The 144179-nt window shown below is 36.2% G+C and overlaps 2 protein-coding genes across 7 annotated transcripts; both read right to left on the reverse strand.

Moving 5' to 3' along the window:
• Nucleotides 1-22137: 22137 nt before the first annotated feature.
• On the reverse strand, nt 22138-120945 carry LOC128867768 (RING finger protein nhl-1). 6 transcript variants are annotated; one of them, XM_054109247.1, is made up of 13 exons: nt 120524-120945; nt 94106-94248; nt 59389-59529; nt 55413-55548; nt 55108-55250; nt 53726-55027; nt 48496-49145; nt 37960-38238; nt 32168-32935; nt 30116-30275; nt 27458-27598; nt 23209-23285; nt 22138-22864 (listed from the first exon to the last, which is right to left on the reverse strand). In XM_054109247.1, exons 3-13 carry the CDS (start codon nt 59521-59523, stop codon nt 22651-22653), a joined length of 4005 nt encoding a protein of 1334 aa, XP_053965222.1. In that variant the 5' UTR covers nt 59524-59529; nt 94106-94248; nt 120524-120945; the 3' UTR covers nt 22138-22650. The 6 variants fall into 6 exon arrangements, with proteins under 6 accessions (XP_053965222.1, XP_053965220.1, XP_053965224.1 ...); XM_054109245.1 differs by having other exon boundaries at nt 53696-55027; XM_054109249.1 differs by lacking the exon at nt 37960-38238 and having other exon boundaries at nt 120524-120944.
• Nucleotides 88446-91614, reverse strand: LOC128867770 (V-type proton ATPase 116 kDa subunit a 1). Its single transcript, XM_054109251.1, has one exon. It carries the CDS (start codon nt 91354-91356, stop codon nt 88687-88689), a length of 2670 nt encoding a protein of 889 aa, XP_053965226.1. The 5' UTR covers nt 91357-91614; the 3' UTR covers nt 88446-88686.
• Nucleotides 120946-144179: the final 23234 nt, after the last annotated feature.

Genomic DNA, 144179 nt, shown 5'->3' on the forward strand with positions numbered 1-144179 from the left:
AATATTTTTAAAACCTACAACAACAAAAAACATTTTTTTATGTTTTTGTAAAAAAAATTTAGGTAAAAAAGTTTTAAATTTTGTTTTTAAACTCTTTCATTTTTTTCATCATTTTTTATTTGAAAAACATCCCCTCACATATTCACCTTTTTTTAATGGGAAAGAGTTTGCATTTCTTTGTTAAAAATGTTTAGCAACCTTTTTTTTATCATATTTGAAAAATATCCTCTGAAATATTTTTAAATTTCTTTATCACAAATTTTTTGAAAAAAAAAAATTTTACCTTTTTTGAAAAAAACCCTACGATTTTTGTGAAAATTTTTTTTTTATCATTTTTGAAAAATATCACTGAATATTTTTTCTGTTTTTATTATTGGAAAAAAATTTTATATTTCTCAGTTAAAAATTTTCTTAAAAAAAATTATTCAAGTAGAGGCAATAGTGAGACAGCCCTTTTAAAAACGAAATCGCCAACAGCTTTGTTTATTTAGGATCGGAATAGGAAAAAAACGTGAAATATATCATCGATATAAATATATATCGAATATCAGTTTACATGTGTCGACAGAGAAAGAGAGATCCGGATGTAAATATCCTTAGGGAAGGTAGGTAGGTATAGTGGTTGCCAATTGACACACCTAGGCCTGCTGTAAGCCCATTCTGCTACCACCAGGACTGTGCCCTCTCCTCATTCTATACTGCCCTCATTGAGCCAACCTGTGACTTTAATATATCTAACAATTCTTGTTAGTTTTAAATTGCCCACTTCTGCCAAGTTATTCAAAAAACTTTTTCCTAGAATATTGAACTTTCTTCCATCCAGAGCCATGCACTCGCATAGAAAGTGTTCTACAGTCTCTTCTTCTTCAATGTCGTTACAGCTTCTGCAATAGTCATTATAGGGCGCTCCCAGTATGCTGGCATGCCTGCCTATAAGACGGTCCCCTGTTAAAGTCCCAAAAAGGCTTCTCACGTCCTTCCTGTTCAGTTTCAACGGTCGGCTTGTGCAGCCCATGTTCCATTCTGGCCACGTCATCCTACTTGTTGCATTGGTCAGGGACGGAGTCCATAGCACGTTGCAAATTTGATGGTGTGTTTGTCTATTAGTAGCTTAGAAGTTGCTAGAGCTATAGGTATGTTCGCTTTATCTGGTTGGATCAGTAATGGGGTACGCAATCTCGCTAGTTCATCTGCTTTGCAGTTACCTTCTATGTCGCTGAGACCCGGCGCCCAGAGCAATTATTGTAAAGTACTTTGTTAGTTCTGTCAAAACTTCGATACATTCTTTTACTGTCTTCGAGTTAATATTAGGCGATAGTAATGATTTGCGGGGTGATTGGCTATCTGAATATATATTTACTTCTCTCAGTGATCCGGTAGCCAGAAAGAAAGGCTGGCACTCATTTCCTCAGAGTAAAATCCTCCGCCTAGGTGTTCATTGAGCTTGGAACTATCAGTACAGATACTGACTCCACATCTATTGTCCATTACTCCATTGTTCCAATCTTCTCTCGTTGGGAAAATTGTGGTAAAAGATGTATTTAAGTGCAACTTTTCTGAGTTACGAAAGTCTGTTGTTTGATGTAAGAAGTGGTATTCGTCTAGTATTCTTGCGTGACCCCTTCTGTTGGTGACTAAGTTAGAAGATTCTATTGACCTATGTGCCGATTTCGCCGCCAGCTGTTTGCTGTAGGTCTCAATCGGTAATGAGTGCAACATGACATTCATCCCTGCCGTGGGCGTAGTCTTTAGTTTAGTCCCTTTGAATACTTTCTAGGCATTTTACTGTTGTTCTTTTCTCAAGTGTTGCCCACCAAACCAAGACACCGTATGTCATAATTGGTCTTACCACTGCTGTATATAGCCAGTGTACTATTTTTGGGGTTAGGCCCCATTTTGACCCCACAATTCTTTTGCATGTATAGAGTGCTGTGGCTGCATTTTTTACTCTATCATTAATCGTCTGTTTCCACGAGAACTTTCTATCTCATACTAGTCCTAGGTAGCTTTCCTCTTCCCCAATTGACAATGAGATTCCCTCAATGGTAGAGGGGCTTAGAACAGGTATCCTGTATTTTCTGGTGAACAGAACAGGTATCCTGTATATTTCATGGTGAACTGTTTTGTTGGGATTTATCCAAGACCACTCGATACAGCCCACCGCCTTACATCATTCAAAGCGGGGTACCCATCCGGACGAATCTGCGTATCGTCGAGAGGCCCATTGTGGAAATTGCGAACCTGCCTAGTAGCAACTATTCGACATATTTCAAGAGTCCCACAGCGATACCCGAATCAGTCATCGCGTTTGTTATGGCCTCCGGTAAGATGTTGTTAAAAGCGTCCTCTATATCTATTCTCTATTGATTTTTTTTTTATCTTGGTAACTAGTGAGTTCAGCGCTTCTCTGTGGATTTACCTTTAGAGTATGCGTGTTGTGATTTCGCGTGTAGCGACTATGCCAGGCCTTCCCTTATAATGGTGTCTATTAATCGCTCGAACATCTTTAATAGAAATGAGGATTGGTTAATCGGTTTGCAGTCTTTAGGTCTCGTATGCGAGCTCTTACCGGCCTTGGGTATAAAAACGACCCTAACTTATCTCCACCTTAGGGGGACGCAATTCAATTGAATTGTTGTTCTGAAAATGGTTATTAGCGATTTCATAATATGGCTCATTGTATGTTGCAGTTGCGCAGGGATTTTCCCATCTGGTCAAGGTGTTTTCCTCAGAGAAATTATTTCTATTAATATCAGGAAAGCTCACTGCTCGCAAGATGAGAATTCTCGTTTCACGGCAATAACGGGTTTTACAGATGCGAATGTGTTAACATAAATTTTTTATACTAATTTAAGCCTATACTGTATCTCTTTATTTCTTTTTCAAGCACACTTTAATTAAATTTAAGGAGAAATTGAAAATTCCACTCACTCGAGCCAAATAAATGGTCATTGCCTTGCGTTGCGTTAAGGTGCATGCGGCAGTATATTAAATATTTAGTTTGCTTCTTCTTGTATCGTAATGGTCTGATTGAGTGCGCAGCTTGCGTTTCGTGAACGCAGAAACGTGCACAGGACAGAATTCCTAATCTACGGCAGGTAAACAAACGTGTCCTTTTGTGGCAAATATGAGTAAGCAAGAATGTGGGCTAATAAGCCTGTGATAAAAATTTAGAAAAACTGCTTGCTAACTGGGCAGCATTAGATCGATAAGAGGCGTTTCAAGTGAATACATCAAAAATCGCATCAAAAAAGCATCGGCGCCATTTGGTTCGCTTCAGCCAGCTTGGAACGCTTCACATATTTCGAAACGCACGAAATCTTCAATTCAAATGTGAAATCCTACCTACTGTATGGATGCGAAACCAGGAATGCCTCTACCGCTGACAATAATGCGCTGCAAGTCTTCATATAGCGTTGCCTGAGGAGAATCTTGAAAATATTCTGGCCGAACATTACCTCATATGCGGACTTATGGATCAAAACGCAACAAACGCCTCTGCTTCTTAAGATGCGAAAAAGAAAATGGGATTGGATTTGTCATGTCTTGCGCAGAGGAAGCAGAGACCTAACAAGCACTGCCATTGACTGGAACGCTTATGATCCCGCAAATACCTGGAAGCAACATCTAAAACTGGAAATCTGCACCCCGAGCCTGAGCTGAAGTGAGGTGAAAGCTTTGGCGTACAACCGGCCCGAATGGAGAAATCTTGTTTCGGCCTTTTGGTTCAACTTGGAGCCTTAGAACACATATTTATATATCTAATTACACTGTGCAACCTAATGAAAAACATTTATAGGTTATGGCAAATAAAACATTAAAAGCGTTTACAAAGTTCAAGGACTCCCGTCTGTTCTCATAACTGGCGCAAAATCAAGCACACTATCGGAAGCATTATATGCAACATGCGATGCTTCTGGTAGATCTGCAGGCAAGATACACTTTAAGGAAGGAACAAGCTGGCACTTCGGGACTTCGCAGACTGGTGGACTTTGCACTGCCGGCTACACTTGCCATTACAACGTTCACAACCCTCAAGGGAAGAGTGGGTATGGGATGCAAGTCCCTCCATGTATACACAGATGGCTCAAGGCTCGTAGAGTAAGGTGGGCGGAGGCATATATTCCGAACCTCTGGGGATCTACTTCAGTTCTCGGCTCCCCGACTATTGAAGTGTATTCCTGGCAGAAATATTGGTCATAATGAAAGTCGTGACCCTGGTACATTGTGTTGCGATATCTGGAGATGATATCTGCATTTTCATTGATAGTCAGCCAGCGATAAAATCTCTCTCAAAGCAGTCGACAACCTCCAAGGTACTTAGTCATGAAATGCCGCACCTCTCTTAAGTAAGATGGGTGAGTCATTTCAACTGCAGTTAACATCGGCCAGCTAATTGTAACATTGCGGGTAACTGCAGGGGCGATGAAAGAGCGACACTCGGCACCAAGTTGACTGATGAGTACACAGACTGTGGCAAAGGCATATCCTTAAAGACATGTTAGATACTTACCTTGGACCAAATGTTGAGAGCAGCGAGTGAAAGATGGGAACAATTGTGGCCGACTCTCAATGCTAAATGCACAGAATCTCTGCTAAACCAAACTAAGCACAGTCTTAGCACACTGATTTCCGTTATAAAAGGTAAGACACTCCCCGAGAGTAGATGCACAGGCACACGTCTTTTGCAGAAGCTGTCTAAATGAGAAAGACGAAGAAACGATCTCGCGCTGTTTTGCGTCATTGCCCTGCTCTATCCAGACGTATATTCACCATTCAGGAAGAAAATAAAAAAAAAATATTTTTTAATTAAAAAAAAATTTTAATTAAATTAAATTAAATTTCTTTGATTAAAAAAATACAATTAAAAAAAAATTATTAAAAAAACTTGAAAATAAAAAAAAACAAATTTTTTGAATAGAAAAAAAAAAATTTAATAAAAAAAATTTTAAGTAAAAAAAAATTTATTAAATTTTTTAAATTAAAAAATAATTTTTATTTTCTTTTCTTCCTGAATGGTGAACATACATCTACTTTAAAAACAAATTTAAAATAAATAAAGAAATTTTTTGAATTGAAATCAAAAAAAAAGTGAATAAAAAAAATTTTAAATAAAAAAAAATGTATGAAGTTTTTTAAATTAAAAAATTATGGTTAATTTATTTTCTTCCTGAATGGTGAATATACATCAAAATTAAAAACAAAAATTTTAAAGAAAAAAACATTTTTTTGAATAAAATTAAAAAAAAAAGAAATGAATAAAAAAAATTTTAAATAAAAAAAAATGTATAAAGTTTTTTAAATTAAAAAATTATTTTTATTTTATTTTCTGCCTGAATGAGGAACATACATCTACATTGAAAAAAAAAATTTTAATTATATGAAAAAAAAAATTAAATTAAATTTTAAAACTTTAGTTAAGTTAAAAATTTTTTTTAGTTCATTATAAATGAAAAAAATGTATTTAAAATCAAAAAACAAATTTTAATTCAATTAAAAAAATTTAAAAAAATTTTTATTTTTTATTTCATATTTTTAAATTAAATTTTAAAATATTTTAATTCAATTAAAAAAATTTAAGATAATTTTTATTTTTTTTTTATTTAAAAAAATTTTTATTCTATTAATATAAATTTCTTTTTTATTTCATTTTAAAAAAAATTTTTCATTTATAATGAACTGGAAGATCCCAGCACTGTGAACATCAGCGATCTTCTAAAATTTTTGAAAAGTACTGGTTTTAGGAGAGATAAGGACAAGTTCCCCACGCGGCTCCTCAATGAGCTACGAGCCTGAGTGTGTCCCACAGTGTACAACCGGTTCAAACTAACCTAACCTAATGTATGGCAAAGAAATCTAATTTTGTATCACAAGTTTTTTATTATTTTGTGACACCCCAAAGTTTACAGTTCTTTATTTTCAGCTTAAGGGAGGAGCCTGCTTTAGAGGCTTCAAAAAATCGATTTTTTTGTAGATTTTTTTGGGAAGGAAATAAATATTCGATTGAAACGAAACTTTTACGTTTTATTGCTATATATTTCAGCAGTCTGCTCAAATTTTGTCATTAAATTATATGTAATATTATGCCTGGTACAATCATTTTGCCGAGGCGCCTCGAGTGTGCATGTGTCGTGCGGTGGGAAAGGTGCAGGTCGCAATTTTCATCTGCAACCAAAAACCTAAAAACATATTTATTTTACATTTTAGTATAGTATAGCTTCTAGTTTTAAAAAGTAGGCTAATCATAACTTTCTTAAGGTTTTTTAGGTTCAACTAGAAGAGAATTTAATTCCGAATACAATCAATGTTATCTCGTTTCGATAGGACCTTTATCTTTTTCCCTATCTTTCCCGCCAATTAGGAAAAATCGTAAAACTAAAAAAACCGAGAAATCGGCTAGTATTAGCTTCTCCATCGTCCGATGACGAAACATTATGAAACTGATTGCCGTGGAATCTGCGCTTCCGTGGTTTTCCAGTCCGTTCAATTCAAGATTTGTTCCATTTTGGATAGCTCTGCATGATTTCAAGATGTGCACGTGTCAAAAAACAAATTAAAACTGAACTTAAATGCTAAATATGGCTTTGCTCAAGCCGACGCAGCCAGGTATATATACGCTCGTATACCTGCTCGACGCTTGCTCACAACTTCTTCTGTAACTCCGAAAATATTTTGAATTTGCTCCTGAAATTTTGAGGATACATTCGTGGATAATTTGGGAAGGCATTTTGCAAAAACAAAAAAATCGATTTTTTGAAGACTCTAAAGCAGGCTCCCCCCTTAACCTCACCGTAACCAATTTTTTTTTTGTCTAATGAGCCGCCGTAGCCGAATGGGTTGGTGCGTGATTACCATTCAGAATTCACAAACCGCTTCGGCCGCAAGGCAATGCTGTGTGTTTTCTGGGATCAGCGTGGTATGATTTGGTACGAGCTATGATATTAAAACCAGGTGAAACAGTTGGCGGTGCACGCTACCAACGAAAATTGGCCGATTTGAACAGCCCCATACACCGAAAACGCCCAGAATATACCGATCGGCGTCACAAAGTAATTTTTCTTGATGACAATGCAGCGCCACATCGAACAAGAGCGACCCGGGAATTGGTGGAGACGTACGAATGGGAACCGCTGGTGCATGCGGCTTACTCACCAGACTTGGCGCCTTCCGATTATCATTTGCTTGCATAGATGGGACACGCACTTTCCGAGCAGCGCTTAAATTCTCACGAAGAAGCCAAAAAATGGCTCCATGATTGGTTTGCGGCCAAAGACGGCCAATTTTTTTGGCGCGGCATCCACAAATTGCCTGAGAGATGGGAAAAATATGTCGCTAGCGATGGCTATTATTTTGCTGAATAAATTTGTAACCATTTTTTGTTAATAAACGTTTGAGAATGAAAAAAAAGTTTCATTTCATAGGTATACATTAAAATAATAATAAAAAAAATTGTTTCTTTATTTTAATAATTTAAAATGAAGGATGTACATTCAATTGTAGCATCGGCACCGATGACCTGAATACAAAATACCCAAAATTTTGTTTGTTTGTTAATGGCATAATTTTTATATAAACTAACAATAATTTTTTTTCTTTTTGTTTTTTTTAATGGAAATACTTTATTTGCAATCTATCTTAGAATACAGATATTCAGCAAAAGAAATCTTATTACCTAATGACAGCATAGTATTTACACTGGTGCAAAACTACATAGGAAACTATAGAATTTTTTCTTTTTACAATTCTTATGCATATTTTATGTTATTAGATTTAATTTTTACTCGAAAACTGTATAACTTACTTCATGTATAACTTACAATATATTAGAATTTTAAAATTTATTGGAGAATTTTAACAATTTCATATTTAGCTCCTTGCTTTTGTTTTTTTTTTTTGTTTTTTGTTTTTGTTTTTATTATTATTATTAAATTGACAAATTTAAAGGAATGGCAAGTCTAAGACATCATTGCGCTTTAATCGTCTAATTTCATTGGTTGTGTCCAACAAGCAAATAGCATTTGTGTTTACATGATTTGACAATCGTTCAATGTATCTCTTAGAATATACTGAGATTTCTCTCTTAACAAATGGAATACCTAGATCCATGTGTATGGCTTCGTTTGTGATAAACCAAGGTGCATTAACAAGTGTTCGCAAGGTCTTTGTCTGGTAGCGTTGCAAAATCTCCACATTGGACTTACTAACAGTTCCCCAAAGCTGTATACCGTAGGTCCATATAGGCTTCAATATAGCTTTATACAATCTAACCTTGTTTTCTAGACTAAGTTGAGATTTGCCACCAAGTAGCCAGTACATTATTTTGGTTTTATTTTTAAGCTGTTGATGCTTAGCTTTAATATGATTTTTCCATGTGAGGCATCGATCAAGATGCATTCCCAAGTACTTGACTGTGTCGCTAGTAGGAATTTGATGACCATTTAAATACACTGAAGGACATTGTTCTCTTCTTAGTGTAAATGTAACATGAATAGACTTTTCATGATTAATATTCATTTTCCATTTATTGAGCCAAGTTTCCAAAGTGTGTAAGTGATTTTGTAGCAGGGAGGACGCCTCTGCAGAGGACTCACTAGATGCGATGAAGGCTGTATCATCAGCAAAAGTCGCCACTTCTACCTTTTCTGTTTTCGGCATGCCGTAAGTAAATATCGTATACAAGACTGGGCCTAAAACGCTACCCTGAGGCGCACCTGCGTTGATACTATATATTTCAGATGACGCATCTTGGTGCTTTACATAAAAGTGCCTGTCGCTTAGATAAGATTTAAGCACTAAGTAAAATTGTGCTGGTAAAAGTTCTTTAATTTTAAAGAGTAGTCCCATATGCCAAACTCTGTTGAATGCTTGTTGTACGTCAAGAAAGGTTGCAGAACAGTATTGCTTCCTTTCTAGCGCATCCCTAATTACATTTACAAAATTTTCGAAAACTTGAAAAATATAGAAAGTAATATCATAAAAACGATTTGTGCAAAATTTCAGGGAGATCGGTGAATAACTTTTTGAGTTATCGTGTTCGCCAATTCGAAAAATATATTGTAGTTTTGAGAAAAACGCGTCTAAAGTCGGCAACGTAACTATATCTCTCCCAGCGCTCGAACGCAAAGAATAGAGTCTCACGGTTGTTGATCTATAATATAGGAAATACTTAAATTTACGTTCTAATTTTTTGACATCATCATCATCTTCTGGCTCTACAGCTCTTTGTGAGCCTCCTTACGTCTCGAACGCTTGCGACTTTTTTCCAGTTCGTAATCCTAATTTTCTTGACGTCGTCCTCTAGTTCGTCGGTCCGTCTTGTTCTCGGCCTTCCTCTTGCTCTAGTGTTGAACGCTCTGGCTTCTACGATTTTCTTCTGCGCCCTCGTACCGTCCATTCTTGTGATGTGACCCAGCCATCTTAACCGCTGCGCTTTGATGAAACGTATATTATTTTCGCCCTTTATATCAGTTGATCTAGCTCGTCGTTCTATCTTATCCGCCACTCGCCGTGATCTTTGATTGCTCCGAAAATTCTTCTGCGTACTTTTCGTTCGAAGGCTTGCAGTTTTGTTTTATCTGTTTCAATGAGCGTCCACGATTCAGCTGCATAGTATAATACTGGTCTAATGATGGTTTTATACAGAGTCAATTGAGAAGAGTCTGTTTAGAAGTTTTTTTGACATATTCTTAACATTACATGAAAAAATTTTTTTTCGAAATTTTACAGGTTTTTGCCCCCTTAACCGATCCACCCTAATGTAGATATTGCACACGTACCAGCCAGTTTTGTACACTTTCAACATTGCGGTCACTGCACGCGTTCTTTCCCATTTTCTCATTGCGCCCACGACCCGACCCACCTTGTCTAACCGCTGTGGTACTTTTCCACATTTACAATCGAAAATTATTTTAGGTATTTTATTTGAAGCGTTCCTGTCGCTGTTTCTGCCACCACTAATACAAACTAAATAAAATGGCCAACTTGCAATTCTCATTTTATTGCACTCAACCCAACAAATATCGGCCACTTGTGGTGCTCATCAGCAACGAAGCTGCTGCGAATGCAGCTAATGAACTCAGATCGAAATTCGTATCAGTTACAACAATCGAAGTGAACAACCAAATACTTTGCCACATCTCAAATAACGAGTACTCAGCATCAACAATTTCGCCACGGACATTAAAGCCCACAAAACAAGCAACAACAAGTAGCTGAAACCAGCAACGCAGCAAAAATGGCCGTGTCAATGCTCGTTTTATATAATACAAAAGTAATACTTAGGTATAACGGAATCCTCTGCGAACGATAAATGGAAAAAGCACCAACCAGAGAACGTCGAAATCAATAAATAATATTTTATTGCAAAGCAATTTTGTATTCGACTCAACGAATCCTTATGCTTGGCAAGAAGGTAAGTGTTTTCTCATTTGTGTCGGATTATTTACAAACATCTGCCATGCATTTTGGCGAGTGGAAATTAAAGCTGAAGGAAAGTTATTTTTACGACCAGTTTGATTATAACTAAACTTTAATAAAATACAAAAATAAAGTTGTGAATTTAAAACCAAATGGTTTCTCACACTTGCCAACAAATGTTGCTTGCGCGAAGGAGGCAATTGAGCAGTCGGTGAACTTTTTATTACTCGTACCAGCACCTAAAAGCTTATCATAATTTCCGTCTTATTTTATGGCGCAAAAGTATGGGCATTAGTAATATTTGATAAAGCGACTCTTGAATTCTTCGAGAAAAGATTGCGAAGCGGATTGACGCGTTGACGACGGCAAATGTCGCAGACGATTAAGCTATTCACAAAATGAACTGTAGAGGGTCAAAAATGCAGAGTAACGTCTAAATGTTCAGCGGCTCTGCAACTAAGCCATGTCATATGAAGGAATAAAAAACGCGCAGGTATGAAAGTCTTCATTGTGCCACCTGCTGATGGTGGCAGAGGGAGAGAAAAGGCTTCGTGGAGTAGGGCTTGAATACACTTGAAAATAATTCTTCAACCAGATAACGCGGGGGAGGCAATTGAGCAGTCGGGCTTTTTGTTGCACAATCGAAAAGTTACGCCTTTGCCTGTAGAGGTTTGTTATAACGACTGTCGAGGTATGAATCTGCTGTAGTAGGAGTGAATCTGCTACATGCGATTGTAGCTTGTGTTTCGATGTTCTTCTTCTTCTTGATTGGCGCGATAACCGCTTAAGCGATTTGGCTAAGTGATAGCCGAGTTTAACAAAGCACACCAGTCGTTTTTTTCATCGGCGCTTGTTGGACACACGAAGTGAGGCATCAAGGTCCTCTTCCACTTGATCTTTCCAACGCATAGAAGGATCTTGAGCTTTTCTCTTCCTCTGCTACCAACAGTTGGTACTGCATCGAATACTTTCAGAGCCTTGCGATGTTGGGCGAGTATTTTTATCAGCACAGTTGCATATGCGGATCTTGAATAGTGATCCGAGCCGAGGTTAAGTCCCATGATCGTACATAATTCTTAATCTCTGAAGTGTGTCCTCCATTTATCCCGAATTGATCTAGTTTGTTTTAGCTTCTCCGCTCAAGAGGGTGACTGAGGAAACTTGGTGGATAGTTTTGGATCTGCAGGCTGTCAACTTCAGTTCATGGAAAATAAAAGATGCATTCATTGCCCACCTCGGCCCTGTTAACGCCAAGCTCGAAACTCTCTTTTCGAAAGCAGCGCTCATAAATGGATTGCGGACCAAAGAGAGCCAAATATTGAAGGCTTTTCTTTTATTGAGGTTTATGGCAAGACGCTCGTCCAGCAGTATGAACGAAGGTAAGTACCAGCGCAGCCTTTTTAAAACCCTAAGTCCAACAATAAATTTGCTAACCATCAAAATGTAGCCGAAGTCGAAGTCGCTTTGCGGAATTAGTCTTTTTATTGGCTGGTGAAGATGTCAACCTTGGCACTCACGAGAACATCTGCTAGCCGGGTAGTTTGTACATTCCCTAGTAAGAATTATGTAATCCAGGTGGATGCTTTAGTATCATAGTTCTCTTAATCTTAGTAGTGATGAAATTCCCCCACAATGGCGTTGGATTCATTAGCAGGGCAACCGAACGATGACTAAATTACGGCTGTGTTAATCGCTTCCTGTTCCTGATGGAATTTGTCAGGTAATCAACAGCTTCGTCTGCCATGTCAACAGACTTAGAAAAGAAGCGGAAATCATGTACCTCACGAGAGCAAAACAGCTAAGGAGAAGGAGCTGAGATGCTTCCAACTCATTCTCCCGACATCTTTCGACTTACCTAGTAGAAAATGTCGTACAAGGGCACCCAAAAAAGCCGAGGTAGTACTTATTAGCACACGGAGAAAAAAAGAGGAAATAAAACTACCTTTCGGCACGGATGAAATACTCTCTAAGGAGTATATTAAGAGTCTTGGCGTGATATTTGACAGGCGATTCGAGCTGATGCCAGCAATGGAGCGCTAACACGAACGGTGCCTCGTATTGACGGACCGCAAGGTAGCAAAAGGCGTCTCTTATCGACGGTTGTAGACTTCGTAGCCTTTTATGCTGGCACGGTATGGGAGGGAGCCAAATGGAGCCAAAACGTCCAGCGTACAAAAAGCATCACAGGTAATATGGATAATAAGGTGACTTGTGGATACAGAACGGTCTCAAGAGATGCAATAGGCGATATCCCAGGCAAACTACCACCAGACTAAGGAATTTAGCCACCTCTAAGGCAAGTGAGAAGCTAGGCCTTCATACACGGTTTGATTAAAAAGTAATGAGCCTTCCCGCGCGGAGCATCTGCCAAGCGATCAACCGAATCGGCTGGTGGTGAAAAATGATCGTTGGACCTTCCCCTTTCACAAGAAACCGGTCCCAGTTCGCTGGCAACAGCGGTGCAGTCAACGTCGCTCCGCGCGTGAAAGCTGTTTTAAAAGTGTGTTAGGATTTTGCAGTGGCGAAAATGCAGCGATCGTTGGAGCAACATTACTCGATCAAATTTTGCGTAAAGCTAAACAAAACGAGTATCGAAACCATTGGGCTACTCAAGGAGGCTTACGGGGACCAATGTCTGTCCAGTGCCCAGGTAAAACGGTGGCACAAGTCGATCTGGAAGGCCTTCGACGACGCAAACAGACGAAGATTTGAACACAAGGAGTTTGTACCTCCAGGAAGCACTGTAAACGCGGCATTTTACAAAGAAGTGCTCCTTCTGCTGAAAAACCGCGTCGCTCGGGTTCGGCCCGACCTCGTCAACAATTGGACCCTTCATCACCACAATGCGCCGGCGCACACCGCCTTCCTCTGCACCTCTGCATTGGCCAAGATGGGGGTTCCGGTACTTCCGCACCCTCCCTACAGCCCAGGCCTGTCCCCTCCGGACTTCTTCTTGTGCCCGCGCCTGAAAAGAAAGCTAAAGGGGAGGCGTTTCGACTCCATCGAGGCGATCCAAAAAACTGTGGCAGCCGAATTGAACGCGATTCCGGCGGATGAGTTTAAAAAATGTTTCCTGCAGTAGAAGGACTGCTACCAGCAGTGTATTGACGCTCAAGGGTCCTATTTTGAAGAGAACTAGTTGTATAAGCCAAAAGGTTTAATAAAACTGCTTAAAAAAAAATAAGGCTCATTACTTTTCAATCAAATCCTGTAGAAGAAAAAGCTGCAGAGCGATTACATTCGAGAGAAGAATGGCAAAGCAGATGAGATTCTTGAACTAACGTACACTGGACTCATTGGCTTAACTCAATTATTAGCCAATGTGGAACAGGAAATACGGGACGTTGGCTACTATCTCACTCCACGGTTGTTGTTCTTATTTTTGAGTATCTCCACCGGTTCAATCTGAAGGACACCTCGTTCTTCCCAAACTGCAACAGCGTGACTGAAAGTGCGTTCCGTATTATTCTACTGCGATCGTCTCAGAGAGAAACATTTAACGCTTGTAGCACTTCTGGGTGAACAGCTGTGCCCGGAAAATCTAATCAGCAAGACAAAGATGATCGCATCGATTACTTGCTGGAATAAAGTTAGAAATTTTAGAAGAAATCAATAGCAGTTTTCGCTTAGAGGTGGACTGCCTACGAAGTGACAACAAATCACAGATGCCCGAGCCAAATGCTCACGAAGGTATCAGACCACGACATGTTGGTAATACTTATGAAATTTTTTCCGATGTTCCATTTGCTGCAGAACCACTTATGGAGTAGAAGCAATGGATACTATCGACGGCGATTAATCTCCATACGCCCACGTGAGAGAAACCGGGACGCAAGTACTTATTGTGTCAATAGACATAAACGCGGCAAATGTTACCACGGTTCCAGTGTGGCATTCAGCCGAGAAGGAGGATTGTTATAGTGCTATTGGGAGCATGTCTCACATACTACTGGTGCACGGCGCCTGTGAAGATGTTTCTGGCATTTTGACTTTAAAATCCTTAAACAAAAAAGGGCACATAAAAGGGCATAAAATTCAAAATCAGAGGCTTTGTTTATCTTAGAAGCACTCTTGAACACCTACGGTATTTCCGTAGCAAGAAGGATCTCGTGACTTTGCATATTGCGCTGGCTGAGTTGACGCAAGCCGCATCTTTCCAGTAGCACAACTCCAGAGTCTAGTTGGCTCATCCACCAAGCAGTTTTCCACAATGTTCTTGTCACCAGGAATCCAGATAAGCCAAATATCTAAGAAGTCGAATACAATCGAAAGAGAAGTCAAGCTTTCCGACCAGTTTCGAGCGCACTTCCATAGAGTCCAAGGCCCTAATTGCGATTTGGCTCTGGGAGTAGATGTTCACTTATCTAATAGTAGTTACACGATAAGCAATCAATCAACTGTTTCTTTGATTGCCGTTACCTCCGCTGGGAACACTACAGTGGCCCGGTAGCCTGAATTTGAGTTTGATGGGCAGCTCCTCGCAGAATGCTGTTCCACCAACGCCTCCATTCAACTGCCAGGCAACTGGATTGCAATGTTTCCTCTCATCATTTTTATTATAAAAAAGTTCAATAATATTTATTCCGAGAAAGTCCTGGGAAGTCCAAACCATTCAATTTCCAAACTCGTAGCTGTGTTTACCGGTCATTGGATGATCGGCACACACGCAGAAAAGCTGGGCTTATCATTTAACTCCCATTGTTGGAGCATTGGGGGCCTTTCAGAGGAAGAGACTGTTAAGCATTTTTTCTATAATCGTCCTCGTTTGGCAGCTTGACGATTATGGACACTGGGTGCTCCTTTCTTCGACAGCCTGGGGCGGCGCGCCAACCTAAAACCCATCAACCTTCTCCGTTTACATCATCTGCTCTGGCTGTCTGTAGATATCTGCCTGTTGGAGGTCTCTCAAAATGGCATCAAAACGACGCTGTGTGCTGCTTGGGGGTGCCAGAGTGGTATTTCAACCATTTCACCTACTGATCTACTCTGAGATCTTTCATTTTATTGAATATAAAACCAAAAAAAAAAAACATCATCCTCAGTGTTTTTCAAAGTTTTGGTTTTTTATCTTTAAATACAGCTAAAACAAATATTCTTGCGGTGCTCATGTAAACTAATGATAGAGGGGTGAGCGAGCACCGCTGTTGGGATACGGTACACTAGTCAGGGCAAGTTTACTAGGGCGGCAGCCCTTGGTCGGGGAAAACCCGAGTCATTCCGGTAACGTATAACCGGGTGCCATGGGAATGTAGGAAAGATGTACCGCAGGGTGGTGTCCTTTCACCCTTGCTTTTCAACTTCTATAACTCGAAACTCCCCCAGCCACCAGAGGGAGTCTCCCTGGTCTCATACGCCGACGACTACACGATAATGGCGTCGGGCAATGACATTGTTGGCCTGTGCGCTAAGGTAAACGACTACCTCGCCAGCCTTTCTCGCGTCTTCACTGCGAGGAATTCACAACTCTCGCTCACTAAATCCACGGCGACCCTTTTCACCACCTGGACAAAGGAGGTCAAGCTACAACTCAAGGTGAAAGTCGATGATATACAAATTCCGACGGTTAACAACCCCAAAATTTTGGGAGTTATATTGGACAGCTTGCTCTCCTTCTCAGCGCATACAACCGCTCTTCCAACTAAAGTACGGAATCGCAACAAGGTTCTCAAGTCGCTCGCCGGCAGCACTTTGGGCAAAGACAAAGAAATGTTGCTGTCGATTTTTAAAGCAATAGGCCAACCGGTTCTAAGCTATGCTGCGCCTGTCTGGTCGCGTGGAACCAGTGATTCGCAGTGGACGAAGCTCCAGACCTGCCAAAACACTGCTTTAAGGACCGGGACAGGATGACTTCTGATGTCAGCTGTACAACATCTACATAATGAGGTCCAAATGCTGCCTATTAAGGAGCATAACAAACAGCTCAGTAAGCAGTTTATGCTAGACACCTGCTTGAGCCTGAGCCACCTCCCAGGCACATCAGGAGGCATTTCCTCAACTACGCGAACGAGATCTCAGACAAAACAAACAGACAGTTACTGGTTCGGACAGTATACAGACAGGCCATAAACGACATTCATCGGGATACTCTCACCACCTTCTTAACCTCCCGACCCCCGAATGCCGTTATCGGAGTCCAACCACCACCAATCGCAGACGAAGAGCTCCGACTTCCCCGAGAGTCCCGCGTAACCTTGCCAAAATTACGTTCTGGATATTGTAGCAGATTAAACTCCTACCTATCCAGAATCGACCCCGAAATACTAAACATATGTCCGGCATGTTAAGGCACCCCGCACGACACTAACCACCTTTTCACATGCCCCATCAAACCCACTCATCTAGCACCACTCTCCCAACCTGTCAAAACTGCAAGTTTCCTGGGCCAACCGTTAGATGAGCTAGACGAAGACGACCGGTGATTGCAATACACTGACAAAGGTACTGCTACAACAACAACAGCAAGCACCACTGTTGTTGTTAATATATTATATATATATTGCTTTGAATTCTAGGCAAATTTTCGTTTAAACTCTTACACCGAAAAATTTGGAAATTCAAATAACTTTGACTTTGCATCATTAAATCGTTTTTTTTTTGTTTTCTTCTATTCCTCAGCACTTGTAACCTTGTCGCTTAGAATGTCAAATTGCAAATTTTTCATTGCAATGTGGCAATTTTTACTCTTAACGCCAGCGAAATTATAATAAGAAAAATATTTGCAATTGCATACTTTTAGGTGTAAATGCGCGGTCGCCAGATTGCGCATACATTGTTAACATTAAATGCACATTCCAGCCACAAAAGCTGGCAGCACAATGAACCTGTATAAGTGAATAATTGTGTGTGTGTGTGTGTGTGTCACCACAAGACCACTGCAAAAGCACAAGACAAATGCCACGGTACTCTGGCCCGAAATTGCACATGAAAATAACAGCCGAAAGGAAAAGCAAAACAGTATTTTGTTACACCTACACACATACAAACACACACACAGAATACTTCTACACATACTAAACAACTAGCAATATCAAACACAAATTCCCACACACCTACGCATAAACAACGGTTGCCTTTTCCCCAGCTCACCCCAGCTAAGCACTTGAATGAAGGGTGCAGAGTGAAGGGTGCAGGGTGACATTAAATTGCTTGTCGTGTTGCTGAAATGAAGTAATTGAAACGAAATATTTACATAAATCTGTGTGTTAAATGCAACAAAAATGTGAAAATGTGAATTTATTCTAATGGCTTTCCTCAACTCGTATCACAATTATAGTAACTCGTAACAGCTAAGGTATTTCGCAAGAAATTGAAAGCTAAAATCGCTTTTTGTGTTTGTGTAATTTGCCCTGTCTGCGTGGCACAATCGTTTTCATAGCGATAATTTCATCACCAACTTTTAGTAGATGAATTTTCATTTAGATAACCTGGGAGGTTGTATGTTTAGCACAAAAATTTGTTTTACTTGTGCCAAGATTTGCTCCAAAGTACTAACGAAGCAAAGAATTTTCACTGTGGATTCCCTCATAAGCAGCTTAGCATAAATCTTGCTATCAAAATAAGCTGAGCATGAGATTAGTTTGCAGATGAGTGTGTCAAATCTCAAATGTGTGGCTTTGAAATTAATATATATGTGTGTGTAAATACTTACATATGTATACGAAGAACGTTCTCAATTCAAGTATCGTACATAAAAATATTAAATATGCCTTTAGATCGATCGTTTAAGATTTACAAATCGTTGTTGTAGATTTTTTTGTTTTTCCAATTACTTCTTACATTTAAAGTTTGCCCTGTGCCTAATAAAAATTAAAGCAGAGCAAATACATACATAGTTAGCAATTCGGCGTGAGTGCGAAAAGTTTGTATTTGGAAATATTATACACACAAAATTTGGCGCTCTTTGTGAACAACAGTAAAATATCCTATGACCGTTTATACGTATACAGATCATGCATACAAAATATCGTTGAGGCCGATTCAGTGGTAGAGTACCGAAATGCCTAATCATGTTAGGCATGGATATGTATGTATGTACAATATTATACTCCTGCAATAGTTCATTCATTTGTCGTTATAAGCCACTCTCACATAAAACTCTATGACATTGCCTGCGCAACCCTAACTCAGAATCTACTTATAAGCGAAAGCGCTTGTAAACAAAGAGTGAGAACGCACCTCACCAGAGTGCAATAAAGAGAGATGCATGTTTGCTATTATAGTTCATTGCACTCATAACTTGCTAGGCAATTGATATGAAACTCAAATTATTCGAAAGGTCATACCACAATAAATTTATATTTGATGGGTACAACAACACAAAAGTGTAATTAAAAAGAAGCATATTTGACAATATTTCGTGTAAATTTAAAAACAGGATATGCAGACATATTATTTATTTTGTTTTATTTCACTCCTCAACATACAATTTGTCAGAAAAATCTTTTAATTGAATTAACTTTTATTAATTTTTTTAACAATGTTTTACAATATATTAAAAAAAAACAACTTCTAAGGCGATAATAATACCAATATATACTAAATCATAAAAACAATTCAATTACTCTGCTGTCAAAAAAGTGTTTGCACAGTTGGGTGAAAATCAAGTGTGGTAGAATTTTTGGACTTCTGGGGTTAATATTTTGTATGTCCTCCTTGGGCATCAATTACCGCCTGAAGACGACTTCGCATTGATTTAATTAGTTTCGGAATATCATATTCCAATGGTATTTTTCCCCACTCTCCTCTGATGAATCTTATTAATTCAGTTTATTAGTTGGCGATCTTTTTCCTACTTTTCTTTTTAAGTGAACCCACAAATTTTCGATTGGGTTAATATCGGAACTTTGGGCGGGAGTATCAATAACTTTCGTGCAGTTGTAGAGTAACCAGGGCCTGCATAAATAGATTTATGTTTGGGATGATAACTTGATAGTATTTGTATTTAAATTTGTTCGAATTTTCCGGGTCAACAAAACCGAATTTTCTAATACTGGAAGTCAATTCGTTTTTTTTTAATATCAAGATATACTACCTTGATCATTATTTCGCCAAAATTTACATTTCACCCACTCCCTTTGTTGATATATAACCCCAAACCATTACTGACAGTTTTCGAAGCTTTGCGGTAGGGACAATATTTTTGTTTTGTAGTGCTGTGAGAGGCTTACGCCAAACTCTCACGGTAGTAGAGCATCATTTTCGTCTCATCTGAGAAAATAACGTCATCCCAGTACTCTGTGGGAAGTGATATGTGCTCGGTGGTAAATCGCAATCTTTTATCAACGTTTTGTGCTAATAATAGGGGTTTTTTCCTAGCCACTCTTGAAGAATATTTGTGTTTTTGCAACACTTTTCGAACAGTTTAATGAAAAACTCTTAACCTCAAGTCCTTTTCCAATTGAAGAGCTAATCCTCTTGTACTGCTTTGCCGGCTATAATAGGTACATAGTTTTAATAATTTTACGTTCAATTCGCTGCGTCACTTTTTTTGGTCTGCCTGTAGATCCTTTCAACTCGAGTCTTCCTCCATTTTCAGCACGGTTTATTATGTTATATACAGTTCTAATTTTGAGGGAGAACATATCGGCGATTTCTCTGACTGATTTGCCTTTGTAGTGATTGAAATACACTAATTGAATAATATTTTTTGAAACTCATGTTCCTGGCATTTTTTTTATTCAAATCTGAGATCACTTGTAGCACTGAAGACAATCACTTTATAACTAAATAGTTTCTTACCTCGTTCAAATTCCATACCATTTGCAAGAAAACCAAAATGAATGAAATTCGCGGAAAATTACTGCATTTTTTGTTGTTTTCATCAGTGATGCAAAGATTTTTTTGACACTTTTTAAATAGAGTAAACATTTTTTTTTGTTGTTTCTCTGTAATATGTGTATTTATTTAATAACTGCTGGCGCCTAATAGTTCTAGACAAGTACAGTAATGGAATGTGTGTATAATTTTTTTGTTTGCTTTTTTATTTGTTGTTGGAATTCTCGATCAAAGCTAAAATTTTAAATTTTTCTTCACTATGCAAAGATATTCGTGACAAACTGTATGTTAAAATACAAAAAAGTGCGAATTCATTTCATTGTAATGTAAAAAAAAAAAATTATACAGAGAATTGACGCCGCAGCCCGTGTTTTTATATTTTGAAAAGAAAAAATTACAATGCTGTATTTTATTAGATTAAATAACTGGAACTTGACGAAGGTAAAGGATTAAATGCAGATATGGATAGTGGAGATCGGCGCTGCTCATATTTTGATGTTCCGTTCCTAAGAGCAATTTTAGTATGAGAATTCCAACAACTTACAACAGCAACGCGCAGTGTCCCTATCGTTTCTAATATATTCGCACTCACATAACAGTTTTTTATAGCTGAAATAACATCAATGCTCTCCTACTGAGTAGACTGCTGCATTCAAAATAAACAGGCACAAATACACAGACGCAGCAGCGTGTGTTATACAAGAACAAAACACTTGAAGTTCTTAGTACAAAATAAAAAATTACATGGTACTGCATTATCTTTTATAAAGTGGATACCGTTTCAAGCAAAGAGCACTGCGAACACTGCAAATCAACATAATTGAGAACAGAAAATACTACAGAAGTACAAAAAAATGTAAAGGGGGGTTAAGTTTCAAGGGCCGGTATTGATTTTGAATAAGATACAACTTTTTTAAGAAAATATTGTCCTTTCTCTTTATTATGATAATATTGATGTGGCTGAATTACGTAGCAAGGAAAATATCGGTCAAATGGCCGCCGCGGTCTCAGCGGCACACCTCCATCCGATGGTCCAAATTTTCGATGACGCTGAGGCATAATTGAGGTTCTATGCCGTTAATGTGCCGAATTATCTCATCCTTTAGCTCTTGAATAGTTGCTGGCTTATCGACGTACACCTTTCTTTTCAAATAACTCAAAGAAAGAATCCAACGCTGTCAAATCACATGATCATAGCGGCCAATCGATATCGCCGCGACGTGAGATTATTCGGTCATCAAATTTTTCGCGCAAAAGAGCCATTGTTTCGTTAGCTGTGTGACAAGTGGCACCGTCCTGTTGAAACCACATATCGTCCACATCCATAACACCAATTCGGGCCATAAAAAGTTCGTTATCATCTCACGATAGCGAACACTATTCACAGTAACTGCTTTACCGGCCTCATTTTGGAAAAAATACGGCCGAATGGTGCCGCCGGTCCATAAACCGCACCAAACAGTCACTCTTTGTGGGTGCATTGGTTTTTCGGCAATCATTCTTGGATTATCATTCGCCCAAATACGGCAATTTTGCTTATTGACGAATCCACTCAGGTGAAAATGTGCCCCATCAGTGAAGATGATTTTTTTCACGAAGTGAGCGATATGCATTTTGATTGGAACGCCCGTTTTCATAATGAGCCTGAATAACTTTAACGCTTTGCTCGATTGTGTATCTTTCCACGGTTCAAATTGAATTAGTCTGAAATTTAAAAATGTTAAATGGAGTGCAGAAAAAAACGTGACGTTTAGGTGTGGTTCACGTTAAAATTTAACCACCCTTTATTTGACTTACTTACTCAGCTATCAAACCAATTTTTGAAGAATGGACTGGTGCACTAAAATTTAAAATTTAAAGTCAAAGACTCCTGCACCCGGTGCTTTAGCTTTTAAACACAATAATTATTATATAATAATTTGACGAAAAAAATTACAAAATTAAAAATCCATTTTTCTGCCATAATCAAAACAATTTCCAATTTTATTATACTTTTTATGATCAAACTACAAATTTGTAAGCGCAAATATGTGCATTTATAAAAACGACGATTGTTAACTTTAAGCAAAAAATTTATAAAACCAAAAACTACATTATCCTCTGAAGCAATATTAAATTGAAGCACGTACAAATGATTATCGAAAACAAGTAAATTAAAAAATAAATTACAAAAAAAAAATCTTTTTTAAAAATATACGTAAGTATATATGTATGTAGTAATAAACAAAGTAGAACAAACACACTTTGAGTAGGCTATAACAGAACAAAAATTGCTTGGCATGAAATTATTGTATTTCCTCCATCCATCTACATACTCTCGTATACATCTTGTACATATACATATATATGCATGTGATTATATTGGTTACAAATATATGTAAGTGTGTGTGTGTGTGTGTGTGTGTGTGTTTAATTGCAATTATTAATCTGTTTAGTACTTTTTTTCTAGTGTTAAGTAATTTAGAAGACTTGTACGCGATGATTCTCACGATCGCACACCAAAATATTTCCATTCGACATGACGCCAACACCCTCGAGTCCTTTGAATTCTGAACGACCAGAACCCCATGAACCGAAGGCCCTTAAGAATGTGCCGTCAGGACTAAAAATCTGTATGCGATTATTACCCGCATCGGCGATTATTATATAACCCTGATCATCCACAGCGATGCCCCTGCAAAATAAATGAGAAATAGAATAATTTATTCATAAAATATTTGGTAGTAGATTCTACTTAAAACACTCTAATAGATTAGTAATAGAGATCACATACAAGGTAACTATAGGCTAAGTTTAGTTGTGATAATTAAATGAAATAAAAAAAAAATTGTTTGCCGAATCAGTTCGATTTCAAGTCACAAAGTGAGCAGTCGACTAGAGTTGAATGACTTTAAAGCAGCGGATGGGTGCTTAATTTTGCACTACCTAGTATCTCCAATGTTTTTTGCAATGCAGATTTTGCAAAAACGAATATTTTAAAACAACTTAGCAATATTTTTTTTTTCTTTTTTTTCTCACCGTGGGAACTTTAGCTGTCCGTCATCAGAACCCTCTGTACCGATGGTTTTTAGAACTTTTCCGTTGACGTCGAAAATCTGTAAATTGATTTAAGAAAATTAGCTGGTTAATTTATTTTAAGCAGTTTTATTTATATATATTTTTATATATATATATATATATCGGCGGCCGCCGTAGCCGAATGGTTTGGTGCGTGATTACCATTCGGAATTCACAGAGAGGTCGTTGGTTCGAATCTCGGTGAAAGCAAAATTAATAAAAAAAAAAAAAAAAAAACATTTTTCTAATAGCGGTCGCCCCTCGGCAGGCAATGGCAAACCTCCGAGTGTATTTCTGCCATGAAAAAGCTCCTCATAAAAAATATCTGCCGTTCGGAGTCGGCTTGAAACTGTAGGTCCCTCCATTTGTGGAACAACATCAAGACGCACACCACAAATAGGAGGAGGAGCTCGGCCAAACACCTAACAGAAGTGTACGCGCCAATTATTTATTATTTATTTATTTATTTTAAGCACTAAACATTTTCAAGAATTTAAATGCTTACTTTTAATTTTTAAAAATATTAAAACAAAATTTTTAAAATATTAAACATAGCATGGAAAACAACAATGAATAATTTTACATTTTAAATTAAAAATAATTAAAAAGTAATAAATTTAAGAAAACATTTTTTTCTAATTCTTTGATTTAGAAAAGACCGTGGAAAAAAAAATTCAATTTCTAAATTTTAAATTTATAAAAACAATGTTAAAAATAAAATAAAATAAAAATAAGGAACAAAACAATAATAAGAAACTAAAAAGTATGAAATTTTAAATAAAAAAGGGGAAAAGGAAAAGCAATAAAAAAAAATATTTCTAAAAGTAAAAAATTTTAAAATAATTCAAGAAATAAAAACAATAAAAACAATATCTGTGAAAAATAAAAAAAAATGTTTGATTTCTTCACATTTTTTTTTATTGGTTTTATTTTTTCAAATATGTATTTGTCCTCTTCTCTATTAAAAATTTAATATTTTTTAGTTTTTTATTATATATTACTTTTATTTTTGTTATTTTTATTTTATTTTAAACATTTTTTAAATTTAAAATTTTTTATTTTTTAAATATTTTTTTTAATTTAAAATTTAATATTTTTTAGCTTTTTATTATAATTCTATTTCTTATTTTTATTTGGTTGCTTGGTTTAAGGGTGACCCCGCATCGGAGTGCCACATAGACCGCAAGTTGGGTCCGTTGTGTTGCCCTAGAACTCATTATGTTACATGATTTCCCCACCTGACCGAGATTTTTATTGTAGATGTTGGTCAAAGATAATAATTCGTTTCGAAAATTTGATGAGAGATTCGATTTTCAGGTTCGAGAGTACTGAAAGATTGTCAATTGTTGGAGAGCCTAGAAGAGCGAGTCGACTTCTGGCTAGACCGGGACAACTGCACAGCAAATGCCTGCTCGATACTTCCTCATCTTCGTCCTCGCAGTATCTGCACAGGTCGTTTTGAGGAACCCCGAGCCGACGTGCGTGAGTGCCCAAAAGGCAGTGGCCGGTGATGAGAGATATTATATGCCTTAGTTCGTGTTTCGAAAGACTTATAAGGGTTTTTGTCTGTTTCAGATTGTAATATGGCCAGATTTGTCTGGTCGTAACGCAAGTAGTTTCCTCTCGCCACCTCCGATCAGCAATGCTGTGAAATTCTCGATCAATGAGCAATTTGCATGTTAAAAGAGCGGAATGTGGATTGTGGGTAAGTTACTAACATTTAATTGCGCAGCTCCAGCTCTTGCGAGCTCGTTAGCTTTGCAGTTACCTTCGAATCCACTGCGATCCGGTATCCAGATAACTTGGACAGAATTCTGAACACTTATCTCGTTAAGAGATAAGAGACGGGATCGAACCACATCTGAGTGGGTATAAGAGGAGCTGAGTGCTCGAACGGCCGCTTGACTGTCGGTGAAAAAGCGGATATCCTCTAGTGATATTATATTTTCTAAGAGAGTTTTCGCAGCATACCAGATAGCGCATACTTCCGCTTGAAATACGGTACAGTAGTCGGGTAATCTAAGTGATAGATTGATGTGAGGGGAATTGGAAAAGATTCCAAATCCCACTTTGCCGTCTTGTTTTGAACCATCTGTATATATAGTCAGAGGGCCATTGATTTCGGTTAGATTTGTCTTCCATTCTTCCCTAGTTGGGAGTGAACAGGAGAATAGCAAGGGTGGTGATGGAAGACTTACATGATAGTCTATGTCGGAAGAGATAACAGTGTTCCTGTTCAGTATGGCCGAATGGCCAAGATACTTATTCCATTTCGATATAGCATTCATGCGTGTCGCTGCTTTCGCTGCAATCGCTTTGCCAACCAGATCGATAGGGAACAAGTGAAGCAACGTATTTAGAGCCTTAGTAGGTGTTGTACTTAAGCATCCTGTTATCAGGAGGCAGGCTGTTCTTTGAACTCGATCAATTGTGGCTACTCTACACCGTTTTTCGAGTGCTGTCCACCATACAACCACACCGTAGAAGAGTATCGGTTTGATGATCGAGGTATATATCCAATAAATGATCCGAGGTGAAAAACCCCAGGTTTTGCCTATAGCTTTCTTGCAAGTATAAAGAGCTATGAAAGCTTTTTTGCATCTGTTTTCGATGTTCAATTTCCAACTCAACTTCCTATCTAGAATAACTCCTAGATATTTAGCTGAATCAGATAGGAGTAATGATTCCCCTTTTAAGGTTATTGTTTGCAGTGGAGGAGATTGTTGTTTCCTATTGAAGAGAACAGGATCTGTCTTTGCTGGATTCGCATTTAGTCCGCATTCGGTGCACCATTTTGACAGAATATTGATTGAGCGTTGCATGAGCTCAGTAAGAGTATTCAGGTGTTTGCCTGACACGCAGAGAGCAATATCATCTGCATAGGCTACAACTTTGCAGCCTGCTTTTTCGAGATTTCGAAGCAAACTGTTTACAGCGAGATTCCAGAGAAGGGGTGAAAGTACTCCGCCTTGAGGAGTGCCTTTGACGGCGTACATTCTCATGCGGCTTAAGCCAAGCTCTGAAGTGATTATTCTATTTTGGAGCATTTGTTCGATCATCTTTCGGATGGAGTAATTAATACCCAATTTGGCAATTTCAGACAAAATAGCGTTGGGTTCAATATTAGCACCTTCTATGTCCATAAATGCGACAAGAGAGTACTCCTTATTCTGAAGGGAAGTTTCCACTGTTTGCACCAGTGAATGAAGTGTCGTTTCAGTCGATTTCCCTTTAGTGTAGGCATGTTGTGCCTTATAATTTTATTTCTTATTTTTATTTTATTTTAAACATTTTTTAAATTTAAAATTTTTCATTTTTTAAATATTTTTTTTAAATTTAAAATTTAATATTTTTTAGTTTTCTATTATTATTTTATTTCTTCTTTTTTTCATTTTAAACATTTTTTAAATTTAAAACTTTTTATTTTTTAAATATTTTTTTTTAATTTAAAATTTAATATTTTTTAGTTTTTTATTATTGATTTATTTCGTATTATATTATTCTTTGTATTTTATTTAAAACATTTTAGGTTTATATTTTTTTTTTCAAAAATTTTTTGTTATTTTATAAATGTAAAAACTTAAAACTTTTACAATTTTTTTTATGCTCAAAAGCGTTTTTTTTTTTTTAATTTTATGAATTTATAAAACTAAAAACTTTAAAAATTTTTTGAATTTAAGATTTAATATTTTCAAACTTTTTTGTTATTGTTTTATTTGTTATTCTTTTATTTTTAAATTTTTTTGATTTTTTATACGCATTTGATTTTTTGTCCTCTTTCTAGGTAAGCTAAAAACCACCAATTCGTTTTTTGGTTGGTCTTCAGAATCGGAACCATAATTATAATGCAATTTTCTTTCGCATGGAGCTTTTCTTTAAATAAATATGCGAAATATACGAATAAATATTTTAAGTAAAGCAACCCAGCTGCGTTGTACTGCAAGTGCTGCTTCTACGAACCGACTTAAGGCATCCATCTAAACATACGGACATGTTTTACAAATAAACGCGTCCGCCATATCGAATCAGCCATTTTTGAATTTTAAAAGCCTAGCATAAAAATTTGTAATAATCAGCCTCAAGAAAACCTTTATGCCAAGTTTCATTAAAATCGCCCAATCGCATGATATTTTTGCCCCTTTTGAAGGGCATTGGTCGGATAAAATGACATCAACTCTGTTAGTCAAATATTTTTAAGACATTCTCTCACCTGAATTCGGTGATTATTGGAATCGGATACAATAACACGATTCGTATTCGAAACAGCGATGTAGTGTGGGTGTTCAAGTTCTCCTTCCAACGGTCCCAGTTTGCCAAATTTACCAACAAAAGTGCCATCGGATTGAAAAACCTGTAAGCATAAAAAAGATAAAAATATGTGTAAGAATATGATTCAGATGTAACTAGACGATACCGATAACTAGATATGAAAACCGTTTGTATGATGATAATCGAAATTTAGATAGGCTTTAGATTTTGCAAAGAGATTATCAGCTGTGTAGGTATATGTGCGTGTAAGTGCGCATGGAGGCCATTTGCATTGGCAAGATTGTAGGCATGCATGCAAGCACACTTATGTATGTGTGGAAATCTTCTGTGAAACGAAAAATACAAATATCACAGATTCATTCTTTGCTATTGTTGTTGGCGTAATTTTCATTATTGCTGTTGCTAGGGCTCTCTGTAGCCGTCAGCCCACTAAATAAACTTCCACTTTATTCATTTCACTGCTGAAAGGATTGATTGGCAGCGCTTGAATTGACATTGAATGGGTTGCCAAGTAACGGGGAATTGCCGTTTCAAGCAGATAAAAGAAAGCAGCAGCAAAAGGATTGTGCAACGAGAAGACAGTTGTAATGATTAATTGCAAATATTTACATATTCGCAATGCAGTTGTTGTTGTATTCGTACGAATATACATAGTTTAATCGCACATACATTTGATATATGCAAATCTAAGGTGTCTCGTATTTGCCCATGTGATAAGAATTGATTGAATTAAGAAGTGTAGTGAATTACCGCCTAAGCAAATATAGGTATATAAAGGGTGTCCCAATATGGTCCTTTAGTTAGGCATTTGAAAAATGCGGTGTTTATTTGAAACGAATAGAACGCAAAATCCGATAAATGGACGGCTCGTGACAACATATTGACAAGCTCTGCCGGTTTGTTTTCCTTAATTAATTTAGTTTTCTTTTAAATTTATATTCAGTTATATTTCATCCTATAACAAAACAAAAGTGCGTGTAGCGTAGTACACATAACTGAAGTGAAACTTTCAAAGCAGTCAAAGAAAGAGGGAGATACCCGAGAGAGAATGAGAGAGAGAGAGAGAGAGAGAAGAATATATATCTAAATAAATTCACAACATTAGCCGAGAATACAAATAGACAAAATTTACAAAAAACGGAGAAGGGTCGACCGGTGTAGGTAAACGCCGGACACAACTCGTGGCAACAAAGCGCACTACTCCGAGCATTTATCACCCGCACAAATGCAGCGATTTCAGGACTGCAGCAATGGCACAAATTACCGCAAGGCAATACCAACAAATCCAACGCCGGAATGGATAGCACTTTATAGTACGCACAAGCACTAGCCAGGAAACGGAAATAAGCGCCAAAAAGTAGGCACCAAAAAAACGCCAAAAAAAATTGGGACAAAAACCGCCCACAACAAACAGAGGTACCAAGGAAATATAACGCCAAAAAGTAGGCACCAAAAATATATTTCCTACAAGTTTGCACCAACAAACAAGCGCCAAAAAGTAGGCAGTGTTATTTCTCACTAGAAATTAGCAACCACAAGGAAAAACTCAGGAAAAATAGCCTAAAGTGTATGTAAGATATATATAGGGCATAGCTTTCTCTCTCTCCTTTTCCTCCACGTTATATCTTTTTTCTCTCTCGCGGAACGAAAATGCCCAAAACTTTGCATGGCCTTGAAATTTTACTCTCCATTCTCGATCGTCCATCGACGCCTAAGAAGTTTCACTTCAATAAATCCAAATAAAAATAATAAGTAAATAAAACATAAATTCAAATTTCAAATTCAATTTCCCTCAAAATGTTACACTTTTTATTAAGAATTTGTAGAAAATTGTTGGGTACGCAGTTCTGGTAAATATAATCAAAAGTAAAATTGACGTGACTAACAATTCACGTTGATTTTTGATAATTCTTTTTCTTCTTTTTATATTAGATTTAGATTAATTGGAGGTTTGCCCTTTGACCTGATGAAGTTCTCCTATTAGACTTAACATAGAGCCGAGTTGGACAGAGCTTATGTGCCGCGTTATAGCGCTGCATTCATGGATAAGGTTATTGGAGTTTCCTAGGATTGGGGAAGAGTAAGTGGACTGTACCCCGATCATGTACTGCGCAGTCTGCAATGCCCTGAGAGCATTTTTATTTGGAAGAAAATGCATAACATCGGCAACAGAAAAACTTGTCAAAACTTAACTCAAATATTGAACCACTTTAAAATGACACAATAGATAGTATTCTAAAATTTAATGAGCTATAAAACTACGTACACAATTCTTTTTTTAAAGAAAATTTGTCTACTTTTTAGAAATCCTGTGCCAAGTCTGAATTTTAATTAATATGGTTTTATTATGGAATAAACTATATATTTTTTTTTTTTTAATTAATTCATTTATTTTCACGCAGTGCACTCAGTACTTCGAAGACATTTTGGCATAGTGCCGATTTAATTTCATCAAAAGGACTCCAACTATTTTCTTTCAATTCAGAAGAAATTATTGCATTATTGGCATTCCTATCATAACGAAAACTTAACGGTCTTAATGGGACACCCTTTATCCTAAATAAGTATGAAATTTAAGTATTTTTTTATTTTGACTCACCTGCACTCGATGATTTTCTTTGTCACAAACGTAAATGAAACCCAATGAATCGGTTGCTATGCCCCAAGGATAATTAAATTTACCATCGGTCATGCCTTGGGAGCCAAATGCGCGCAAAAAGCGTCCTTGTGGATCGAGTACTTGTATGCGATGATTATATCTATAAAAGAGGGTGGAAAAAAATTTTTGAATAAAAATTGAACATTTTTTAAATTTTCTACAATTAGAGAAAACAAGCGACGCACGCCACAAATAGGAGGAGGAGCTCGGGCAAACACCCAAAAAGGGTGTACGGGCCAATTATTTATATAAACATATATATTATATAAAATTCTTTCCGGACCGGTTCCTTACTTGTTTTTCTTTAGATTTGTTTTTCAACAGTTTCGCTTGATTCTTTTGGATGCTCGCTATTGATCAGTCCCCCTTTCGGAACGAATTTCTTGTGCACAAATCAGCTGGCACCTGCCAAAATTGCTGTTATTAGCAAGCAGTCTTAAATATAAAACCGTCTGGCTTTTCCAAACTGAAGAACTACAGAAGCAAAGCAAATGGGCCTGGGGGTTAATGAGGACAAAACGAAGTACCTCCTGTCATCAAACAAACAGTCGGCGCACTCGCATATCGACACCCACGTCACTGTTTAAAACGACAGCTATGATTTCGAAGTTGTAAGAAACGTCATTTATTAAAAAAACCAGCATTAACTCCGTTAACAATGGACGCCTTGAAATCCAACGAAGAGTATCTTTTGCCAACAAAGGCTACTTTGGACTAAGTAGGCAATTGAGTAGTAAAGTCCTCTTTCGGCCAACAAAACTAACACTCTACAAGGATCTCATCATAACCGTCCTAATGTATAGCGCAGAAGCTTGGACGATGGCAACAACCGATGAGGCTTCCCTTGAATACTTAAAAGTTTGAGGGAAAGATTCTACGTAAGGTTTTGGAACTTTGCACGTTAGCGATTGCGAGTTTCGTAGGCGATCAAACAATGAGCTGTATGAGCTTAACGACAACAAAGACATAGGGCTCCGAATAAGAATCCTGCGGCTTCGTTGGCTGAGTCAAGTCGTCCCAATCGATGCAAATGCCACGGCTCTGAAAGTATTGAAAGCGGTACAAGCTGGTGGTAGCAGAGGAAGAGGAAGACCTCCTCTGCGCGACTGGCGCGCTTTGTTAAAATCGCGCCAATCAAGAAGAAGAAGCAGCAGCAGTCTTGGCAAGTTGTAAAACAAACCTCTAAACATTTTATTATATTTTTTCTCCATGAACCATAAAACTCTCTATGAAATTTCTATGTGAAAATCGTTTTTCATATGACACATATTTTTTGGCAAAATAACACATTTCCATTCTTCTCATGCATTATTTGCATACAACTCAATTGGTACCTCCACAAATGATTTCAGTACATAATTCAAGCATGTTTGCTTTTAATCGGCTCAACTTCTTCATTTCCAACAACTCACCGAACAAATAACAAATTCAAATACGCTCCTCCTGCTGTTGAATCCATTAGCACTGAGGCTGACTTTTAATTATGTTGAAAACAATTGCCCTGAAATGCTACCGACACAATACTCGAACGCAAAAATAAATGTGGGAACCGAAAGTTTTCCTCATTTCCGGCGTAAATATTGGCTGAATGGAAATTAATTTTGTCATTATTATGCCGGATTAAGCGGCGACAAGTGAGATGTTGGCTGCCACTAACCCAACCGTCAATTGTAACTTACGCGACAGCCAATGGCATTTGCTTTATAACGCGTCCTTTATCCGCTTAACGTTCTCATCCGAAACCTCACTGATGCACAAGCGAGCAAACAAAACATCCTCCCTCACGTAGGATGCACACCAGCCGCACAGCAATTGAAGGCACTTGCGAATGCGTGCACATGGTAGCGATTTCTATTTGCCATTTGTTGCAGTTAATTAAAAAGTTTCTTTGACGGAGTTAATACGCGTACAAATAGTCCCCTTTGCAACTTAATATTTACATTACCTATGGGCGGGCAGTCTCACCTCCCATTCCAGTGTCATGTCACTCACCTGTCTGCGATTATGTATTGTCCAATGCGATTGATCGCCACACCAGCCAAGCAATCGAACTCGCCCGCGCGTAAGCCAAATTCTCCGAAAGATTTAACAAAGATACCGTTCGAGTCGAACACCTGTACACGATGATTTGACGAATCGGCGACGATGAAACTATTATCCGGGCCGACTGCTACGCCGCGTGGCCACGTGAAGGATCCGGGCTCGCTCCCCCGTCCCCCCAATTGGAACAGCTGCTGCCGTTTGCGCAAGTACAATTCCTTAAGGGTAGTACCTGCCACTCCGGTTATACCGGCTGCTGCTGCTGTTACCGTAGGGGAGGTAGGGGAGCCTACCCCGTTTTTTGAACCGTCATCATCGGATGAGCCCAGCTCGTTGGCCTGCCGCAACGGCAGCCCTAAACTCAAGCGACGCGACACGTCACTGGCATGACTACGACTGGCATTGCTACTGCCGCTGCTGCCGACGCCAGTGCCATGGCCATGCGAGGACGATGCCAGAGCTGAGGCGCCACTACCGCTACTAGACGGAGTGTCTTTGGCAGTCTTGTTGCCATACTTGTTCTTTAAGTACCGCGCCCAGGAGCTCAACGCCTCGCCGTCTTTGCTGTCCGCTGCGGCGGACGTGCTGGAGCCGGCGGCGCTGACAATACCGCTGCGTGCTGATGCGGTGCTTCGATCGGTGGCCGGTGAATTATCACGCGATTTCAATGCATGCGAAGAGCGACTACGAGCCAAATCCGAGCCGCCATAACCGGCATATCTGTTGAGATGTGGAGAGAAGATAAAACATAGAATTAGAAAAAATGTATTAAAGCGCAGCCGTTAGACGGATGGATTTGAAGAAAATGTAATTAGGATTTACTGTTTTGCCGTCAATGAATAGAAATTTAAAATGTGAAATACGCTAAAAAACCAAAATTATTTTAAGTTAATCATTTGAAAATTCGTTTACTTTTTCCTTTAAGTACTAAGAGCTGGGTTTCGCAGTTTCGGTTGTCTAAAACTTGCATTGCATTGTTATATTGAAAATTATATGAATTTATGAAATCATTGAATGTTGTGCTTTTATGAAAGTAGGAAAATATTTGTCCGTCTTTTCAAATTTATGTGGCTGGCTGAGCTGAAAGTGACTTTAAAAAAACCAAACCCAGAAAATGAGTGAGAGCTGAAAAGAAAAGGCTGATGTGGATGGCATCTGAGGGGCCATAAAACCTTTACATCTTTAGGCTTCATAAGCTTCTTCTCCATTCTAAGATGCTTACGGTACCAGTTACCTTCTTGTTCAGCAAGGGAATTATAGGAGATCTTCCTTGGTGGAATGGAAATTTAAACTACCGCATGACCCAGAAGATTTAATGTTAGCGGAATTGTAATAGAAAAAAATTCTATCTTGGTTTTGAGTCTCTTTTTAATGGGAATTTGCTGAAATGAAAAAATAGAATTAAATGGAATCATCATTGGTTTTACCAAATTGCTTATAAATCATATCTTGGAAACCATTTTTTTTTTTTTGCTTTCTCTAATCTGATTGAAAAATAATAAAGCATTAGAACTATAGCCTATTTTTCATTTGCCTCAGCTTATGAAAACTGTTAAGAACTTGGGTCAGAATATTAAGAAAAAAAAGTGAAGTTGCTTTTTTTAGTCGTACCTTCGGTCTCATTAATAAAAAAGGTTACTATCAGTGATTCCATGTCAAACGATTAAAGTATTTTGGGCATTGGCGTAAATTTTTCGGGAAATTTATTTATTGGTAGGCTCGAGTATATAAAAAAAGTAGACCGAAAAAATTTAAGAAAAAAATTAGAAATGAGATTTGAGATTTATTATATTTGGTAGAAAACTCTTCAAAGTGAAATGTTTTCGATTATTTTTAACATTTAAATTTTTTTTAATGCAATAGTTTCGATTATTTTTAAGAATATAATAATTTTAATTAAAAAAATAGACAATTTTTTCAAAAAAATAAAAATTAAAATAAAAATAAGAATTAAGGAATAAAAAATATATAATAGAAATTAAATTAAAAAAAATTGATTTTTTTCGTTCAAAATTTCCGGGAACACGACTTTTTTGCCATTTTTGAAAATCACCTCCACTCAGATATTTTTCTTATTTTTTCATTAATGGCATAAAAAATATGAAACCAATCTTTGAGGAGGCTGTTCTTCACAACTGCCAAAAATAATTGTTCCCGGAATTTTTTAAGAAAAAATTAAATTTTTTCTAAAACGCTTTATCCCAACCTTTAATAAATTTCAATTTTATAATTTTCGTTTAAATTTTTTCCAAAAATGATTTTTTTTTCTAATTTTTTAAATATAATAGGTATACATACTTAAAAAAATTGAAATTTTAAATTGGAATAATTACAATAAAAATTTTCGATATATTTAAAAAAACATTTTTAGAATTTAATACAAATTTTTTTTTTTTGAAAAAAAATTTTCAACTAATTTTTTTTATGTCATTTTTGAAAAACACCCCCACGCATACTTTTTCATATTATCTCTTTCAATCTTAAAGAAGTTGTTTTCCATAACTGACAAAAAAAAATTTTTTTATTTAAATTTTTAAGAAAAAAATTAAACTTTTTCACAAAATTGTATGCCAAAATTTTCAACTTTTATTGTAATATATTTTAATTTTATAATTTTATTTTTTTTTGTAATTTTCCCCAAAACCAAATTTTTTTGTAATTTTTAGGATATACTAAGTTTGGCAACCGCATCGCACATAGAGACAACGATGACACTTAGTCCACGAGATGGGTTCGTAGTGAGTCCGCTAGGATATATATACTGAGGTATAATAAATAACAACAAAAAAATCATTCCTAGACATTTTTAAGAAACAATTTAATTTTTTCCAAGGATACGAAAAATTAGAGAAACTCTATGAATTTCTCGAACAGAGTTTTTTCCATAGATTTCATTTTTTCCAAAAAAAAAAACATTCTTTCAAAATATAAAATTTATTTAAAAAAATTAAAATTTTCCAAACAATAAAATTTATTCCAAAAAATTAAATTTATTTCAAATTTCAAAAAAATTTAACTTTGTCCAAAAAATAAAATTTATTCCAAAAAGTTTAACATTTTTTTTAATTTTTGTTTTTTTAATTTTATCAAAAAACACTAAGAAGGAAATTTGTTAATATTATATATTAAAAATAACCAAAGGATTTAAGGTAAATACTAAAGTTTTTAACATTTAATAAATTTAAATTTTATAAAATTTAAAAAAATTAATTGTTTTTAATATTTTGCCCAAAAAATTCAAGAAAAAAATTTGTTAACATACTAAAACGAATTAAAGATATTTCACTTTAAAAAACTTAATACCAAAAGTTTCAATATTTAATAAGTTTAAATTTTATGAAAAAAAAATAGTAAATTGTTTGATTTAGTTTTTTACTATGTTACCCAAAAAATTAAAGAAAAAAAATTAATTGAAGATTCTTTTTTTTTAATGTTTTATATTTTTTTTTTAATATTTTACTCAAAAACATTGAGAAAAAAATTTGTTAATATCTTGAAAAAAATCGAAAATATTTTACTTTAAAAAGCTTTATACCGACATTTTCAACATTTAATAAATTTCAATTTTATAAATTTGTTTTGGAGTTTTGTAAATATATTTTTAATACTTTACCCAAAAAATGAGGAAAAAATGTGTTACTATATTTAAAATAATCGAAAATATTTCGCTTGAAAAATTGTATGCCACAATTTTTAAAATTTAATAAATTTCAGTTTTATATATTAAAAAAATTTTTTAATTGTTTTACGTATTTTTTTACCCAGAAAATTAAAGGAAAAAAATTCATTAACATTTTTTTTTTTGTTTTTTCTTACTAATATATTTTATAATTTTTTTAATATTTTACCCAAAAAAGCTAAGAAGAAAATTTGTTAATATATTAAAAGGAATCGAAAATATTTCTTTTTAAAAAATTTTATACGAAAATGTTCAACATTTAAAAGTTCAAATTTTATAAATTTTTTTTAACACTTTAGTCAAAGAAATTAAGCAAAAAGTTAGTTAATTAATATTTAAGGGAATCGAAGAAATTTCACTTTAAAAATTTTTTAAAATTACAAACATTTTATAAGTATACATTTTATAAAAAAAATTTAAATTGTTTTATTTATTTTTTTTTACTATGTTAACCAAAAAATGAAAGAAAAAAATTAATTCCATTTTTTTTATATTTTACTCAGAAAAATTGAGAAAGAAATTTGTTAATATATTAAAAAAAATCCAAAATATTAAAAAGACTTTATACCAAAATTTTCAAAATTTAATAATTTCCAGTTTTATAATTTTTTTTTTTGGAAATTTGTAGATTATTTTTTAAAACTTTACCCAAAAAATGAGGAAAACAATGTGGTACTATATTTAAAAGAATCGAAAATATTTCGCTTGAAATAAATTTACACCAAAATTTTTAACATTTAATAAATTTCAATTTTTATACATTTTTTTTAGTTTTTTTTCATATTTTACCCAAAAAAAATTAAGAGAAAAACTCTGTTAATATATTAAAGGAATCGAAGATATTTCACTTTAACAAACTACATACCAAAATATTCAACATTTAAATTAATAAATTTAAGTTTTATAAAAAAAATGTTTAACCTTTTCAATTTACTTATCCCAATAACTTATGCCGACAAGTTCTCTTTGCAGTGGTCAAGATGATAGAGACTTTAAACTGCTTTACGATTTGCTTCATCGGTAAACAGTATGGCAATGAAGGTGATTTTAAATGTAAGACAAATTTGCGGACCCCAAATATCAAAATGCTCTCCGGTCAACACTCAGCAACCAATGATTTCTAACTTCATTATTCTTGAAGGCAAAATACTCATTATAGCAATTTTATATTTTCAGTGCTAATTGCATCCAACTGCCTTTTTTTCATTTCAACTGTTCTTGCTTCGAAAAAAATATATCATACAATAATTACTCTCATGATAGATTTTTTTTCATATCAAAGATTTAAAGACTATTTAGACGACTTTAAGATGGAAATTAACTTAAACTTTATTTACTTTTGTTTTAATTTTGCTAAAAAATATTAAAAGGTTTTCCCCCTAATAATATTTTCTCTTCTAACTTATTCTAATTGCTCGTTAATTGTTTGCTCGTGTTAATTTAAAAAAACGTTGGCAACAACTAACGTAAAAAAATGTATATCTATGACCAATTACAGCACAATTAAGAAAGAACAAATTAAGTTTGAAATTAGTGCGAATTCAACAAAAAAGTTGGTTTGGTTGCTTTAGTTTGATTTTTCAACAAAAACAACAAAAAACAGAAACATATGAAAGAAAGGGTAGTGAGCGATGAGCACTGAACCAAAAAAAAAAAAAAACAAAAAAAGAAACATGAGCGATATATAGTATATGCATGTATGTATGTATGCAATAGTACAGTAAATGAGAAACAACAAAAATAAATTAGAAAGAGAGAGCATAACGCGCAACAAACACATTTAAAAAGCGCGAGCACTTGAGCCCAGAACCAAAATTGATACTAAACTATTTACACTGCGCCATTTAATTTTTCAATTTCGTAAAAATGGGCTACTTTAGTTTTGCACAATTTCAAATAATTATTTACTTTTGAATTTTTTGAAATAACCATACATAAATATGCAAAATATTTTTAATTTTTTTTTTTGTTTTTTTTTTTCTTTTTTTCCTATATTTTGTTTTTATAAATAAGTTTATATTCTGTTTTGAAAACAAAAATGTATTTAGTTTTTTTTTTCTCGCACCTTGAAGCCAAGTAAGCAGATGGCGATGCCGTTGTGGGCGATACCGGCTCATCCAAATCGTCGTCATCGTTGCCGATCGCATGCGAGGAGCGACTGCGCGCCAAACGGCTGCGCCGCTCCTTCATCGCCAAATAGCGCGAGCGTCCGGTGCCATAGCGTGAGTCCGAATCGTCGCCAGTGCCGTTGGCATCCTCATCGAAGGAGGCGGTGGGCGTGGAGAGCGATGGTTGCGATACAATTGCGCTGCTCTTGCTTTTGTTTAGAAAGCGGCTTGTGTAGCTGGAAAATTTCGTTTTAATTGATTCGTTTCATTTTTCGATTCGTTGCGATTAATTGAAATTGACTGTTTTTGAATTGTGAATTTTATTGAAATTCTTTGCCGAGCATAAATTAAAATGAAAATCTCGCCGATTTTACATACTAAGTATTTTGTTCTTCGACAAAAAAAAACATACAATTTGCAGATGAAATGATTTAATATGGAAAATAGTTAAAAATAGTTAAAAAAATAGTGAAAACAGAAACAAATTGAGTATTCAGATAGGCATACATAGAAGTTGGTGTTAGTTGTGTATTAATATTTTTTGTTATATAGAGATAATTCTTTAAAAATATACAGGCATTTAGCAATAGAGTTTGAGCCGTTTTCCTCTAATTCCACGCAAGATTAATCATGCAATTTTCCTCTTGAATCAATTTTTTGCTAATATAAATAAATAAAAAATGATTTTGAGTGATGGAAATCTTTATTTCGTACTTTACGCGTTCCATTGCTTGTTCTTTTTATATCCTGCAGCTGTCTAATTCATAAGCGTCAAATATGATTGACGTACGACGCCATTTGCAAAAATACTAAATCTTCCGATAGGGTGATTATTTTTGCGCCAACCTGTATAATTATGAATTATTATAAAGCAAAACTAGCGCAACTAATAGCAGGAAAAGATATACAGTGTAGCGCTGTTAGAGGCTCAGTTGTGGTCAAACTCAGAAAATGAGCCCGACAAACACTGTTTTCGCGGATGGCTCCAGGACCGAGCATGGTTCCGGATCTGGGGTCTACGTGGAATCCAGCAGGACAAAACTGCACTTTACTCTTTAAATGCATGCATCTGTGTTTCAAATTTCACAGCTTCGATTGAGGCTATGGAAGCCAACATTACTAAAGTTATTCACGAGACACCCACCGAAGTCTTCCAGCGAGTCATTCAAAATTGGTGCTTACGGATGGCGGAATTACCGCGCAGTTGCGGCCAACATTTCAAAGGGTTTATCTCTAAAAAATAAATGTCATGAATGGTTCTACCCAAAAATAATAATGATTGCCCAATCAATTTGAATTTTCGTTATTTGGTTTCAATTTAAAATTCGATACCTCTAAATTGATCCCCCTTTATAAGGATAATTATTACTATGTTACCCTGTCAGAAATCAAAATAGATTAACGAAACCAACGCAAGATTGGGTCTTGTCGAGGCCCTATGCTCCCGAGAGGAGTGAACAAGGAAACAAAAAAATAAAGCGAAAAAAATGCAAAGCTGTTTAATTCACCTTTATTGCTTCCTCCTGTTTGGAGTTGAACTAACGTATGGGCGCTTTATTACCGAACTACGTTTTATGAGATGGCGCAAAATTAATCATTCATTTCTTTTTTTTTCATAACTTTTTTTACTAAATCAAAAATGATGATTAAAAGTTAAAAATTTAAAATTGGATGATTAATTTTGCGCCACCCGAAAGGTCAAAATAAAGATTTCCATTATTCAAAAATGTTTTGTTTTATTTAGTCAAAAAGTTATTTAAAACTTAAAAGTGGATGATTAATTTTGCGCCACCCGAAAGGTCAAAATAAAGGTTTCCATTATTCCAATCTTTTGTTTTTGTTTTTCTAAAAAGTAATTTAAACTTAAAATTGAATGATTAATTTTGCGCCACCTTAAATATCACAAACCAGATTTCCATTATTGGAAACCTTTTTCTTGTTTAGTCAAAATATTATTTAACAACTAAAAAGTGGATGATTAATTTTGCGCCACCTTAAAGGTCACAATAAAGATTTCCATTATTCAAAATTAATCATTCATTTTTTTGTTTTTTAATAACTTTTTACTATATCAATAATGATGACCTTGAGTAACTTTATTGTGGCCGTCACGCGCTTCATCGCAGGTATTTTTGCCACTGCAGCTGTGTCAAATATGATTGACGTTCGAAACCATATTTAATCAAAATTTTAAATCTCCTGATAGGCTGATTAATTTTGTGCCACCTTGTATTACCCAATTTTGGTTAATATAGCAAAACTTTTTTAACTGCAAATTTGTAGGCATTTTTACATTTGAATATTTCGAAATATTCTTCACGTCTTTTCAAATAAATAAATTTGATTTAGTTGTAATAGCAAAGCAAGCAGCATTCCTGCTAAGTAGCAAAATCTCATTTCAACAAACTATGTACAAACATATTAACGCATACAGTATATGAGTGTTGTGTGTGAGTGCGTGTGTGTGCGTGTTTGCATTTGGGTGTGTTAGTCTTCTACAAACAAATAATTCTATTTTGTATGCCGTACGGAAATTTCACACTTTAGCACGTTCTGTTTGTGTCAAAAGTTGGAGAAAATGTTAATCGTTGTTTGTGTAGGCCGTTTTTTTTTTTCGTGACGACTTAAGCCAAAGGCTAAGAAGAAATTTGCTTAGAAAAGCGAAGCAAACAAACAAACAAAAAAAGTTAGTTTGTATTCGTATAAAGAACTAATTGAATAAGCTCGCAGTTGAATTGAATATTTTTTTTCTCAAGTTTTTTATTTCTTTGCTGCTTTTTTGCACTTTAATTGGTTTGCTTAGACTTTGGCAAAATTTACTTAATACCGTGACAATTACCATCAAAGCCTACTAATAAACGAATAATATTTGTGTAGAAACGTGACCGAAGCCTAAGTATTTTGTGCTACCTATGTACATACATACAAACACATGCGTAAATGTGGCTGGAGGTAAGGATGTGTGGACATACATAAAGTATAAGTTAGGGGATTAGCAATAGTGAGGAAAAGCGTCAAATGGGTTGTGAGGTCTTAGCAAATATATTTCGTGGTAATTACGGAGCATAACTAAGTAGGTAATAATTGCGGAGCATTTCAGAGTACAAAGATATTATAGAAACAATAAATCCTGAAAATTTGTTGGGATAAATTCAGGTATATAAATCTTACGATAAGGTGATTAATTTTGTGCCACCTTGTACGGACGAAAATCGGGTTAAATGATTATTGTTCAAAAAATAGGCGATATATTCCTATGTGCTCTTTTTTAAGAGAAATGTGCGAAAATAATACCAAAAATGGTGAAGGTGTTTTGCATTTTCTCATATCTTCCAAATTCTTCCGTTCGAAAGAAAATTTTTTTTTAATTCTAAAGGATTTGTGTTATAACCTGAAAAAAGGCCCGCTTATTGAAGAGCCGTATAATTTGTATAATTTTTGTAGTACAGTAAACTGCATTTTCATAAAAAAAGTATTATTGTGGAATAAAAAAGAAACGAATTGAAGAAACAAATTGTATCCATATTTTGTCGGAAATTTCGATTAAAAGTACAAAGCGAGATTGGTAGCTCAGAGGTGCTCCCAAAGGCGCAACATTGATTACACCGAGACTTACGCACCTGTTGTACGGCATTCGATCATTCGATTGTTGTTGGCTTTAGCAGCGAAGTACCAACTTGTGGTTAATCATGTCGATGTAGTGTCAGCGTATTTAAATGGTGATTTAAACGAAGACATCTTCATGGTACAACCGCTAGCGTTTGAAACCTCGAGATATCCTAACAAAGTGTGCAAATTAATGAAACCCATCTATGGTCTCAAACAGGCAGGCCGCGAGTGGAACAAAAAGATCTCCGAAATCGTCACGACTATGGGCTTCAAGAGATGTCAAGCGGATAGTTGTGTATATTTTAAGAGGGAGTATGGTTCCATGAGTCTTATTGATTTGTACTTGGATGATAGGGCAGACGAAAATTATTTTAAAGCAGCTAAATAAGTTTGTTGCAGCTATAGACAAAGGGCCAGTATCGTTTTATTTAGGAATGGAAATAGAGAGAGATGCATTTACTGGCGCAATATCAATTCATCAAGAACATTATGTGAATCAACTGCATAAAACATGAGGAGTGGATTCATGCACGGCGGCAACTACAACTTGGGTTCATGGCACGGTACTCAAGAAGTGTGAGAAGCAGTGTCACGATATTGACGCTATGCGATACCAAAGTTTAATCGAAGGGTTGATGTAGCTGGCGGTAATATCTAGGCCAGATATGGCCCATGTTGTATCTAAATTATCAAAATTTAATAATCATCCATCCCAGATTTCCATGACACAAGTTTTTTCATATTTAGTCAAAAAGTTATTTGAAAATTAAAAGTGAATGACTAATTTTGCGCCGCCTTAAAGGACAAAATAAAGATTTTCATTATTCAAAATCTGTTTTTTAATTAGTCGAAAATTTATTTAAAAATTAAAAGTGGATGATTAATTTTGCGCCACCTTAAAGGTGAAAATAAAGATTTTGATTATATAATTTTTTGTTTTCATTTTTAGTCAAAAAGTTAATTAAAAATTAAAATTGGATGATTAATTTTGCGCCGCCTTAAAGGTCAGAATAAAGTTTTCCATTATTCAAAGTCTTTTTTTTTTGTTTTTCTAAAAAGTTATTTAAAAATTAAAAGTGGTTGATTAATTTTGCGCCACGTTAAAGATCAAAATAAAGATTTCCATTCTTGAAAGTATTTTTTTTTTGATTTAGTCAAAAAGTAATTTAAAACTTAAAAGTAGATGATTAATTTTGCGCCGCCTTAAAGCTCAAAAAAAAAGATTTCCTTATTCCAATCTCTTTTTTTTTGTTTTTCTAAAAAGTTATTTAAAAATTAAAATTGGATGACTAATTTTACGCCGCCTTAAAGCTCAAAATAAAAAAAAAAAACGTTTAATCAAAGTTATTTAAAACTTGAAAGTGGATGATTAATTTTGCGCCGCCTTAAAGGTAAAAAACAGTAAGGTTGCATTATATAACCTTTTTTATTTGAGTCAAAAAGTTATTTAGAAATTAAAAGTGGATGCTTAATTTTGCGCCACCTTAAAGGTTAAAATAAAGACTTCCATTGTTCAAAATCCTCTTTTCATTGAGTAAAAATGTTTTTCAAAAAAATTCAATGATTAATTTTGCGCCACCTTAAAGTTCAAAATAAAGTTTTCCTTCATTCAAAATCTTGTCTCTTTTTTATTTAGTCATATAGTTATTTAGATATTAAATTTGGATGATTAATTTTGCGTCACATTGTACATATATAAATGGCGCTTACACCATTTTTGTGTGTTTGTCACAACTCGTCCTCCTATTTGTGGGGTGCATCTTGATGTTTTCCACAAATGGAGGGGCCTGCAATTTTACGCCGACTCCGAACGGCAGATATTTTTATGAGGAGCTTTTTCATGGCAGAAAAACACTCAGAAGTTTGCCATTGCCTGCCGAGAAGCGGTCGCTGCTAGAAAATTTGTTTCTATCCATTGCGAAACAAGTAAATACTCAAGACTTTTCAATATACGCCTCTATGACTTTATAATAATTTCGTGTGATGTATAAACATTTTTGAAAAAATTAAAGATGTTTTTTGGATATTTTTTTAAATTCTTCTCTATATTGAATGCAAATAATTCTGTTTAATAAATAAAATTAGTTAACTTATTAGTAGTTACAATAATTTGATATTTTGAGCTAAATGAAAAACGTTTAACAATTTCTAAATTTTCTATATCTTTCGACTTTTCTAACTTGTCAGGTATTTTGTACAAAAAGTCACTTTGCACTATTCAGACATTTAATTAAAAAAAAAAAATCACATTAAAATTTACTTTGTTGTTAGAAAAACTATGTATCATCACAGGTTAATAAAAACAATTTCGGCTATAAACTATGCAGTTCAGCGATAAAATTCATTATTAGCAACGAACAAATCAACAGAGGATTATGTACATATGTAAGTAAGTAATTTCAAAAATAATTCTTATTAAGGATGAAAATTTTTCTAAATGGCTCGAATGAGTTTGTGTGCGCGTGCGTTGTATTTTTCAACTGATATCTCGTATAGCATCCGCAATCCGCTTTCGGTAACGTGTCCGGGGTCTACTGATATACTGTAAACTAAATGTGGGCATACTCGTACTACAAAGACACAAAAAACACACAAAGACACAATGGCATTGTGTAGAGCGAAGAAAGAAAGAAGAAAACAAAAATAATTAATTAAAAACTTTTCGAAAGATTTTTGAAACAGATTTTTGGTTTTTAATTAATTATCGCTTGCTTTGGTTTCATTTTTATTTAAGTATGTATGCATGTATGTATGTATGTAGTATAACGATTAGATACTTTGATCGAATTGAAAGCGGCTTAGCGGGAGAATGCTGACTGCGGTTTAATGGATATGGATATGTTCAAGGAGTAGAGTTGATATAATTTGTAGATTATTTGAAAGAGATTCGCTTAGGCAAATGATAAATATTTATTTTACAAAAACGGCAGTTATACAAAAACAATTTCAAAAATGACATGATCAACATATTCACAATTTTAGTTTTTTATAACATTTTTTTTTATTATTATTATGTGTGTAAAAATATATATAATTTTTTTTTTTATTGAAATTCTTCAAATGTGCATAGACTATTTCAATAAGCTCTCGTCCTTTGTTGTAAATAAAAACTTGTGAATTATTCGAAAAATGACGCGAATTATGAAGAAAAGTGCCAAAATGTTTAGTCCGATATCGCGCAGATGTACAAAGCTACAACAAACAAAAGAACGAGAATACAACACATAGACATTTGACATATTGAAGAGTGATAAGAATGCTTAACTTGTTTGTAGAAAAATGCATACATTTACATGTACCGGGTGGTCCAAATGCAAGTATATGTTTTAATCATAGATTATCTTGGCGCTTAACACTTTTTCCCGCTTAAAATCTTGGGTGACAGTCAGTGGCATAAATCGTAAATCGAAAATTTGTAAAACAAGGTGGCGCAAAATTAATCACCCTATGGGGAGATTTATAATTTTTGTAACTGGCGTCTTACGGCAAACATTTTCGATGAACAGCTGCAGTAAATTTCTTTTTATTTTTTTTATTTGGAAGAGAAACTCTTAGGCTTCGATGGATGAACGAGAATGCAACGTTTTGGGCATTTTCGTTCCGCGAGCGAGAAAAAAGATATAACGTAGAGGAAAAGGAGAGAGTAAGCTATACCTTATATATATCTTAGTTACACTTTAGGCTATTTTTCCAGAGTTTTTCCTTGTGGTTGTTAATTTCTAGTGAGAAATAGCACTGCCTACTTTTTGGCGCTTGTTTGTTGGTGCAAACTTGTAGGAAATATATTTTTGGTGCCTACTTTTTGGCGTTATATTTCCTTAGTGCCTACTGTTTGGGGCCCAAATATTATTTATCACTCAAAAATTGAGTGAGCGGAGCGTTCAGTTTCTGCCCGAGAAATTTTAGCCAGCACAAATTATCTATGACTGATAAAATGAGTGAGCAAAGCGATCTTTCTACAAGGCTCTCATCATGACCGTCCTAACGCATGGCGCAAAAACTTGGACGATGACAATATGCGATGAGGCGTCACTTGGACTGTTTGAGAGAAGGGTTTTGTAGAGATTTTTGGACCTTTGCACCTTGGCGACGGCGAATATCGCAGGCCATGGAACGATAAGCTGTATGAGCTTTACGACGACAAAGGCAATTAGTGCAGCGAATAAAGATCCAGCGACTACGCTGGCTGGATCATGTCGTTCGAGTGGATACAAATGCTTCGGCTCTAAAAGTATTCGATGCGGTACCAGCTGGTGCTAGCAGAGGAAGAGGAAGGCCTCTTCAGCATTGGAAAGATCAGGCGGAGAAGGACTTGGTTTCACTTGGTCTGCGCAACTGGCGCCAGTTAGCACGAGAAAGAAACGACTGGCGCGCTTTGTTAAACTCGGCCAAAATCACGTAAGCGAACCAATCAAGAAGAAGAAACAGAAGAAAGTGGCAGTTCGATGCAAGAGACGTTTATTTGGAAAGCACAGAAAATTAAAAAAAAATCTCAGCTGATATGTCTTGTTCTTCCTCTTTTTACAAGTGATGCCAAAACATGCGTTGTGTTCTGCTCTTTGTGAGAGAATTTTCGCTTACGCAGTTGAATTTTATTGAAGGCTGGTATTTATCTCAACATTTCGTGTGTCTGACCTGCCAATCACGACCTCCATAGGTTGCTATGATCGAATGTGCGCTACTCAAGATTTCAACATTTGATGGACTTTTTGCGAACTAACAAACCTTCAAACACTCAATCCATTGTGCACTGAGTTCGTTAAACGCTTTTCCAGCCATCTTAGTTAAGTCGATTCAGCGCCTCGAAACTGCGCTTAATGCCGTTAAAACTCTTCATTGGGTGTAATTCAAGTACCTTTCGGTTGTGGTTGACCCAGCTACGAAATCCAGTGTAGGCAGCAAGGCAAGAAACAACAAACGATTGAAAGTTTTTCTCACGACGGTCAGCTATCGGCAGGCAACGGCAAAACTCCGTGCGTGCTTTTACTATAAAAAAGTTCCTCATAAAAACCATTTGCCATTCGGAGTCGACGTACAACTTTAGTCGTCGAATGCCATAAATACCGGAAATGCTTGTTCTTATAATTTGGAATGATTTGTTGGAATGCCATGAAATACCGAAAGAAATTAAATATTTTTCATTTTATGCCACTTTTAAAGAAATACTTATATTTGGACCACTCAGCATGTGGGTGTAGTAAGTGGAGTGCACGTAAGAATACAAGGCAAGGAATTAACTAAGGACGCGGGAATTTTCAAAGGTGGAAGACTATAAGAGGAAATTAAGCCTGTATTTGATATTTTGGGAAGTGTTAATTCCTGTTGCGCGACAAAACATAATTTCAAAACACAAAATTGAACTTTCAGAATTTCGCGAAGGATTAATGATGGTTCTCAGCTCACTTAAAGGTTTTATATTAATTTTATAAATTTTTATATCAATTATTTAGAAATAGAAGAGCGCGTCTTATTGCTTACATATTAATTTATTTTTGATAATTCTTTTTTACTTTTTTTATAGAAAATGCAGCAAATACAATAATAAAAATCATTTAGTACAGAGCATTACAAGTTAAAATTTTTTAGTCAGAATTTTCCTAAAATTTCAGGTGTGCCGTTTTGTAATCCATTAAATTTTCACTCCCACTAATTTTTGGCAATTTTTTTAACGATATTGCGCACTTCCATGTAAAAAATGATTCCAATTTTTTTTATGTAAAACATATTTTTACAGCAAAATAAAAAAAAATTAAATAAAAAATAAAAAAATGATTCCGATTTTTGTCATGTTAAATACTTTTTTACAGCAAAAATAAAAAAATAAATACAAAATAAAAAATTGATTCCGATTTTTTTATGTAAAATATACTTTTACAGCAAAAACAAAAAAAATAAATAAAATATAAAAAAAATTATTCCGATTTTTTTTATTTAAAATATATTTTTACAGCAAAATAAAAAAAATTAAATAAAATATAAAAAATAGACAAATGATTCCTGTTTTTTTATGTAAAATATATTTTTACAGCAAAATAAAAAAATGATTTCGATTTTTTTTATGTAAAATATATTTTTACAGCACAAAAAAAAAAAAAATAATTAGTCTAAACCTTGCAATGAGTTGCTCTGTCATTATTTTGACCGCCTCTATACATAATCATATACGAATAGTAGCGTCTAATAAGCATAAAGCTCAGTAATGTATCTATGTAATCTGAAAACTGAGTGAAGAGAGCGGAGCCGTAGAGGTGTAGAAAGTAGAGAGCGAATTCTCCGCACTTCCACAAATACGCTTCAAATTTCTGGGAAGCCACTGCTAAGTGGATTTTGAATGCTTTGCGCACAGTCTCGGCGATAGGAATAGGCAAAATTTACCGATGGTACTCTGCAGCCTTTGACCTGTTTTTTATTTGTTGCAGTGGAAATTACAAATCTTAAACATGAAAAAAAGAGTTAATTGGCCTAAAGAAGTTGGTATTTTATCACAGAAGCAACACTGTACCCCTGCTTTTGAGACAAATTTCCTAAACGCGGAGGAAAAATTGTATACTAAGTAGAAGAGGGTGTCTATTTTTGTATGTAAATGTGCGTGTAAGCAGTTTTTCTGTAGTGTAATAACATTTTCAATTTGCATTTTATAGATATTTATTGCTCCTATATTCTCCGGTTAGTATTTTCTTATTAGAACTAAGTCGTCGATAAGTGGCAACACAGTTATAAAACATTGGTTAACAAGAAGATAAACGCATTGGTTAGTAGAGTAAGCGCAAAAATTGAACACGAAAAACAAAAAAAACCACAACCCAAATGATTGCCAATCAGTCAAAATTAAAAAAAATCTCAAGCCAATCTTAGATCAATTTTGAGTGCAAACATTAAAGTACCTGCTGCCTGAGGCGGCACTGCCACTGCCATAGCGATCGTCTGTGTCGTGGGAGTGATGTGGAGCCGGTACGGCGCGTTGACGAGATGAAGAACCATAGCCGCTTGTACCGCTGCTGGACGGTGTCGCGTAGCTCGATGATGTACGCGAAGAGGCATCATCACGCGAATTACGACGAGCTTCCAGGCGGTCGCGATAAGATGAAGCACCACTCGAGCTACCTGTACCGGCCGTCGAGAGTGCACTGCTGCCCACGGAGCTCTTTGCTGCCAAACTTGAACCAGTTAATGCGGTTGATTTCGGTTTGTTGTCCACCTCATCTTCGGATTCCTCTGTGGAGGTTTCCTCTTCACTACTTGACTCACTTTCGGCCTTCTTTTTGTCCGTGTTGGTAGTGGGGTTGCTATGTTGTGGCAAAAAGCGGCTAACAAACGGTTTCTTCTCAGTTGTCGGCGTGCTGCTAGTGGCGGTGGTGCCGCTGTTAGCTGGTACAGCACGTGAACGTGCCGGACTCTCACGAACGCGAGAGCTGCTCGGTACTGCGGCAGCAGCTGAACTGGTGGAACTCTCCGTCGACGCAGTCGAATCACTACTACCCGAACGGGTGGTCTTCTTGACGGCGGCAACTTGTGCTGAGACGGGCGCCTTAGACTGTTGAATGGAAGAAGAAGTGGGTGGAGTTGAAGTTGTGTGAATGCCATCAGTAATAGATTCATCAGCGTCAGAACTATCGCCGCTGTTGGGCTTACGCCGTATCGATTGCAGCGGCGATTCGAGTGGTGGTGGCGTCTGCTGCTGCCACCGCAACAATTTGCGGCAATTGCGACAGGCAATGTGAAAATAATTGTTGATAATAACGTGCATTAAATGACGATTTGCAATGATTTTGGATGGCGTTGATGGACGAGATGAATATAAGCGACAGCGAACGAAAGAGAGAGTGCGAGGTCGGCAAAAAGAACGATGCGCGATTAAGTGTATATGTAGAGTGAAATGATAGGAGAGAAAGAAGTGAAAGTGGCATATAGATAAGATTTGGAAAAAAATTAAACAAGTCAAACGGAGATATGTATATTTTTTTGCTCGGCTGGGCATAAATGGTTTGATGAAAATGGAATTATGTGTAGCTTAGACGAGTTATTCGCTGGGAATGTGAGAACGAACTACACGATTTGGGTCATATTATATCACGTCATATAATAGTTCATACAGATCATATCATATATTGGCATATCACATCCTATCATATGATGGTATATCACATGACGTCATATAATATGATGTCATATCATATCATATGATCTCATACAATAACATATGATGTCTTATGATTGTATAAAGGGTGATCAGATTGGAGATACTTTTCCCATAGGAATTTTTGGCAGATCCCGTGTGACTACTGTCAAAATAAATACATAGTTTTTTTTCAATATTCATAGACAAATCATCATGGAAAGACGTTTACAAATCGTACAATTGTATTGCGAAACTCGACGCTCTGTGAAGATTATTTGAGGTGCGCCTTTGGAGCTGCCTTTTTTTCAGCGATGAGGCCCATTTTTGGCTTAATAGCCACTTCAAAAAGCACAATCGCCTTATTTGGGTTGAAGAGCAACCCGATTCTATTCAAGAACAGCCATTACATCCATTGAAAACAACCGTTTGGTGTGGCCTATGGGCGGAAGAAGTCGTCGGCACACATTTCTTCAAAGACGATGCCACCTTTTAGATGCTGGAAATTGAAGCTCGTGATCTGTCTAAAATTTGCTTCCAAAAAGATGGCGCTACTTGCCTTGGAGCCTGCGAAACAATGGGTTTACTGCGTCGTCGTTTCGGTGAGCAATTTATCTCCCGTCACGGACCATTGCAATTTTCACCAAAATCGTGTGATTTCACACCTTTCATTTTTTATTTAAGGGGTATAAACCAGCTTCTGAGGCACTGGAAGTCAACATTACTGAAATTATTCACGAAATACCGACCCGAAGTCCCATGAGAGACATTCAAAATTGGTGTTTACGGATTTTACCGCGCATTTGAGGCAAACATTTGAAAGGGATTATTTTAAAAAATAAATGGCATGAATAAATATTGCACAATCAATTTCGATTTTCGTTTTTTATTTCAATTTAAAATCCGATGCCTCTAAATTGATCACCCTTTATCATATCGTATGACATCCCCTATTAACTTATGGCATCACTCCATATGGTATCACATAATATCATGCGATCATCATATGATGCCATATGTTATCATTATCACCATATCATATCATATGATATTACATCATGTCATAGCATACGATATTATATCATTTGATATCATATTCATATCGCATCCTAGCATACCACATCGTTTGATGTCAATTCATGTGGTATCATACGATCATCATAAGATGTCATATTTTATCACATCACATCATGTCGATACCATATCATATATCATCATATCATATCGTATGATATTACACGATGTCAAAACATACGATGTTACATCATATCATATCTTATGATATCGTATTATAGTGAGCCATATCATTTGATGTCATATTAAATCGTATCATACGATCATCAGATGATGTCATGTTCCATCATATCATAGCATATTACATTAGATCATGACATTTCATATATCAACATATCACATCATATGATATCGTATCATAGCATGGCATATCATGTGATGTCATATCATAGCATGCCATATCATGTGATGTCGTATCATATCGTATCATACATCACATCGTATTATGTTATATCACTAAGCTCCACTTTATTTCAATGCATGAGTGATGAGATTTGAGAATGTGTACTAGCGGGGATCAGAAAATGGTAACAGCATAACAAAGGCATTTCAAATTGTATGGTGGGGGTTATTTGATGTATTTATTGGATGATCAATGTATGGGAACCAATGGTGAAAGCAAACGAACTAAACTCGAAAAAGGACATCAGAAAGTCATTCAATCCGCTGTGAGCCTAGTACTAATTTAATATTTAGTTAAAAAGCATAAAAGAGGACTTTTCCTAATCCACTTTATAGGAAGCAGTGAGTTCAATGAAAAGTAAGTAAATTAACATCGCTACCAAATCGTTTTCAACTGCCAATCGCATACACGCACGAAATCGCTTTTACGTGTTATTTACAGAAATATACAAATTCACTACGAATACAAATAAAACAGTACATTTTTTTTTGTTGTAATTTGCGGTCTATATTGCAATATATACTCGAGATTTATTCTTTAAAAATATAAATTTTTTTTCGTTTGATTTTCATGTGAACTTTTTGCAAAGATATTCGAAATATGATTTACATGCACATCAACAGCGAAAAGGTAAGAGATGTTGAATTTACTAAGTGGTAGTTGTATCTATATTGATATGTGCACCAGAGTTTAGAATATGATAATTAAAAAATATATTGTATGTATTTCTGATGTCCACTTTTTGCAGGCACACAAACTAATTTTTTAGTTGGTCCTTCAGAGTGAGCTTACCGGCTTGCTATGACACGCCGTCGCGTACTGATCAAAGCGCGAAGTTCTGGTACTGTGCGAGTGAACTGAAAGAGTAGACCGTACGGAGTGGGAATTTAAATGTGTTAGCAATCGGCTGGTCACTGATTCGGCCTTCGACACGGATGTCACCAGGACTAAAGCTTAGTTGTGGCGAGCGTAATTTCATGGGTTATCTGTGTAAACTCACTCTTAGATTGAGACCAGCGCTTTGGATGAATTCGTGTTAAAATTATTAATTATTAATTGGAGATACTTTCAGCGCGTGCTTGAATTATGAATTTTTTTTTTCGATAGCTAAAGTCCAAGTAATTGGTTTGTGTGCCACTGCATTAATTTAAAAATATATGTTTGTCAGAGTATTAAACAACAAGAAGCAGAATAGTACAGTTATACCAAAAACACATACAAAATAGATTTAGTGCAAATGCTTTTTTTTTTTAAATAAACAAATTAGATTAAGGTGCAAATAAAATTAGGGTATGGAAAGTGTGAATGAACACAAAGAAGAGGCAAACGGGTTTGTTGGCTTACTCGTAAGGTTTAAGTAGATGGTAATCGCTCTTTAAACACGTATTATGCAAAAATTAGAATTGGCTTAAACAAAAATTGTAGGCAGTACACGTGTGTGAGAAATTTAAAAGGTAGGGGTATGTTAGAGTGACAGCAGGAAGTTACGCAAGTTCAAATGGTCTATTAAGTGAGATTAAATAAATATTCTGACTTGGCTGTGAAAACGTACATCTGACTCAGCCAAATACCTGTAAGCTGGTATATTTATGTTCTGGCCCCTAATTGCATACAAATTTGCATGCCCAGCAATGCACTTTTTTATTTCAACTACTTGTATTTTTGTATATTTCCCTGTTTTATAACCTAAGTACCAAAAAAAACGCAATCAATTAATATCACCATCGCTTTCCTCTTCCTCCGTCTCGTCCTCTTCCTCTGTTTCCGTTTCCGTCTCAGTTTCTGTCTCGGTCTCGGTTTCGCTCTCTGTCACTTCTTCTTCGTCTTCTACTGTTTTTTCGCTACCCTCTTCATTATTTTCCCTTTCAATTCTTATTGTGTCGTCTGGTTGTTGCTCTTTTGTGGCTTGTACTGTCTCAGCGGTCGTGCTGTCTCTCGCTACGTCAATCTTATCTTCTGACTTATCTTCAACTACTATTTCTGCTCTATGTTCTATTTCTGCAGTAACGTTACTTTGCTCGGTTTCATCCTCATCGACTGCAGATTCATATTCCCCATCTTCGCTTTCATTTGTCTCCTCTGCAGTTTCTTCGTTTGCTATCACTTCTGGTATAGCGTCGTCTATTTGAGAATTTTGTTCTCCCTCTGCCCCCACCTCTTCTTCATCATCTTCTTCCTCATCATCACTATCTTCCTCTTCTTCATCCTCATCTTCTTCTTCATCATCCTTCTTCTGATCCTCCTGACTTTCTTCCACATGCTCCAATCCACCGCTTTCCTTCTCCCTCTGTTCTCCAACTTCACGCCCATCCAACGGGTTGGCTTCTATCTCCTCTTCACTTTCTGTTTCTTCCTCTTCTGTTTCTTCTTCTTCCTCTTCTTCTGTTTCTTCAACTTCCTGCTGTACAACCCCCACTTCAGCCCCTACCAACCTATTTGTACTGCTACCGCTTGGCTGTTCTTCTTCTTCATTTGTCTCATTCACACTTACCTCGGCCCTTGGCGGTGGCGTCCTACGCACTGGTGAAGCATGGTTGGAGCTGTCGCTCTCTTCGCTGGTTCCTGGTGCTATCCCAGCCCGCTTGAGTGCAGCGACACGATCGGCTGCTGGTCGCTCAGTTTCGGACGATTGCGCAGTGGTGCTGCCAGTACTGACTGCCGTCGCTGCCGTTGTAGCTCCACTAGGAACATTCTTGTTCTGACGCTTAATGCGACTAATCTCATCGTCCTCGGATACCTGTCTTTGCGCAGCTGGCGCTTGCTGTTTCGGCCGTTGCATTGATGCTTTTTGCGCTTGAATGGCTGCCTGTACAGCTGCCTGCGCTGCAGTATCCGTTTTCTTCTCCTTCTTCTCCTTACCGATGTCCGCCAATCGTTGTATGACACGCGCACAATCACTCAGACGAATAATGCCACTCAGTTGTCCACGTGATGCATCCTCGCCGTTTAGCACGCGATCTTTCTTTTTCTCTAACTCCTGCTGACGCTGTGTTTGCTGTTGTTCACTATCGGAATCATCATTTTGATGAGAGCGCACGAAACGGGAACGGAAACGTGAGGACTTTCCTGTGCGGGATGTTGGCTGATCGTTTTCGTAATCATTCTCGTAGTCGTAATCGGCACCTCGGCCATAGCGATTATTGTTACCGTCACCGTAACGTTCGTTGTTGGCACGCACTGGCCGTTCACCAAATTTGCGTCCACCCAAAACTGGTTCATCATTATAGCCTACACGATCCTCTTGCTGACGAAACTGTGTAGCAAGGCGATGATCACTCTTCGAACGCATCAGACCTGGTTGTAAGGCAGAGGGTGGCGCCAAATGTGAACTGCTCAATGATCCGCCGGTTTGACTGTGCGGAGCTATATTCAAATCACCAAAAGTGGCCAAATTCATTACCAGCTGATTTGGATCTAAGGACACAAGGAAGCGCACACGACGTGTATAATCTGCATTCTCGTACTCAAAGTGACGTAGGAACTCAACCGTCTTAAGGAAGATCTCTTTCGTATCCATCAATTCACAATCATCCCATTCGACCGTCTCGTTCATATACTTATCGACCACATCGCAATTGCTTGTAATATTCTGGATCTCGTGATCTAGATTTTCCTTTAGCGTTGTTAAGTTACGCATCTCGATGGTCAGATAGCGATCGACTTCGCCCCTTAATTGATCGGTGCGATCTTTAATCGCTTTCGTGATGCGTCTATAGATCTCATCGATCTCTTCGCTCACACCAACGCAATTGGTTTGCAGGCTAGTAGTGTTTTTCTCAATTATCGCAAGTATGTCCTGCAAGCGATGTAAACTACGACGAATCTGTGGATGGAGGAAGGAAATAAGTAAAGTATAGTCTGTTATCTGCTCAGTGCCTGTACATCTAGAAATAGCGCACTCACTTGTGAATTGAATCGGGTAATCTCACGACGCAATATATCCATGTGCGCGCTCTTGCAGTCTTCACAGATTTTCTTCTCGCAATGTGCGCAGTACGACAGGTACGATTTCTCTGAACACACACCGCATCGCTCCATGATTTGCCCTACAAAAACAGAGTTCATTACAAATGGTTAAGTATAAAAATTAAATAAGAAACAAATAAATGGTGAAAACTTGTCCCTAGGTCCCTGAGCTATACATAGTTGTTCAACTCAGTGTATAAGAAATATCTTTGCTCGCTTAATACAAAAATGATACTACGCACCTGATGTGGGATCTGGCAGTTCACCAGTTATTTCGATGTGTAGCTCAAGGAATCGCTGCAAGGTAACATTCGTTGGAAAGGCCTGTACTCCATTGTATGGGATGCGATGTTCTGCACGGCACTCGGGACATTTTACCTAAAAATTATATGGAAGATTTTTTTATTATTATTATTAATCAATGTGTGTAGACACTCAATCAAAGGATAGATAAATTATTTGTGTAAAGTCTGTTACATAAGAGCGTGGTCACTGTTAAATAATACCCACAATTGATTTTTCGAAATTCGCAAATTTATTGATAATTTGGTCGTCAATACTCAATGCAAATACCTCAGTAGCAAGTCCAATCTCCAATCATTATCAATTATGGCCTGGCACCGTCGAGCATACTTCCCACTAGTTTTTCTGCATATTCTACCGGAAAAGGCTTCCAAATTTTCCGAATTTGTCGAGAAAGTTGATCTAAATTATATGGCTTGCCACAGATCCCAACATTTTCTTTGGGACTTGCATCCAGTAACTGAGATGGTCAATCTCAAGTGACAACTCCGTTTTGCGCCTTCCACTCGCTACATGCTCGATTCCGATGTTTCGAATCGTTGTCCTCTTGAAGGATCCAGCTTTCATTTTTCTTGATACAGAGTTTGATTAAAAAGTAATGAGCCTTATTTTTTTAAGCAGTTTTATTAAACCTTTTGGCTAATGCAACTAATATTCTTCAAAATAGGACCCTTGAGCGTCAATATACCGCTGGTAGCGGTCCTTCCACTGCAGGAAACATTTTTTAAACTCATCCGCCGGAATCGCGTTCAATTTGGCTGTCACAGTTTTTTGGATCGCCTCGATGGAGTCGAAACGCCTCCCCTTTAGCTTTCTTTTCAGGCGCGGGAACAAGCAGAAGTCCGGAGGGGACAGGTCTGGTCTGTAGAGAGGGTTGGGAAGCACCGGAACCCCCATCTTGGCCAATGCAGAAGTGCAGAGGAAGTGGGTGTGCGCCGGCGCATTGCCGTGATGAAGGGTCTAATTGTTGACGAGGTCGGGCCGAACCCGGGCGAAGCGGTTTTTCAGCCGAAGGAGCACTTCTTTGTAAAATGTAGACTAGCACGACGGTCAATGTTCAAAAATTCACGAACCCGGTTCACATCTTCGTCTGTTTGCGTCGTCGAAGGCCTTCCAGATCGTTGTTCGTCCTCGACGTCCTCCCGGCCTTCCTTGAACGACTTGTGCCACCGTTTTACCTGGGCACTGGACAGAGATCGGTTCCCGTAAGCCTCCTGGAGTAGCCCAATGGTTTCGGTACTCGTTTTGTTTAGCTTTACGCAAAATTTGATCGAGTAACGTTGCTCCAACGATCGCTGCATTTTCGCCACTGCAAAATCATAACACACTTTTAAAACAGCTTTCACGCGCGGAGCGATGTTGACTCCACCGCTGTTGCCAGCGAACTGGGACCGGTTTCTAGTGGAAGGAGAAGGTCCAACGATCATTTTCCCCCAGCAGCCGATTCGGTTGATCGCTTGGCAGACGCTCCGCGCGGGAAGGCTCAATACTTTTCAATCAAATCCTGTATGTCAACACCTTTTGCTTTCAAGTTCCCAGCAGCTCTACGTAAAGTCAAAGTTGGATCTTTCGAGAACAATGCGAGAATCTTTTTTCGTCTTTTTTTGAGACTTTGCTTGCACTTCCGCGATCAGGAAAATCATCAACGTTACCGACTTTTTTATAGCGATTTATCCACTTGCTAACGAACTGCTTCGACTTTCTCATATATTTCGCAGCAGCAGTTTCCGTTAATTTGGGTCCTTTTCATGCAAACATAGAAAAATTGTCTCAAAGTGAGAGGCGCAAACAGCACTAATTTCGAAAAACCACTCAATTCAAGAGTAAATTTGACAGACAGCTAACTTTTTACAAAAAGCATGAAGGACTGAGGTGACCTCTATGTCATAGGAAAGCTAACAGGACGCTCTGATTTTTTATCTACGTGTAACAGTGACCACGTTCTTATGTAACAGACTGTATATTGTAACTTAATAATACTATAAATTGAGCAGACTCACGACAAAAGCAAGACATTATTTTTATTTGTAAAAAATGGCAACACCGTCAACAAAAAAAAAAAAATTAATAATAAAATCAACAAGATTTTCCAGCAACATCTAAAATTTAATAAGCTATAAAACTGCATAACAAACATTTTTCTAGACTTGATATGAAAATCCTGCAGAATTATTCCAATTTGTTTTAATTTATTTCATAAAACCTGAAAATTGAATTTGTATAGTTTTTGATAGACACTGAAGTATAATTAAAAAAAATTATAATTTTGCAAAAAAAATAGGCAAAAATGGTCAAAATATTTATAGATTGTGCCTGAACTGTTCTTTGTTGGTATTCTGCAGCGGTTGTCGGTCAGCACACGCTCGACCAAATTCGCCCGTTCCCAAGACAGTCGGGGTTCTGCATTACCGGAACGACCCGGCCGAGGACTGTCATTCTATCAACATTCCCCGTACATGTATGGAGAATGTTTATGCTGCTACAACAACAACAACCGAACTCCTCCAGCCACCAGAGGGAGTCTCCCTGATCTCATACGCCGACGACTGCACGATAATGGCGTCGGGCAATGGCATTGACGGTTTATGCGCCAAGGTAAACGATTTCCTCGCCTGCCTTTCTCGCTTCTTTACTGCGAGGAACCTACAACTTTCCCCCACAAAGTCCACCGCGACCCTCTTTACCACCTAGACAAAGGAGGTCAAACTGCAACTTAAGCTAAAAGTCAGTGACATACCAATTCCGACTGTTAACAGTCCCAAAATTTTGGGTGTACCCTTCGACAGTTTGATCTCCTTCTCAGCGCATACAACCGCTATTGCCATTGAAATTTCAAGGGCCGATGTTGAATGTGAACCACACCTAAACGTCAACGACATCGTTGGACTTCTTTCTTTGGAGTTATTTTAAAGAAAAGGTGTACATACGCTGATAAGCCAGCAACAATTCAAGAGCTAAAGGATGAGATAATTCGGCACAGAACCTCAAGTATTCCTCAGCATCATCGAAAATTTGGACCATCGGATGAAGGTGTGCCGCCGAGGCCGCTATTTAGCCGATATTTTGTTCCATACGTAATTGAGCCATACCACTATTATCATAATAAAGAGAAATGACAATAATTTCTTAAAAAAAATGTATTTTATTCAAAATCAACACCGGCCCTTAAAACTTAACCACCCTTTAGATAGATTTTGTATGTCGTAGAGGAAAGAATTTAGAGCAATCCAATATTTACGCAGTTCACAAATGCTGCTCTTTTCCGACACTCAACATCTCTAATTCAGCTACCGAAGTTGTTAAGATTATTATTTTTTTATGTAATTTTTGAATATTCTTTTTTAAAACATTAAATAAAAACACTTGCTTGTCAGCATCTATAAAAACCATGAAGCCTTTAATGTCAACGGTTTCATGGCATCTTGAATGCATATTTTTCTAGTCCCTTCAAATGCCAGAAGTTACATTAAACTTTAGAACAAATGTAACTCAACAGACGTGGGGACACATACGGGCGTGTTAAGATGAGCCAAAAAAAATTTTTTCTGAGTGCTACCTTCTTCTGCTTCGACCAAAAACGTTAAGCATCATCACCCGTCAATGCGTTACCCGCTGTCCCGCTGCAAATCTGTTCCGGGGCTAATGAGAACAATATAAACGAAAATTTTAGCAGCATATCTACCATTTCATTCATTTATCAAATGGAAAATTTGTCTGGTTTTTGCTTCAATAAAGTAGTATATACCTACATCCCACAAATCCTTAAGATTTTTTTTTATATTTTTTTCTCTGGAACGGCCAACCTCCCATAACATATTAATTAACTTTATTTATACCTTTCTCATAAGCGAACAACTTTTTCAGTCCCTTAGGAGTCCACTTAAGTGAGAGTTAACTGTATATTAATATGCCTACCTGACGTCGAACATAGTCCACAAGTCCTTCCATACACGGCTCCATGCAGAATGAGTGCTGGCATGGCAACAGTTTTGGTATGCGATACCGATCAAGGCACACACAACAGGTCAATAGTTGCTCAAATTGCTCCATTTTTCACTGAAATAAAAAGAAATACATGCAAATTAGCTAAATTACTATGAATAGGGTTAAGCCGCAACTATTTTAATTAATTCTTTATTTATTTACATTATAATGAAAAAAAATGCATTCCAAAAATATTTTTGTCTTGTATTAATAGGACTATGAATAAGTTCGTGCGGTTTTTTTTCGAAATCTGAAACTTTATTGACGTAAAATGGTTACAAATTTAATATTCAAAATATTGTCCATCGCTTACTACTACTTTTTCCCATCTTTCTGGCAATTCACGGATTCCCTTTGTGAAAAATTCGGTCGGTTTTGCCGCAATCCACGAATCGATCCATTTTTTGACTTCATCGTAATTACGGAAGTGCTGGTCAGCCAGGCCATGTTGCATCGATCGGAAGAGATAGTAATCGGATGGCGCAAGGTCTGGACTATACGGCGGGTGGGGTAGGACATCCCATTTGAGCGTTTCTAAGTATGTTTTGACCACTTGTGCAACATGTGGCCGAGCATTGTCATGTTGCAAAATAACTTTGTCGTGTCTATCGGCGTATTGCGGCCGTTTTTCTCGCAGTGCTCGGCTCAAACGCATCAATTGTCGTCGGTAGACATCCCCCGTAATCGTTTCATTCGGTTTCAGTAGCTCATAATACACAACACCCAGCTGGTCCCACCAGATACACAGCATAACCTTCAGGCCATGAATATTCTGCGCCGACGTCGATGTTGAAGCATGGCCAGGGTATCCATACGTTGCCCGACGTTTTGGATTGTCGTAATGGACCCACTTTTCATCGCCAGTCACAATTCGATGCAAAAAACCCTTTCTTTTGTGCCGTTGAAGCAGTTGTTCGCATGCCATAAAACGGCGTTCAACGTCTCTTGGCTTCAATTCATACGGCACCCAATGGCCTACCTTTCGGATCATTCCCATGGCTTTTAAACGTTTGGAAATGGTTGATTGATCAACTCCCAAAGTTTTTGCAACCTCTTCTTGCGTTTGAGCCGGATCTTGATCGAGCAATTCCTCCAATTCGGTATCCATGAACTTTGGCGGCGCACCCTCGCGTTCTTCGTCTTCCAAGCCAAAATCACCACTTTTAAAGCGTGCAAACCACTTCTGGCACGTTCGCTCAGATAGAGCATGCTCACCATAAACTTCCACCAAGATACGATGACTTTCGGCTGCTTTTTTCTTCATATTAAAATAATGAAGAAGAATTCCCCGCAAAAACACATTATTTGGCACGAAATTCGACATTTTCAAGTGTGGTAAAAATATTGTTGTTTACGCTTCAAATAAAAAACTTATACTGACGTTTGTGCCTTACGACAGTAGCTCTCCAATGAATGTTTGGAAATGTGGAATAATAATCAAGTTACGCCATCTGTTGTAAAACCGCACGAACTTATTCATAGTCCTATTATCATTCTCTATTAAGCTCTCAAGTTTCTCAAAAGAACCTGAGATATGTTGGTTTTGTTATCTCCTGCTATTTCCAGAAGTTAAGCGAGTGGCCTGAACAACAACGAGTGGCCTGCTGCTACAACAACAAAGGCTGAGCAATGTCATGTAGGTACTCAGATGGGAGTTGATAATATGCGTTGCGCTTAAAATTCTACAGGCTGTGTGGTTTGCTCAAAAGTGAATTCCTAAAAGTAGATTCTCAAAGTAATAGCGGTAGAAATGACTGCACTGCCTGCACTGGCTGTTGGAGTGCGAAAATTGCCCCTATACTCTCATCTGCTCGGGGTTTTTAGTCCAAATTTCTCTGAGAATAATGAACGGCGCTGATAAATAATTGTAGTGTACAAAGGTTTCATAAACCATTTGGGATGCTTCACTCAAGCGTATGACAACAACAACTGGCATTCTACGAGTATATCCAGCAAGGTATGTGGGCCGAAGATTCAATATTCACACAAGAATTATCTTTGAGTTTTAAGAGAGTGGTTTTAGTTTTGAAGTGAAACTTCTTAGGCATCGATGGACGAGCGAGAATGGAGAATAAAATTTCAAGGTCTTGCAACGTTTTCGGCATTTTCGTTCCGCGAGAGAGAAAAAAGATATAACGTAGAGGAAAAGGAGAGAGAAAGCTATACCTCACATATATCTTAGATACACTTTAGGCTATTTTTTCTGAGTTTTTCCTTGTGGTTGCTAATGTCTAGTGAGAAATAACACTGCCTACATTTTGGCGCTTATTTGTTGGTGCAAACTTGTAGGAAATATATTTTTGGTGCCTACTTTTTGGCGTTATATTTCCTTAGTGCCTATTGTTTGGGGCGTTTTTTGGTCCCAATTTATTTGGCGTTTTTTTTGGCGCTTATTTCCGTTTCCTAGCTAGTGCTTGTGCGTACTATAAAGTGCTATTCATTCCGGCATCGGATTTATTGATATTGCTTTGCGGTATTTTGTTCCGTTGCTGCGGTCCTGGAATAGCTGCATTTGTGCGGGTGATAAACGCTCGGAGTAGTTCGCGTTGTTGCCACGGTTTGTGTCCGGCGTTTGCCTACACCGGCCAACCCTTCTCCGTTTTTGTAAAATTTGTCTATTTGTATTCTCTGCAAATGTTGTGAATTTATTTAGATATATATTCTTTCTCTATCTCTCGTTCTCTCTCGGGTCTCTCCCTCTTTCCTTGTCTGCCTTGAAAGTTTCACTTCTGTTATGTGTACTACGCTATACGCACTTTTTTATCGTTTTAGTATTTAGGTAGGAAGGTAGGGGAAATTGTTGAATTCCAAACTGGCATTCTCCAAGTAGTACAAACATTTGGAGTTTATTCAATACAGCAAATTGTGGTATAGAGTTTTTAAGGTGAAATATCTTGAGTTAATTTTAACATTTTTATAATTAACTTTTTCTTATTTTTTTCAGGATCTATTTTATTTTAATACAAGTTTTATTAATACATTTTTTTTTTTGGTTTTTTGGAAATAAAATTTAATTTTTTGGTTTAAAATTCTTGGGGAAAAAAATTTATTTGTAATTTTTGTTGAAACACAGCTGTTAGATTTTTATTCTAATGTTTTCATTAATTCATGAGACTATGCTCAGTAATCTTTGCTAACTAATTTTCAAAATAATTGCCAACAAAATGCTTGGGTCGCTTGACATGGAGTCACACATTTATGCATCGTATTATACCAGCATCATGCAAGCCCGAATTTCTTTTTTAAGTTCTTTCATAAGTTCAAATTAAGCACATATTTTAAATGAGAATTCATTATCTGTTTGTTGTCATATGAAGAAGAGGTTTTTTCATGGCAAAAATACACTCGGAGATTTGCCATTGCCTATCGATCGCCAATCGCTATTAGAAAAAATCTTTCTTATCATTTATTGTTTGACGATCACAATGGGTTTGGCACACGGACTTCGCTGAATGGTAGTCAAGGTCGTATGCATTCACTCTTTAAGGCCACAGAAAATTTAGTAATGCGAAGACATATACTATATACACATACATACATACATATCAACCAAACTACGATCAACCATTCTAGTATTTAGGTAGACAAATCTTTTCAGCGTATAAAATTTCAACAATTTCAAGATTTTCTAATTACACTTTTGTATGAAAACGAAATGCCGGAAAGCTAAAAACTCAAAGTAGCCCTTGAAATTGAAGGTGAATGAAAAGCAATACAAATAATTAGCATGTAAAATCTAAATCTAAATTTTACTTATCTCAATTAGCAACACATTCAGCTAGGCACAAAAGGCGAACAATGTCGATATTCGCATCATACATTACATGCACAACTAAGTATATGCATACAAACATACGTGTATAAGTGCAGTATGTTGAAATGCATTTACTCTGTAATCATTTTGTTTTTGTTTTTATTTTAATTTTTTTTTTTTCCTTAGTCTATATATATATTCGCCTCTATCTTGTCGCCTTCTCCTTCTTGCTCTTTCTCTCCACCACACGCTCACACTCTCACTCTCTCTCTACATATGTCTCCCTTACATCGTTTCTATATCGTAAAATTCTTATTTATCAGCTAGGAACTATAACGTCTTTTTACGCACTTTGAATCTCGATGACAATGACATTTACTTTTAATTAAAAAACAATTGTTTTTGCAAAATATTTCATTACAACTATTCAAGTAATCACGCCAAATAGCAATGCATAGTAGCATGGAAAAACTGTGAACAAAACCAGCACAAATGAGAGAAAACATCGGCGAGATTAATTTCTATTTGTTGTATATGTATATGTAAATGTGTGTGCAGAGTATTTTTAACAATGACAGAGAACAATATGGCAGTGACCGGAAGCTTTCGCATTGACGTCTGCTCTAGGAAATTAGCAAAATAAATACGACTAAAATACTAGCATACAACAACACTTGAGGTTGATTTCGTTTCGTTGTCAAACTGGTGAGATACTAAAGCAAATTTTACTTTGAACATTTTCTTGTCTACACAGAGCTCAAAGGATGTTCAACATGAAATTTATGAGCAAGTTTTTTCGTGGCCCAAGATGTTTTCGATTGCATCACAATGCGTAATAAATGAATACATACACACACACTTGTGCTTAAAATAATAGAGGCGAAATATATTTGGAAGTTCTGCTTAGGATTTTTTTTTTTAATTTTAGCAAATTATTTATAAAAATGCAGTGCATTTTACAGCGAAAATCGTGTAAATTTAAGTTACCAACTTTTTTCAAAAAATTTTCAGCAAAGTTTCACTATTTATAATCAAAATTTTAGCGACATTTTGACTGTGCAACGCTATAGCGCATTGAAGTTTGCTATAACAAAGTGCAAGCCTGAAATTACAGAAAATTTCCATTGAATTTGGATTGTTTTTTTTTTATTATTTTTTTTTTTTTATTTTTTTTTAATTTTTTTTGCAGACGGAGTTGACCGTTTTCCGCTTCGAAACCATTTTTATATGGAAAAGAGAATTTTGTATTTTTTACATTTTGCACAAAGTTTGAAGCTTTAATTTATATGATGTCGGTTGTAGTGTGAACTCTGCTTTTATGAAAATTTAGTTAAAATTAAAAAAAAAATATTGAATCGTCAAGATTTTCTAATATATCACATTTCTATTATTTTGAACACAGATGTACATATTGAATCTTGAAAATGCCGCACTAGCATCTTAACATTTCGCAATCAACAGAATTTCAGTTCAGTCCAAGGCTTCTATACAAACCAATCAATTTGTTGTATCTTACAAAATATCTTTCAAACAAAGTTGCTTATAATTGCAAATTCTTCCTTTATTACAAGCAGTTGGCATCTGAAGAACCCATCTGAAGAATCGTCCGACAATTGTGACCGACTCAAATTGCTAGACGCGCAGCATCGCTGCTAAGGCAAGCATAGCCTTATCACACTGACTTCGGTCATAACGGAGCACTGTCTTATAGGCAGACACGCTCAGCAGCTAGACGTGTAGGCGCATGACTCCTGCAGAAGCTGCGTAGATGATAAAAGGAAAAAAACTACTTTGCATTTTCTGTGTCACTGTACTACCCTATCCAGACGAAAATTCAGCTTTTAAGGTAGAACAGTTTTCAATGAGTTTAAAGATCTTGACACTGTGGCAATCGGGAATCTTCTATAATTTTTGAAACAGTCACATTGGTTTTCGGGAAATGAGGACAAGCCCTCCAGGCTGTAACAGAATAGGCTATGGCCTGAGTGTGTCTCATAGTGGATAGCTGCTATCACCTACCTAACTTACTAGCAAATGTCAGGCACTTTGGTGGCTCTTGTGCGCAGAAGATCGCTCAACTTCGACCTCGTTTGCTGTAATTTTAGAATTTCAGAAAATTAAAAATAATTAAATTTGCTGAACTGACCGCAAACTCTTTGATGATATATATGTAAGAAATTTATACAGTATTCCATCAGAAGAAAATGTGTATTTATTTTTACTTATGAAATTGAAACCTTAAAATAATTTTCTCTAAATGCACACCAGTGTTCGCAATAATAGCAGCACGACATAATGGATAGTTTTGACTGCTGATTATATTTATTTTTTTTTAATATTTATTTTCGCTAGTTTTTTTTATAAAAATATAAAATATTTTTCTCTATACATCAGTGTTCAGAATAATAGCACCGTGACGATTTGGATAGTTTTGACTACTGATTAAATTTAAAAAAAATATATATATATTTTTTTATAAAAATATAAAATATTTCTCTACATACTTTTCTCTCTCTGGTATAGCAAAACCAAATTTTTTTAAAATTTTTATATATTATTTTATTTTTTTTGTAAAAATATCGTCCATTTCCCACCAAAAGCTATATTACAGTTTCGAACGTTGTTAAATATTGTGTTTAATTTTTTTTTTATAATAAATAATAGCAGCGCGACATATTGGATAGTTTTGACTGCTGATTAATTTAAAAAACAAAAAAAAAAAACAATATTATTTTTTATTATTTTCTCTATATTTTTCTCTCTCTGGTATAGTTAAAAACAATTTTTTTTTATCTCATTTTTTTTGTAATAAAATACAAAGTAATTTTCTCCATACACCACTGTTCACAATAATAGTTTTGAATAGTTTTGAGTACTGATTAAATTAAAAAAAAAAATTAAATTAAATTAAAAAAAAAATTTTACTTAAATAATTTTCTCATACACTGAATAGCAGCGCGACATATTGGATAGCTTTTACTACTGATTAAATTAAACAAATAAATATTTTTTTATAAAATTTTTTCATATGCACCAGTTAAAAATACATTTTTCAACTTTAAATTTAAATAAATTAATTTTTTTTTTACATTATACAGTAATCAAAAAACATTTTTTTTAAATAACAGTAGTCAAAACGGAATTTTTTTTTAATTTTTTTATTTTTTTATAAAAATATATAATCCACTTTACAACAAAAACTTAATTATACACAGTTTCGAACTTTGTGAAAAATTACAATATGTTTAATTTTTTTTGTAAAAACATAAAATAAATTTCTCTGTACACCAGTTTTAACATTAATAGTAGCGCGACATAGTGGATAGTTTTGACTAATGTTTAATTCAAAAACCAAAAAAATTTTATAAAAATATAAAATATTTGATAGTTTTGACTACTGATTAAAAACAAAAAATATAGTATAAATATTTTTTTTTTGTTTTTAATTGTTTTTTAATTTTTTTTAATTTAAAATTTTTTTTTTTTTTAGTTTTAAAACAAAAACTTTTAATTTTTTTATAAAAATATAGTCCATTTTACAACAAAAGCAATATAGACACAGTTTCGAACTTTGTGAAAATTTGTATTTAATTTTCTTTTTTGTAAACATATAAAAAAAACAAATCAATTGTATAAAAATATTAAATAAAAAATATTGGATAGTTTTGACTTTACTTTTTTAATTGTTCTTTAATTTTTTTTTTAAATTTTTTTTTTAATTTTTGTTGAATTTTTTTTGTTTAATTTTTTTTTTATAAGAATATAGTTCATTTTACAACAAAATCTATATTTCACAGTTTCCAGTTTGTACAAATTAAAAAAAATTATAAATATTTCACGCAACTAGGATTTTTAGTTGGAATTTTGGTATAAAATTATGCCGCTTTAAAGTGGCTCAAGTGGCGCTGATTTTTGAAAATTTTTTTTTCGGTTTTATTTTTGTTTTTTTGTTTTGCATATACCATTTGCTTCCATATAACGAATACTTGAAATTTAATTTATGTGGAGAAAATACGCAGGACGGCCAGCAAAAAGAAAATGTGAAATAATCAATGAGATTTTTCAGCCGTTTGAAACTGGCATAATTTTTACACCAGAATGTAAAAGGTTACAAAACTGTGTACTTGGAATTTTTCTAGAAATTCCAGCTAAAATGTTTGAAATTATGATTACAAATTTGTAAAATTAAAGTTAATGGCGTATATATAAACAACATAAGGTACGCTGATGACACCACTTTAATATCGGACAGCATGGAAGGACTCCAACGACTGGTCGATAGTGTGACAAGACAAAGCCAAATATATGGTTGGAAAATCAATGTCAATAAGAAAAAATGTATGTCAATCAGTCGTAAGAATGTCTACAATAATCTCACACTGACAAGTAATAACATGCCGATTGAACGGGTTAATGAATTTAAGTACCTTGGCCGATATATTAATGATACATGCAATGATTCAATGGAAATTAAATGCCGCATAGAAATGGCTAGAGCTGCTTTCTATAAATACAGCAGCGTTCTAAAAAACCATAATTTTAATTTAAACTTAAAAATACGTTTTGTTAGATGTTATGTTCTGTCAGTTTTGTTGTATAGCATGGAAACTTGGACGATGAAAGTTTCTGATATGAATCGCATAGAAGCATTCGAAATGTGGATACTAAGAAGAATACTTAGAATTCCGTGGACCGACCGTGTCTCAAGCTCTGAAGTGCTTCGAAGAGTAAATAGTGAAAGAGCGCTTCTACGGTGCATTAAACGCAGAAAGACAGCCTACCTGGGTCATATATGCCGAAATCATAAGTATAATCTTCTGCAACTTATACTGCAAGGAAAAATTGAAGGAAGACGAGGCATCGGAAGAAAAAAATTATTCTGGTTGAGAAATATACGTCAATGGATCGGAGTCTAAAATATCGGTCATCTTTTGAAACTAGCCCGAAACAGAGACTCTTTTTCAAATATTATAAAAAATTGATAAAAATGCTTTTATTTTTGTGAGCATATTTGTTAAGCTTTATTGTATTCATTTAATTTTGTATGCATAGAATTTTATAGTTACCTACATTATATTTTATACATGATCGCTTACATTCGGTAACGAATTGCAAATAAAGAAGAAGAAGAAAATTTTAAAAAAATTTTGAAAAGTTTTAAACCTTAAAATGTATGATTTTTCTTGTTGTATAAACTACATTTTTTAGTAATGAATTATTATTACATATTATTAAAAAATGTAAATAAATACATATTTTTTTTTAAATAATTTATTTTTATTAATTACTATTTTTTTTATTATTAATATTAAAAAATGTATTCGATTTGAAGAAAAAGTCACATTATATCGCCCTGCTATTATTGTGAACACAGGTGTGCATTTTGGTTTTTGAAAATATTTGATATTTTGGTGACTGAATATCAGATCGAAAACAGCTTCCAGCAAATGCGCGATGTACGCTTATTAAAAAATTAAAGTCTTCACACTTTTTCCGAATAAGGGAACCCTCTTTCTGACGTTACATTTGGGTAATGTAGGACTTTCAACGCGCACCATCACGCGCTGGCGCCATTCTTGACCCTTTCGAAGTAATTATATAAATCTCGCTCAGCTCTAAAGCTAATAAAAAACGTAGCCATCAACTTTTAGTTCGCTATAATTTCTTACTCTTTTAACCACTCAAAGAAATACTGAAAATGTGCATTCACACACACACACATACCAGTATGTATGTGTGGATATATTTTGCTAAAAAAAAGTTGCCGTTTTTACTTATCACATTTTATGCAATAAAAAGAAAAGCTTTTAGATTCCAAATTCCATTCATTGCTTTGGCAAATTAGATTTCAACTTCTATCCTCTGTCCCATTCCATTTGCGTTTCAGTGCAAAAGAATTTTGTGCATTGCACTGCGCTCTGCAAATAACTGCAATAAGAGCAGGAATTTGACACTAATAACTACAAAAATATTTTTGGCACGCATTTCTAAGCAAACAGGTCCGATAGCACCCAGCAGCTGCATCCGATTTCTGCAAATCAAATTCATACACATTTATATGATATTTTAGTGGCGCCACGGGCCGGTGCAACCAACTCACCAATTTTGGTGCCCACATCAAAAATCTGCTGCACACTGTGCACTTTCTATTGTTTTTTTTGTTTTTTTAAACGCTTTGCGGCTTTTATTTTTTTCTCTCAAGGACTAGAATTTTGAATTACCGCTACGGTAATATTTTCAATATTTTTGAAAATTTTTAATACTAAATCACAAAAATGTATGCGTTTTAACGCACTTTCTAAAGAGTTATTTGTGTAAATTTATATTTCTTTTTTTTTGTTTTTTTTTTCGTTAAAGGCAATAGTTTTTCAAATTTTTTTCAACTAATTTTCGTTTTCATTTTTTTTTGTTTCTTTTTCTTTATTGAGGTATCACAACATTTTAAAGCTTTTTGATTCCAACACTTAACGGCTTAAAGTCGACGGATTTTCGTTTCACGTTTCTATGAATGCATTTTTAGGTATTCCACAAATAAAATGCAATAGGAGTAAAATATGCGATTTATTTTTTTTTTAGGTTTGAAAAGAACAATAAAAAAATATTTGATATTTATAATAAAACTTTATTCGCAAACATCCGCACGCGCGCGAACTGTTTCAATTTAAAGCATCAAATGAACTGGTTTGAAAATTTGAAAAAATCTTAAGCGCATCTGCTATGCGGCGCTACAAAAATATCTTCTGAAAATGAGAAAAGTCCGAGAAGACGACGTGAAAAGAAAATGAGGAAATTGAAAATCAAGGAAAATTAATGAAACATCAACTGCGTGTATACATAATGAATCTAGAAGGTACATGGTCTAAATATACGTATGTACATATATATGTGTGTGTGTGCATGTATGTGCATGGTTGTAAGTGTTTAGTATTACATACACACGCCGCTGCTTGTGCGTATTTCAGGAACAGATTCATGGCAGAACTGTCCCCCAGTGAGAATAAACAAAATCTTTACACGCAGTCAAATCTTTACTTTGTGTTAAATAGTGTTTAACTGAAGAAATTTTAACTGAAGAAACTTTAACTGATAGCAAGTTAAGGGTGTGGCTGTGAATGGAATCAGGTATGGTCTGTAATACTTGGATAATTGGATTTTAAAAATAGGTGAATAAATAAATTAATTATATGATAGCCTAAAATTTTAGTACTAAACAAACTTTGTGAATAAAAGTTAGCTGAAATACACAAAGTGGGTGCTGGGCGCACATAAATCCCAAATTAATAGAGCGTGAACGCCCCTCATCACACAATGGCTAACATCCTCCTGCATTTATCCCACGAAACATTTTCTCATATAAGGCTATAAGGCTATGGGTGGTGGCCTGAAGTTGTAAGGCACTCCATTCGTGGGATAGACAAGTTGAAGGCGCAAAACTTCATTTGGATGAGAAGCTCGAATTTAACATCAGTCGAGGATGAGCGATCTGCATATGAGCGATTCCATGTGAAGTCAAACAAGTAATTTGGATATTGACGCAAATTTTTCTGAAAATTGGTTTGTGTGAATAATAGGAAGTAAAGTGAAAAAATCTAAAAAAAAATTAATAATTTTAATTAAGGTTGAAAATTAAAATAATTTGTTAGCATTGAAATTTTTTAGAATAAAATATTCTTTAAAACAACAAATTAATGAATAAAAAAAATTAAAGAAAAAACCATAATGAATGTAAAAAACATTTTTTTTTACTTCTGAAAATAAAAATGCTCTAAAAAAATGTTTTTAGGAAAAAATATAGTTATAGTCAATGTTGAAACATAAAAAAATTATGCTTAAAAAAAATTGTAATGCTAATTTCTTTTTTCTAAACTTTAATGCAAAATTTTTTTTTTAATTTTCATGCTAACATTTTTTTAGGATAAATTATTCTTCGAAAAAAAAAAAAAAAGAAATGAAAAAAATTTAAAAAAAAATGAAGGAATGAAACTTTTTTTTCACTTTTGAGAATAAAATATGCTTAAAAAAACGTTTTTTAGAAAAAAATATAGTTATAATCAATGTTGAATAATAAAAATTATGCTTTAAAAATATTTTAATGTTAATTTTTTTTTACATTTTAATGCTAAATTTTTTTTCAAGTTTTAATGCTAACATTTTTTTTGGCATGCAAATTTTTTAGAATAAAATATTCTTCAAAAAAAAAAATTAATAAATGAAAAACATTAAAAAAAATGAATGAATGAAAATTTTTTTTTCAAGTTTGAGAATAAAATACAGTGCACTCGCGATAACTCGAACTAATTAAAACAGGCGCTGTTCGATTTATCGAATTTGTTCGACTTATCAATTGAGTGTGCTATGTTAAAAAAACAGTCATCGATATCGATTTTTCGATCGATTGTTGAAAATGGAGGCCAGTAGAAAATTTCTGTAGTATAGTTTCGTTATACGAATTACATTTTGGTCCATTGGCTGGATCAATGGTGTCACATTCGGCGGCATAAACATAGTTAAAATTAAACCATCCTCGGACTTTAATTCGATTTCGTTGGGATGTAATGGGGCATTATCAATTAGAAGAAGAGCCTTCTCAGGTAGTCCCCATCTTTCAAATTTTTTCTTACCTAAATATTAAAGTCATTTTACCTGCGGCACGAACGAATTATGAAACCAGTCTTTGAAAATCGCCGAAGTCATCCAGGCTGATTTGGAATTTTTGTACTTCACCGGACAGTTAAAATTTTTGAAAACACGAGGATTTCTTGCTTTGTCAATAACGAGAAGTTTAAGCTTATGGTTGCCGGTAGCGTTAGTGCAAGCCATAAATTGCCTTATCTTTCTTTTTTATAAGACTTATGGTGGACTTGGCTACCCCATATTCCTTCGCTAGAGAAGTAACACTACGTCCACGTTTAATTTTGTTAAGGACTTCAGCCCTCTCTTTTAATGCTAAACACTTCAACCTTTTACGATCCATTACTCACGTGCACTGATATACTACAAATGACAAATTTAAAGCAATTTGGTCAATGCAAGATGTTGTTCCCAGAAAACTAACGGGATATTAACGCCGAAATATTCATATGGACAATACACTAGTATACATATAATTTATATACATATACTATTACATATGTATCTATGTCCAAATTGTACATGTTTGAAAAGAATGTGTGTACAAATAAATTCGTTTTTTTGTTCGAGTTATAGCGCTTTTTTATTGTTCGAGTTACAAAGAAGTCAATAGGGGAAAAAATGTGTTCGAGTTAGCACGTCGTTCGACTTAGCGGCTATTCGAGTTACCGCGAGTGCACTGTATGCTTAAAAAAAATTTTTTTAGGAAAAAAAAAAATTTAATGCTGTATGTTTTTTTATGTTTAATGCAAAATTTTTTTTCAATTTTAAAGCTAAAAGTTTTGTTTGGCATTAAAATTTTTTAGTATAAAATATTCTTTAAAAAAATTTTACTTTTTTTCATTCATTAATTTTTTTTACTTTTATAGAATAAAATATGTTCAAAAACATTTTTTTTACGAAAAAAATTTAGTTTTTGTTTTTACTTTTTTAGGATAAAATGTGTTAAAAAAATTGTTTTTTACTTTTTGGAAATAAAATGGGTTTGAAAAAAAAAATTTTATAGGATAAAATATTCTTTAAAAAAATTTTTTTTTTTTTCACTCATTAATTCTTTTTACTTTCATAGAATTAAATATGTTTTAAAAACATTTTTTTTACGAAAAAACATATAGCTAAAAAAATGTAGTCTTTAATTTTTACTTTATAGGATAAAATTTAAAAAAATTTTTTTTTTTATTCATTAATTTTTTTTTACGTTTTGGGAACAAAATGTGTTTTAATAAAAAAGATTTTGGTAAAAAATATATTGTAGTTACAAATTTTTTTTTTGGAAAATAATTTTTAGGAAAAAATAAAATTTTTTTGTTAAACGTTTTCGGAACATTTCTTTTACTTTTGAGAATAAAATATGTTTAAAAATATGTTAAAATTTAAAGAAAAAATATAGCTATAATCAATGTTGAAAAATCAAAAAGTTTTTCAGCATTACAGTTTTTTAGAATAAAATATTCTTAAAACAAACTTTTCTCTTTTTCATTCATTGATTTTTTTTACTTTTATAGAATAAAATATGCTTTAAAATATTTTTAGCAAAAAATATAATTTTCGTGTTTAATTCTATAGGACAAAATTTGTTTAACATTTTTTTTTATTCATTAATTTTTTTTTGTTTTTTTAGAATAAAATGTGCTTTAAAAATTTTTTCAGGAAAAAATATAGTTGAAAAACATTTTTTTAGGAACTGTTTTTAAGAGAAAATAAAATTTTGTTGTTAAACGTTTTCAGGACGTTTTAGGTTTTTGCCATTTTTGAAAAACACTCCCTAATTTTGGGAGAAAAAAATAAAAAACACAAATTTAAAACTTTGAGAAGTGTTGAAAATTTCAGTAGTTTTTAAAGTGAAATAATAAATTTTTTAATAATATATTTAAAAAACTACTGAGTTTTTCAATACTTCTCAAAATTTAAAAATTTATGTTTTTTCATTTTTTCTCCCAAATTACGGAGGGTTTTTCAAAAATATGTGAATGTTTTTTTAAATATATTTTATTTTAAAAATTAAATTTTTTCCAAACGTAATTTTTTTTCCACAAAAAATTTTTTTTAACTATATTTTATATTTGTTGTATATTTATATTTGTTTTTAACTATATTTACCAAAAAAAATTGTTTGAAAAACAAAGTTATCGAAAAAATTTTTTTTTTTTTTAATTTCCGAAAATGTTTGACAAAAACTTTCCCAAAAAGTTTTAATAAATTAATTTTTTTTTTATTTTAAATTTTTTTTGAAAAAAAAATTCAAGAACATTTTTAACAAACAATTTTTGTTTTTTTAATTTCCGAAAATTTTTAACAGAAATATTTTTTTTTAACAATGTATAATAATCAAATTAAAAATAAAAATTTTAAGTATATTTTATGCTACAATGCTTTTAAAATGTTAAAAAATGCATTATTTCACTTTAAAAAACTATCAAATTTTTTCAATTTTTAATTATTGTATCATTTATCTCAAAATTTTTATTTTTGTTTTTAATTTTTCCAGTTTACTTCTTATTATACACACAAAACGATTTTCAGAAAAATTTGCGTATATATCCAAACTACTTGCATGACTGCTCATATGTGAAAAAATTTACGTATATAGAATTTAAGATGATTGAGTCTTACAAAAATTGCAAAAACAAAAATGTTTCCAAAATTTTTTAATAAAAAAATATATATTTTTTTTTTAGAATTTGGTTTTAAACTATGTTTTATTCTGAAAAAGTAAAAAAAAATATAATAATTAAAAACAGTAAAAAATAACCGAAGATGTTTTGCTTTGAAAAACTCGATAACAAAATTTTCAACACTGAATGCATCACAAAATTACAATTTTTTTAAATTCTTCCAGTTTAGTTCTTATTAAAAGTAAAGCCTGCAAATAAACCAATTTTCAGAAAAATGTACGACAATACCAAAAATACCTGGATCATTTGACATGGGCCATATGAGCCCTAAATGGAGCTCTTTGAAGGCCGTAATGCTAACTATTAATTGAACGAAAAATATGTGTTTGGTGTTGGTTACCCCAATCTTAATTCAAATTTATTTATTAAAAATTATATTATGCCAATAGTTTCATCATCTCTCGCGACAAAGACAAACTTCCAGGCCCCCTAATTTCAAAAATTTGTTTATTTTTCAATTACCAGTTTGACATATTTCCATTGACCATCAATTGTCCAAAGTCAGAGAGATGCTAAGTAATATTTAGGCCTTGCCAATAAAGGAACTAATCCTCTATTTGTTTTCTGCGTGTTGCGAACTTGTCACTTCATTCCTAGTACCCTGACAATTTTGTAATAAAGTTCCGGATGCTTTCATTGCCACTCATTGTTTCTCTTCTAACTTAGTAATGCAAGCAACAAAAGTTAATCTTTCCATTCCACACATCTTTTCTCTGCACAAAGAAATAATCTATGCGAATTATTTTCTTAATTGCACCGTAGCTGAGAGCTCCGGTGGGTTGCTCGAACTTACATGGGGAAGTATATATGTATATAAAGTACAGTGCTTACGCATATTAGCAAATTTTATTAAACTAAAATCGAATTTACACGTTCTCACACACTCACGCTCCCAACTACGCATTTGACGTGCAGCTCTCCAAGTACCCAGCTGTGAAAACGGGAGCAATCTCTTAAAACTCATAATTCTATATTGCGAATTGTGTGGCTGTTACTAAGTGTAAGTGTGTAAGTGGAACTAAATGGAGTGAAAAAAGTGGTTGGCAAGGCGCACAAAGCTAGTTGATCACTTTGAGGGAAGTTGAAGTTGATGCTTATATTGAAAGCTGCTGCATCGAATCGAAATTGAGAATTCTGAGTGTGTGAGAATCATATAAGCTATAAATTACTTTATGTTTAAAACATTTTATATATATTTATTTATATCAAAAGAAATAAAGAAGGCTCTAGGTTTAAGTGGAAACGAACTTTAAGGCACCTTTCTGGTCTAGAATTTCGAAAAAATCAATTTGGTTTTATAGTTTATACTTTCAAAAATATACTTGGAAATTTTTTTTATAAAAATAAGACTATGAATAAGTTCGTGCGGTTTTACAACAGATGGCGTAACTTGATTATTATTCCATCGATCCACATTTCCAAACATTCATTGGAGAGCTACTGTCGTAAGGCACAAACGTCAGTATAAGTTTTTTATTTGAAGCGTAAACAACAATATTTTTACCACACTTGAAAATGTCGAATTTCGTGCCAAATAATGTGTTTTTGCGGGGAATTCTTCTTCATTATTTTAATATGAAGAAAAAAGCAGCCGAAAGTCATCGTATCTTGGTGGAAGTTTATGGTGAGCATGCTCTATCTGAGCGAACGTGCCAGAAGTGGTTTGCACGCTTTAAAAGTGGTGATTTTGGCTTGGAAGACGAAGAACGCGAGGGTGCGCCGCCAAAGTTCATGGATACCGAATTGGAGGAATTGCTCGATCAAGATCCGGCTCAAACGCAAGAAGAGGTTGCAAAAACTTTGGGAGTTGATCAATCAACCATTTCCAAACGTTTAAAAGCCATGGGAATGATCCGAAAGGTAGGCCATTGGGTGCCGTATGAATTGAAGCCAAGAGACGTTGAACGCCGTTTTATGGCATGCGAACAACTGCTTCAACGGCACAAAAGAAAGGGTTTTTTGCATCGAATTGTGACTGGCGATGAAAAGTGGGTCCATTACGACAATCCAAAACGTCGGGCAACGTATGGATACCCTGGCCATGCTTCAACATCGACGTCGGCGCAGAATATTCATGGCCTGAAGGTTATGCTGTGTATCTGGTGGGACCAGCTGGGTGTTGTGTATTATGAGCTACTGAAACCGAATGAAACGATTACGGGGGATGTCTACCGACGACAATTGATGCGTTTGAGCCGAGCACTGCGAGAAAAACGGCCGCAATACGCCGATAGACACGACAAAGTTATTTTGCAACATGACAATGCTCGGCCACATGTTGCACAAGTGGTCAAAACATACTTAGAAACGCTCAAATGGGATGTCCTACCCCACCCGCCGTATAGTCCAGACCTTGCGCCATCCGATTACTATCTCTTCCGATCGATGCAACATGGCCTGGCTGACCAGCACTTCCGTAATTACGATGAAGTCAAAAAATGGATCGATTCGTGGATTGCGGCAAAACCGACCGAATTTTTCACAAAGGGAATCCGTGAATTGCCAGAAAGATGGGAAAAAGTAGTAGTAAGCGATGGACAATATTTTGAATATTAAATTTGTAACCATTTTACGTCAATAAAGTTTCAAATTTCGAAAAAAAACCGCACGAACTTATTCATAGTTTAGACGTTACAGTCCTTTAAAACGAGACCGGTTTGGAGTACGACGGCCAGGTATAAGAGCATTAACCATGTTTTTCTCGAAACCTTTTTTTTTCTGAGTTGGCGTTGGTAATTTCTCAAAAAGTACTAAACCGATTGATTTGAATTTTTAATATGTTATTGAGTAGACTTGTGGCTCTCGCGGGAAGCAGAATTAAAATTTTATAATAAATTTTTCTATTTTTTTAAAAGCGAGAACGTGTTTTTTTTCATAAATCTGTGGGTAGCAGATACATATATCTCCTCATAAATAATCCACCGACTTTTTTTTGTTTTTCAGACGTACCTGATCGGCCAAATCAGTTACGCCTGTGTAATGTCAGGGGAAGCAATTTTTTTTTTTATTGACATTGAAAAAAAATTTTTTTTTTTTTAAATAAAGAATTGATCTAATGAATAAAAACGATTTTCAATTGATACCGATTGTTTTTCATCAATTTTCAACGCCTTCAATTTTCACGTCTCTAGACCAGAAAAGTGCCTTAAATACTCGACATATATTTTTATTAAACTGTAACGTCACAATTTGTGTAGTAGTTTTGTAGTTTAGGTATTCCAAAAGGTGTTTGTTTAGAGGCGAATAACTTTAAATTTTGAAACGATATTTACATTTTGTATGATTTTTATTTAATTTCTCTTGCATACAAAAATGAAAACAAAATTTTCTTTTTATTTTAATAATTTAAAAAATGGGCTGTAGAAGCTATAATATTGGGAATTACCGCGTGCAAGTTTCACAGTATATTCTTAAGGGTTAGTGCCTCGAAAATCGTTCTTTTGAAAATTCTGGACCAGTTAAGTTAATAGCCAGCTTGGCAGATCATGTGGTTTAAAACTGTGGAGTTGTCCGGTTAGGCCTGACTTGTTGAAGAGTTTGCTAGCCTCCTTATTCACATGCCTTTGAAGCGTGATGGAGTGGGCTTCTGCCTGCTTTTTAATTTCTTCAGCGTTCGTAGGTCGATTGAGGACACGTTGAATATCCGAACCAAGGTGAGCTAAGAATATCTCAAAGGATTTTTTTCTGTAGTCGTATTTATATTACTTTGACTGACCCCATAGTTGCGCGCCATAGGACCATAAAGGTTTTATAATCTTTTTCGTATAAATATATTTATTTATATTGTTACATATGGATAGCTTTGATCTTCGTCCATTATTGCATTAGCCATTTCATTTTTATTATCTTCAGATGGATTTCATGCTGTTTAAGTTTTATATGCTCCGTCCAACGAAGCCTAGCATCGAGCGTTATGCCAAGGTATTTTGCAGTGTTTGCATGTGGTATTGCGGCAGCTAGCAGAGTTATCGGGTTATGAATCACTTTTTTGTTGTTGAAGTTTACATGAACTGACTTCATATAGTAACATGTCGCATATTGGCTTCTGAGTGCTCAATTGTTTCTAATTTCACGGCGAGAAAATAGTCTAAGAGAGTCAAATCGCGTGAACGAGGGGACTAGCAATTGCACTGGTTCATAAAGCGCACTAAAAAGTGACTATTTCTGGATGTAATGAGTTTTCACAGTGGCTTGTCGATCGCGAGCTTGAAGTTGTTTTTCAAAACAAATCTAAACAACTTTGTAAATGTTGCTTTGGCGTGATGATTTGCTAAGCCCAACAAACTTTAAAACAAGCGGGAATGGTCACATGTAAAAAAACAAAAATTCCTGAAAATACCCGTAATTTTCGAGCTCTAGACCACCGGGACCGCTTAAGAAAGGGTTAGGGAAAAAACTCAAAAAAATGCTATTGCGGAAATACAGGGTGAAGAAGAGTGTGTGAAAATTGGATCTCCATGTGGGAACCTTGAATTTCGGAATATTCAATTACACTGATTTGCGGATTTCGAACTTTTTTTTGAGTAAAGGTTTTGATAGTTGATCTTACTTAATTGGGATCTACCAACTTCAATGGTGTCCCCCCTTTTTGTCATATTGGCTGCAGTGTTTGAATCACGAGTAAATAAATATTTAGGTTTATATAAGGAAACTGGGTCTGGATGAGGTACTGTGATGAGTAGAGAGCATAAAAGATCATGAGGTCGAAGTGCAAACTTCAAATAAATCTAATCTAAATAACTAAGTCAATGTCATATTGACACACTCCATCAGCATTTACAGCAACATTGCGAGTGCTAAGTCCAAGTTTTGATATTTCCCACCGAAATGAATACATTTGGCCCAAAACTACAAGTACAAAATGTATGCAGAGTGGTATGATTGTCTGAGCAGTAGCCTCGACAAGTTAACTTGTGATTAGAAGACTAGGGACACAGTTAGTTAGGGACTGTGTGAAGCTGATACAGACCCAAAGTGGACTAGTTGCGCTATAGTTTGCAGACAATGTGCCTGATTGCGGGATATATTTCCTTAAGTGAATATATGTAAACTTATATACTAATACACACACACACCCATTTGTGTACTCGTATAAACTGACGTTTGAATGCGCGAACCAAGAATGATTTGTTGGTGTAAAATACTGAGTGTTACACTGAAGCGACAACAAACTACAGGCAATGTGATCATTTGCCATTAGGCGGATATAAATAGGTGCAGTCTGGTATGTGAATGTGTATGATCAATTACATAGATGCATATGAAAAACCATGTACTAGGGTGATCGTGTAGTTGCCACATCTCAATGTTCGTGTACGAATATTCGCAAAAGAGGCTGTTTGAAAATTCGGCTGATTCGGAGATAAATAAATAAAATAGATCTGCTGAAATTAAAAACACTCATAATGTGAAAATTACTATTCGTCGTATGCAACGAGTTATGAAAGCGGATTCTAATCTAAAATATGTAAAACGAGTATTTAAACCTAGGCTAACTACACGACACAAGCAGGCCAAATTGAGATTTGCAGAAAAATACCAATTTTGTGAGGATGAATAGAAAAAGTACTTTTTTCCGATGAGAAAAAATTCAATTTGAATAAGCCAAATGGTTTGCAAGTCTATTTGCATGATGAGCGGAAGAAAAATGAGGTGAGAATGGATAGTAATTTCTGTCACGGCTTTGGCAGCCATTAGTGTCACATCCACAGAAATGAATGGTGTCAAGTATATAAACTTCTTCTACTTTTTGAAGTGAAACTTCTTGGGCGTCGATGGACGAGCAAGAATGGAGAGTAAAATTTGAAGGTCATGCAACGTTTTGGGCATTTTCGTTCCGCGCGGGAGAAAAAAGATATAACGTAGAGGAAAAGGAGAGAGAGAGAGCTATACCTTATACATATCTTAGATACACTTTAGGCTAATTTTCCTGAGTTTTTCCTTGTAGCTGCTAATTTCTAGTGAGAAATAGCACTGCCTACTTTTGGCGCTTATTTGTTGGTGCAAACTTGTAGGCAATATATTTTTGATGCCTACTTTTTGGCGTTATATTTCCTTAGAGCCTACTGTTTGGGGCGCTTTTTGGTCCCAATTTTTTTGGCGTTTTGTTTTTTTTGGTGCCTACTTTTGGCGCTTATTTCCGCTTATTATATTACAAAGAGCTATAATGGATATCAATGGCGTCGGATTCATCGGTATTGCCTTGCGGTAATTTGTGCCATTGCTGCGGTCCTGGAATCGCTGCGTTTGTGCGGGTGATAAACGCTGGGAGTAGTGCGCGTTGTTGCCACGGTTTGTGTCCGGCGTTTACCTACACGGGTCAATGCTTCTCCGTTTTTTTGTAAATTTTGACTCGCGGAAAAAAGTTTAGTTCAAACGAGGAAGTCATCGCCGAGGTAGTGGCATATTGTGGAAAGTTCGACAAATCCAATTTTTTGGAGAGGTTAAAAAAACGGCCGGAACGTTAGAAGAAGTGTATCTTTCCAAAAAGGGAATATGTTCAAAAATAATTTTTTTTTTAAATGGTGTCTTCAATTCCTCAGCGGATTTGGCGGCGTTCTTGCGTACCTCCACCGTTCGAAGTGGTCCTGCCCGGAATGCCACATCGAAGATGAGAGTGTAGAACACCGGATTTTTCACTACGCCAGATTTTTCGAAAAACGCTCCAAGCTCGCAAATGTCCTCGGCATTGTCCCCACACCAGACAAGCTGATACCGCAAATAAATGCTGAACTCGAAAGAGAAATGGGAAACAGTAAAAAAGTTTGCAGAAAGAATTGTAATAAAACTCCATAAAATAAAATGAGAGCGCAAAGCGGAAGCAAGGCGAATGCGAGCGAGATAGAACATAAAACAGACGCGCCATCCAAAGAGGCCGATTTGAAGCCGATCGCTTGTAGGGATAACAGACGACAAGTACGAATGCCTGAGGTAAGCCGCAAGTCGAACCCATAGAGGCGACAAATCGATATCGAGCAACGATATTGTAACTTTCCGATTCCCCATTGGTCAGAAAGTAATGGAGGCTATTGATAGCGTATGGAGCGTATGAGGGATACACTATTAAAAGAGGAACCTGGACGCAGGTACCAGGTGTGTCTAAAAGCACAAACACTGCTGCGCCTTGATGAAATGCTCTTAGCAGTCCCAGGGTGGAATCAGCCGAGAAGGGAGGAACGTTATAGTGTTAGTGGAAGCACACCCACATACCATTGATGCGACGGCACTTTGGATGATTTTTCTAACATTTTCGATTTTAAGTCCTTTGCGGAAAAAAACATATATGTGCCTATATATTTTTCTAATAGCGTTCGCTCTTGGGCAGGCAATGGCAAACCTCCGAGTGTATTTCTGCCATGAAAAAGCTCTTCAAAAAAAATATCTGCCGTTCAGAGTCGGTTTGAAACTGTAGGTCCCTCCATTTGTGGAACAGCATCAAGACGCACGCCATAAATAGGAGGAGAAGGATCATCCCAATATCACTAAGAGTTTTCTCATTTATTAAATTATCGCATTGTTATGTTATTCGAAGCCTGCCATTATTGATTGGTTGACGTGTTTATGAATCCTTCTATTTCAGACTGCCTTAGACCAAAGGAAATATGTTTCCCCAGGTTTCGTTGAGATATTTAAATGTGATAAAGTGACTTCTCTCGAAATTCTGAACATTTTTGGTATTTATATTTGTATTTGTAATATGTAAATATTTGTTCCGATACACTTTCAAATGAATTCCCTTTATGTGAAAATAATAATAAAAAAACACAAAAATTATAAAACCCCAGTAGGCTGTTGTGCACGGGTTTGCGTTTTCACCCTGAGGGATTTCAATTTCACCAAAGGGTTACATACACACACATACACACACATGCATGTACGCATTCACATATAGCCATGAGCATTTTTAGTTATATGTGCGTGTGCGTGCCTTCAAGTAAATCATTGATTTGTACATCCGCACATGGTGCTGCTCGTTAATTTGTGTATATACATACAGACATACATACATACATATACAAATAAGTGTGTATACTTAAGAATAAAATTTGCCGAAACCGGCAAGCTGCGAGTAACGCTGACGTAAATAGTTTTAGTTTTTCTTTGCGTCTTCCCTCTTCCTCTTCATTTTATTTAAATATAAATTTTTTGGATGCGAATAGATTCTAAATTTTTCAATGTCTTCTCAGCTTGTAATCGCCTATTTTCCGTTTTCATCTATTGTACTTTTGTAATACATCTTTTTTACATTACATTCTCAAAATTAAATGAACATTTTTACTAGAATTTTTGCTAGAAATTCTAAATAAAGTTTGAAATTTTTATGAAAATTTGGTGAATTTTTCAAAATTTTAGTTTTTAATTTGATGAAAATTTATTTGCTTCGAGTTTTACTAATCGATTTGGTTGTTGTATGGATTAGGAATTTGAATTTCGACAAGAATTTTGAAGTGAAAAATTCTAAATAAAATGTTTGAAATTTTGTTGAAAATTTGTTCAATTTTTCAAAATTTTAATTTTGAGGTTGATGAACATTTTTTTAATTTTTGTAAACTTTAAAATTTGAGTTTTATATAGAATGCGGAATGGATTGGGAATAGGAATTACGGCTGGGATTTTGAAGTTAAAAATTCTAAATAAAAAGTTTGAAATTTTATGAAAATTTGGTGAATTTTTCAAAATTTTAGGTTTAATTTGATGAAAATTTATTTACTTTGAGTTTTATATCGATTTGATTGCAGCATAGATTAGGAATGGGAATTTCGACTAGAATTTTTCTGGAACAACTAAATAAAAGGTTTGAAATTTTGATGAAAATGAGTAGAAATTTTCAAAATTTTAATTTTTAATTTTTGATGAAATTTTTTTGAATTTTTATAAATTTTAAAATTTGAGTTTTATTTCGATTTGCTTGCAGTATGGATTAGAAATGGGAATTTCAACAAGAATTTTGAAGTTAAAAATTCTAAGTAAAAAGTGTGCAATTTTGATGAAAATTTATTCAATTTTTCAAACTTTTAATTTAATGAAAATTTTTGGAATTTTTGAAAATTTTTAACTCTGAGTTGTATATCGATTTGGTCGTAGTTAGATTAAGAATGGGAATTTCGACTAGAATTTTTCTGGAATTTCTAAATAAAAAGTTTGAAGTTTTGATGAAACTTGTTTAAGTTTTCAAAATTTTATTTTGATGAAAATTTGTTGAAATTTTCAAAATTTTAATTTGATGAACATTTTTTTATTTTTTGGAAATTTTAAACTTTGAGTTTTATATCGATTTGGTCGTTGATTAGAAATAAAAATTTCGACTAGAATTTGAAGATAAAAATTCTTAAGTAAAAATTTGAAATTTTGATGAAAATGTGTTGAAATTTTCCAATTTTTAATTTTTAGTTTAATGAAAATTTTTTGAATTTTTGAAAATTTTAAACTTTGCGCCGTATTTCGATGCGATTGTAGTATGCGCCATGAAGCTGTAATTAAAGTTGATGTACGATGTTTCATTTTCACCCTGTGTCAGCCATCTTCAGCTACTTAATAAATCCGTGAAGTCCTCTTGGAGAAGCTACTTTTTATTTCTAGGTCAGCCACGCTCTACAAGTTGGCCGTAGCCAGTGTAGGAGAGGTTTGGCCGCGAGTCAAACTCGAAGCGGTCATTAAGGAAGAAATTCCAAGCAGACCTCGAGCTCGGGTTTGGATGCCGGCAGAGCCGAACAAAATCGAGCAAATGTTCAAAGCATGTAATAGCGACCTGCCAACTCACAACTGGAAGGGAGGGAAAGTAGAAGAGCCAATAGAGGGAAGAAGACAGGTGATGCTCATCCGCAATGGAGAATCGCTTGCCCCACTGGCTCAAAAAAATAATGTTGTAAGGTTCGGGTTTGTTGACGCAACCATTCGGACCTATCGCAGCGGCAAACCGGCTTTGGACTCATATGAGGAGCTCAACCGATTCCGAGAGGCTGACCGGTGTGGGGCTGCTTTTCAACGCAGAGGATCTCCTCACTGACACTGAGGGTGGGGCGATCTCGGAGGAGGGCGTTGATGTCACGATGGTGGAGACGAAACGGACAGATTCACATCAAGCTGATCCAAATTAATCTCCACCACTCTAAACTTGCGCCGCGCACCTTTCCGTCCGCTTGGCTGCCGGTGGTCTTGACGTAGCCCTCATTCAAGAGCCATGGATATGCGGCAACAAAATCTGTGGACTCGGGGTGAAAGGCTTCAAACTAATTGCCGTACAAAACACAGCTCAGTAGCGGCGACTTGGTGGCGGCAAGCATCGAGCTTGGGAAAACCGGCTTTTGGCTAGCCTTCGCCTATATGGCCTACGAAAAAGACGCCCCGCCGGAAGAGGTTCCAGTGCTCGTGAAAGAGGCAGCTCTGACGACGAAACACCTGGTTGTCTCCAGCGATGCAAATGCACATAACACCCTGTAGGGGAGTAGCGACACTAACGCTAGAGAACTATCTGGCGCGGGGATTAGACCAATCCTGCGCTTCATAAGAGTCTCAAAAGGATTTCATGAAAGTAAATAAACAAGGTTTGCATGTCGCACAGTGGTATCACAACGGACCTGTGAGGTCAAAGTGAGTTGGTCATATGGACCGACTACCGCCATAAGCTAACCTAACCCTACTTTTTATTTCAGAGCAAATTCTAAAGAAATAATTATCTAATAAATAGAAATTAAAGCTTTTGCTAAAAAAGTTAGTTAATTATTTATTTATTTACTTAACATAAGCCTATGAATTCTAATTATTCAATTAAGTGATTCAATTAACATTGGCTGAATGTCCGAAACCAGACCAAAGCTTAGGGGTAAGCTCTGCCACTTTTAAAGACCGGCGTCATTAATTAAACTAGCGAAGAAAAAAATTGTCTGTATTTAGTTTCAAAGAGCAAACTAAACGGGGAGCATTTTTTATTACAACAACTGAATATATACCTATATTATTCTGAACAGCGAATAAATATAATATAATAGTTTATTTTAAAGATAGAAATCAAGAATGATAGCCTACAACTTTGCGACATCAGTCAGAGAATACTCTCTCTATGTGGTGTAACAACTGACTAAGCAAGAAAGAGAACGACGTTTTGGAGAAATTCGCTCGTGAATAACAACAAAAATTAAAAAACAAACAATACAACACTAAAATTAACACAAATAACCAATTATATATTGTACTATGTCAAGTTCAGTAAAAGCAGTATAGCAGTGCACAGATAACGGCTACTTCTGTATTCACTCCACCCTGAACGGTACTAAAATATGCAGAAGAGAGACACAGAGTAACAAAGTTTAAGGAGAAAGCCAGAGTGGAAGAAAAGTCATACGGGAAATTATATTCGCCATAAAACAATTAATTTAAAAAACACTGAAAATAAATTTCCCATTTTACTTAAAACTCGGGCATAGTTCAATCAAAAAAATGCCAGTGGTAACTTTCCAAAACTCTATTTTAGACTTTATTTATGTATGCGATTTCAAAAAGTTTTGGTATTTAATTTAGTCTTCAACTACAATTAGTGTTGACTGTCATTTCTCGCTGTCTCACGATCTCGCCACACTGATGTAGTCCGGAACACTCACGCGAAGTCAAATATTTGTCAAGAAACCAAGTACGACGAATTTTCATGAAAATTTCCAAATTATTAATCAGAACCCTTGAAGAAAATTTGGGTACGCAAGCTCAATCAATTTTGATATAAGAAAATGCAGGTTCGAAATGCTCGTTGATTTTTTTTCATACGGCGAAAATATGAAACATGGTCGGGGCTAAAAATTAACAAAAATCTACAACCATTTTTAGCGACTTGAAATTTGCGCTTTGTTGTACTAAATCTGATGGGCTATAAAATTATGTCCCAAATTCGAAAATTCTGATCAAGAATTTGAAAAGCTTGACATTTTGATAGTCTAAACTTAAATAGTCAAAACTTGTCAATATGTGTTGTCTCTATAATACTCAACTAAGTACGACAAAAACATTGTCAAACAAAACTGTCCAAAAATATTTTTTTTTTTATTTTGGGCTAAAAACGCGAATTATAACGAAAAAATTGTTAGAAAATTTTTTTCTTCACAAATGTGAGTTTTTCTTTTATTACCAGGTTGCTCAATAAGTTTTGCGGTTTGACTAGTAAGAGCGTTGCTGCTAGCATATTTTTTTTTTTGTTTTTGTTTTTATGCGCTTTTATGTTCATATGAACGTGAGTAAAGCTTCATTTCAATCTGTGAATTCATTCTTGGCTTACGAGCCATTTAATATCGTCCTATGACACGTCGAACAACGGAAAAAATCAGGTATCGTGCAGTGATTGAATTTTTATTTTTTGAAGGTTTTAAAGCAAAGAAGATTGAACAAAGAATGTTGAAAGTTTATAAGGCCTTTTCGCCAACAATTAGTATAGTAGAAAGCCTGGTTGCTGAATTGAAGCCTGGCCGTAAAAGCCTTCAAGGCGATCCACGTCAAGGACGCCCAAAACAGCAACAACACCAGAAATCGTAGAAAAATACAAGATATCGTATTGGAAAATAGTTGTTGTTGCTGCTGAGATGACAGTTCTTGGCCAGTTATAAATCCGGGATACATAGAGTCGACTGTCGTGGGAACGAATTGGAAAAATTGGAAAATCGTGGAGTATTTTGCTTTTGTTATTCCTCTTTTTTTAGTTTTTTAGTTTCGCTTACAAATTTTATTATTTATGTATTTCAAAATACTTTTTTTAAATACTTATTTGATGACGACCTGAAGACTAACTTATCTCCAGAACCCGTTTGCGAGAGCAAAGGTTAGGTTAGGTTAGCCTGGTTGGCAATAAGCCACGCATAGACCTTTCGGTCCCTAGCGATACCAGATGCAGACCGACCTCTAGGAATACCTAACGTAGACATCATGTAGGATGTTAGCGCTTTTGGCGAATCTAAGTAGGGCTGGGAGCTCCGCTTTTGAGACGTCTTCCAGACCCTCAAACAGTGGGGCTCCCAGGCATCTTAGTCGCGTTTTTTGATAATGCCGGACAAACGCACTGAAGCTGTTCTAAAGTTTCCTCAACATCCTCTCTGCATTTTCTGCATTTGTCCGTGTTAGCAATCCCTATCTTGTACGCATGTGCAGCCAATAGATTATGACCTGTTAGCATACCTATGATAGTTCTGCATTCCTTTCGCGAGAGCGTAAGTACGAATTGAGTAAGTTTTTTGTCGTTAGTTCTACACATGAGTTTTGCTGTTTTGCATGTGGTCAGGTTAGTCCACCTAGCTTCTACTCGCTTTTTCATGTAGCCGTCCATTTCATTGTATATTGTATTTAGCGGTTTTGGTATGTCGTTCTCTTGTTCAAATGGTAATCTCACAGCACTTTTTGCTATCTCATCTACTATTTCGTTCCCCATAATGCCTTTGTGACTAGACACCCAATAGATATGCAGCCTACTGTTTACGGCTAGCCTTTCTATGACCTCCCTGCTCCGTCGAACATTTTTGGACTTAATACAATATGAGCTTATTGCTCTTATTGCTGCTTGACTATCCACGTATATATTAATTGTTGAGTTCTTTCTTGTTCTAGTGTAGGCTAGCTCCGCGGCCTTCCCCACAGCAAAAACTTCCGCTTGGAAAATACTGCTGTGGTCTGGCAGCTTGATGGGCTGCCTTATTCCTACTTTTGAGCAGTAAATACCCGCTCCCATTCCGTCTGGAGTTTTCGAGCCGTCTGTGTAGATGTGAAAGGTTATATGGGCAGGCTTCATGCCTTTGTGCCATCCCTCCTCTTCAATTGTAGTGCGAAACCTTCTTTCCCAACTAAAGTACGGAGTCATGTAGTCCGTGCCACCTGAGCTCCACTTCCCTATTGAGCTGTGACCGAAGGTTCTGCAGGTGAATACCCCCGCAACCATTAGCCTCCTCGCGGATTTCGCTGCCAGGTTTTCCGCCTTGAGGTCAAGCAAAATAATTAGAAAATATTTACAAAATGTCAGAAAAGCGACAATAAAAATACTTCAAATTTTATTAAAAAATAAACTTTACTACACGCATAAAAAAGTATGCCCTGGGGCAAAATATGTCCAAATTTTTTTTTTTTTTTGAATTATTTAGTAAAATCAAATCAGCCAACCTGTAATCCATAAGCAACCCGTTCCACTCATTCATCTTCAAATTTTCATTCATATTTTCTAGTAATTGGAAAAGAAAATGGCATAAACTTCTCACCCGCGCCCATATAAAATTTCGATTGAAACTCAACCCAGTGCAAACGCAACGTGTGCAGGAATGCCGATAAGCCTTCCATTACCACAAGAATGGCTATAGTTAAAGCGGTCCATAGCCAGAATACTGCATATAGTATAATACTGCCCATGAAGCCATGTTGTCCTGTGAGTGGAATTCGCAGCACCATCGTCCAGAGCACCGAAGACAATTGATTGTGCGCCAGTGACAACGCCCATAGACGCAAATATGAGGCCGTATGCGAAACGGAGCCCAAAACACTTTCGATACAATGTATGCCCTGATGTATCCAAACTTCGGCCATATCCACAGTCTCCTCTTCTAAGTCTTGAAGTGCACTTGAAGCTGAGCCCTTAATATGCTCCACTCCGTAAATTTGTAGGGTTTTGCGTACGCTGGACAATGTTGCTTGCTTCACCTTATGCTTCCTTTCATCATCCTTAATGGCTTTGTTGCGCTTCTGTTCATATTGTAATTGTATTGGTTTGCCAAGCAGCAAAACCGGAATCGCACAAAAAGCGAGAAAAATTAAAATATATTGCAAGCCATTTTGAAATGTAAACATTTCCATTTCGCAACCAACTTTCACATCCTTCGTGCCGTCTTTGAAGAGCATCATGTTGATGAACATAATCAATATTGAAGGAGCGCATGCACTATTGTAGGGAGTGCCATAGTGGCCGCCAAATATACTCCATTTTATGAATACCAAAATGATTAGATAAAGAAAGAGACAACACAAGAAAACTATCTGCGGCACAAAGACAAAATATAAATCCACCGAATTTTTAAAATACCTACTATTCCACGCCGATAAGCTCAGCCCGAAGATCATATGGATCACTCCCAAAATAATAGCTATTTTCATTTTTAGCGAATTGAAGGTGGTAATAGCATGCGAACCCGATATATCCCATATTGGATCCATACCAAATATATACGGCGTGCCAAGATAATTCTCGGACTTTGCCGGGTCCAGCTGTAGATAGAGATTTCTCATTACCACACTAGTCGTGTAGTTAACCCTCCAATGCGAGCCAAATATATTTAAGGCTTTGGAGAATATATCGTTGTAAATAAAACCGGTGTAGATGGAGAAAATACCCATTAGCAATACGACATAACGACCGGCGAAGATCAAACCGAAAACTTCATTGGGATTTCTGTCATTCTTCAGATTATCTTCAAGTTTTTTCTCCTTAAGGCACATCCACGCAGCGAATAGCATCATTATCATACCATGGCCCACATCGCCGAACATGATGGAAAACAAAAAGGGGAAGGTGATGATAACATAAGGCGCTGGATTCAGTTCCTTATACGAAGCTATGCCATAGGCATCTACGAGACTTTGAAAGCCCCTCGTAAACTTGTTCAATTCAAAGTAGGTAGGTGGTTCGCGTACACGTGTCTTGAATTTCTGTTCGGTGATGATGGGGGGGAAAGCTGTGGCGCCATTCGACGAACGTAAAGCGGCTTCTAATAAAGTTGTACGAGTTTGCGCAATACTAATCGAAGGTATCCAGCACTCCGCCACCAAATACTTTTCATTTTCCAATTGATGTATATTCGCCATTTTGTTCATGGCATTGTAAATCATTAGACTTTTAGTAACTTTTGAACGCCAAATACACAGTTCCACTGCAGCCATGTTGAGTATTCTACGACGCTGTGCCTCTATTTGTTCCAATACTAACTCGACGTCGGCCAATTCCAAAGCAATTCGTTTGCGATACTCCAGACGATCATCAGCCGATTGCGGATAGTCATGCAATTGTACTGAGAAAGACTGGCACAATTTGAAGATTTTCGCACGCAACAAATCGCCAACGAATAAAATTACAAAAGCAAATTTTCGCCCACTTCGCTGTGCCTGTGTTGAATCTGCGGACACGGATGGAATTTCGGCGCGTCGTATATAAAAATTGCCGCGACAGATACGCCAGCAGACCCGCTCGAAGGCATGAAATTTTTCGACCAGTATTGTGCCTGTGTAGAATCCCAGATGCGCCTGGTTGTCGCGTGTGGTGGCTTGTAGTCGATCATGTAGAACAGTCATTATCATACTATTGGTCCAAGCCATGACAGCCTCACGGTTGTTGGTACCCATAAAGAACGCCTCGGCACGCGAGAGCACAAAAAGTTGTTCATTCATGATTTGTTGCTTCTCCTCTAGTACTTCCTTCTCCGATAATACAGCAGTCAGCTCTGCCTGTATTTCCTGCAACTGATCATCAATGTGTTGTAAGTCACTCTCCACGGGTATCTCATCGATGTCCACGTTCGGATAGTAGACGGTGGTCAGTTGACAATCATCGATTTCCGCCTGTAGTTCCTTCAATATTACTAAGACTTCATTACAATGCTGCACTTCACTGACAAAGTTCATGCACGCCACATAGTAACCATCAGAATGGTTAATAAATTGCACTTTTCCCTCCATGCCCAGACTGTACAGGCAATCAAAGGCCAACTCGCGATGCAAAAGCATTTGACAAAGTGACATTTTTTCGCTGCGAAAAAAGGAGGGCAAGTCGTCAATTCCTGAGGCTGCACGAAGAATATCAAATGGATTTTCTTTATCGTTCTCAATTTCAGACATTGTGTACAATTCGTTTGGAAAAATCTTTTATAAAATATGGTTTGAAAAGAGCAACAATGATATTTGGTGAAAATATTTTTTCAAACTTCCAATTCAAAGCAGACAAGGCAAATATTTGAAATAATATTCGAAACACGAATGTAGCGAGTTTATATTTATACAGTACAGCCTATTTCAAGGCGCATTCATTAAAGGGGGTGCCACTATGCCAACAACAATACTTTGTACGTTTGATTGTCAAAGCAAAGTAGAAAGCAAAGAATGAATTCGCCTTGATTTTATTCTGTGCTGACAGCCACATGGATACGGCGAAAAAAAAAACAAATCAGCTGATTTACTAACACCAGCTTTAATATATTCGCCTTGGGAGAAAACAATGAATTAATTCGCCTTGGTTTTATTCTGTGCTGACAGCCACATGAACACGGCGAAAGAAAAAAACAAATCAGCTGATTTGCCGATACCACCTTCGATATATTCGCCTTGGTAGAAAACAAAGAATGAATTCGCCTTGGTTTTATTCTGTGCTGACAGCCACATGAACTCGGCGAAAGAAAAAAACAAATCAGCTGATTTGCCGATACCACCTTCGATATATTCGCCTTGGCCTATTTCCAATAGATAGGCTTATGTAAAGAGTGGTTAAATTTCAAGGGCCGATGTTGAATGTGAACCACACCTAAACGTCAACGACACCGTTGGACTTCTTTCTTTGGGGTTATTTGAAAGAAAAGGTGTACACCGATAAGTCAGCAACAATTCAAAAGCTAAAAGATGAGATAATTCGGCACATTAACGGCATAGAACCTCAATTATGCCTCAGCGTCATCGAAAAATTGAGCCATCAGATGGAGGTGTGTCGCCGAGGCCGCGGCGGCTATTTGGCCAATACTTTGCTTTATGCGTAATTGAGCCATACCAATAATATCATTATAAAGAGAAATTAAAATAATATCTTAAAAAAATTGTATTTTATTCAAAATCAACACCGGCCCTTAAAACTTAACCACTCTTTACAATAGTATATATAACAACAAGAACAATTCAAACTGCAATAGTAGCACCAATAGCACTCAACGTCAAACGTAACAAATGAAAAGTCATACGCGGACTTGGACAGCAGGCAGCTGACAGCTACTGTCCTCACGTTCAAGTAGTTAATGTAAGCTGACGCCACTAAACAACCAATGGCAAACGCTCATTCAATAATTGCAGCCGGCAGCCTCGGAACCAAGCTCGTATGGAAGGGAAGGCCAATCGCCTGGGGGAAGCCCAGTCGCCTATGAATTTTAAAACTCCGATTAACAAAACCAAATTAAAAAAGCAATATATGAAAACCGATGGGGTGGCAATGGGAAAGTGATGCGCAATATATTGTCACTCCTTTTCAATTGACAGCCTTACCCTATGTAAAAACTTGGTGGCTCCGGTTTAATTCGCCAACGAGGCTCTGTCGACCGAGTAAAAGACTGTATTACCTTATCATCGGCGAAAAGGAAATGCCTCGCCCTCCTTTGCCAGCTTGGCGGCATGACCGGCAGCACCGGAATCAAGCTCGGCTGCGGAGGAAAGTCAACCACCTACCCATCTTAAAACTGTGTTTAACGAAACCAAAGTAAACAAGCAGAAATTCTAATTGGAGTCATGCGTGATATTTATTTTTGTATTGAAGGAAAAACCGAACACCGTCAGCAAAAAAATGATCAAAATGCAAGGCGATTTTTTAGCCACGAGAATCCTTCACTTTGTATTACTAAAATTCAATAGGCTATAAAACTTCACACGTAGAATTTTTCAGAAAATTCTGAATAAAAAGTATGCAATTTTGTTGAAAATTTATTGAAGGTTTTTTTATGTAGTTTGCACAAATTTTATATATTTGCCATACATTCCATTCGTTTTTTGCTTTGTGAATAAACCAGCTTCGACTAAGGCATTGGAAGCCAACATTACCAAAGTTATTCACGAGATACCGGTCGAAGTTTTCCAAAAAGTTAATCAAAATTAGTGTTTACGGATGTATAGGGCTGCCAATATTCGACGGACCCATCTGGCAACCCTGTATTCTTTGACAGAGACGTCAGATCGCTTAATCATATACCGCGTTGGAAGCGTCAGTCCAAGCAGATTTTTACCATGGAAGAGTACACGCCACGCGAGCGCTCCCAAGTTGTTAAAATTTACGTTCAACAAAAGAAGTCAATTGTGAAAACTCAACGTGCGTATAAAAAATTAAATAATGTGAAAAGTGCGCCTTCTAAGAACACCATTAAACGTTTGTACGAAAGGTTTTCGACTGGTGATGCTCTTTCTAATCCAAAGAGGCCAAATCAAAACCGACCAAGGCGTCGCCAAGGACATCCCAAAATCGCCGTTCTCAGCGGTTGGGCATTGCTCGGACCACTTTAAAACGAATTATCCGCATTGATTTGCATTTATTCCCGTATAAGATTCAATTGACGCAAAGATTGTTGCCAGCGGACAAGCCTCGTCGATTGGAATGGGCCCAAAGTGTCATCGAAATCCGTCGGGTCCGTCGAGTATGGGCAACCCTGTACAGTTGTGGCCAACATTTGAAAGTGATTGTCTTTGAAAAATAAATGTCATGAATGGTTCTACACAAAAATAATAAAGATTTGCATTCTCGCTGTTTTATTTCAATTTAAAATCCGATATCTCTAAATTAACCACCCTTTATACATGTAAATAAATTCTTATTTGTAAATATGTATAAAAATGTAAAACTTACCGTTTCTTTGTCTGAGCAGTCGAATGTATAAAACTAGTTCCTTCCGGAGTAGTTCTTCGGTTGCCTGTGTTGGGTCTGCTGCTTAGAGCTGTATATCCGAGGCACCCGTTACGGGGCCCTGTTCTATTCGTTAACTCCTTATACTGCAAAGGTTTATAAAAGAAAAAAAAATATTGAAAAATTGACTTTGCCTTCATTTAAAATATTTTTTGCTTTATAATCAAGTCTTATACAGCAGTGAAACATACAAACTGCAATATTTTGCCTCAGTGTTTGTAGAATATTAACATACGCCAAGTCTTGAAAAATACCCATAATGAGAATCAACACACACCATCTTTTTGTCGATTTCAAAGCTGCATTCGACAGCACGAAAAAGGGGTCCTATATTCCGCGATATCTGAATTTGGTATCCACGCAAAACTAATGCGTCTATGCAAATTGACGTTGCTCAATATCAGCAGCGTCGTTAGAATTGGGGACGACCTCCCCGAGCTGTTTGATACCAAACGAGGTTTCAGACAGGATGACTCGCTGTGGTGTGACTTCTTTAACCTGATGTTGGAATCGCAGAACTTAATCGTTCAGGCACAATTTTTTATATATTTAATTGGTGCGCACACCCTTTTTGGTGTTTGGTCGAGCTCCTCCTCCTATTTGTAGCGTGCGTCTTGATGTTGTTCCACAAATGGAGGGACCTCCAGTTTCAAGCTGAATACGAACGGCAGAAATTTATTTATGAGGAGCTTTTTCATGGCAGTAATACACTCGGAGATTTGCTATTGCCTGATGAGGGGCGACCGCTATTAGAAAACACTTTTTTTTCATTTAGGTCTTTCACTAATATTCGAGTCAACGTTCTCTTTGAATTTCGAATGGTAGTCACACACTAACCCATTCGGCTATGGCAGCCGAATACGAGTGTCAATTGCTGGCGATTTTGACATCATCGGTCTTAATAACCACGCTGTTAGTTCATCCTCTTCCAAACTGGATGAAGAAGCAAAGCTAATAGGTCTGGTAGTGAACAAAATGAGGTGCCTCCTGTCATCAATCAATCAGTCGGCGCACTCGCGTATCGGCACCCACGTCACTATTCACACTTATGATTTCGAGGTTGTAAGAGGACTAGGTTTATCTAGAAACCAGCATTAACACCGAAAACAATGGCAGCCTTGAAATCCAACGTAGAATCTCTCTTGGCAACGAGTGCTACTTTGGACTAAGTAGGCAACGGAGTAGTAAAGTCCTCTCTCGACGAAAAAAACTAAGACTCTACAAGGCCCTTATCATGCCCGTCCTAACGTATGGCGCAGAAGCTTGGACGATGACAATATCCGATGAGGTGTCCCTTGTCCCGTTTCACGCTGGCGACGGTGAGTATCGTAGGCGATGGAACAATGAACTGTCAGAGGTGTCAGCGAAAAGTCAGCAGATTATATTTGAGACCTTTTAAAAGATTTTAATAACTAAATAAGTTTTCAGTTATGGCTCATGGCTTTTATGAGTAAGATAAGACACATTAAAAGTTTTGCTTTGTAATCAGAGCGAAATAATTTTTGGACATTTTTATGCCAATATAGACGATTTTTCATCCAATTTTCTAACCTCGAAATCATAACTGTCAGCAGTGCGCAACCTGTCAACAGGCATCGTGGCTTATAGGCAACTCTTTTGAAGCTTTAAAATCGAGAATAAGGTGGTGTGTGTCATTTTTTTTCCTAGTCTTGGCGTATTGTGAATATCTGATCGAATGCGCCAGCTCACACTGCTGAAATGAAAAGTAACTTCATTGCGCGTTTTGGTAGTGAAGAAATTCGTTCATCGCCATATTTTCAAAGGAAGGAAGATAATTGGAAAGCAATGAAGAGATAATAAAAGCGGTTAATGCTGAACTTAGCGCCAAAAATGCGCTAAAAACCCTTTTTTTAGAAGGGATTACAATAGAAATAAATATAAAAAAAAAATTTTAATTGTTTATTAGTACTTAAACTTTATAGAAAAATTTATTTTAATTTTTCTTTACAAAAATCAGTGTATATAAAATCACGTGGCTCAAACTACAATAAAAAAAAATTGTTCCACGGTTTGTAAAAAAGTAAAAAAATTCAATATAAAATTGTGGTTATAGTCTGGCGAGCCAAATTTTGAATTTCGAAAAATTTTGAAAAAAGTATGCGTTTCACGTTATAAGTGTCTCACTTTAATTATGTTTATAAAATTTTTTATTAAAAATATCATATTTAAAAAAAAAAACTGTATGAGTTATGCGCACCGTGTCGGAAAAAGTAGTTTTGAGAAAAACGAGTTTAAAGTTTGAGGTGCAGGAGCGCGCGGATCGCTCTCTAACTAATTAGTGGGCTGCAGAAGCTATAATATTGAGAATTTCCGCATGAAAATCTCACAGTATATTCTTAAGATACCATACTTTCGAAATACCCAACTCCATGGACTCAAAAATTAAAAAAATGTATTGAAATTAATGGTAAGGAGAGGGTGTTGTGGAAAGGATAAAAAATAATGAAGAAATAAAAAAATAAAAAATAAATTGTTTTTTTTCAGTTCAATTTACCGAACTTTTGTTAGTCCACACGTACTTTCATATCCGTTATTCTATGTATATATTCTCCTTTTTAGCCTTATTCTTCATATTCATGTCGCCTGTTTTTTGGAAGCCGCATAGAACAGGCGTATCTTAGTTCTTGGAGATGCATAAAATGCTGATGGTTATTGTAATTAATAACCCTATACCGTCATCTTTCGATGCGCGTTCTTATTTTCAAGTTTTCATCTTTTGTTTTGCTCTAATTTTTGTGGTGATTAAAAATTAATTAAACATAAAAATAAAATCCATTGTGGACTTGTCAACGCATACAGGGTGAACGATATGAAGTGTTACCTATTCAAAACACCATAACTTTTTTGTGTGAAATTAGTTTTTATTGATTTCAAAGACAAAATTGCTCAAAAATGATTACAATTTATATTCACTTTAGCTCGATATGACCACCTTTTGCCTTGACTATAGCCTTCAAACGGTCAAAAAATGAGTTGCATGCTGCACGACTGTGATCTTGCGGTATTTTGGCCCATTCTCGTACAACCGCTTTTTTCAGCGCATCCATACTGGCATATTTTTTAGTCCTCTCCTTGCTCTCCAAAATGGACCAGATGGAATAGTCCAACGGATTTGCGTCTGGCGAATTCGAAAGCCATTGTGTGGACGAAATGAAGTGTGGAACATGATTTTTTAATCATTCTTGGTTCACACGAGCTTTATGACACGGTGCCGAGTCCTGTTGGAACGTCCATGGTCTACGACCGAAATGTTTGCGTTGCGTGTCCACGGCTCTAAAGCAGCTTCTAAAACATTTTCCCGATCATAAGTCGCATTCACTTTGACACCAGACTCGATAAAAACGATTGGAGAGCGTCCATCAGCGGTTACTGCGGCCCAAACCATTACTTGTAATGGGAAATTGCTTCGAGTGGCCATACGTAGGCTCAAATTCTCATATGAGCGTTCGGTCAAGTAAACACGATCGTTGTGAGTGTTTATGAACTGCTCAATTGGGAAATTTTTTTCATCAGAAAACACAATGTTAGAAAATTCGCCACGTTCGTGCAAGCGCAACAACTCCTTTGCTCTCTCGCATCGAACTTTTTTTCGCTGGGGTGAAAGATCGTTTGCTTTTTGGAACTTGTAAACCTTGATCTTGAGCTCATTTTTCAATATGCGTCGAATACTGTCTTGCGATATTTTCAGTTCTTTGGCCATTTTTCTTCCACTTCGACGTGGATTTCGTTCAAGTCGAGCCTTCACTTGCCGAATCATTTCTGGCGTTGTTGCGGTTTGTTTTGCAGTATTGGTCCACCGCCATAGCGTTTTGCAATCCTACCAGTATGATTGTAACGTTTTCTAGTGCGTTACACAAACATTTTATTCACTTTGAGGTGACTGAGCTCACGAACAATGGTTGGTTGTGATTTTACAGCCAAATATAACGCAATCACACTATTACGTTTGAATTCCATCACAGAAAAAAAAAATGCAACAAAACTGAGACGCAAATGCTTTTGATGGCTTATAAGCAATATATTGAACTGTCATTAGAACAATTTTGACGTTGATGTCATTAGCTGTTTTACAGATACAAGCAGTGTGAAGTTGGCAAGCACTTCATATCGTTCACCCTGTAGTATCCTTTTAGCATGAATGAATGGCGAAGGATGACGTTGGTGCACAAAAAATAAGCATGACAATCCAGGGTTAATAATATAAGAGTGTTAGCGAAAACTCATATCCCTATCCATATCCCATTTCATGAAATTTTTATATTTAACCAACTTTTTTCGCCAATTCCTGAAGGAACACAACACCCAGCATAAGACTTGACGACCATTGAATATCATTTTAAAAAATATTAAACTTGTTTAAATGCGATTGGTGGAAATTTTCGTATTCATTTATGTAGTGCATGCAAGTCTGCGTGAAGTAAAAAGTTGTCAAAGTGTACCCACGCAGTGCGATAAAATTGTCAGCTTTTGCGCACGTCGAAGGCCCACGCAAATCTTAGCGCAGCGACAAGAAATTCAACAAAAACTCAATATAGGAAATATTAAAAAAAAATAAATAAATGTATATATACGAAAAGCACGACATGCGGAGTATAGGAAACAATACAAAAAAATAAGTATGCGAGTATAAAAGCACGACATGAGGAGTGTGGCAATGCATTAACCGTCAGGCAGCTGTCAATTTTTGCCCGCATCGTACAGTTGAAAACTGTTCGTACCCGCCTACCTTCGTCCCATTTGAATTGAGTCCAGCGCCCTTGTGCCAAAAAATGTCGAAACAAAATAAATGAAGACAAAAGTGAAGGAAAACCCATTGGGAAAAAATAAATATATTAAGAAACAAGAAACAAACTTAGTGACCCACTTTTCATGCAAAAGGCGCATCCTTCTATTCAACATTGGACAGTGTGGAAATTTGAATGAATATATATACATATACATACATATATGTATCTGTAACCCCTCACATATGGGCATGCACATTTCTTCTTCTTCTCAGCATCACGTGCGAATGAATGCTTTTGCGGGCGACTTAAATCACGCTTAAAATAACCCTTTGCAAAGTGCGCAAAAATTAACGAAAAAAAAAAAATAAATAAATACAAAAATACAAAAAAAAAACACACACAATTTAAGTCATCTACGACCGCTCCGCACTGTTGTAACTGCGTCAATATTTTTATTATTTTATTATCTGTACATAATTCCTGTGAGTAGAATAGGCACCAAAATAATTTCTCACTCATAAACTTGCTCACGAGTTCTCGGCTCGTACACGAGTAGAACTTTTGTTTTATTTTTAAACATTTGTGCAATGTATAGTTCACAAATAGCCATTTACATGCTACGCAAAAGTCCAATACACATGTCGAAAAGGAACAAAGAAGACTGGTCAGACGGATTCTGCACAAAGCAAAAAAGCTAATAACAAAGAACTGAAAATTTCTGGTAACGTCTCTATATATAGTATACTTATATAGAGAAGACATCCAACACATTAGTGTGGAAAAGTATGTTTGTGTAATAGGGATGACAGTACCGAGATCCCGAAAATTGTCGTGAAAATTTCGGCACTGTAGGCAAACAGTTATTTGTTAAATTCGACTGTAGGCAAGGAGTACCGAAATTTTCGGGATTGGTAACAAAATACACCACTCAGGTATTTCCTTTGTGAGTTGGAAGAGCTCAGCACTGTGAAAATCAGGAATCAGCTGAAGTGTTTGAATAGTTCACATTGGTTTTAGGGAGATCAAGACAACTTTCCCATACGGCGTCACAATGGACTATGAACCTGAGTGTGTCTCATAGTGAGGAATTGCTACAACCTAACCTAATCTTGTTTCGTAACCATCCAGCAAATTTTGAGCCTATTTAAAAATCGAGCTTAAGAACCAAACTCTTGACTGCATGGTTTTCTAATGCAAGAAGACTTTGTCCATCTTCTGCCACCATCACCGAATATGATGTAATTATGCAACTTGGCGTAGCTAAAGAAGCCGGTGGCTCCCTTTTGGCTGCGCTATATCCATGTCCCTGTAAAATTCATTTAGGTTATCCTCTGATCGTCTTTGCCGGAAAAGGCAGTGGAGGAGTTCCAATGCACTAGAATGATTGAGAAACACCTAAAAAGAAGCCCGAGAAATAATGGATCCATCCATGTCTAGCTTCAATAATAAAAGTTCGTTGATTGTATTGAGTTGGTGTCGCTATCTCTAGGATTGGATCTAATCACTAGTAGTCCAATTTTATTGTTATTTAGTCCAATGAACGCTATCTTCTACGAACTCTCGCTTAACTACTGAAGTAGTTCTCTATTTTAAGGGGTATAACATATGTGGGTGCTAGTGACTGTGGCAACGAGCTTGCTGACGAATTCGCTAACGGTGGTTCCTTGGAATGTTCAATTGGACCAGAGCCAATTTTAGAACCAGAGCATTGCGGGAACAGTTGGATACAAAACAACTAACTATTTACGAAAAAGCCTGTCAGTGAATGGTAACAAAGTTCCTTCTGAGACAAAGGAAAAGTTAGCTACGAGCCCTGACAGCCCTAATTACGGTGCAGAATCCATGGGAAGGGCATTCGATCAGCATAGGCATCATCGACGATCGATTGCGTACATTTTATTTTAAGAATGAGGATAGTGCAGCGCGTTTTCTTTGTCTATCTGGCTTTCGCAAGACTTAGATGGCATATTTTTGGGTCAGATCTAGAACGAGCTAGATTCTCTTTCCCTCGACAAATTGCTTAGATTCAATTGCAAATCTGGGCAGTTCTTTGGGGAGTAATGAATTCCATCTCCACCTGTTACTCCCTACACTTTTAAATTCTCTCTAAACACTCTCTTGGCCTTAAGTGCACCGGGCAATATTGGCTGAATGATTGAAAAAACATTTCCGGCCATTCACAATTCCATTCAAGCCATTTTGAAAGTTCCATAGTACATAGTTCCATACAACACACTTCGCTCATTGGATTAATGATGTGTCTTGAGCACAAGAGGCACAATATTCAGATGCAAAATTTAGCTATTGTTACCTTCGCCCAACTTCTTAAAATTTGTTATACTTCAGCATGTCCTGCATTTAAGCAACTATTTTCCCCAATGCATGAGCACTTTATTCTTTAATCTCATATTGCATTTATTTATAATTCATAGAAGAAATTACCCCATCCACTCATTCTTATTGCCGTCAGATCCAATAACCTTTTAAACAAAACCTTACTACCGCATGGGATTTTTATGTCTACAACTCTACATTGATTGGCTGTCTTCTATCTTCTTAACCGATTTATAATCGTTTATTTTATTTGATCTTATTCCTTTTTCCAATTAACCGCATACGCCTTAAGTCGACATTTACAACTCATTATGTTAGTGAGTATGGGGCTGCGTTATCGAAACCGCGTGAAAATGACAGAAAAGAAGAATCGTGATTTAATTGAAAGTTAAATGCACCCACCGCGCTCAGTTGGTCGTGGCCATGGTCGGAAAAGATGTCGGATAATTAATTTAAAGCGACGGCTGTAAGTGCCTACAGGCCAACATATACAGATGGATATGCGTGTGTGTGTGTGTCATAAAAAAATATGCGTGCATACAATTAACTGGAAGAGTGTTTATACATACATACATATGCATTCATTTTACAGCAATTCACACGCCCCACACACCAACACACGCGAGCTCATAGTCATATCTGTATATTGTCTCATCATTTCCTTGGCTTTTTTGCTGATGTCCAAGTGATTTCGTCCTTCACTCGGACATCCAACACTCGCCTTTCGCTTTATGTTTTTGTATTGCGTATTTTGTGTATGTATTTATGTGCATATGTTTAATAAATATTTTTATATCTGAAATGCAATTAAAACCATTGCATGCGCCGCAAACCGATAATGGAATCATTTTTACACTTTAACTTAATTAAAATTCATTTGACGAAACCAACAATTGGCAATCAACAGGAAATGCATTTCATTCCACAGTAACTATAATTAATATTCGAAAACTCGTAATACAGCATCAATTAGTAGCAAAAAATACGTATTTGTAGATGTAATTATTTGCTATTCGAAGTTCGTTGGAATAGCAGGTCGTTTATGCCACCAACGGCAAAATTTTAATGATGCATTGAAGCCTTTCCAGGTTATAAATTTCGTTTACCTATTTTTGTACCAAAAGTTCGTTTTTTTGCTCTGACATTCAGACTCTCGATTTTGCGTGTGCGTGATACCACGTCAAGTGGTACAAGCGGACCTTGTAGTAAATTTTCTGAAAATTGCTCTATGTAGGCTTGAGTGTAATAAGGAAAACTTTGAAAAATAATTTATAATTTTGGAATTTATTCATTTTTTAGTTTCGAAAAATTTTAAATGAAAAATTTTCTGAAAATTGAATTTAAAAAAAAAATTTATAATTTTGAAATTTATTCACTGTTGAGAATTTAAGTATTGGGTTTCTTAAAGTAAAATAAAAAATTAAATCTAATAAGAGTTTTTTTTTACTCAACATTTTTAGGAAACAATTTTTTTTTTTTCTCTCAGTTTTGACAAAATGTCATGCTCAAAAAGTTAAATATAAAATATTTGGTTGGGAAAAAAGTAATGTCGTATTTTGTCAATTGAGCGCGACATTTAAACATATCTTGCGTTGTACTTATTTGAAGACGACAATCTGTACCACAAGTGTCTCCTTGACACTGTTGTGATCGTACGTTTCAGTCTTAAGTTATAGCGCGTCAAAGATGGAGTCCACAAAGCAAGAAATTCGTCATATTTTACGTTTTTACTGCCTTAGAGGTAAAAATGCAACGAAGGCGGCGGAAAAAATTTGTGAAGTTTATGGGCCTGATACTGTAACAATTCGCACAGCACAGCGTTGGTTCGATCGATTTCATTCTGGTGTAGTAGCTGTTGAAGATGCACCTCGTACTGGTAGGCCAATCGTCGTAGAGACTGATAAAATCGTTGAAACCATCCAAAGAGGCCGACATGTGAGCATTCACTCAATTAGTCAGGAACTAGGTGTAGACCACAAAACCGTTTGGAACCATTTGCAGAAGATTGGATTCCAAAAAAAGGTGGATGTTTGGGTGCCACACGTGATGACGCAAAAAAATCTCTTGGACCGCATCAACGCTTGCGATTCTCTGCTAAAACGGAACGAACTTGACCCATTTTTGAAGCGGATGGTGACTGGCGATGAAAAGTGGCCGCGAGCCGGCCCAAACCATCGCCAAGCCCGGATTGACCGCCAGGAAGGTTTTGCTGTGTGTTTGGTGGGATTGGAAGGGAATTATCTACTATGAGCTGCTCAACTACATATGGCCAGACCCTTAATTCGGTCCTCTACTGTGAGAAAATTGACCGTTTGAAGCAGGCGATTGACCAGAAGCGGATAGAATTGGTCAATAGGAATGGTGTTGTATTCCATCAGGACAACGCTAGTCCTCACACATCTTTGATGACCCGCCAGAAGCTACGGAAGCTCGGATGGGATGTCCTATCGCACCCACCATATAGTCCGGACCTGCCATCAAGTGACTATCATCTCTTCCGGTCCATGCAAAACGCCCTTGGTGATACCAATACCTGGTTGTCTGAGTTTTTTGCAAATAAGGAGGGTGGTTTTATAAAGTGGGGCTAATGAAGTTGCCTTCTAAAGGGTAACAAGTTTGCGAACAAAACGGGGCATATTTGAATTGAATCGGGTAATTCTAAGTACGTTAAATAAAGCGTCAAATTTCGATCTCAAATACGACATTTCTTTTTCCACAACCCAATATATAAAAATTTTTGGAATTTTTTAGAATACAATTTTTTTGGGGCTATACATTTTTAGTAAAAAATAAATATTTGTGTTTTCTCAAAAAAAAATTTTTTTTGTCTCAATACTTTTAGGCAAACATAGTTTATTTATCATTTTTGAGAAACTGGCTCACCTAAAAAGTCATATATTAGGTTCTTCTTACATTTTTTTGGAATTTTTTTAGAATAAAACATATTTGTGTTTTTTGTTCAAAACTTTTGGGACATTTTTTTCCCATTTATGAAAATCTGCGCCCCTCATAAAGTGAGATAAAGTCGCTTCATAGAATTTTTTTTTTAATTTTTTAGAATAAGACATATTTGTTTTTTTTTTAATAAAAAAAAATTTTTTTTTAAGACTTTAAGAAAAAATATTTTTTTTTTCAGAAAAAAATAAGAAAAAATGTTTTATTTTTTTAAATATATTTTTTTAAGAAAAAATATTTCTTTTTGTCTTTTTCGAAAAACTGTCTCCCTCAGAAGATGAAATATAAACTTTTGGGACATTCTTTTCCCATTTATGAAAATCTGCGCCCCTCATAAAGTGAAATACAGTCGCTTCTTAGATTTTTTTTTTAATATTTTAGAATACAACATATTTATTTATTTTTTTTTTTTCAGAAAAAAAAATTTAAAAAAAAAGAAAAATTTGAAAAAAAAATAAAAATATTTTTATTTTTTAAGAAAACATAAGAAAAAATAGTTTATTTTAAAAAAATATACAATATATATTTTTTTTAAGAAAAAATATTTTTTTTTTGTCTTTTTTGAAACACTGTCTCCCCTCGAAAGATGAAATACATCCCGTTCTTCTTCGAATATTTTTCTGCATTTCTTAGAGTAAAACGGTCTTTTTTTCAAAAGATTATTTTTTGCTAAATTTTTTTAGAAGTTTCTAGAATATAACATGCTTTTTTCAAAAAAATTTTTTTGGTCAAAACTCTTAAGAAAAAATATTTTTTTTTTGCCATTTTTGAAAAACTGGGTCCCTCAAGAAGTGAAATAAATTCTGTTTGAAATTTATTTTAATTTTTTGTTTTTTTAAGAAGATTTAAAAAAAAATTTGTTGGTCAAAATTTTTAATAAATCTATTTTCTTGTTAAATTTGAAAATCACCCGCCTCGGATTTTTTTTTTATTTTTCTTTTTATTATGCTCAGTAATTCCTGAAAGTTTCATATTGGGATTCCCTATTGTTGAGTTATATTATATTTGGAGTTATACTCCAGTTGGTAGTGCCTCGCCGTAGCCATAACCGTGACCATAGCAATCAGCTATTCTAATCAAAAATACGGGCATCACTGTAAACGCACTTATGCGCTCGTTAGATCTTGAACCTTATGTGAGTAGGCTGAGATTTTTTGGTTTTAAATTTTTGCAGCTATAAAAGTACTTGAAGATTAAAATCGAAAAACATATTTTGTAAAAAATGTCTTCGAGCTATGCTGAAAAATTCATTAATTCATTGAAAAATTAGTTTAAATTCAACTGCAGGAATTGTGCTGAAGTGACAAGAGCAAAAGCGATAATAAAAAAAAATGTTTTTAAATTTTATTAGTATGCTCATAATAAATTCTTATACTATGCAATGCATCCTTAAAATGCAGGTAATTTCTATGTATGTCTAAAATAATGCTTCTATGCTTCTTCTACGCAGTCTTCGTGAGGACAACAAAGACACTTCAAAAGCACGCGCTTTGGCCTAGCAACACCAACAGCATTCAATGGCTACTTAATAACAAAGAAATTTTACTTAAAATGTTTGCAGAAACACAGGCCATTACGAATACAAAATATTGAATTGAAAATCAAATCATATACATATATGCATTCGCACATACATACACACTTTAATGCCTGTACACAAACACAAATTTACAAATATGAAACCGAAATATGAACAAAAATTTAAGAATAAAATATTCTGTTTTTGTTTTTTATGGAAATTAAAAGATCAAAAATGCACAAAACAAATTTTCTTAAGTGAATGAGAAATAAATATTAAAAAAAAACAGAAATTAAATGCTATTAGTGAGCTAAAATTTTGCAAAATAAGAATTTCTTTTAAGAGGCTCTCGCAGCGCTAGTAAAGATTTCACTTTACACAAATTATTTAGGAACATTTTTTGTACAGCACAAAATGTAGCGAAATATTCGCAGTAGGAAAATTAAATGAATTACTGTCCGAATTATATTTAGACATTTTCTTATATCCATTGCGCACACAGTCGATGATATAAATATTGAACCGAGACGCAATGATTTCTACTAAATAAAATTAAAAAGGAAGAGATGAAGAAAATCAAAACAGTCTGAAGCGGTCAAATAAATGCGGAAAAAATAAAATTTGCAACGCATTTATTTTTATTATAAACAAAATGACGTAAATACTCGTACACGTACATGTAATGAAAAGAAGAATAGAAAGAGGAAGAAACTAAAGAAATGATTGTCTAAGAAGTAGAAACTAAAAACGCGTGGGAGCCAAGAATCAAAGCGAGTTGCGTGTGAAAAGGGAAATGAGATGGGAGAAATGAAGGAACAGTTTAAAAGATAATGTTAATAAATATTAAATATATAAATATGCACAATATATACAGCCGAGTTCACAGTAATAGCAGTGCAAAATAATGCAATGCTTCGTTCCGCGGACAGTCGGTTCTACGAGGAACGGAACGAACCGGTTTTACTATGTTTTGCTGCTACAACAACAACAATAACATAAACAATGCAATATTCTTACTATTTATTTATTCTTAAATAATTTTTTTTTTAATTTTCACTTCATTTTTTGTTTTAATTTTTTACTTAGTTCTTAAAAAAAAAATTTTTAGTTTTTAATTTTTTTTATTCATTAATTTTAAATTTTAGTTTTATTTTTTTTAATCTTTACTTTTATTTTACTTTTTAAATTTTTTTTATATTTTTTTTTAATTTTTTTCATTTGTTGTTTTTTTCATCGAAATATAGTTTTTACTACAACAAAGTAACATAACACAAAGTTTCAAATTATATAAAAAATTAAAAAGTTTTAATTAAAAAGTTTAAAATTAAAAAGTTTTAATTTTTTACTTAATTAAAAAACAAATCTTTTTAGTTTTTAATTTTTTTTATTTATTATTTTTATTTAATTTTTTTAGTTTTAAAATTTTTTTTTTAATTATTATTATTTTTTTTTAATTTTTTTTTATTTTTTTTAATTTTTTTAATTTTTTTTCAAAAATACAGTTTTTTCTACAACAAAGTAACATAACACAATGTTTCAAACTATATAAAATATTGAAAGTTTGAAATTAAAAAGTTTTAATTTTTTACTTAATTTAAAACAATTTTTTTTAGTTTTTAATTTTTTTTATTTATTATTTTTAATTTATTTTTTAGTTTTTAATTTTTTGTTTTAACTATTATTTTTATTTTATTTTTTTAATTTTTTTTTATTTATTGTTTTTTTTATCAAAATATAGTTTATACTACAACAAAGTAACATAACACAAAGTTTCAAACCATAAAAAATTAATAAAAAAAATGCACCAAAATTTTGCACTTTTTGTTCAGAATTTCTGGAAAAATTCGGGAAACGCAGTTTTGCAATGCCTTTAATTTTTTTTTCTTTGTTCACTCCACTCGGAAGCATAGGGCCTCGACAAGACTCAGTCTTGCGTTGGTTTCGTTAATCTTTGCTTTCTGATAGGGTTGGTGATTAGCCTGCCGCTACCAGTCCTAAGTAGCGAGAATGCCCACCTGTCGTTGCTTAGGACCAACGCCTTTTTACTGCTTGAAGCGCCATCTGTGTGTCAAATTTTTCTGGCAGAAGGATCACACAGATGGTTGAGGACTTCGCTAAATTTGGCGTGTCTGCGCTATTACCGCGACTGCCCGCTTCCTGTTGCTGGCGCCACTGATGCAATGCATTCAGTATTGTTACAATGCGATTTTTGAGCTACCACTAATTTGACCTTTTCTATTCTAAATCTTCTTTTTTCTTCTAAAAATTCCTTTTATTCTAAAAATTCTTGTTTTTCTTCTAAAAATTCTTTTTATTCTAAATCTTTATTCTTCTAAAAATTCTTTTTATTCTAACTCTTTTTTCTTCTAAAAATTCCTTTTATTTTAAATCTTCTTTTTTTTCTAAAACTTCTTTTTATTCTAAACCTTCTTTTTTCTTCTAAAAATTCTTTTTATTCTAAATCTTCTTTTTTCCTCTAAAAATTCTTTTTATTCTAAATCTTTTTTCTTCTAAATTTATTCTAATTCTTTTTTCTTCTAAAAATTCTTTTTATTCTAAACATTCTTCTTTTTTTCTAAAAATTCTTTTTATTCTAAAAATTCTTGTTTTTCTTCTAAAAATTCTTTTTATTCTAAATCTTTTTTCTTCTAAAAATTCTTTTTCTTCTAACTCTTTTTTCTTCTAAAAATTCCTTTTATTTTAAATCTTCTTTTTTCTTCTAAAACTTCTTTTTATTCTAAATCTTCTTTTTTCTTCTAAAAATTCTTTTTATTCTAAACCTTCTTTTTTCTTCTAAAAATTCTTTTTATTATAAATCTTCTTTTTTCTTCTAAAAATTCTTTTTATTCTAAATTGTCTTTTTTCTTCTAAAAATTCTGTTTATTCTAACACTTTTTTCTTCTACAAATTCCTTTTATTTTAAATCTTCTTTTTTCTTCTAAAACTTCTTTTTATTCTAAACCTTCTTTTTTCTTCTAAAAACTCTTTTTATTCTAAATCTTCTTTTTTCTTCTAAAAACTGCTTTTATTCTAAATCTCCTTCTTTCTACTAAAAATTATTTTTATTCTAAATCTTCTTTGTTTTCTTAAAATTCATTTTATTAAGTTTATTTAATTTTTTTTTAGTTTCGTGCACTGATAAAATAGCTTGAAATTTTAATGAAAGTTTATTTAATTTTTTTTTTTAATTTTTTCCAAGTTTGTATGCCTTTAATTATATATTTTTTGTTGTAGTGCTGTATATAATTTTTTATTTACTATATTTGTATAACAAAATACTGAAAATTAAATAAAATATAAATAAATATTCAAAATATTGCAATATGTCGCGCTGCTATTATTTTGCACGCAGCTGTATGTATGTATGCGAAAATAAGTGCCACCACGCAAAATACGCAACATCCGGCATTAAAAATTTAATTCGTATTATATGGATTTTCTTTATTATATTTCAAAAAATTGTATGAAACGAATATTTTCATAGCGAAAATTGTATTAATAATGGACGAGTTTAACATAAAATGCGCAACCAGAGATTTTGAAACTTCTCAACATTCACTTATTTCAGTTTTCGGACCCAACTCATATTTAGTTCACCCTCCAGCCACATTCCACATTTATTTAGCAGTGAATCGTTATTATTGCGCCTAAAAGTAGGCAAAGTTTGTTTCAACAAAATTGACTTATGTACAAAAAATATTTGTGTATTAACCCAGCAGCAAATTTTTTGGAAATTGGTTGTGGCGAAAATACTGCACAACAAACAACTCTTTAATGCAGAAGTTAAAACACAACTTTAAACCTGAGCAACTTAGAGTGTAAAGCAAGAAAAAAAATATGCATACAAAATTTTAATATATCGAACTATGATAATAAATCGCTTTAAGGCACATACATAAATCATAGATTAACCAAAATCCAGTAATATTTTATCAATGGCTGGGAGATTTTTTAATATTTATGAAAGCATTAACAGTTCATATTAAACACAAAAAAATGCAAGCAAGTGATTGCTCAGATATGAGCATTTTTGCATGTACAGATGCATAAATAAACACCCTGTATTCCTTTCAAAACGCCGAACTTTTTGGACATAAAAACTACCAGGGTCTATTTTTTTCTGCAAGTATCAGAGGAGATATAAACTTTTCAGGCGCGTAGCCAGGATTTTGTTTTCGAATGGGCGCTTATATCAAATCCTGCCATAAATATAAATAAAATAAATAATAAATAAATATAAATTATATAAATATAAATATGTATAAAAGAAAGTAAATGTTAGTAGGTTTTCTTGCAATACTTAGCTCTATATGTGCACATGAAAAGAACTAAGAAAAACGTTCTAAAAAAATTTAATTCCAAATAAGAAAAAAATCACTTCAAATAAGATAGTCTTTTTATTTTTTTAATCTAATACAATACAAATAAATTTAATTCACATCTCATTCAAAGAAATTTTACAGATATTTTCTTTACTGATGGGTCCAAAAAACAAATTGGTTCTGGAACCGGATGGTGCTTAAACGAGAGGGAGGACTCCCTCCTTACGCTATGGGGCGAATGGCACCTGTTTCCCAAACGGAGATTTTCGCCATTCTGAAAGTAGCAGAGTTGATAATTGAGAGGAGATGGAGCGGGAAACAGATTGGAGTCTTTAGCGACAGGCAGGCTGCACTGAAGGCTCTGGAGAACGCAAAGCAAACCTCGAAGATTGTTCAAGAATGGAAGAAGAAGCTTAATTCTGTTGCAAGACAAAAAAAGATCGTACTTATATGGGTTCCTGGGCACAGGAATATAGAGGGAAATGAGATTGCCAATGAACTTACCCGGAAGGGGTCGACAGAACCGGTTTCAGCTGTCCCCTTCTCAGACATCGGTGTCCCCTTGACTGTTGTTAAAGGGAAACTGCACAATTTCTTTCTAAACAAAGCGCAAGACAGATGAAGGTCCGTCTCAAAAACACTATAGCCTCAATGCAATAGAAACAGAACGCTTAAGCTGATGGAAATTCCCCACCATTCAATTTCCAAACTCATTGCGGTGTTCACTGTTCACTGAGTGATCGGTACTCATGCGGAGAAGCTGGGAATTCCTTACAACCCCTATTGCAGAAGCTGTGAGGATCTTGCAGAGAAAGAGACTGTTGAGCACTTTCTCTGCACATGTCCGGCTCTGGCGGCTAGGCGCTTGAGATTCTTTAGCGTGCCCTTTGGGGATGGCTTGAGGAAATTCTCCAGCCTAGATCCCTTTTCTTTCCTACACAACATCAACATCACTGGATGGTTGTAGATGGTTTTCTCTTCTCTAAATTTTTTCGGGAATTATGGTATCAAAACGGCACATAAAAGGCTACTTGAAGTATACCTCTGGTACTCTTACCATCTAACCTTCCTACCATGGGTTCCAGGACAATGCGGGGTTCAAAGGAAATGAAATTGCCGACAAATTGGCCAACTGTGGATGAGCGGTTCGTCCACAAGGACCAGTGTCAATAATGGGAATCAGTTCTGCAGGAATCATAAAGCTCATCAGCAATTATGTAGGCAATCTACATAAAAAGCGATGGTCGGGTCTAGAACGCTGCAGAACTCCAAAGAGTTTTGTGACAAGCACGAACAGAAAACTGTCCAATATTCTTCCAGAACTTGGTAGAAAAGACGTTCGGTGGATGGTCGGTATTATTACAGGGCACAACCCATGGGGTCAGCATAAGTATGACCCACATTGGAATAATTGAGAACCCGAGCTGCCTGTCTTGCTTAGAGGAGGCGAATAGCACTGAGAATTTTCTCTGTGTGTGACCTGCCTTTGCTAGAGCAAGGCTACGAGTTGTGGTTTCCGATGTGATGAATGAATATAATTCATTCTCTCAAAGTGGAGGATATTTTCAGATTTTCCAAAGAATCTGGAAAATTCTCACAGAACTATCTATCGCTACCTCTGTCTCTATTCTATTCTATCTCTTTCTCTCTGTCATTTTCTTTAGCTATCCTATCTCTTTCTCTCTGTCACTTTCTTCAGCTATCCTATATCTTTCTCGCACTCCTTTCCTGGTTGACTACCAACCCTTTTACTTACCAGAGCTTCTTACCAAATCTGAATCGAAGAAGTAAAGACATTTAGCCGGTTGAAAAATAAAAACAAAAAACTAATTTGATCTCAACTCGTCGCTTGTTGCCGGCAAATTTTTCCGGAATTCTATCCGCCATAGGAAATAGAAAGATTTGCTACCCCTTTAAACCTCTCCTGTGAAGCCGTACTTTTTAAATGCGTTTGAAGTCGACGAGGTAATGAAAATCATCTTTCAATCTCGCAAGTTGTTATGGAAAGAGAGGCTAGAATAGTTAATTATGTTAAATTAGTTAATTATTTACAATCGGCGATGCATCTTTTCGGCACAGCTCAATGGCTTTTTGAAACCTTTTTTCGTCCTTTCACTTGGCACTTCATCTTGCAAATTATTTTATGTGAACTTCCTCGAAATCCACTACTAAGTCATCACAATAAAAAGTATCCTGGGGCAATCTACTCTATGAACGATCCGGTATTTGTGCACCTCTATGCGTGTCGCTACTCGATTGAAATCGATTGTGCCACTCGTGAAATTGTATACAAGCTAAATAATCATTGTTATATCCTTTTTCAAATATTTTATGCGTTTCAGCATTTTAGGCAGCTAACAAAGTATTTCTCTGAACTTCGAGCAGATCTTTCTATCCTTATTCTTCTTCTTAATTGGCGCGATAATGCTTACGCGATTTTGGTCGAGTTTAACAAAGCACGCCAGAAGTTTTTTTCTCGTGCTAACCGGCGCCAGTTGGACGCACCAAGTCCTTCCCCACCTGATCTTTCTATCCGCAAACTGGAGTTTGAGGGTCGTACCAGGCCAATCTTCCTATGTATGTAGGAAGAATTGGAGCGAGGGAAAAAACTGCACTGAATCCAGTACCTCTGTCTGCACTGACAGCTCTAAGATGGAGTCAGGAATTGAAGCAGGAGCTTTCTCTAAATCAGCCAATTTAACTGTTTTCTCTCAGCCAATTCTATTTCAGCCAATTTAACTAAACTGTCAAATACTGCTATTTTTTTTCAGGCAGACGTATTTGCGATCTTGCAGACATGCAAAATGCTTACGGAACGTGGGAGCGAGGGAGATTATACAATTGTTTCCGATAGTCAAGTCGCGATCAAGGCTCTGACGACGCCATGATGAAGATCCAAGCTGATAAACTTCTGTAAAGAGATGGAATCTCTTGGGCTTGCAGGTAACATTTATCTGATCTCGGTTCCAGGTCACCGGAACATAGAGGGAAATGAAATTGCTGATGAGCTTGCCAGGAAGGGGTCGATTGAATTAGTGTCAGAGGTCTCTTACCCGGTCGTCGCCATCCCACTGACTGTTGTTAAAGGGGAAGTGCACAACCTTTTTCTCAGACAAGTACAGAAAAGATGGAGCTCCATTTCGAAAACCTTTTGACCCAAATACAATAGACGCAGGACTGCTGTGGACTGAATGTTCTCAAAACTTCCCTAGATATACCTTGGTATAGCAACCACGTCAATCAATCAGATGACAAGACTTGGAAGCACCAGTTGGTACAAATACGAGTATATTAGGTAGGGGAATAAGTTCATAGCGTTTTTATAATTTCTTTTATTTTACAACGATTTGTTTGCTGTTTGGCAAAGGGTAAGTATTCATTCGATAGAACTCTTTCTGCCATACAAAACTACATTAAATGAACTTTTAAGCTATTTATTTTTTTATTAGTTTTGAGGCTTAGAAATGGAATACACCCAGGAAGCAAAAATCAACATTTACGACATCTGCTCTTCTTTGCTTTTCATCGAAGTCAAAAAGCCGCCGAAGCAGCCCAGGACATATGCGACGTGTTTGGAGAAGGAGTGATAGATGATTGTACAGCACGGCAATGGTTTGCAAAGTTCAAAAAGAAGCGACTGCGACGTTGATGGCACGCCCTGCAGCGGAAGGCCTTCGAAATTCGATGAAGATCGTCTCAAATTACTTTTGAAGAAGCGGGGAACGGTCGCCAAACCAGTCGTGAATTGACGGAACAAATAAAGTGCGATCATAAAACGATTCTCAATCACCTTCATTCAATGGGATTTACCGATTGATAACCTGAGTGCCTCACGAGCTCAACGAAAAAGCAAGGAAAGTCGCCTTCAAATTGCTTCTCAGCATCTCGCCCGCCATTGAGCAACTCTCGGCCATAAATAGCGCCTTTTGTGCCGAATCGTCACGGGAGATGTGAAATGGTGTCTTTAAATCAATATGAAGCAAGGAAAGGAGTGGATGGCTCCAGGAGATATGTTAAAGCCGAGAGTCAAATCGGATCTTCAACCAATGAAGATCATGATATGTGTTTGGTGAGATTGGGAGGGCATGTTGCACTGGGAAATGCGCGAAAAGAGTGTCATGGTCAACAAGAAGCACTACATTGTCCAGTTATATCGCGTGAATGAGGCTGTTCGACTGAAAATACCTGACCGACATGGTCAAACCACACTCCTTTACGACAATACCAGGCCCCATGTTGCACAAATCTTCAAAACCGCACTCCAAGAGCTCGAATGGGCGGTCCTTCAGCATCCGCTGTCTTCTCCGGAGCTTGCACCGTCCGATTACAATCTCTTCCGTTCCTTGTCAAACCATATGAAGGGCGTTACCTTCGATAACAAAGAGGTCCTTAAAAACTGAAAACTGGCTCAAAAACTTCTTTGACGCCAGACCAAACGATTTTTGTCTGAACGGCATCCACAAATTGGTCGAGAGGTGGGAAGAAGTTGGGATCAGCAACAGCGAATTACTTAGCTTATTGATTAGCTTATTTATATAGTTATTGTTTTTTGTTTAAATAAAAGTTTTCGGTAAAAACGCTACGAACTTATTCCCCAATGCAATATCTACACTCGAAGATCTTCCATTGCCTGCCGAGGAGCGACCACTATTAGAAAAAAATCTTTCTATGAATTTGTGTTTCGTGCCCGTGGATTTGAACATATTTACTTACGAATGGCTTTAAAAAACAAAAACAAATCTTTGCCATTAATAGAAAATATCAAATATAATGAGTAATGCATTTTTCAGTTGTTTTGCTTGAATTTTAAAATCTTTAATTAAAAAAAAATGTTGCTTAGTTGCTTTGCTGAAACTGAAAAAATATTAGCTACGCAAAATTGAAGTTGTTAAAAGTTGCCACTGATATTTTATAATCTTTTCCCCTGACGGTGTTGTGCATTTTCTGCATATAACAAAAGCATGAAATTTTTTCTAACTAAAAACCGTGAAATTGAAAAAGTTGAAAAGTTAGTGGAATTTTTCTGATTTTTGTACATAATTTGAAAATTGGAATTATCAGTTTCTCCGAACAACAAATTGTATTTTTAAGCAAAAATAATGAAAATTTATAAAATAATTAAAAAAATAGTAAAAACTTGTCAAAATGTTGATGTGCTAACGTTTGTATGCCGTTGAAAAAGAATCGAAGAATAGTCGATGGAAGGGAGAATAGTGAAAACTTTGAAAACCATTCCCGAAGTTGTTTAAAAAATTAGCAATGATTATTTTAAAAATATTCTCCCAAAAATACGCCTGTGAGTCATTATATGACGAAATTAGATTTATATAGGAAAGAGAGAAGAAATAGCACGACTTATGAATCAAGTTCAGCGTGGCGATTACTAAAAATAACAAAATATAAACTTAACGGAAAATTTGTCGTCCCACGTAGATTATCACAAGACACTCTTCGACAGATAGTTGCTTAAGTTATGTATGTATAATTTCAATTTTACGCACACATATTCACAATTCCCATTTTTGAAATTATCGCTAACGAATGTAGAAAATTATAACAATCAGTGGTGTTTAGCAACACAGCACGAAAAATATTTCATGCAAATTTTTAGCAGGCGTACATTGGAAGCTACTGACTTTTAGTTGCAGATTTACTGGAGGTTTGCACTTCGACCTAAAGGTCTTTGCGGCCCATCCCAGACTTAGAGGAATACTCCTTCAATCAGCTTCTGCAGTTTGGTCTGAGTCTGTTTTTATAGAATTTCCGGCCGCCAAATGACGTTTCGTGTTAATTTTTAAATCATATTTTAACTATGATTTCTCATCGTCTAATATCAGGAAACTTAGTTTTTGACATATGAAATTTATGAGCGGACATATCATACAAATGCTGACAGAAGTGACTGCCGCTACAGCAGTGGCGCGCTCAAGTCAAAAGTGAAGGCGAGTTTTGTTAGCACTGATTTGATTAGAGTCCGTATTCTTAAAGCATTTAGTACCTGCAATTATAATAACTTCACCAAGTCTTCCACAGCAGTGCTTATCATATGACTTATAGATCCAAGTATTTTGGATATGGTATTCATTTTTTGTGTAAATTCGTTCATTTATTTACATAAAATATAATTCCTAACAATTACAGGGTGAACGATATGAAGTGCTTGCCAACTTCACACTACTTGTATCTGTAAAACTGCTCATGACATCAACGTCAAAATTGTTCTAATGACAGTTCAATATATTGTTTATAGGCCATCAAAAGCATTTGCGTCTCAGTTTTGTTGAATTTTTTTTTTTCTGTGATGGATTTCAAACGTAATAGAGTGATTGCGTTATAATTGGCTGGAAAATCACAACCAGCCATTGTTCGTGAGCTCAGCCACCTCAAAGTGAATAAAATGTTTGTGTATCGCTCTATAAAAGGTTACAATGATACTGGTAGCATTGCAAAACGCTATGGAGGTGGACCAAAAAAAAACGCAGTAACGCCAGAAATGGTTCGGAAAGTGAAGGCTCGACTTGAACGAGTCTATTTGGTCTATTTTGGAGAGCAAGGTGAGGACTAATAAATATGCCAGTATGGATGCGCTGAAAAAAGCGATTATACGAGAATGGGCCAAAATACCTCAAGATCACAGTCGCGCAGCATGCAACTCATTTTTTGACCGTTTGAGGGCTACAGTCAAGGCAAAAGGTGGTCATGTCGAGCTAAAGTGAATATATCTTAAAATTGTAATCATTTTTGAGCAATTTTGTCTTTGAAATCAATAAAACCTAATTTCACACAAAAAAGTTATGGTGTTTTGAATAGGTAACACTTCATAACTCCCTATATATATATATAATATATAATTGGCGCGTACACCCTTTCTGGGTGTTTGGCCGGGCTCCTCCACCTATTTGTGGTGTGTGTCGTCCACAAATGGAGGGAGCTACAGTTTCAAGCCGACTTCGATATTTATTTTTTAGGAGGAACTTTTTAATGACAAGAATGCACTCGAAGGTTTGCCATTGCCTGCCGAGGGGCGACCGCTACCTATGAAATGAGACTTTCAGCTATTAATCCATAGATGTCGCTAGGAGTATTTTTAAACCTTCCCAAATGTCTTGTTTTTCTCGTCTGCCATCTGTCAACAATATTCAGTTCATTGTTTGTTACGTTTCATACAACAATGCCTTTTGTCGCTCTTAAAAATGTAGAATTTCGTGTCCTTTGCGGACATGGTTGATTTTCTGTTATCAATTGAAGAAAAACGCTTCTCAAGCTCATCAAATGCTTATAAAAGCTTATGGTGGACATGCTCTAAGTAGAGCACTGTGCTTCAGGTGGTTTGAGAAATTCGGAAGTGGTGATTTTAGCGTGGAGAACGAGGACCGTAGCCGGCCACCGAAAAAGTTTGAGGACGCCGAATTGCAAGCATTGTTGGCTGAATATGAGGATCAAACGCAAGGAATGATGGCAGAGCAGTTGAGAGTGACCCAAAAAACCATTTCCAAACGTTTGAAAGACATGGGCATCATTTTAAAGGTCGGAAGATGGGTGCCGCATGAACTGAGAATGTGACAATGCAGCGCCACATCGAACAAGAGCGACCCGGGAATTGGTGGAGACGTACGCTTGGGAACCGCTAGTGCATGCGGCTTACTCACCAGACTTGGCGCCTTCCGATTATCATTTGTTTGCATCGATGGGCCACGCACTTTCCGAGCAGCGCTTCAATTCTCACGAAGAAGCCAAAAAATGGCTCGATGATTGGTTTGCGGCCAAAGACGGCCAATTTTTTTGGCGCGGCATCCACAAATTGCCTGAGAGATGGGAAAAATGTGTCGCTAGCGATGGCTATTATTTTGAAGATTAAACTTGTAACTATGTTTTATTAATAAACGTTTGAAATTGAAAAAAAATCTTATTTCATAGGTATATACCTACATACAGGCCCGACGAGAGCGGGGGGGATCGGGTACTTTTTCCCCCGGGCCCGGAGTTTTCAGAGGGGCCCGGACTCTAGGTAGAGGTAGTACGATACGATGGGATATTTTGAAAGAATGTGTACCAACTTCACTTCACCGCTTATCGGATACAAGATGGTCTGCTCGAATTGATGCTGTCAAAGCGTTTGCTCAAAATCTACCTGGACTGAGGAAAGCTCTTACAAAAGTGACAGGAATTAATCTCACCGTAGAAACCAAACGCGATGTCGATGGAATTATTAAGTACATAAGTAAATTTGAATGTGTCTCAATGTCTTCCATATGGTTCAAGATTCTCACAGCAATAAACTACGTCAGTTTGATTTTACAAAGAAAAGAAGCAACGATTGACGTCGTGGTAAAGAATCTTGAATGCCTAGTAGCAGATCTACAATTGTTACGCAGCCAATGGGGATCGATTTTAAAAGAATATCAAACTGCAAAAGGTTTGCCAAACACTTCATCAACATTGCCAGCAAGCCGAAAGAAGAAACGTAATGATGAAGAACCTGAGAATTCAGCGGAAAATATGACCGCCAAAGAAATTGATTTCAAGAGGAACACATTTCTCGTCATCATGGACTCAGTTATCACTGGTATTGAAAATCGGTTTAGTGCAATTAAAAACATAAACAACATTTTCTCATTCCTGTGGCTATTTCTTAAAATTGAAAAAGCAGAACTTCAGACAGCAGCTCTTAATTTTGCTAAAAAATACCTTTCTGATGTGTCGGAAGAAATCTCAATTGAGATGTGTCACTTGAAGAGTGTTTACAAAGCGAATTTTACTGGAAATTCGGAATATTGTATGCCTCCGTTCGACTTGTTGAATGCCATCACAGCTAAAAACTGGGATATTCTGTTCCCGAACATCTGCATTGCTTTGCGAATATTCTGCACCCTGCCAGTATCGGTTGCCGGCGCCGAAAGATCGTTCAGCGGTTTATCAAGGATCAAAGACTACCATCATTCTTGTTCAACTCAGAGTCGAGTAACAGGATTGGCAACTTTGTATTTGAAATCTGAGTTAGCAAGGAAACTTCGATGATATTATAAGAGCTTTTGCCTCAGCTAAAGCAAGAAAAGCAAAATTCTAAGTCATTTTCAAATATTTGTAAGGCTCACAAAATGAATAAAAAATTTTAACTTTTTTCAGCTGCGTTTTTTATTTCAGATCTGCTGAAGAGTTTTCTAAAATTCATTTTAATCAATATTTCATAATTAATTCTATCAAAAATTTTATAAATAAGTTTTTCAATGTTTAAATGTTAAATCACTATAACATAATACGCATTTTGATAAATAAAAAAAAAATTAAGGGGCCCGCATCTCAAGTTTCCCCCGGGGCCCGAATACTCTCTCCACGGCCCTGCCTGCATATATATATAATTGGCGCGTAGACCCCTTCTAACTGTTTGACCGAGATTCTCCTCCTGTTTGTGGCGTGCCTCTTGATGCTGTTCCACAAATGGAGGGACCTACAGCTTCAAGCCGATTCTGAACGGCAGATATTTTTATGAGGAGCTTTTTCATGGCAGAAATACAGTCGGAGATTTGCCATTACCTGTCGAGGGGCGACCGCTACTAGAAAAAAACTTGTTCTTCTTTTATTAGAAAAAACGTTTGCTTCTTTTTTTTTTTGGTCTTTCACCGAGTTTCGAACCCATGGTTGATACCAATACCAATTAGGCTATTCTACTATTTGCTTTATAGTCTTCTTTATCTTCACTTTATGCGCCATGACGGCAACTAAATCGCACAATTTTACAGAGACACCCATTTTATGTGAAAAAAATCATCTATGACATTCGTACACAATTCGCACCCCTGCCTTACTCATTTATTCATTTGCTTTTAATTCGTATTCTTGCTTTTTGCTAGCATTTCGGAAAACCTATAAATAACCACACAAGACACTAATGTGTAAAAAATGTGTGAAGCAGCACCGAAAATATACACACGAAAAGCGTTGTGCTAAAATTACTTGCGTTCTTCTTCTTCTTCTTCTTGTTCGTTTTGTGCGAGCATTTGAATTTTGCTTCATACACTGTACGTATTCCAAGTTGAAGGATTCGCGTGGTAAAAAGCGAGCAACACTTAATTTGATTTTTTCGCTCAAACGCTTCTAATACATATTTACTGTACATATATATAGTATATGTTTGTGTGTATTTCTGGTAGTTTTGGTGTTATGCTGCTATAGTAAAATATAAAATAAATAACAGCATAATTGCCAGACGATATTGATGGAAAAATTTGCTGCTGCTCGAAGAGCGTGAAAACAGCTTATTTGGCGTAATTTAAGTTTGTTCGTATTTTTTTTATTTTATTTTTTTTTTTTTTGTTTTTTTTTTTTGTGCATAGTGGGCGTGAATTAAAAAGTCTCGCTGCGCACTTTTACATAATCATTAAGTTGAGAATTTCTTCTGCTTTTGTTGTACTTTCATACGCTCGCTAAAGCATTTAAACATTTCGATTCCTTTAATAGGCAGGATTCGTGGTGAGTGGCTTACTTTTGTGTGTCTGCTGTATGATCCGTAGAAGTTTTTAACCGGTTACTCTCACTGGCGTCACAACGCATTCGTTAAATGCGTTTTCGACTGGCAGAGGAATGGATGCGATTTTCACTTTTGCGTGTGATTTCCTCCAGCTAAACAATTCAATTAAAATATTTTCACACTTCAGTAAAAAAACAATGAATTTTATACGTTAAAGAATGAATGTAGGCGCTTTAATTTATTCGTATTCGAAAAACTACCGCCACGCCACGTACCGCCTATGTTGTAACGCACACGCGCTGAGGACCCGGGATCACAAGTAATCTGAAATTTCTAATTTATTTCTTGCTTTCACTTCGCCCGAATTTATCTTTGAAACGATCACCAGAGTGCGAACTTTCGTCGCGCAGCCAAACGCGGCTGCTCGTACACTAGCAATGAAAAAATATCACAGAAGGAAAACAGCTCTTCGGAAAATTTGGACACCCCAAAATTATGTGGAAGTGTAGCGCATAAAGCTCGCTCGGCTGGCATCTTTGAATGTGGCTACATATATATGTATGTTTGTATTTATGTATGTGGGTGTAGGTGTATGTGTACATATTTTGAGCGGCCTAACAGCAAAGTATACACTTGTGGTATAGAAATACAAGTGTATGTGTGTGTGTGTGTGGGTATATTAATTATTATAATTTTTTTCTTATTAATTTTTCATTTTTAATACAAAATATTTGTCACAGCAAAATAACAAAAATAAACTGAACAGCTGAATGAAGGTAAGCATTGTATAATGGCTCAGAAAAATATGCGCCAATGTGCTTATGAAAATTCTGTTTCGTATTTTTGAAAACAGAGGAGTCTAACTACGATGTATGCCAATAGAATTAAAAGAAGTGGCACTATATGATTTTTTAAGAGCTATAGGAAAGCTTTTCAAAGTTCAGTTCAGACTTAAAAATCGATGTTTTATCGTTTCCTAGAAAGATTTGGGTGTAAATAACTTTACTAATTACGGCATTTTTCTTACTATATTTTGCACTACGGTCGGAAAATGAGTTTCAAACAAAGAGCTGCCGTAAATTTTTGCCCTCAAACGTACTAAATACTCATATGGGAATAATAATTTATTTCGTGCGCGAACATAAGAGTGACACAATCGATTTCAAACGGGTAGAGGAACGCTGTGTGCCGATGAAAGACCGGTCGTCTACAGAAAACTTCGAAAAAGTGGATGATTTTTTTAAAAGTGCGAATAACTCAAATCTGATATTGTCGTTGTAAAGTTTGACATTTTGAATAGTAGTCGTAATCAGAACATTTGGGCAAACGAGTGCTACTAGAGCTGCTTGCAGCTACTCCAAATATTTATCTTGCTCAAAGAAGGGAATCGTGACCAGTTTCGTGCGATGATTTTCTCTGATTTCCAATGTGAATTGAGCCAATAAAAGTGTGCCGCTGAACTGAACGAATTGCATGAAGCTCATCCATAACTGATAAGGCACGAGTATCATGTGACATGCCGTGAGATTTAAGTATACTTCAGGGTTTACTTTCATTCACTCACATTGAATATTTCAGAAACATTTTACCATCAAAAAGATTCGCTTGGCTGGCACGACATTCATTCAAAAAAGGCTCAAGTCGATTGCTCTGAATGTTGCTGTTCGAAAATTTGAATAACTCAAAACGAAAGGGGTACAGCCTGCTTCATCTAAATAAATAAGCTTCCTCGTTAATATGATTTAAGCCCCTAACGCTCGTTATTTGTGCAGGTACTTCACGTTACCTCTCCATACTGATAAGCCAGCGTTGACGACTTGGAGTCCAACAGCAGTGAGATAAGAATAGGTATGCTGAAAAAGCTGGTGTCTTGGATCGATCAGATTAAGCGTGCGCCGTGTTAGCCAAATAAGAGAATGCATAATGCATTTGCAAGCTAATAGAGCCACAGTACTGAGAATTGCACTGATTACTTTGCGTTATTTAAAGAATAAAGTTGTATACAATTCAAAAAAGCACCCATTATTAGTATAGAAATTCCCTCACATGAGCCAACTTATATGAATTCCTCTCACTTTCTAATCATGAGCGCATACATACATGTGAATAAACATATTGGCATAATAATCTATAAACAGCAGCCTTTACAGTGTTGTGAATTACTCATACGCCCCCGCACCACACAGCCGACTGTGTGAATATTCGTATATGCTTTGAATGTTTCAACTGCTAAAAAATTTGTGGGTGTTAATGGATGAAGAAACATCGAATATAAGTATGTGTGCAGTTTATTGGCGAGGAAATTTCAAAGCATTCAATTTTTCATTCAACTATTTTTTCCTTCTTAATAACAGCCGAACAACGAATGCTTCTAAGTGTAAAAGTTTCAAATGTACTCGACTTTGGAAAGTAAGATTCAGTTCGGTTAAATTTTTTTAAGATTTTAACTGCTATATTGAGTCATTTAGTAATATTTTAATTTTTTTATTTCAATTTTCGGCTGGTAAGCAGTAATGAAGAACTAAGGTCGAATGTGGAGCGTGAATTAGGCATATTTTTTACAATTAAAATTTTCAAAAAACAGATTTTTTTTATTTTTTTTTTTTCTTAATAAGCATATATTTAAGAACACACACAGAAAATGTAATATCGTTTCAGTGAATATTTTCGAAGTTACACGCAAATTTGAAAAGGCGTTTCAGAGTGCTTGAAAGGGTGTTTTTTTTAGAGGTTAGGTTTTCAAGTTGGCACTACTTTTTTCGTAGATGGTCTTTTTGACAGCTGTCACTTGATTTATGCTCGGTATGGTTTGCCATTTCATAGTGAATAGACTTACACTTGAACAACGTTTGCAAATCGTGCAAATTTATTACGAAAATAATGGTTCGGTTCGCGCGACGCATCACAAGAAAATTTTGTTCAGCGATGAAGCTCACTTTTAGTTGAATGGGTATGTCAATAAGCAAAATTGTCGCATTTGGAGTGAACATAATCCACAAGCCATTGCTGAGACGCCGTTACATCCTCAAAAAGTCACTGTTTGGTGTGCTCTATGGGCAGAGGGAATCATTGGTCCATATTTCTTTAAAAATGAAGCCGGCCATAATGGTACAGTCAATGGAGAGCGCTATAGAGCCATGATTAATGACTTTTTCGTGCCTGAATTGGACGATGTTGATGTGGACGACCTTTGGTTCCAACAAGACGGCGCTACATGCCATACAGCCAACGCAACAATCGATTTATTGAAGGAAACTTTTGGTGAGCGCATTATCTCGCGCCGTGGATCTGTGGCGTGGCCTCCAAGATCGTGCGATATAACACCGCTGGACTATTTCTTGTGGGGCTATGTGAAGTCGCTTGTCTACGCAGATAAGCCCGAGACGATTGACGTCTTGGAAGAGAATATTCGGCGCGTTATTGCTGACATACGGCCGCAATTGCTGCAAAAAGTGGTCGAAAATTGGGCCTCTCGGCTGGAATTTATTCGAGCCAGCCGCGGCGGCCACTTGCCCGAAATCATTTTTAAAACATAATGGCAAACCCTTATCTTTATAATAAAGCTAAATTCTTGGCCATAACATTAAATTATATACGTTTTATTTCATCTAAAAAAACACCCTTTACAAGGACGGCCTTCTAACTGTATATAACCCCTTAATGGTTATTTAATTTTTTTTCTTTTCAAATGTGCCTTAGAGTATTAAAAGGGACATATCGTCAGAAAAAATCGATTTTAACTTTTTTCTTTTCAATGAAAAACCGCACATATTTCTAGCTTCATAAATTTTGTACAAAAAATTAAACACAAAATAGAACCCATTTACCGTAAAAGAATTAGTTTTTTCACAATTTTTATTCGAAAAACGAGTCAGTAGTTCTTGTATATGTGAAAAATTACATAATTGAATGAGTACGTCTTCAAGTCAAATACGCTAAATAGTCGATTCATGAATGCCTGATTATTGAGTACGTCGAGATTTCGCTGTTGAAGGTTGTTCAGCAACACTTGGCGCTATAGCAGCAATACTCTCAACAGAACGTCTAGTTTTTGGTCTATCAGTCCTATTTCCACCACCGAGAGATCAAGTTTCTTCAAATTTTTTACCAATCTTTAAATTGTCGACTCATTAGAGCCATTACTGCAACCAAAAAAATCACTAATTCTGCGACATGTTTTTCTTAAAAATCGACTCTTTTCATAATAAGTTTCAATAATTTTCACGCCTTGTTCTCTTCTATCGTGTAAAGTTGTACATCTACTTGACAAAGAGAAGGTTTAAAAGAAGGTACCGTCTAGTAATTATTTACTACTGACATCTAGGCGTCACTTTTGAAACAACCTTTATATAAAAACTATAGAATTCTCTTAAAACTTGTACTTCTTGGCACTCCAACGGTTACAGCGATTTTTTCGTTTTTCAAAAACGTTTCTTCTAAAACAAATTTTTCGAATTTATCCGCAATGTGCGATGGCATTGTATAATAGAAAATACAAGGCATTAGCCGATCAAAAATCTGTAATATTTTGTTTTTAAAGTTTTGAGCTTGAAATTTTGCATGAAAACAGTCAGTTTTCCTATCTCATTTGGTTCCACAGCTAAAGACCAATATGTGGGGCTGGAAAACGTAAAAAGTAGACTTTCTGATTAAATGGAAAGAAGATATTTTACTATCGACTCTTGGAGAGGTTGATAGAATTTTACTTAAGCCTAACTAAAGATAAAAATCTTATCTCTACGTCGGTTGAGACAGCTTTACATAACCTTAATTACATGGCAGAGAGTTCACTGCACAAACAGGAATTTGCTTTAGCTGCTTTTCTTGATATTGAAGAAGCCTTTAACAATGTTGAAGAAGAGGCAATCACTGCAGCACTCATTGATCTTGGGGTAGAACCGGGCTTGGTAGAATTCATTGGCAAAATGCTAAATAGTAGAATCATTGAAGCGAATCTAGGAGAATCGGTGCTCAGGAGATTGGTAAGTAGAGGTACACCGCAAGGTGTTTTTATGGAACGCAGTTGTAAATAAACTTCTGTTAATACTGGAATCGGTGGGCTGTAAGTGATGATGATAAATTTTTATCTACACTAAAAAACCTAACACAAAATGTTATGATATATTTTCTAGATCGTCAGAAAAGTGTGGTCTAAAAGTCAAACCAGGCAAAACACGGCACATATTGTTCAATTAAGTCCAATTGTGATTAAGGATGAAGCTCTTGTGATTTCGGAAGAAACCAAGTACTTGAGACTAACCATAAATGGGAAATTGACTCAGGAAAGCGAGCACAGCTTTTTATGCCTGTAAGAGGGCGTTAGGTAAGACCTGGGGAATTAAACCTAAAGTTGCTCATTGGCTCTACACTGCTGTCGACAGACCCATTCTTCTATATGAAAATGTTGCCTGGTGGTGTGCCATGCAGAAAAAAACCTATTCTTATTTATTGAATAAGGTGCAGAGATCAGCGGAATTAGCAATATGTGGCGTCAGAAAAACACACGCTATCCATTGCTTTGGAGATCATGTTTCATCTGCCACCCCTACATCTCTTCTGCAAAGACTCAGCGGCCGGTTCCGCTTTAAGGCTCAGAGCGAGCTCACAATGGAAGTCTGTCACAAAAGGACATTCAACCATTTTAGACTCCTATACGGATATACCCAGTGATTGTGACTATTAGCCTCCCATTCTCTGCTTCGAAAGGAATTTCCCAATGAAAATCCCTACTAGACTGGAACGGCTTGAAGAAGATCCATCACCCAACACACCCGTTAAGATATACACGGACGGATCTAAAATGGACACCGGTGTAATCAGTGAATCTTTTAAACTACCGGATCACGGTAGTGTTTTTCAAGCGGAAATAAACGCTATTGAAGCCTTAAGATGCTTAGAGATAAACAGAATATCATCAAAAGATATCTTCATTCTACCAGACAGCCAAGCTGCCCCACGGGCTCTGGATGCGTTCCAAATAACATGAAGGAGTGTCTTAAATTGTTGCCAATCTCTTAATGGTATTGTTAAACAGTTTCGTACTATCTTACGCTGGGTTCCAGGTCAGAGAGTTATACCAGGGAACTATAGGGCTGACCAACTTGCAACAGAAGATATCTGTGTGCCAAACATAAATATCTAATTTTAGGACTTACCTTCTGCAACTTGTAAGCTTCTTTTATGGACGAAGTAATCAATTCTGTAAATCGAATATGGATTAGTGTCAAAACCCTTCAAATTGCTAGGCAAACATGGTCAAGGCTAAATCTAGAGTAGACTTCAAATTAGCACCTTAGTAGGGGCCCTCACAGGACATTGTCTCATAGGAAATCACGCAGGAGATTAGGCATCTACAGCAATGATTTCTGTCGTAGCTGCAGAAATGAGGAGGAGTTAGAAACAATTCAACACCTTTTTTACACATGCCCAGCTCTAGCCAGAAGCAGGAACCGCAGGAACTATGCAAATGTAATCAGGGGCGTCAAAGCGCAAAGGATTCGATGGTACGGTCACATTTTACGCATGAGCAACGATAGAACTATAGAACTCTAAAAAAAGATCTTCGAAACAATGACATCGAAGGCGTCTTTGGAGCTACTGCCCATAGCTGATATCAAACGAAAACCTGATAACAGAGTGACGTGGAAGTGAATTGTAACGGAAGCAGTGGTTCACCCCGAACTGTAAGGCTATAATAATGATGATGATATTTTTTTCTAGAAATTGACTCTTACCTAAAAAAGTTATAAACTAATTAAAAAAGTTAGCTGTAGTATTGGAATATGCAGACAGGGCATGCCGATGACCCGGTAGGAGGTCTCTGAGGCCAGTTCAGTCCCCTTCCTGGCAAGCTCATCAGCAATTTCATTTCCCTCTATGTTCCTATGTGCTGGAACCCAGATTAGTGGAATGTTACCTGCACACCCAAGCGATTACAGGAGCTTACTAGTTTCATTCTGCACCATGGCGTCGTGAGAACGCGGTTAAAAATGATAATATCTCCCTCGCTCCCGCCTTCCCTAAGCATTTAGCATGCCGACAGGTTCGCAGAGACTTCTGCTTGAAAAATACTAGTAGTGTTTGGCAGTTTAGAGGAGATATCATAGATTAGAACGCGTTCAAAAATTTTTCTTAAGCAAGCATTACGTTCCCTCCGATTTGAGTCGCCTGTCTCATCATATAATTCTCGACTAAAGCTAATTAATCTAGAATCTTTTGAGAAGAGAAGAACAGTCCTTTCACTTTCGTTTATTTTCAGTGTTGTTAATGGCGTCATCGACTGTCCAGATCTATGATACTTAAGCGGATGAGCTTTAACGTTCCCCAAAAGAAGTCTTTCAAATGTGTACCCTTTATGTGGCGAAAACTTTAAGACTAAATTTGCGAGTAATGCCCCCATTGCTCGCGCACTTCGAGACAATAACTCATTATGTAATACAAGTCTGCTTGATTTTGCATTATTCAGATCTAATTTTGTAAAAATTTTAAATTTCGTTACTTAATACTGTATTTATATTGGTTGCTCATATTATATTAGGTGCGCAACTAAGTTCTCGCTGTTTTTTTGATGAAAATACAACTTTATTCTGAAAAAACTGGTTAGAAGTGAATCATTGAAAGTATTGCCCATCGTTGGCTACTACTTTTTCCCATCTTTCTGGTAGATCTCGTATACCGTCGCGGTAAAACTGTTCATCTTTTGAGGCTACCCACGGATGAAGCCATTTTTTTATGTCTTCATATGAATGGAACTGCAGGTCAGCTAAACCATGTGCCATCGATCGGAGCAGGTGATAATCGGACGGCGCAATATCTGGAGAATATGGGGGGTGGAGTAGGATTTCCCATTTCAGTGTTTCCAGGTAGGTTTTAGCGGGTTTGGCAACGTGAGGCCGAGCGTTGTCATGCTGTAGATACACTTTTTCATGCCTCTCCGGGTATGCGGCCGTTTCTCGCGCAGTGCTCGGCTCAATCGCATCAATTGAAGTCAACACTGATCCCCAGTGATGGTTTCGCTTGGTTTTGGTCCCACCAAATACATAGCATAACTTTCGCAGCGTGAATATTCGGGTGTTGGCGACGACGTATAATCATGACCGGGCAGTCCCCATGACTTTCTTTTCTTTGGATTCTTTGGGTTAGGTGTGGTTCATATACAACATCGGCCCTTGAAATTTAACCACCCTTTAAATACATTTATAACTCCGCGGCTTTTCCTTTATTAGTGAGCATTTTCTCCATTACGGATTTTTCTTTTCTGTTTGATTTGTTTAATCGGCACTGTAACAAATCTTATTGGACTACTTTCACTGAAACTTAGACTTTAAAGTTTTATTAAGTTGCCAAGTAGTTTTAAGTAAAGCAAACTCAGCTCGGCCACCAACCCCTTCGTACGGTGGACTTCTTGGCCTCTCAAAACTGTATATATTTTTTTAATTTTTAATTTTTTTTTTTTAATTTTTTAATATAATTTTTTTTAATTTTTTGGCTTACTTAAAAATTTTTTGTTTGTTTTTTTTTTAATTTATTTTTAGTTTTTTGTTTTATTTTTTTTGTAATTTTTGTTTTTGTTTTTGTGTATATCAAAGTGTATGTCTGACTAGGACGACTAATTTAATCCAGCATAATCCTCTGGTATCGTTTCCTCTCCAACCTACACATACAGCATTAGGCGCGTGAGTGCCCAGTTCTCAAATTCCGAGCAACTATACTGACGGATATTTTGGCATCACCGGATATCCGTTCATAATTGTGGAATGCTCACTTGAGTACACTTTCATACTGTCATATATGTAATTACCGGTGCACATTAGTATGCAGATCTGTGTTTGTCTGCTGAGTAGCAGAAGGTCTTGTTGTCGCTGCCGCTGTTACTACGACAGCACAACCTCGACTGTAACCGGAAACAATTTGTTAACTTTGCACCCGAAATTCAGTCTGGCGCACACCTCAAACGAGCGCATGTCAGACCACGATTGATACATACTTGCATATATAAGCACATACATACATGTTTACGTATATAGGTATATAGGCACACAATCAGAAGCATATACGTACGTATTGCCAAGGAAACTCAACACCAAAAAGAAATCACTATTGACTAGCGATTTGTCTTTGCCGACACATGAGAGCTTTCTGGGTTCTGTAGTCTTGCACCGCATTCGTACTTTTTGTTGTTCCAACTTCAATCGGCATGTTATCAATCATTGCGTAATGACACACACACACTCACACACGCACACCCACACAGAGGCACAACAGTCGCGTCAGACATGAATTACTGTTTGCATGCATATTTAGAATGTCATTAGGTCCTTGCTGTGTCCTCTGCCTGACAATCAACCAAACTATTATTTGTCTCTCTTCTTTTGACTGCCAATCTGTCGAACTGTTCAGCCTTCAATCAGTTGTAATTAATCACTGGAATGCGTATTGCAAATGGTGTTTGTTGGCGCGTTTCTAATGTGACACAGCCCCAGTAATTAGTTGGTTAATGAGGAGACCAGCTGACTGGCAAGAATGTAATTTTGAATATTGAAATTCTATATATGCCCTTCATATGTCTAATCACCTATATATGCATTGATTATTTACCGCATTTATCGTGCTATTTTATGATTAGTAAGAGACTGAAATGCAGCTAAAAGCGAAAATGCGATTGCTCTAGTGACAGACGTGAAGTTTATAGAAAACCACAGATAAACGCTTCGCTGATGAACTCCTCAGTTGGGAATGTTGGCAATGAGTAGAATTTCTATAACTAAAAGTTACATAAAATGTTAGTGTTGACGAAAATCAAAGTTTCGGTATTTTTGTAATATTGAGCACAATTTTTTTTCACATTTCCTCCATTAAGCAGCGCGATTATGTGATATCTATATTTTCTCTCATATATCTCCGCTGGCTCAGAATGTCTGCTGATTTCTTAAATTGCTGATTCTTATCAGCCTACATCACAAATCCAATTATCACAATGCCTTAAAGGGTATCACAATTTTTGTGCGTACAAATCAGGCTTCAAAAAAACAAAAACAAAGCGCGATTTTTTAACATCTCGCTAATTTGCGCCCACGCCCCGATGGAAGAGAAGGACGATGCGATCAAAGATTCCTTCTATGAGTGCCGGGGCCCGAAACATGGTAGTCTGCAGCACCAGATTCCAGCATAAAAAGATCCATCAAGCTACCTGGCTGTCTCCTGATCGAAAAACGCGAAACCAGATCGATCATGTTGTGATAGATGGAAGACACGCTTCTAGTGTATTAGATGTACGTACGATTCGAGGACCCAACATCGACTCGGATCATTACCTTGTTGCAGCCAAACTGCGCACACGCCTCTGTGCAGCAAAAAACGTGCATCTACCTACGCAAAGAGTGTTCGACATCGAAAAGCTGCAATCACAACAGACAACCAGAAGATTCGCCACTCGACTCTCACTCCTGCTCTCAGAGAGCACTGCCCAACAAACCGGCATGCACGAGCAATTGAGCAACATTTCTCGTTCCCTACGCACCGCCGCCGAAGAAGAAATCGGATTCCGGCGAGCCCGAGAAAACAATTGGTTCGACGAGGAATGTCATGTTGCCGCAGAAAGAAAGGATGCCGCCTATAGAGCCACACTGCGATCGGACGCAACACGAGCCATGTGGGATCGCTACCGAGAGCTAAAAACGGAAGAGAGACGTATTATCCGAAAGAAGAAACGAGAGGCCGAAATACGTGAGTGCGAGGAGCTTGAGATGCTGGCCAACAGGAACAATGCCCGAAAATTCGATCATAAAGTTCGGCGGCTTATAGAAGGTTTTAAGACCGGGGCGTTTTCCTGTAAGAACAAAGACGGCGAACTGGTGACTGACATCCAGAGCAATCTTAAATTATGGAGGGAACACTTCTCGAACCTGTTAAACAGTGATAGCTGCGCATGTCACAGAGAATGTGAAGATCCCGATACCCCAATCAACGACGAGGAATTGACGTTCCGCTACCCTACCATGACGAGCTGAGAATAGCGATAACGCGTCTAAAGAACGACAAAGCCGCGGGCGCCGACGGACTACCGGATGCGCTATTCAAACATGTCGGCGAGGAGCTGGTAAGGTGCATGCACCAGCTCCTATGCGAAATATGGCCGGATGAAAGCATGCCTGCCGATTGGAATGTAAGTGTGCTCAGCCTAATCCATAAGAAGGGGGATCTTGCAATCTGTGCCAATTACCGCGGGGTTAGTCTTCTAAATATCGCCTATAAGGTTCTAACCAACTGATTGGACGTTATCAGTGTGGCTTCAGACCTGAAAAATCTACCATCGACCAAATATTTACAATACGCCAAGTCTTGGAAAACACCCTCGAAAGGAGAATCGACACACACCATCTTTTCGTCGATTTCAAAGCTGCATTCGACAGTACGAAGAGGAGTTGCCGATATGCCGCGATGTCTGAATTTAGTATCCCTACAAAACTAATATGGCTTTGCAAGATGACGTTGCTCAACACAAGCAGCGCTGTCAGAATTGGGAAGGACCACTCCGAGCCGTTTGACACCAAACGAGTTTTCAGACAGGGAGACTCACTGTCGTGTGACTTCTTTAACCTGATGTTGAAGAGGATCGTGCGAGCCGCAGAACTTAATCGTTCAGGCACAATTTTTTGCAAGAGCGTAAAATTGTTGGCGTAAGCCGATGACATTGACTTCATCGGCCTTAACAATCGCACTGTTAGTTCTGTCTTCTCCAAACTGGATAAAGCGAATGGGTCTAGTGGTGAACGAGAACAAAACGAAGTGCCTCCTGTCATCAAACAAACAGTTGGCGCATTACGTATCGGCACCCACGTCACTATTTGAGACAACAGTTGGACGGTTGTAAGAAGCTTCTGTTATTTAAGAACCAGCATTAACACCGATAACAATGGCAGCCTTGAAATCCAACGAAGAATCTCTCCTGAAAATAAGTGCTACTTTGGGCTAAGTAGGCAACTGAGCAGTAAAGTCGGTTAGCACGAGAAAGAAACGACTGGCTTTGTTAAACTCGGCCAAAATCGCGTAAACGGTTATAGCACCAACTAAACAAAAAGAATGTACCTCCAGTGAGACATTTTGCAAATTTCCCAGGTCTTCAAATAAATAATCGCCAAGATATTTGGCATGTTGTCTTTGAGGTGCAGGACATTCACAGAAGACAACACCTCATCGACTCAATTTCTCCTTCAACTCCACAACTTCTGCAGTAGTCATTATGAAGTACACCCATTCTACTGGCTAAGGGAGTGCAGTGATCCGTTATAACAACTGTGAGGAGGCTGGTAGTTGATCTGTTGAATCCAAGCAGGCAATTTCTCCTTTTACTTTTCAGTTTTGGGGAGAGCGCTTTGGAGGCTCGGCAGTTAGTAGTCAGAGCCCACCTTCTACTGATTTTTGCGATTACGCTTATGTCCATCACAGCGTACAGTTCGTTTCGAGGAATGCTTATGTCCTCTACCAATCGCTGAAGCTCAAGCTCAGCGCCTTTCCTTGCACACACAAGAGCCGATGATCTTTCATTTCCCTCCACTTCAGAGTGGCCAAGGACTCCACAAAGCGTATTGTTGTGTTGTTGGATATTATTTAGTCTTATCGTTTTTGCTGCTTTATCTATAGCGAATATATCTCAGCTTAAAAGACGCTACACCGGTCTGAAAGTCTAAAGAACAACTTAAGGATAATTGTTCCGATTACACCTCCCATCCAGTGTCATTGTCCTGTCTGAAAAGCAATTACAATATTGGCACTGAATTTTGATTTTCTTTACGAAGCTCGACAGAGTCGCAGTTGGCAAGAGTCAAGATTTCAGTTTTGACTATTAGTTATCGATTGTCTCGGACAGGTGTTGGTAGACATTGGTGTCAGTGCTGCTAAAGCAAAAGCCACAGCCAGCGGTTGAGCGAAAAAAAGCCAGTTGCAAAGGAGCAAAATTGTTGCATAAATGGATTAAAGTTCCTTTAAAAATAATTAAAAAGGTAAAAAACGAAAACTTTCTATTTTTTCCTCAGCCAGCAGGTATTGCCCTTTACAACACATGCGCCCATGCATACACACATACACACTCGTACTTACATACATACATACATCCATATGTTGGGAAACCTTTATTTTGTTGATTTTACCGCTGTTGCCACAATCGTTGGTACTTTCACACTTTCCACACGCCGAACGTTTAGAGCATTAAAAATTATTTATGTCTCAATTTGGCGCCACATTGAGCCCAGCCGACGGTGCCTTAAAACAAATGCTGTAAATGGAGAAATGTTGAAATTTTTGGGCGGGCTGCGTTGAAGCTCAAATATACGTACATTTGTACCTGCATACATATTTACAAAATTCCCGTCAAATCTTTGTTACTTGCAACACTGGATTGCCATGAGTGGAAATATCATTATTTTTGGCTGCTGCAAAAATTTAAAATGTTTGTATGTAATTGAGGTAAAATATTTGTTGTGATTAAGAACGAAATGGTTAAATTTATTTATTTAATGGTAAGATTTATTTAAAGGCAAAGCAAATTGTTTTTTTCTTTTTGCTTGCTGATGGAGTCAGAGGTATTTACATATATACACATACGGCCATTAAAATAAGTACGCTGCATTCATTTATCGATTTCCTTGTGCCGCTCGAAAAAATATATAGCTCTTATTGAAATTTCGCTTTTCTTACAAATGGCATCACTGCCTCGTTGTGAATTTAAAAGACATTAAGTAGCGTTACTGGTAGCACAAATTCGGTTATTTTCATAAAGTGTAATTTTGCATGGCCACTAAATAGGTGCATTTTAATTATTGTTAAGTGAAAAATATTGCACGTAAACTAAGTAGCGAATTAGAAGGTTCATTTAATAACCAATAATTAATATGAATTTCTCTCAAAGACTGGTTCTGCGCAGCACTGCACAGTTGTGGGGCGGAGACTTGTTGTTAATCTTCGAAAACAAAAAACTCGTACAAACTTATCGCTGCGCCACTTGGACGGTCCAAAAATTTTGTTGTAAATGCCCTTAAACCAGTTTGGCGGAAAGCTCTAGGGAGAGATTACAATACCAAATTACTCGGCAGAATACAAAGTTCAGCTTGTGCAATAACGGTCGGTGCAATCAGATCATGTCCTAGGGAGGCGCTCAACGTACTGACACACGTCATACCAATAGACCTACACATCAAGAAGACGGCAACCATGAGTGCATTTAGGTTAAATGAAGTGGGTCGCTGGAAAGAAAAAACGTATGATCATGCCAATCTACTGTTGTGACAAACTCAGTTAACCTTGGTGAGGACTGACTACATAGTCCCGACGGTAATATTCAATAGGAATTTCGCTACTCTCTTTTCATCTAAGGAGGAATGGAATAAGGGATTCTCACTAAACAGCTTCGACAGTCTATACAGATGGCAGTAAAATGGGCTGCGGTGTTGGAGCTGGTATATATTCTCATAGACTTAAAATTGAAAGATCTGTGCGCCTCCTTAATGCTTGCAGTGTCTTCCAGGTGGAAGTATTGGCAATTGGGGAAGCTTGTAGGCTACTAATCACAGATTTCTCTTTTAAGGACAATATCGCTATTCTTTCGGATAGCCAAGCTGCAATCCATGCACTGGGCTCGGCTACTACAACCTCTAAAGTGGTGGAGCAAAGTAGGAATAGCCTTACCATCTTGAAGGAAAACGATAAAGTAAACTTAATCTGGGTCCCGGAACATCGGAACATTGAAGGTAACGAAGAAGCAGATAAACTGGCAAGATCTGGCGATCTGACATGAATAACGTTCCTGCAGAATCGGTATTCAAACCATTAGGTGCAGTCAAGAGTACAATTAAAGTTATGGATTGGCCAACCCTGTCACCCGATCTGAGCCCCGTTGAAAACCTTTGAGAAGATTTAAAGGAAAGAATCGGAAGGAAACAAAACTAAGAAGGGGTTTATAGCGAAAAATTCAGTAAAAAAATATGGTATTGCACTCCCAGAGAAACCTGCGGTAGGGTTATGCCAAATTGAATACAGAAAGTCATGGACAATCATTATGGGGGCAAAGTTTTTATTAAACTCCGATAATTTAAACAGCATTTTTTTATAAAATCTCTAAGCTGTTTCTGAATCGTATCTATTTCGTGCCTATTTAAATGACCACATCAATATTTCCTTTTTGTTCCTACTGGCAGTAGTTTAAGGTTTATTTGAATTATTATTGAAATTTGTTTACATTAACCTATGAAATGAAAACTTCATACAATGGGATATCTGTTACTATTAATTTAAAAATCTTGCATATTTCCGTATGAAAGTGGGGGTACCTATTTTCATGACCATATGTGTACATATACGTTCGCATGTAAATATGTTATAGCACATGTTGCCGCACATAGGCTTCACCTACATTTCATTAGCTCCCCAGCACACAACCTTAATCAACAGGCATCCTTCTACCCCATTTGAGGCCCTATGTTCCACCTAGGAACCACGGGAATATACATTTACGTATATGCATCCTTCTACCCAAAGGACAACAACAAATGGCGCATATAAATTTAATTCATGCGGTAGTAATTGTGACCCATTTGCCTACATTTGTTTGAATGATTGTTGAGAAAACATGAAAAATTGTTGCTTTTATTTAATTACACCAACATTTGCTATTGGTAGTCACGTTCACAGCAGCATCAAATAAATGTCTAAATAAACAGGAAATGCTGACTCGGCGCACAGATGTTTGCGGTTTACGGTGGCTTAATTGATATACATTTTTCAAGGCCGTTACATTTATGCAGCTGTGTTCACAATAAAAGCACCGCGACATATTGCAAAATTTTGACTATTTATTTATTATTTTTTATTACTTCTTTTTTTTTATTAATTTTTTATAAAAATACCTAAATATAAATATATAAGTTTCAAACTTTGTACAGAATTTTAAAAAATTCAATTTTATTAGAAACTAGCGTACCCTCGCCCGTTTCGCTAGGCGATAAATTCAATGATTTGCTGAAAGAGAATAAAAAAACAAAGCAAATTCTTTGATAAAATTTCATTCGAACTTTATTGTAACACTTTTTGGTAGTCAACGTTTTTGGTTTTTCCATCTTTCGCGTAAATGAATAATGACGATGGTTCGCCTACTCGAGAGCAAGCTACATACAATTGTCTATGAGAAAAAATTGGGTATTCTAAATTAATACCGCACATTTGAAGAGACTGTCCTTGCGCCTTATTAATTGTCATAGGGAAGGCAAGGCGAATATCGAACTGCAAACGTTTGAAATCGAATGGTAAATCCATCGGAATCAGTGGAATTCTGGGTATCAAAACGTCTTCTCCTTTGTACTTTCCTTTCAAAATTGTTGCTTCAATAACGTTACCCATTAGCTTCTTCACAGCGAGTCTGGTACCGTTGCAAAGTCGTGGCACATTACTGTTGCGCAGCATAATAATTATAATTATAATCGGTGCTCCAATTTTTTATCGTAAATTATGAGGTGGTAGGCCTTGCAAATCGAGTGAGTTTAAGAATTCAGTTGGATAATTTACGACATCATCTTGATCAGTACTAGTGTCCATTGACTTATATGCAACTATGTAACCAGGTATTTGATCCAAAATAGCTGCATTTATATCATTGACGTCCTTATTTTTCCCAGCTAAAATGCTCTTTCGCTGAGGCAATCATAGTTTTTGTAATGTTGAACTATGTTTGGAAATGCACTCTGCATCAATGCCTCTTTAGACTGCCCAAAAGTGCAGAAATTGTTAGGCAATGTAATCATTCCTGTTGGATCGACAGACATTTGGCCATTTCCGATTTTCAGTAATTGGTGTGAAAATTCACCTGCTGACGGATCGTTCTGTAGTTGAACACGTACGTTTGTAGCAAGTGTAAGCGTGTTTACATGTCTCCATAAATACGATGATTTTAAACATGCATTGATTTCATCTGCAACCGTAGATTTTGGGATCACTGGTAATGTTTGCCTGAAATCTCCAGCCAATAAAATCATGGCACCTCCAAAGACTGTTTGGCTTCCTCGTAGATCTTTCAAAATTCTATCAAGTGCTTCCAATGATTTCTTGTGTGCCATGGTACACTCGTCCTATACGATGAGTTTACATCCTTTAAGAACTTCTGCCATTCCAGATGTTTTCGAAATATTACATGTTGGTGTTTCATTTACCTGAATATTCAAAGGCAACTTTAATGCAGAATGTGCTGTGCGACCGCCTTCCAGTAATGTAGCCGCAATTCCGGAAGAAGCGAGTGCCAATTGTTGCTAATATCAATGAAATCAAAAAGGTCTTTCCTGTTCCCCCAGGAGCATCCAACAAAAACAATCCACCAGTTCCATGGCTAACATTATTCATGATTGTATCATAAACATGTTGCTGTTGGTCATTCAATTTCGTTAAATTTGATGTTACAAATGAGTTTAGTTCACTACAATCATAATGGTATTCAGGCTCCAGTTCTCGATTGAGAACTTCGGATTGTGTTTTCGTTTCGTGATGAACCATTTCCGTCTTTGACTCGTTGTTCGTTGAATTTTCGTCTGAAACAACAATCACATTGTCCTCATCGATCTGAATTCCCATGACTTCAAACACGCTCATATCGTTGGAGTTATCTGAATTTTGTGTATTCATGTGTTCATCCGCTTCGGTAAATACATAAATCCACAACTTTCCTTAAATCTGCCATTCCGAAAATGTAATGCTATTTTTTTCAATTCGTACCAATCCGGGAACAATGTATTCTATTGTAATCTTATCGATGTGAATACCCAAAGAAAACTGTAAACACACAAGGCCTATAGATTTACTAGGTCTGCTTGAAACTGCAAAAACAATTTTTTTCTGCCATATCACATGTGGAAATGTATAAAGTAGTATACGTTGGTGTGCGGTATTCGTAAACAAACCGTTTGAACATTCCCTTGTTCTTCCAAAATGTATATCTCGTTTGACGTAAACCCAACAACAACTTCTGTCAAATTCTCTGAGAGGCGAACAACTGTTTTCTTGTCTGGCAAACCTTGGCAAATCTATTATCCTTGGTCAACACACTTGTTGCTCTCACAAATGAACTGCACACAAAACACAAATCAGTAGTTCGGCGTTCGTGTATGTGTACTGAAGCATTTCTCTTCAAAAAGAGCGTACAAACCTCTGTGTTTATGTTTACTCTCCGTCGAAAAAAATTTGCAACTTAGCAACTCGACACAAATCGTTTCACAATAACGAAAAATTCGTATTTTTATTCCAGAAAAGTTGTACACATAAAATGAATGTTAATTCGAAACTCAATCTAAGAATCGAGGAAGTTCTGCGGCAATTTTCACTAAAAACACAATTTGTACAATATTTTGATTTTTTCTTTTTTTTTATATGAAGAAAATATTAAAAAGAATTTTTTTTTTGCTAAAAACCTTCCCCTAGTGGATCCCTATAATATGAAAAAAGAACGAATAAAATTGACCTAGTATCGGCCCAAAAAATGCGTACAAACGAACATCATTTCATTTTTATATATCGCACCCTAAATACAAAAGGGTCACAACTCAAAATGTACTTCTGCTCAAATATGAATGAGACGCAAAAATAAAGTTTTTGTTTTTTGGTAGGACTGTTATAAGCTTACATGGCAAATTTCAGCGTGATATGTCACATAGTTTGTTTTCTGTGCTACTGTAAACAAGTCAAGCTCGAGTGTGGAAAATTTTGAGTTGTGACCCTTTTGTATTTAGGGTGCAATATATAGATTCTGACTAACAAGTTTTGCATTTTGACGAAATTTTTTTGAATTTTTTTAAGTTTTGTACAAAGTTGGAAACTTTTATTTAAAGTCTGGGTCAGAAGACAAGAACCGGCTTTTTCTTCTAACTTCAAGATATATTTCGTTCTGCTTTTTGCTGCGTAATAGTCCCACTCAAGGGCTACGACGCCAGTGCTAATTCAGGTTAGTGTCATTCGAAACTTTGCCGTAAACGCAAACAAAAAAAAATGAGTGAGAATTACGCAAAGCATTTTGAGCCAGTATTTTTCTGCACGCATTCGAAAGGCCGAAATTATTTTATGCCGCGGCTGCAAAAGCGATTAAAAAATCAAAAAAGTTTGTTGTGATGTGGAATCAGCGGTATAAAGTGTACAAAAATGTTGATGGCTTTTCCGAGTGACGACAAAAAAGCGGGATCACTTTGATCCTCCAACTTTTTAAGCGGGGCCCTTCTTTGCGACTACGCCAAGCACTCACAATTCTTATTAAAAAGGGAATAGACGTGAGTATCAACACCATCGAACGTCGACTGAAGAAGGCGAACATATCCTACCGTCCCACATCATCAAAACCACTGCTCTCAGAAAAACACATTGAGAAACAACAAAACAAGACGCCAACGCCATTGAAAATGTATGAGGAACTATGAAAACGGATCTTTGCCGGAAGGCCAACCAGTCCATGGTTTAAAGCAACTCATGCGCCAAGATCGCAAAATCTGGTCCTCTTTGTCGACGAGCTACGCAGAAAAGCTGATTCAAAGCATGAAGAAGATGCCAGGCTATACTCGACAACGATGAAGACTACACGGCTTATTGAGTATTTGCGACTCGTAGTTTTGTACATAATTCTATATAAAAAAAGTTTAAATATATATCTTTTATACTCCATGAATAATCGCGGTTAATTTTATCTGACACAGACAATTTTTTTTTAGGAGGAAACACCATGTCTCCCCAAAAAACACCACACACAGATATCATTTGAAGCAAAAGAAAAATTGAAAGAAAAATGACAAGCAAGAAAAACATAGCACAGAAGCAGACACCCTGAGGACAAAAAACCACTTAACTCACTTACTCAAGAACTCAAAGAACTCCTGAAAAAAGAACACAACTCCCAGAACTATCTCAGCAAATTTGATGCAACCGCTGCCGCTGACTCCTTTAATGGACAGCCGACAAGACGGACAGGCCAGACAAGCCGATTTCACAATTCTTGGTTGTTTAGAGGTTGGTTTACCTTGAGAATTCATACCAGAGCAACGTTTAAAAATTGTTCAACTTTATTTAAAAAATACATGATTCAACTCGCGATTATAATCTACAAGTCGTTGCTGAAAAACGATTACATAAAGAAGAAGTAATCGAGTGCGTGATCCGGTGAAATCGCTGACCACCTCGTTCGTGCGACTCCCTTGGGAGTTACAGTCCAGTGTCATTCTCGCATTGTTTTCTGGTGGTTTTCTCAATGTTTGACCTGATGATGGGTTCTTCGTTCGCTAATCTCCACAGTACGTCATTAGTGATGGTGTTTGTCCAAAATATGCCCGGCAAATGATGCGGAGGCATTTGTTGATGAAGGATTGTAGCCTCTGTGTGAAGGTGTTAGAGACCAGCCATGTTTCGCTTTCGTACAACAATACGGACTTCACGCATGAGCCGAATATTCGTAGTTTAGTGCGTCTGGAGATTTGCTAGCTCCCCCATACTGTATGCATTCGCTCCAATATCGCCCTTGCTTTGTTTAGCCTACAGTTGACATCTTCATCTGCTCCACCATCTGCCGTGATGATGCAGCCGAGGTAGCAGAAGCTTTCGACGAATTCCACCGGGCATCCGTCAACCAATATCTGCCTTGCGTTATTGTGGTTACCACTCATAACCGTGGTCTTGGCAATGTTGACCTCCAGTCCGTCCGCCTTCGCTTGCATGTCAGAGAGTTTGTGAGAGAGGAGGCAGATGGCATCGGCGAAGTCCAGGTCCTCAAGATGTCTGGTGAAACTCCATTTTGGTGCAGGGCAGTTGGCTTATGACGTGCTTAAGGACAATGGCGAAGAGAAGGGGCGTTGGTAGTGAATGGATCGCAGATATCGCCTTTGTGAAGCACTGCCAGTTCGGAGTTCTCGTAGAAGGCTTTGATAAGGCGGATTATCTTGATGGGAACTCCCTTTCTACTCAGTGCCAGTTTAATATTAATTTATTTATTTATTGTTATATATACATGTATACTATATATTGCCAGTTTGTTCAAGAAAGTTTATGACGAGCAGGACTCGTCATTTCCGTTCAAGAGGTTAGGAAATCGTTCGGTCGATTGGTCGCCTCCCTCATGAGATTTACCACCGTTGGAGTTAGGTTGGATTTTGAGCACAGAAACAATAGCGAACCTTTGCGGAAGACTAGTGGAAAAATAGGCTCAAAGGTACGAATCTCATCCATCTGATTATGATAAAATTTAGTCTAAGTGGTACTGAGGTCGAGCTGTTTGAGAAACTCATGTTTATAGTCCGATATGGCTCCTATTCAGAACTTATTAAATATTCACTTGCATTTATAGTAAGTTCCGTAAGAGAAAACGATTTTGCAAAAAACTCATTCGGTGGATGACATTTGGATCGAAATATAGTCTTTTGCAAGATTATTTTACTGTACGACTTACATTTCAAAGCATAGGTTTTTCCTTTGTTAGTTCTGTATAGCAATGCAATGTTTCTGCAATCTGTGCCACTTACCGTGGGATTAGTCTTCTAGATATCGCCCTGTAAGGTAGGTACTAGTGAGCGTATTGTGTGAAAGGCTGAAACCCACCGTCAACCAACTGATTGGACCTTATCAGTGTGGCTTTAGACCTGGAAAGTCTACCATCGACCAAATATTCACAATACGCCAAATCTTGGAAAAGACCGATGAAAGGAGAATCGACACACACCATCTTTTCGTCGACTTCAAAGCTGCATTCGACAGTACGAAAAGGAGTTGCCGATATGCCGCGATGTCTGAATTTGGTATCCACACCCCAGCGAATAAAGATCCAGCGGCTACGTTGGCTGGGTCATGTCGTCCGAATGGATACTAAGGCTCCGGCTCTGAAAGTATTCGATGCGGTACCAGCTGGTGGTAGTAGAGGAAGAGGAAGGCCTCCTCTGCGTTGGAAAGATCAGGTGGAGAAGGACTTGGCTTCACTTGGTGTGTCCAATTGGCGCTGGTTTGCTCGAGAAAGAAACGACTGGCGCGCTTTGCTAAGCACGACCAAAATCGCGCCAATTAAAAAGAAGTAGAAGTTCTCTATAGACATCGAAAAATCTACAAGCTTTGCTATTTCTATTCTTTCATAAGGGAAGATATTCCAAAAGAAAGTGAATTTTTTTCTTATTTTCTTTTATTTAGTTTAATTTTTTTTATACAAAAAAACATGGTTTATACTAAAATAAAATCCATGTAACTTAAAGCTTCAAACTCTGTATAAAATTATAAAAATTCAACAAATTTGCATTAATATTTCAAAATTTTTAGTCAGTTTAAAAAATTTCAAACTTAGTATACCCCATTGACACGAAATTCATTTTTTTCAATTTCTCCTCAAATTACTGGGTAGCTGTAAAACACAAACTAACTGACGCAGCACGTTCAAATTTTGACAGGAGTCAACTGACAGATGCCTGTTGACAGGAGCAGTATTGCTTTTTCAGAAAAGAGGTCCGAAATACAAAAAGTCACGAACTTATTGACCCGCCCTCGTAGTTATTAATGCTCAATAAATTTTTTTATTTATATTTTGTAAAAATTTGTATAAGAAAATGTATGTATGTATGTAGCTTTTAGGTACGAGATATTAGTTTTCGATATTTATTTTGCTCAAAACCCTCTGCTAGAGAGTATTTAAAAGTGTTTGGTGATTTTTAAAGAGAAGCAACGATTTTTCAATACAACTATCAAAAAAGGCATTCTCGAACTCAAAAAGGGATGTTTCAAAATAACACATCGGTCAATAAGTCCCCGGCTTGACCTCTATATGGTGCCATTAATACCATATCGTTCTTTTTATTTAATAGTGCTAAGCTCTAAAGGTATACTGTCAAAATTTCAAGACTTTCGGTTTATTATTTTCCAAGTTACAGGGCTTTAAGTGACGCTACTTCTGCTATTTTTAAAAACAATGAATTCAAAGCAATTTCGTATGTTGATTTATAGTTGTTTTTCTCTGAAAAAAAAAATACCGTTGAAGCAAAGCAATGGTTCGATAAACGTTATCCGGACTCTGCTCTGACTTTAAACGTTACCGTACAGACACCGATCATGCTGAGAGTCCTGGTCGTCCAAATGAGGCAGTTACTCCAGAAAATATTGAAGAAACCCTCAAAATCATCATGGGCAATCGCAAAGTGAAGTTGCAAGAGATAGCTGACATCCTGAAGATATCAATAGGCAGTGCGTTCACTGTTTTGCACGAACATTTGGGTATGAAAAAGCTGTTGTCGAAAAACAACAACGAATTAATGATTCAAATCACTGTTTGGACATTATTAAGCGGGATAAGTCTGAGTTTTGACGTCGATATGTGACAATGGATGAAACGTGAATCCACCACTACACACCAGAGTCGAAACGGCAGTCATCTGAGTGGGCTGGACCCGGTGAAAGCCGTCCAAAGCGACCAAAGACGCAACAGTCAGCTGGAAAGGTTATAGCGTGGGTATTTTTGGACACCATGCGAATTTTCATTAATTATTTGGAAAAAGGCGAAACAATTAATTTTGATTATTACTATGAATTATTGGAACCATTGAAGGAGAAAATCGCAGAAAAACGGCCCCCTATGAAGAAGAAAAAAATCCTATTTCACCAAGACAATGCACCGTGTCACAAATCGATGGAAACG

Source organism: Anastrepha ludens, chromosome 6 (genome assembly GCF_028408465.1).
Source record: "Anastrepha ludens isolate Willacy chromosome 6, idAnaLude1.1, whole genome shotgun sequence".
NCBI lineage: Eukaryota > Metazoa > Arthropoda > Insecta > Diptera > Tephritidae > Anastrepha > Anastrepha ludens.

Coding starts and splice junctions, on each gene's coding strand:
- LOC128867770 (XM_054109251.1), bottom strand. CDS start 91,356: ATGTCTGAAATTGAGAACGATAAAGAAAATCCATTTGATATTCTTCGT.
- LOC128867768 (XM_054109245.1), bottom strand. CDS start 59,523: ATGGAGCAATTTGAGCAACTATTGACCTGTTGTGTGTGCCTTGATCGG. Junction 55,549..59,388: donor TGGACTATGTTCGACGTCAG/GTAGGCATATTA, acceptor TATAATTTTTAG/GTAAAATGTCCCGAGTGCCG. Junction 49,146..53,695: donor CGCCACCGCCAAGGGCCGAG/GTAAGTGTGAAT, acceptor TCCATTCAACAG/TCTAAGGCGCCCGTCTCAGC.